This window comes from Gavia stellata, chromosome 2 (assembly GCF_030936135.1).
Source record: "Gavia stellata isolate bGavSte3 chromosome 2, bGavSte3.hap2, whole genome shotgun sequence".
NCBI lineage: Eukaryota > Metazoa > Chordata > Aves > Gaviiformes > Gaviidae > Gavia > Gavia stellata.
In genome coordinates, this window is record NC_082595.1 from 76,771,134 (window position 1) to 76,915,312 (window position 144,179).

Sequence of the window (144,179 nt, forward strand, 5' to 3'; positions counted from 1 at the left end):
GTAAGAAAAAAAAATTCCTGACTGGAATGTCAGATACTGAACTGACAATTATTTTATGCATTCAGAGCAAGCTCAAGTATTGATTATCATCAACTACTGAAGAAATCTGGATCTCAGTCTTTAGTCTGTTGTTTTTCTGTCACGTGTCATAAATACCAAATTTAGGAAGCCTAGTTCATAGAAGTAGGACACAAATGACAATAAGACTTGGTCTAGAGACATACAGCAGAGATACAAGCTGGAAACATGGGTCAAAAAGCAAAGGTAGCAGGAAAGTGATTTAATCATCTAACAAGACTTTATACTGAGCAAGGAACATGCAGTAGTGAAAAATAAACAACAAGCGGGAATGTACAAGGCCAAGTATCAGTAAGGAGTTACCAACTTGGAAACAAGTGAGCTGCTTCTACCTACCCAGGACTGAGTTCATAGGTAAAGTGGAAAATCTGTCATGACCATACTTTATGCCTTTCTTTTTTAAGAACTTATTTAATCTCTTCAACATTATACTTACAAAATTATTCCAGTAAGCACACACTAACTCTGAAGAAAAAAGCAAGCAAGGTGGAGAGAAAAAATTCTTATTTTGTCAAGTGACATTGAATCTTTGTCCAATTTGCCATGTGAACAGTTTGTTGGGCAGTGACTCCGGTATGAACTACGGTAGAAAATTTGTTTGAGCTATGTAGCCTCTGTATCTAATTTCCACTTTTGGCACTGTTTTTTGGGTGTGGGTTTTTTCCTATTTAACAAACAAGGGAGTCATATAGAGTCTAATTTAACATTGCCATAGGTGATAACTTACGACCTAGTAAGTAAAACACCCATTTTCCTCATTGCACACAGGAAGAGTTCGATTTCTCAAGGGGACTGTGGAAGGACCATACATTTTGCTTGCTAAGGGTAATTTCTTCCCTTTGTGATGGGACTTTCCAAATCCACTGCACTCTTGCAGGTTAAGAAAAGGCCTCCCTGTTCCTGTGCACAACACAGCACATACAAGCTTTCTGGGGACAGGCTTGGGAAGAGCCTGGCACAGAAGGTCAGCCTGATACACAAAGAGACACGGCTCCTGCTTGGGCACAGGGGCTCAAGGGGCAGCTATCAGACACTGAAGAGCAACCTAAGACTTTCTCTTCTGTGTTAGCCAAAGACCCTTACACAGTAACACAAGCTAATTCATTTGCCTGACCCTTATAGTCATCCAGATTCCCTCTTCTTTTGAAGCAGGATGATGCCAGCACAGCCTAAATAAACCAGTTCTCAACACTTTCCTAAAACAGAAGATAAATTCAGCTATTGCGGAAACAATAACTCATAAGTTAGAGGAGACAATGAGCTTGATGGGAGAGAAACCCAAATGAAATCAATGTTCAGCTCTGTCTTGTGAAGAGACAAACATATCACTGAGCTAAGCAGATCCAGGGTTAACAGATGTCAGTCTTCTGCCTCTGATGGGAATTGGATACTTACAGGTCTGACTTGGGTCCAGAGTGTCTGTCAAACATGGGTGCAACAAACATAGTGGGTATTGAACAACCAAGTCACAGAGCAGACAGCTCAAAACACCTTGGTCACCTCAGCACTTTGATGTCACGCACAAAAGGGCATTCAATACTTTTTCCTCTCTTTTTATGGCTTGCTACAGAATAATAAAAATTGCTTTAGAGCATAGCACCCTAAATAGCTTTAGAGGCTGATTAAATGCTTTATTACTGTGTCAGCTATTAAGTTATCTCAGGGTTACCCATGGCTTTATATGTTTCAAATCAATAGAGATTATCTCCTAAATAACCTTTAAGAAGATGAGCAAGCAATGCAGCACTTGACCAAATGGTGTACATAAACCTCCCAGAAAACAGTTTTATCCCTTTTTAACCTAGCAAAATCAGGACAGGCTGTCAAAGTATGCAGGGGCAAGCTTTTTAAACCAGAAGGGGAGCATTGATTATCTGAGGGCATTTTATTATGAGCAACACAGTGATAACTAACATCACTCCAGTGAATTCAAGAAAGGACACAGAAACTGAATGTCACAAAAGCAAAGGCATCCAGAAAGGTACCCTTCTCCCTCCACCCACACCACCCAACATTTGCGCTTTGTGCAGAGCCTTTCATGCAAAAGCAGACATAGAGGCCAGTCATGGAGGGCTGGGGAAAGAAAAGGGATAGAGAAGGAAGCCACTTCTGGGCTGGGTCCACTCAGGATAAACAAGAATTTGCAAGGAAATGGAAAGGAAGGAGGGGTTGCAAGGTTCTGTCCCAGTCTTGTAGCCTTTGTGGTGCCCACACAGGCTATCTGAAACTTGCTCAGGTAACGGAAGAGTATTGCAAGATCAATCAACTAACACACAACCATCATACTTCCCTTCCCCTCAAAATAGCCCAGTTGTGGCTGTTTAAAAAATATAATTCCAAGGAGAAAATAAGCCAGACTAATTATTATACTTTTATGATAGTACATAATACGTACTGTTCCAAAATTTTCTGGACTTCTGTTGTGCTCCCATGATGTTTAGTGATGCACAGATTTACAAGACAGTTACAGACAAGCAGTTATTTTAATACAATAACATGTAAGACAACCTGACTTGTCATCCTTTTCATCCTTTTCCACTTAGATCCATTCTTGGCTTCTCATTCCCTACTCTAAATTCCCATAAGGTCTGTATAAAATCACAGGATTATAGTCACAAGTTCTGATTTTTGGAAGAAAGTAACAAAAAAACCAAAACCACCCCCACACAAAACCCACCAAAACAAGTGATCTTGACCAACTGGCACAAAAGGCTGCAAAAAAAGGGTAAAATTCCACAGGAGTAATTTATTTAGATGAAAGAAAATCAACTAAGTGAACATGACTGGTAAGGGAAACATAAGGGAAGACGCGAAGGTTGTTTTACTACAGGAAAGAAGATCAAAGCGGGACAGTTTCTGAAGGTTGTGCAAAGTACAAAGGAACAATTTGATCCTTCTGTTCATGGCGTCCAGACAAGAAGTAATGGCTTAATGTGCAGCAATAACGATTGGAGTCAAATATTAGGATGATCTTTAAATTGCTAAGGAGAGCAAGACATAGTAGCAGATAACCTGAGGGGCTGGTGCAGCCTCCATCTCTGGGTGATTTTAAGAGCAGAAATAAGAAAGGACCTGCTTTGGGCAGTGGCATAGGCTGGGTAACCTCCCCCTCCTGCCCTGGCCCATTCCAGACTACTTTCTTTGTCATTCCAGAGATGCCCTAACCACCTGAAAGGACAAATTTCTCCTTGGGAATACAGTGCAGAAATGGAAACTATTCCAAGTGGAATGTGAAAAAAGCCCCCTAAAAGCAGAATATTCTGAGACCATCAGTTAAGTGATTGATCAGGGACAGAAGAGTGAAGCAAACAAAAAAAAATTAAGGAGCTTTTATATCTTTACCTAAATGATTGCCAGGTTTGAGGGGGTACTGCTTCAAGAGCCCATATTTCCGAAAGCCATGAAGAAGCACAGTTGTCATAACTGTGATTTCATCCACCACTTCTGCGGGCAGTAGTAAAGGCCTTAACAAAGAATCCCAAATAATTTTTATTTTCATTGTTAAAGATGCCTCAGACACGTTCAGCTTTTAAAATTTCAAAACCTGTTTATACCCAATTTACACACAAAGCCACACTATTAGAAAGAGCATGGGAGAAGAAGCAGCCTGAATAAATGAGAGAATGGACAAAAATCACAGGAGTGACAATCTAAGAGTGTTCAGTGAGAAGTATGTTGGACTGCAAGACTTAATATGCCCTGTCCTCTGTGCATGAATGCATGCACGTGAATGTAAGGCCTGGGGTGTGCAGGAAAAAGCCTTCCTCTAACAATTTCTTTTTTATTGTGTGTTAATGTAATAGCTAAGACACTTAGATAGCAGCCTGTGAATGATTCATCTTGTTTCTAGTTATTGATAATTTCAATCAAATAGTTTGCTATTTTTTAACATATTATTTGCTAATAATGCCCAGTTCTTGTTTTGTTTTCTGAGCATGGGCAACATCGTGTACTTCAGCTCCTCAGTGTGATGCTTTTCACCCCCAGCCCCTTATGAATACACCCAAAATGTCAATACCTTATTGCAAATATTCACTCTTAATTAGAAGGATAAAGAGTGTCAAGCTCAAAAGCACTAGATGGAGATAGGATGATTTAGGGCTCCCCTCTCTTAATTAGGAACTACTTCAAGGAAAGAGGACTCTCTATGTGCTCAGAGATAACTAGATCTGTATAAGCAGGGCTTAAAGAGAGACAGAAGCCATAGGACCACTGTGCTAGGGTTTGTTCAAGGCTATGCCTTGTTTCCTCAAAGCAACTCCTCCTATAACAGCTTATTGCAAGGGTACGAGTGAAAAAACACACGGCCAATATGAATTTCTGGAGATTTGATTATTCAATCACAGCAATTTTAGATCTCTGATGCTGAGTTAAATTTGGCGTTGGTTAGAATATAATTTATTAGATTAATCATGCTGCTTTAATACTCCAGCCTTTGCTTGCAATATACTGGAAAGGAATTTTTAAAGTGTTGAACCATCCCTGGCATTTTCCAGGTGTGCAGCCTCCTTGCTATTTCATTAGCATTGGCCACTCAAAACCTTTTAGGGAAAAAAAAATCTAGTGCTGTACTGATTTCCTCTGAATGTATTTGCAGCCTGAGACTGACATGTCGGCTCTCAGAGTCTGCAGAGAAGACCTGAAGTAGACTGCATTTGATCTGCTTAGGTATTTCTTATGAGTAGGCTGCTTACTTTTGTCGATCTGAATAGTTTTACTCAAGTCCAAATATCCTTTTGAAATGAAGCTTTACATAATGGAAGCAGTAGACAACCTTGAGCTGAACACCTTTCTTTCCCACACCACTTAGTCATTCTCTCCTGGCATGGAGGTATTAACAGATGTGCTCAATTGCGCTGTGCCACGTGATGTTAACGCTTCAAGGCAAGAACTGAAGACAACATGCCTGGAAAAGAGATGGCAGCTGTGACTGTTAAGGACTTCTGAAAAGGAAATTTGCTACACAGACTTTCACTGGTATGAAGCAGTGTCTTGCATTGACTTTGGATTGTTTGCTGGTTGTGAAGGAAGCAATTGCGTATGTTCTAAGAACACATACTGCTGACATTATCTACACTAGTGACCACAGTTTGCTGAATTTTTTATAGATATAGATGGAAAACAAAATGCAAGAGTTTACATACATCTGAGTCACTTTCTATAATCACATTACACAGTCACTGCATCCCACCAATGACACAGTTCTGTCTCATGGAGCTACACATATTAAGGCTAAGAAACTGGCAGCTTAGGGACTTGATCAAACTATGCAGGAATCTCTGCTCTTACATACGCATTCACTAGATTGGGCACAGGATCCAGTGAAATGAACCTACTGAATGTCTTACTGTGGTGTGCCAAAGCAGTAAAATGAAAAGTGCAGCTGTAGGACTTCAGCACAAATCACAACAGCAGTAAAGACAGGATGGCAATGGACTTCGACATGGACATAAATATACAGGAGGTACTAAACCAGAACTGGCTGGTACTCACTCCAGAGCTCCGGAGGGTTTCAAATGTGGAATCATAGGGCCAATGTGTAACCTGTCATGCAAACAATGAGCATGCCAGAGGACTGATGATACAACCCATATCTAGGGAAAGGACTCCACAGGGGAGCCTGGGCACCACAGACTTTTGAGACTGACTTTCAGCTCTGGTGAGACATTAGAGCCTGTAATGAAAAACAAGAAGCACATGGATAGAGACAGTCTCCTGGGAAGGTGTCAGTGTGGTGTCTGTACCTGCACCTAGGTGTTACCTAGTCATCCAAAAAACCCCGGTTGACCAGAAAACTAAATGTTGTCTCAAGCTGTGAATCCCAGCCATAAAGGAGAAGACAACCATTGAACAGTGCACTCTAATTATAGAGATCTTCTGCCGATTATTTGTTGCATAATTGAGACTGCTCTTCATCTTTGTACTTTTGAGAACTGAGCTACAAAGGGAAGGAGGTTTCAACATCCTCCATGGTTAAGATCTTGGAGGATGTGTGGGACTACAATGCAAAAAGATTGTTTCAGACAATCAGAGATCTATTCTGGAGCTAGTAGCACTCAGTGATGTTATTTTTTTTGGAGGTGAATGGCAAAATCGGGCCTTCGCTGTTCTATAGAGGCAGGCACATTCCCTTGCCTCCAGCCTGCTGCTCGTACATGTTTGCCAAGCAAAAGGCATAAAACAAAAGTGTCCCCTGAAGACAATGAATTTGTGCCAGAAGATGAGAAATCTCACTTACAGAGCTACCTTTATGAGACAGAGCAGGGACAGAGCAGCTGAAAGTCCCAAGAAGTCTTCCCTGGGCATTGCTCATACCAAGAGACGGCAGTCACCTCTCCAGGGCAGCACCACAGTCATGCCAGACCCCATCAGAAATGTGGAGGGGACTTTTCTCATGGGTACAACTTTCAACACAAGAGACAAGACATTCACCAGGGAGAAGACACTTTCTAAACTAGCTCATTCCTCCTCCTTATCTTCAAAAAGGTCTAGGCAAGATGATGAGCAAGATCATCCTCTGAAGTAAGCCAGCCCCTGAAGTTTGTGGGCTTCCAACTCCCTCCAGGCTGGTGAGGGCTGACATTTAGAAGCAATCACTTCCACACACCAGATAGCCTTAGAGGGTCAAAATATTCTTCAGACTGAGCCTTGAATGAGAGCTATTTACCGTCCCATGGGGAGGCACAGGCTGGTCTTTTCCACTGTAACTTAAACACTGGTAAGCACTGACAATTTTGTGCATTTAACTTCATGTCCAGAACCCACTGACAGCTAAGCTGCATCCCATCCCCAGAATTAACACACAAAAGACAAACTACGCTCGATCCCGGGGATGCCTCTAGAAATCCTAGTAATCCTCCAGGCATACAGCAGCTTCAGCAGCCGCTATTACAGTACTCACTTACCTAAGCTTTGCAGTTTCCTCCTGCCTCTGCTCACTCCTGGCTTGCCCTGGCCGTTATTTTCGTCTGCAGAAGGCTGACAAGCAATAACAAGACTAGTGCTGTTTGATTAGAGTATAACTATAGAGACGAAGGATCATTTCACTATTCAGTGGGCTGTAATTTAGAAACAAAGCTAGTAATGTGGCCCGTACAAAAAAAAACCCCACCAAACAACAAAACCCAACCTAAAAAACCAACAATGCTCAATGGACAGTGCTAACACATTCTTTTCATACACTCTTCTGCTATTAAGCGTAGTAATTTATTATAAAATTACCATTTAAAAGCTGAGCTTTCACACTGACCAATTTACATTCAAATTAAATAAATTAGCCCAGGACAAAGATACCACACACACTTATATCCAAATTATTCGTATGGTTTTTATGGCATCAAAGATACAAAATTTGTAAAGAAAGGATGAGAAAATAATTAATTTTTTTAAGCCTCAAAGTAAATCCTTAAGCTTTACACATATGATTTTACGAGAACAGATCCTGCTATTAAATTTTGAATTTGAACAAGTGCCACTTCTGTGTTTAGATGACACCAGCAAGATGTTTACAAAGCTTGCTTTAAAGCAAATGTTTTAACTGGTATTCAGAATAGACAAAAAAAGTCCTAAAGTTTGAGATTAAGTTTCCATCAGAACTTATAAGGCTTGATTGTTTTGCAGAAATCACATTCTCTCCTCATCTCTTGCTTCCTATTAAAAACATTGAGCATTTCCAGATTGTTACTTGTTTATTTTTTAACAAAATGTGAAGAAATCCGATGGTACCACCACGAAACCAGCAGGAAGGCAATTTCCCTGGTTGCTACAGGCAATGCACACTTAGATCAGAAGCCAAAGTCCAAAACAAAACTGTAAACCATTTTGAAAAATAAGAATACCAAACTGCTGCAGTTCTACTCCAACATACAAAATATATTGGCCATTTAACACATCTTTGCCCCTGACGCAGAAGCTCAGCAACAAGACCAGTTGGTTATAAAACCCAACAATTGCAATGTAATGCAATTTCAGGAAATATCAGGCAATTTCTCTCCAGCCAAGAAGCCCATCACATGTCCCACCTCAAGCTGTGCTTATGAGATCCGTGCAAACAGAATTTAGCCTGGGGCATATCTGCATCCAAAGGACCAGGCAGACACCTGAAGCTTAGTGGTACAGGCGTGCTGTCCCAGTGGGGTTCAGCTGTTATACAGACTAAAATGGGGTTGTTAAGCCTGTCTGTCATGTGCAGTGAAATGACTTCAGTACAACATAGGTACGTTTTGAGTGCCACAACTGTGGGCAAGCATTAACTTACATTACTTCTTCTCAAGGATGGAGAATAGTTGTAAGTTCTTCAGCTCAAAGTAGTTGCTGTCATCTAGGAAGTAATTCATCGCCAACAAGATCAAATAATTTCCTAAATATCTGCTAAAAATTCCTTTTTTTTATCCAGGGATTTCATCCATTTGATTTACTAATTCTCTATACAGAAGTAAGCGCTTGTTTACGGTGAACAAAGATGACAGAATACAATTTTTATCTAATAATGCTAGAGTGAAAGGACTGAAACATGCTTTTGAAGCTGAAATGGCTACTAAAAGATTTATAATGAAAAAATTCTCATTAATTCAATGTAGCCTTTTTAGTACACAGCATTATTTATTTGTTTGTTTGTTTGTTTGTTTGTTTATAAAGAATGGGTCCACATAGTAAAGCTCAGAAAATTTTTAGGAACAGGTTAGAGAAATACTCATCATAAGGTATTTGCTGAGCTTGCATGAGTGGGATCAGATGACTCTGGGGAATCCTTTCAATGTTACATCTTTTTATGGATGCACTTTGGAATTTGGCACATTGTAAGAAATTCTTCTAGCCCTTACAAAGGATATAGTAAGATGACCATAATCAATAAGACTATATTAAAGCAACGTAGGCCAGAATATTACAAAAGAATGAAACCAAGAAACATGGTCTATTAAAAAAAAAAAAAATGGGCTAATAGCACAGGGAGACACTTGAATTAATGAAATTATTTTGCTTTTCCTTCCAGGAAAAGTGGAATGATTGAGATGGTGTAAATTCCTTAAATATGTCAGACAGCAAGGGGGTAAAAAAAAAGAAGAGTAAACAAATCCTACAGTTTTTCTAGGAAACTACTATACCCTTCATAATCTAAATGTAGAGTGCAGTCCTGCAGTTCTTTTTTGTACATTGTTCTCATACTATGTTTCTTTTCAGTTGTGCTTTAATTCACCACTACTTTGTGGATGCATCCCTCCAAGAAGGACTCAGACTACCTTAGTGCATTTCCCTGGATCCCTGCCAGAACTTCTCAACCTCATCTCAGGTCTTCAGGTCAAAAAACCCATACATCAGTACTACTTCTGGTCCACATCCTGTCTATAATACAAGTTTTAATTAGACGATTACAAATTAACCTTTAGGCAGCTTCTCCTTGTTCAGAAATCAGAGCTTTGATCTTGGACAGTAGATAACTGAAACCAAAAAAAATCCAATCCTGATTTCTTCACAGTTTTTTTTAGATGCTTGCATTCTTACTGGAGGGAGAAAAGATGTACTTCTTCAAAATGACACACTGGCTACATCTTTCAGCAGGGACAGGTCTTACCAATCTTCTACAAGCCAAGATGGTTCAGAATCACAAGTCTTGGATCATGATTTTCAAAATATTATTTAGAGCTTCTTGATGAACAACATTAAAGCTGATGCACTAATCACTAATCAGGTGACAAACATAAACAATCCTCATGTTTAGATATGGCTAGAAAAGCTGTGTCCCCTGCATGACACTTTCAATGACATCTTGAAATAGTTGAGCACAACTTGCAGCATGAAAATACCTCTACATTGTCATTTTTTTCCCTCTTGCATATGCCAAATTAACAGTAACATGCTTTAAAATAGTTCCCTAATAACTAGTTGACAGGGACTTAAGTAAAAGAGTCCAATTGTCCCTTTTGATCAAGATCAGACTAAAACACCTTACCTGTAAGTTCTTAGATAAGAAAATCGTGATCAGAATGAGTAACTAACAATATAACACAAATACACAGTAGGCTAACCAAGCTGACAGAAAAAGGTGATGAGGGAAGGAAAGTGGAAACATGTTTCAGTGACAGTCCTTCACATAAACACTAGCTGGTTTGATCAAGACCCTCTGGGATGCTCTCTGCCATGTGTAAGGCCAATTATTCTTACATATCCCTAATCATTACTTCATTCCTCTTCATGTTAGAACACTAAATATTTGTGTAAGCCTCATGTTTTTCAAGTCTTGTTAGATGACTTTTGGTCCACAGAATCCTTTGTAGCCTGTATAAATTCTGCGTGCAAGAAAGCTTTAGCAGTCCTGGTAACACCACACTAGCGGAAAATGGAGTCTACCTGCTGCTATACAATATATGCTCATCTTCTTCCTTACAAACAGACAGTCAGAACTATCTGCACTTTGTACCATAGCGCCTTTGATGAATCTGGATGACAAACACTACCAAATGATGCATTTCAATATTACATTGATTGCTTCATTTAAAAGGATACTGAACTGGCTCCTCACCTGGTACAAGTAACAGTACCATCTGGCCCATGGATAACAAGCCCTAGAATATAATGTGCAAATCTCCACAGCAATATAAACAAACAGTGCATGTCTGCATATCAAGTGTACACAACTAACTAATTAATGTACTATTTTTAACAATCCACATTCTTTTTTACAGGGTCACTCCAGCTGAAAACCCTAACAATGAGAAAACACTTCTAATACTTTTATATGTATCTATGACAAAGGATGATGTTCAATATTAAACACATTCCTTGCTGCTATTTTATTTTATTCTCTTTTTCCTTTTGATAATATACATGCTAGGTTACGGGGAAAATGAGATTTAAGGTAAAAAAGAAAGTAATCTATAGCTCTGCTGCCCAGGAGTTCCCACTTCTAACCATGTATCTCCTTCTTATTAAATATTCTTTCATTCCTCTTTTAGAAGATTTCAACTGCTGGTATTATTCTAGCTTGATTATAATGTGTTGTCTGAAAAGGCTGATTTGTATGTTAGAGATTGAACTGTCAGAGACAGGGTATAGCTGGTGTTTGATCAGTTTAATCAAGGAGGTGCCTACTCCATTTCAAAAGCAAGATTTATGTCTCAAAAAACTGAAGTACTTGCATTTTTAATTAGCACTATGTAACACTTATACCCGTATTCACAAGATGATCATTCTGAATTCATCTTGCTGGTGTCCATTCCTGCCATGTAAATATTGTCTTGCCTGTTAGCTGATCTTATTTTTTAGAGAAATGGCATTGTACAAAGAATATAATAATTTTCTTCTATCAAGCCAACTCTACTAATGTGAATAACCAATGACAACTGATTATACTCAGTACAGGAAACATGGATTGTATTTCATTTGCCCGGACTCCTTGTAGCAGCACAGCGCAGGTGCTCCTTTAGAGTTACCCAGCTGTGGCTGTTACATGGTCAGATGCTGCTTGTTTGGTATCATCAGTATTAATACACACAGCTGGTATTCCTCCTATTCTGTAATGCATTTTTTGGTGTACACCATATGCCAAGTAACATGTCATAAATTACCTTGCTATCATCAATCTGTAGTTGCCATTTTGACTTAATATTTTAATATTATACCTTTCCAGCAAAGAGAGATCGGGTCAGCAGAGCTGCTCTGCTGTGATTCCACCTGATGGATCCCGCAGAATAGTGCTGCTCCCAGGAAAAGATGACTGCCTTGGCTGCCATGATAACCATTGTGGTGTCAGGCAATGAATTTCCTACTGTTTTCAGTTTTAAAAAGTTTAAAACATTCCCACCTGCCCTGTCTGCTGTAACCTCTAAATTGGTGGTTAAGATAGTCTTCTGAAGGACTACAGCCAGGAATACAGGGGCTAAGAAGAATATTGAACCAAAGACTACTTCTTCAAATATTCAACTTTCTGAATATACAGAAGAAGTAGGCAACACCACCAAATAGCTATCCTTTAAAAGAAAAGGCTAAGCCTTGTCCCGCTGTTAATGAACAATCATAGACACATGCTCTGAGGAGACGGCTACACACAGGGTAACCAGACCAGAGAGAAGGGCCTCTGCATAGGTTTTTGTAAGGAGCCTGCTCTGGAACATCAAGGTGGGACTTCAACATACAGTCTTATCCTCAACTCTTCTGGATAGCCAGTTTTAAACAACACCCTGCTCAGTGCTTTAGCCATTTGGATCCCATTCTGACATGTCAGACAGTCCTCACACAATGATTATTACGATTGTGTACCTAACTGTGCTGTGGATTCCTTTGTCAGGAACAAAATCCAAATTACAGCATTACAGTATCTCAATATAGCACATCAATATGTAAGTCCTTTATTGGGTCTGTTCCTAATTTAGAGACATCTGGCTTAAAGGGATCTGATTCTACTTCTGGTATAATGCTATTGGCTCTCACAGAGAGCAGCTGTTCCATTTTATTCCAGTCATCTCCAAATTTTACCTAAATAGCTGTCTAATTCCTAGATCCTTTTGTCATCTCATCTCTCATCTCAGATGTTGGTGAATGAAGAAACAGCTGTGATAGCTGTGCGCCTCTGCATTTAGCACCTACTCCAGACACGTGGAGAAAACATTCTCTTTAACATGCAAGGCAGAAGATAATACAAATTACTAGTGCTGCTGAGGCTGCAAAAACTCTTAGCTACTAGTACACTGGAGAGTGGTTGTAAAAGGGGTTGGACAAATTAAACATTCTAGGGGAAAAATCTGGATTCCTGTTCTGTTCCAATTCTGCATGAAACCTCAAAGAGAAGAAAAATGAACCCTCAAACTCCACAATCAGTCAAGACAGAGTTATATAGTATGGCAAAAGATTACTCTGGTGTTCTGCAGGCACTGGTGTAGAACAGCCATCATACTCCTGAGCAGTCCCTTCTCAGTCCTTTAAAAAATGGGAACATAGGTTCAAGACACTGTTCAAGCCATGGATCCCAAAGTGATGAATGAGTCAGGAGGGCTGGGCTTTCAGGTTTTTATCTGCACCATTTCCCTATTCATTTTATGCAGCTATGCTCTCCTCCAACTCTTGGTGACTCCACAATCCACCTGCCTCAGTTTTAAAACTACATTCCCCTTGTACTACATACGGGATCTAGCTATCAAAATCTAGGTCTATTTGTAGTGGTGAGAACCTACGTAGTGTTTTAATTTTGTCTTTTATAGACTGATGTACTCTGTTTTATCTCCTTCTCCGCTAAGCTTTGCTCTTGTTTATGCATCTCAGCCAGATAAGCTAGAGGGGTAGTGAATCACAGGATACTATTATTATTTTCTGCTGAGCACCTTGATGAGGCTCTGAATCTCAGACCCTGACTTTGTTCTTAAAGCCCAATTATTAGGAAAACTTCGAGAGGCTTTCTACTATAAGGAAGCCTATCCCCACCCTTGAAACCTTACTACAATTCATTCCTGCATTACATTGTCCACTTTACTGTCTCCTTGAACACTTTCAGGCTTGAAGTCCTTTGTAACTCGACTGTTGCTCATCCTCTCTTAAAGCCTTCCCAGTAAATACACCGCATGTCAAGTAGCATGTATTCTATAATCCAGAAGCCGCACCCTATCAATCGCTTTCCTTAGCCTTTGTGGTATTTTTAAATCAAATTAAAACTTTTCCTCCTTCTCCTAAGGATTCCCAGTGGACACTCTGACCTCTCTTCTACAGCCTCTTCCATGCTTATTCTACACCTCTGATCTTGCCCTCCCCTCCGTCTCCTCCATGCTGTATATCCTGAAGACTTTCTCCCTATCTGAACCTCTGGTTTATATTAGAAACTTGCTTTACAACTTAGCCTTTGACACTGAAACACATTTTACGTTCCCTTTTGTCTCTCACCATGCAAGTCCGCTCTCACTAGATCTTCCCTGAAAGTTTCCACCGCTAACTCAGAAGCTGTTAAATTCCACCCTACTATTCTGCCCTTTGCTATATCCATATAATGCCAGAATTTTTCTGCTGGCATATGACTCCTACGCAGCACCCTAATGTATGTTGCTGCACACATACAACACAAGGGCATGATGTAAAATATGTCCATAACAAAACACGTATTTTTTCTTATTGCTCAGCTAATTTTATCTTATTTTCTCTTCCTCATTAGCCAGAGTGAAAATCATAGCATGGGATAGTAAATCCTCCTACTATGGTTTACCAGAATGGTGTGAATGAATCATCATGCTGGAACAGGTGACATTCACATAGCAAACCTGTATGATTTCTACATACTTTTGCAGGAAAAAAAGCTACAGTGTTTTCAGACCAGGAAAATGTATTTCTCTGCAGCAACCTTTCTATTTGACAGAAATGGAAGCTCTGTTTACTTTATTAGACTTCCACGATACACTACATGGTGTAGCCGGTATTAGTTTAAAACTCACCAGAGAGCCATGCAAGTGTCCTTTGGGTCCAATGGCTATTCCTTAACCCATTTCCCCCTTTATTGAGAGTTTTAGTGAGAGTGTGGGATATGCAATAAACATAAAGTGGGTCTTTTACAACAGAGTGATTTTGCACCTTAAAAATCTGACAGTGTACTCTTAAATATAATTAGGTGAGCTCTTGTGCATGTACATTTCACTGTAACTTGCATGCATGCTTCACTATTGAATCTCAGCATTTTCATTACCACATAGGACAATTTTTCTGTTATTAAACTATGTCTTTTTATGATTTAGAATACAAAATAACCATCATTTATATATATATTTATTGACTTCTGTGCACACACAATTAGAATAAAAAGCAAGGAAAATATTATCCAAGGAAAATGAGTTGTAAAATAATCCTGTTGGGGAAAGTATTCCAGTTTTAAGATCTGAGTTTTAAAATGACAAATATATTTTAGTAACATTTTCAAAAATACAATTGTTTATCCTGTAGGAAAGGAAAGTTCTTGTTTTTTGGGGTTTTTTGGGTCTTCTTTGATTCTCCTGGGGAAACTGACTGCTCATGGCTTAGACATGTGCACTCTTCACTGGGTGAAAAAGTGGCTGGATGGCCGAGCCCAGAGGGTTGTGGTGAATGGAGTGAAACCCAGCTGGCGGTCGGTCACAAGCGGAGTCCCCCAGGGCTCAGTTTTGGGGCCGGACTTGTTTAGTATCTTTATCAGTGATCTGGATGAGGGGATTGAGTGCACCCTCAGCAAGTTTGCAGATGACACCAAGTTGGGCGGGAGTGTTGATCTGCTTGAGGGTCGGAAGGCTCTGCAGAGGGATCTGGACAGGCTGGATCGATGGGCCAAGGCCAATTGTATGAGGTTCAACAAGGCCAAGTGCCGGGTCCTGCACTTGGGTCACAACAACCCCATGCAACGCTACAGGCTTGGGGACGAGTGGCTGGAAAGCTGCCCTGCAGAAAAGGACCTGGGGGTGTTGATTGACAGCCGGCTGAAGATGAGCCAGCAGTGTGCCCAGGTGGCCAAGAAGGCCAACGGCATCCTGGCCTGTATCAGAAATAGTGTGGGCAGCAGGAGCAGGGAGGTGATCGTGCCCCTGTACATGGCCCTGGTGAGGCCGCACCTCGAATGCTGTGTTCAGTTTTGGGCCCCTCACTACAAGAAGGACATTGAGGTGCTGGAGCGTGTCCAGAGAAGGGCGACGAAGCTGGTGAGGGGTCTGGAGCACAAGTCTTATGAGGAGCGGCTGAGGGAACTGGGGTTGTTCAGTCTGGAGAAGAGGAGGCTGAGGGGAGACCTCATCGCTCTCTACAACTACCTGAAAGGGGGTTGCAGAGAGGTGGTTGTTGGCCTCTTCTCCCAAGTGATGAGTGATAGGACAAGAGGAAATGGCCTCAAGTTGCACCAGGGGAGATTCAGGCTGGATATTAGGAAAAATGTCTTCACTGAAAGGGTTGTCAGACACTGGAACAGGCTGCCCAGGAAGGTGGTTGAGCCACCGTCCCTGGAGGTATTTAAAAGACGATGTGGATGAGGCGCTTAGGGACATGGTTTAGTGGTGGACTTAGCAGGGTTAGGTTTATGGTTGGACTTGATGATCTTAAAGGTCTTTTCCAACCTAAATGATTCTATGATTCTATGATTTTGTTTTAAGGATAAAATAGGAATTGTGAGAGATAATTACTGACCAATAGCTCTGCTTTTGTGAAATTATTATCTGATTGCGTTTCTCTCTCTGGTGACAATTCACTAATGTGTCACATAGGGACAAAATGCCCCAGCTCACAGAAACATTGGACTCATTTCAGCCGCCTACAATTGAACTACCTCCTGTGACTAACTAATGGGCTTTGGACATACTTTCCAGAACAGTCTATTTAGAGCCATTGCAAAGCCTGTATAATCATAGATTAGAAAAATCAGCATCACCTTTCTTGCCAGTAACAGCAGATGCCATGTAGGGCAAGGCAGCTGAATTCAAGGGGCACTGGCAGACTAGCTCTTGCTGACTTAGCAGCAGGGGTTCCAGACAAAGCTGGCAGGCTGAGCTGCCTGCTGCCCTCCCCTGCCTGAGGCAACTCAGCTTTTAGCAGGAGCAGCAGAAGGGTTGTGTGCAGTCTGTCCAATTTGTGCACAACAGCCTGTGACCTCTTTTTCCTCTACCATCAATAAACAGCTGGTTCTTTACATCTTCTTCTTGACTCAGAAGATGGTAACTAGCTGTGGTGATTTGCTGCAGCTTCTGGTGCTTGACAAGGTGTGGAAGAGGGTTTGCAGTCAGATGTGAGAGCTGCTGTGTCCTCAGGTTCAATATAGACCACAGCCACATCCATTTTTCTTTTCCTACAAATTTGCTGCACTACCACCTCTACTACCTCCAAAACCATCCCTTCTTAATTTTTAAACCACAACTTCCACAGAGGCATTAAGATAACAGAGAAACAGAAAAGGAAATATATGCTGACTCAATGGCATTAAGTCACAGACAAAACACAGACTTAGCTAAATGATGGTATTTAAAATTTGAGAATACAGGTACCTACCTGATGCATGCAGTCACTAGAAAACTAAGACTATTGAAATAGTCTTAGTTCTTAAGGAATCCTACTAAAAGTTTAAAACAAAGACATAAGGCTTGTTTGCTTTCCTTTGTAGGGTTGATCATATTTTATCTTCACCATTTCATATTATACATCTTGCATCAAAAAGGCAAACTGATACAATTTCCTGTGATGAGACAGAAAGGGTAAATGAAATTAAATGAATAAATTAGTTTCCCTATTGAATATCCCATAATTAACTTAATGGAAATAATGAAGTACATGGATTTTTTTCAATTATAGCACACTGTTGGAATGTAACAAAGACAGAGGTATATAGGAGTTACGCTGAGATTCTGCATTGTATGGAAGGGTTGGGGTTTTTGTTCCCTTTTTTTTGTTTGTTTGTTTTTAATACTTCCCCCTCTTCCCATGGTATTCCACCTATTTACTCAGTAGCAAGACAGTTTTCCAGGTGACAAGTGTACTAGGTACACACCTACTACAAGAGTGCAGATGGTATTGTCATTAGTTGTGAATTCATTTCTGAAGTAATAAAACTTACTAAGCTACTAGTCAGATATGAGTGTGTCCAGTTCTGAACTCCTGGGTTACTGCAGTTTATGACATCAGTCACAAAATCCATGTGGCTCTTGCAGGGGACATGAATAAAAGCTTTATCAATATTTTTGTTTTGCAGTGTTTCCTAATGTTCACATTTACATGAATTGTAATTTAAGGGGTTTGTGCTTTTTATCTCTTATTTCAATGCATTCACCAACAGAATGGTTTCCCTGTAAAATGTTAACACCAGTTTGGCAACCGTTCAAAAGCACTTCATGCGTAACATCATACAGAACAATTAGAAAAGCCTATTTGTTCTATTACAAAACGTTTTTACTGCAGAAAGAAGGCAAATTGGTTAAACTTTTGTGATTTCTGCCATTAAACTTGCTCCCATCAAAGTCTGCTAAATAAAATATGTCAGTCTTTCAATGTGAATGTGTTTTGCTCCAATAATCACAACACATCCCAGGTGGCACAGGCTGGAAATGCTTAGAACCAAAAATTGCCCAAACTATTTGAAGATTACTATTTTCCCTAGGTTTACTGCATAAAAGATTAAGAAGATGTTGTTGATATGTGTATTTCTCTAAGACTAGGAAGAAGAAAGGTTTTGAGAGAAAGAAACTTTTCTTACTTCAGACTGAATTTTCTGAACCTATTTCAATATTACCAAGAAAAAAAAAAAGCCCACTGCTTAGCTAGTGCAGGATCTGTTCCCCAGCAATGACAAGAGGAGAGACTTAGAATTTATAAATGAGCACATGGGTTGATTACCACTGCTACATCAATAATCTTTAAAACTTACATTTAGATCCTGTTTTTAAATTCAGGTGTTAGTTTTGGGACCTGAAGGGAAAAAATTAAATTGTCTTTGTTTTGTGAGTTTAACCACATAAAGTTATTTCAAACCCACTCTAGTAGAAGCAAATTTATGCAATTTAAATAGTTTAAATGATATAATCTATTGCAAGCTTTTGAAGCAATTTTGTATGTTTATGTAAAATTATTCCAAATCCCTCAACTATCACACTATTAGAGAAACTTAGTGCCTTACAATGTCTCCAGGAACACTTAATTATTCCCTCCAAGTAAATAAACATACTTATTCTTACAGAATATCCTGTACCAGAACACTCCTTCCTTTCCCAGGGCATGATTTTTGGTCTCAGCCTGCTGGAGATCTTTGTCTTCAATCAGATGGGCATTTGTGGTCTTTACTACTAATTTTTTTTTATATTTTGAGGCCCTTGAGGAGTTGTAGTGTTGCATTTCCTCTGTACACACATCCCGCTGACTGATAGCAAGAAAGGCAGGGTGGCCCCTTCTTAACGCTAATGATCAGAGCCCTACTTAAAATACGTCATCACCAGACAACATTAAGAGGAGACAACATGTACTTCTCATTTATTTCACACAGAACATGGAATATGTTGTTAATACATTTTTAATTGCATGCCTTCCTATAATAGGTTTACAACCCACCAAATGTAACACCTACGAAAAAGTCCCAGTACTTTAAATTCCCATATTTTTTCATAAATACATTGGAGCATGATTGAAATATTAACAAGAAAATTTTAGGTCTGAAAAAGACTATACAATTGATACAAGAGTAAAGGATCAAAGCACACGTTAAAATAAAACTAAAACTGCGACCTCTCACTCATACCAAAATGCTGTTGCATGCATAATTTCATGAAAATTCTATTTTATTTCGCTGCATGTTTATGCATTCAGTAACTCTACCATGGAAAGGCGATATTTCAGTACATTTTACCTGAATGTTTCCAATAAACTTGTCATATAAAGTCAGGAATAATATGCTTGGAGAACATCACAGAATTGTTTCAATGCTTGATATTGTGTCAGGAGAGGTCTCCAGATTTCTTTGTTTTCTCAGAGGAAAAAAACATATATAATCCAGGGTTTCTCAAAAAGCATAAACAGGCAAATAAGTTTGCATAATAGGAAAGATGTAGTTAGTGTATTAATCAATTTGGGCTCCCATGACATTTCTTTAAAGTAAAACCGCATCTGTTGACAGCTGCCCTTTCTAAATTAGCACTGTTGCAAAATGGCGACGAGGAACAGCGTTATCTTTTTTGAATCACGTATAGTAAAAGAAACATAGTTATGAGCAATCCAAGTAAGCCATCAACAGCTGGGTAGAAGAAAATTATAGCAGGTTGGACTAAAAGGACAGAGGAGGATTTCCACTGAAGCTTGCTTTCTGGACCAATCTTATTTAAGAAGTATTTTCTTATTTAAGAAGTATAAGTATTTTCCATAGATAATGGAAGTTGATAATGAAATCAGTGGACAACAGACACAAAGTTGGGAAGCGTTGTCAAAACAGAAGAACATACCAAAATGAGTAGAACAGAGGAGGCTATACACTTGGGAATAATGTGTTAAAAATGCAGCTAACCATCTGAAAACTGCAGAGGAGGGGTACGTTAAAGGAGTTTGAATCCATCATAGGATAAATGAACCACCAACAGGACGCTGTTGTGAAAAGCAAATGTGTATGAAGGAAAGTATGGCTAATAGAATATAGCAATATAAATTTCCAAGAAGAACCTGGTGAAACCACATTCAGAGTCCTGTGTACATATCAGACTATGTATGTTCAAGAAAGATAAACTCCAGCTACATAAGTAAAAATAAAGGCTGTTAGGGTGACAGGAGGGAAGAGAGCTTTCCTGCAAGAGCTCAACGTCTATGCTATTCTAGGCTTATCTTAAGACATTAAAAAAAAAAAAAGCACACTTTACACTTGGATCAGAGGGTAGTGATGTTTTCCAATGGTCACTAGCTCTGCTGAGTGAATTGATCTTGAATTAACCTCTGAGAAAGCCCTGTTTCTGGCACACAGAGAGCTCCTTGCTGCCCAAGCTAAGTCACAGGGTTGCTCAGAGGCTCAGGATGATGTTTAGATAGGTTGAGCCCAGGACATTCATAGGTGATGGCTTTCATGCTAAATTTGGACGACAGTCCAAATGCTGAGTATCTTACTTCCACAGCTTCCTCAAGAGACCCTGCACATTATCCCACACTCAGAGGGCACTGGTGGACCCTGGCTGACACTGAGCCATGCTGTCTCTGCTTTGTATTTAACCATGGTATATCTTCCCCTCAAAACAGGTGACTCTTTCTTACTTGCTTTTCATTACGGACTTCATAGTCCATTTTGGGGGGACAAAAGTAGTAATTTAGAAAAATGGCTTAAATAACTGAAGTTATTTGCTAAGTTATTGGCAATCTTGGAGCTCATGATGTCATTTGGAAGATTAATTCTCTTCTCTGTGTAAGGATTATGATTAAAGGAAAGAGTGAATAACAATAACTGGGGCTAAATAACTGTAAATTGTTCAGCTAATTAAAAATAAACAATGAATATATCAAATCAAAGATGGAGTGACTCAATCAATGAATCAACAATAATTTGCTCCTGAATTTTGAAATTATCAAGTCACTGAATTAATACATAGAATAAATCAGGAGACTGATGTAAGAAAAAAAAAAGTCTTTTTAAAAAAACCCAAACAACTCATGCATAAGAGATATTGCTGAAAGATGTATTCATCCATTACTTCAGAAAACACAAAAGCCAAAAACCTGTCCATCTATCTCCTTCCTACTCAATAACTAATGCCCTGTCTGCCACTACGGCCTTGACTTAACAGCTGAAAAATCTGAATGCCCATTCTTAATGTAGCTCTATGACTCAGGGAGTTCACCAAAAAGGGCAGTGAGATAAATTTTGCTAATTGCAGAGAAATGAGTTTAAAGTAGTTTCTCTTCATTCAAATTCTAAAACCTCATTGTCACTAAAATCAGTTTTTTCCTCCTGATTCTCTCACAGAAATTAACAGATGACTTAAAAATAGAGGTAACTATTGAAAAATTAACAACTCCAGCAACACTTCTTTTATTTTAATTAAACTTATTTAGATAATATTCTAAATTTATTAAAAAAAAAAGAGGTAATTCAGGAAAAGTAGATGTTTAAGGTCTGAGATCCTGCTTGAACAGTGTTGTTGGGGGGCTGTTAGGCACAAATGGGAGGAAGACTTTGAGGCCAAGACAGGAGTGGAGCCAGAAGAGGCAGAGAACACAGGAGCTGCATGGTCAAGCACAACCCAAGGCCAAGAAAGTGAGAAAAGAAGGCACTAGCCTAAAGACCAAGACAAGAGAGGATTCAGAGGGTGAGATGAAGATTGGCCAGCTTTCTACCAGACTAAATGCTACTGGGAAGAGACTGGGCCAAAAAAATAGACATGAGTGCTGGAACAGGACCCAGGGATACACTGTCTAAAATAGCATCAGACAGCTTCATAGACGTGGATAGTAAATTTCCTGAGCAATTTACTGTGATTATTGCTCAGGGATTGGCACTGCAAAATATAACCTCACTCAGACTGTCTTCTATTAGTCTGTCAAAATTGTTGCTCCCTTAAATCAGACTCAAGAAATATGTTACTAGTTGAGCAGTCCATAGAGATGCATGTGCCTGTGGCCCCAATGTGAGTGCACTAATACTCAGTCAAGCACAACTCAGTTTTTAATTTTCAAGTGTCTGTAAGGAAAAGCACAGAAGCGTATATGAACATGAATGTGCTGAATAACCTTCTTGTTACACCTTTGAGTCATTGCCTGTAGGCACACACACACTGTGGATGACCCTGACATATACGGCTCAGAGTCCAACCAAAAGAACTCCAGAAAGTACAGGCACAAACTAGCCAGTGCTTATTGGTTACCCAAGGCACTGAGATACAATGCCTGATAAACTGCACTTGGGTAAAGGCAGCAGCTTGGTATGTGTCAGTAATGGAAACACTACTGACACCTCCTGTATCATTACCACCTATAGCTATCTCTTGACGGAGACAGAGCTTGTATTGAATTCCAGGGAGCGCTGAGGATAGTCTCCATCCTGGTAGTCTCATATTGGACCTTGACACAACTCATTTATCCAGTTTAAGAGTCTCTAGCAGGAGACAATCATATATTTAGCTTTCCCAATTACCAGTAGAAACAACCTTGGGGACTGTTTCCTGTGGTGAAAAGCAATACCCTTTTGACAAAGGAAGTGTTGAAGAATGAGTCCACTTTTGCGATATGTATTTCTTGGCAGAACACAGGTAGACTAGTTCTCTGAATTAGATAAATCTCAGAAACTGTGGGGAACCCATACATAGTATGTCTTTGCAGGCAGAGTACAAACAATACAACTCAAATCTTGTCTCCCTTCTTGGTGATGCTATCGAAAGTACAAAGGCACTTAAAAACCAGATGCAATGTTGACATTGCCAAGGGCTTGAAAAACAGGCTCTCAGACTCCCTTATGTCTTGAAAAAAAATCCCCAGAAAGGGGAAGGCTGTGAGACAGCAAAAGCAAAACATACAGGCCATGGGATTCATGAATTGATGGGAACATGTAGAAAAAGCCCTTGCTACTGGGCTACCCAGAGAAACTGAAGGGGCTGGGATCTCCTGGTGCAAGGTCATTAAGGGAATGACCTCTCAGGGGCTTTCAGGACTTGGAACTTTGCTGGTGCCCAAAGGTATGACACATTCCAGACAAGGAGCTGAAGACTTCCAGCCTCTAGCACTTTTCAGTCAGGACAACTCCAGAATCTGCTTGTGCAGCAATTTTTTTGAGTTTAGTCTCACTTTCCTGAGGTGTTCTTTGGCAAAACAGACACGTAACACGGTGACTATGTTCAGCCACTATAGATGGAGATTGGTGGTTGATGACAACATGACACACAAAAAAAAGAAGATAATCAATGAAACTTTCATGGCCAAAGGAAACCAGTAAGTGATGAAAGGGAAGGTATACTGACAAGAACACAAGTGCTAGGTATAAAATGCTCCATCTACATGGAGCCACTGCTGGCAAGAGGAAATGAGAATCACCATACATTTTTGCATGATGGTCTTCCACAGAGCATTAAAGATAGGAATATTTGAGAAATAACCTACAAATACCACAAATACGAAGAAGCCTTCAGTCTGGAATGGTTAGGCATACGCATATCCAGAAATTCAATGAATGTGGAGGGTCCACCCCACAGAACTTAAAATGCCACTTAAAATGCCACTTTAAATAATTTTAATATCAGAAAAATCCTGGATTTTTTGATTCTGAACATGGATTAAAACATCATATTTGCCCTCTAGACATTATCTCCTAAACTCAAAGCATTTTTAAGTTTAAAAATCTGCAACAATAAACTATATTATTCTGACAGCTGCTGTTATAACTGCTCTTCTAACTCTGGCTTACTGCTGTGTTAAATTTAATTTAAATTCAGAATTATTTATGGCAAAAACTTTTTTTTATTATTCTGTAAATTCCATGTTCACCTGTAATGCACTCTAGTAAGAGATGATGATACAATTGAGGAGAATGAATGGGCATTCTGAGTAAAGTTGTGTAGATGTCTATTACTCAATTTATTAAGTATTACTGACCTATTTTTTCCTATTCTATTTCTATTCTATCTGCAGAGGTTAAAGCAGGAAGTGGTCTGTTTCACCCTCAAAGGAAAACAGTATCAGCCAAAATAGTAGACTTTTCAGTTGAAGCCTGAATTGAGAAAATAAGTACACCTTCAACGTGGACACCTGGGAATCCAGTATGCTGCTGCAGAGATGAATTACTTCTGTTTCTCTCCAGGAATGCTAGCAAGAAAAAACCAAAAAATTACACACATGCTACCACTTTTGAACAGCCTATCAAGTAAACAGAGAGGCCTCCTCTTCCTTCCTTCACTTCATCCCTAAAACATGAGGATGCCTTATATGAATAAGTGGTTTGGACATTTGCTCTTTGCTAAACAGACCTTTGTCTGTTCTCACACCAATGGGTTAAACAGAATGAATACTTCAAACTAATTTGTGCTTTCTTCTTTTTTATTTCAGCTGAAAGCTCAAGCTTCTGACAGGAGGCAAAGCATGACTTAGTTCCGTCTGTATTTTCAATCAATCCTTTTTGAGCAGTGGTTCAGCTAGAGGGTGCTCCATCTGACAACCCTGTTCTGCCATGCTGATTCATGCAAATAACCTTGTAAACTACAAAGTGTTACATATGAACCAGAAACTCAGAATCAGATACAATATTTAAATACACCTTTTATGTACTTGAAAGCTGCTATTAATGGCTCCCTTAAGTCTTATCTTCAGTAGCCTAAACAATTCTAATTTTCCAGTGTTGCCCCAAAAGTAATGGTTAGATCACAGAATCACGAAGATTGGAAGACCCATAAGATCATCAAGTTCAACCATCAACCCAACACCACCATGCCCACTAAACCAGGTCCCACAATGCCACGTCCACACATTCCTTGAACACCTCCAGGGATGGTGACTCCACCACCTCCCTAGGCAGCCTGTTCCACTGCTTCACCACTCTCTCAGTAAAGAAATTTTTCCTAATAGCCAGCCTGAACCTCTCCTGGCACAACTTGAGGCCATTTCCTCTTGTCCTGTCACTCGTCACTTGGGAGAAGAGACCAACACCCACCTCACCACAACCCCCTTTCAGGTAGTTGTAGAGAGCGATGAGGTCTCCCCTCAGCCTCCTTTTCTCCAGACTGAACAACCCCAGTTCCCTCAGCCACTCTTCGTAAGACTTGGGCTCCAGACCCCTCACCAGCTTCGTCGCCCTTCTCTGGACACGCTCCAGCACCTCAATGTCCTTCTTGTAGTGAGGGGCCCAAAACTGAACACAGCATTCGAGGTGCGGCCTCACCAGTGCCGAGTACAGGGGCACGATCACCTCCCTACTCCTGCTGGCCACACTATTTCTGATACAGGCCAGGATGCCGTTGGCCTTCTTGGCCACCTGGGCACACTGCTGGCTCATCTTCAGCCGGCTGTCAATCAACACCCCCAGGTCCTTTTCTGCGGGGCAGCTTTCCAGCCACTCGTCCCCAAGCCTGTAGCGTTGCATGGGGTTGTTGTGACCCAAGTGCAGGACCCGGCACTTGGCCTTGTTGAACTTCATCCGATTGGCCTCGGCCCATCGATCCAGCCTGTCCAGATCCCTCTGCAGAGCCTTCCTACCCTCCAGCAGATCAACACTCCCTCCCAACTTGGTGTCATCTGCAAACTTGCTGAGGGAGCACTCAATCCCCTCATCCAGATCATTGATAAAGATACTAAACAAGACCGGTGCCAAAACTGAGGCCTGGGGGACACCATGTGTGACCTGCCGCCAACTGGATTTGACTCAGTTTGACTCCATTCACCACAGATTTCTAATCTTGAAGAAGTTTAAAAAACAAACAACCCCACAATCAATTCTCTGCTATTGGTCCTTATTCCTCTTGTGGCCTTATCAGTATCAGGATGTAAAGAAGAATGATTTCATGTTTTGAAAGCTCACTCCTCTTATGCGTGCCAGTCCAACATTTATCAACTCTGCAACAGTGTAGTACTACATTCAGCTCGTTTTCCTGAAAAGTGCTTAAGTGCCCAATGAATTCAGTTTTTATTTAGCACGTAGGTTACTTTGAGTATACTTACACTTTTTAAACAAGGATTACTGTTGAATTGGGGTAGAATTGCTCAGGCACATATGCTTAAAGTTATACATGCATTTGTATGCTTTATTCAGGCAGTTCCCTGATGCACCTGTCAAAACATAATTTCACGTAAGAAATAAAATGTATAAGAAATGTCATTCTCTTGTGACAGTTGATCACATGAACGGTGCACTGTTCAGAAGGACCTGGACAGGCTGGAAGAATAGGCTAACAGAAACTTCATGAAATCCAGCAAGGGGAAAGACAACGTGCCCAACCTTGGAAGGAAGCATCCCTTGCAGCAGTACAGGCTGGGAGTGCCTGGCAGATGAGGTAAGCATGAGCCTGCAGTGGCCCTAGCAGCAAGGAGCACCAACAGCATGCTGGGCTGTGTAAGCAGGAGCACGGATGGCTGATCAAGGGAAGGGATTATTCTCCTCTGCCCCATACTCGTTAGACTGCATCAAAGCCACTGCAGCCCATAATGGGTCCTCCAGTGTAGGAAAAACACTGATAAACTGGAGTGAGTTGTGGAGGCCACAAGAGTGGTCAGGGATGGAGCACCTGCCCTGTGAGGGGGGAGCTGTTCAGCCTGGAGAGGAAATGGCTTTGGGGGGCACCTAACAGCACCTCCCAGTACCTACAGGGAGGCTATCAAGGGTCCAGAGCCAGGCTGTCCACAGTGACGTGTGGAAAGACAACGAGAGACAACAGGCATAAGTGGAAAAAAAGATGTTAAGACTGGGTAAGGAGAAACGTTTTCACCATGAGGTCAACCAAACAGCAAAGCATGCTGCCCAGAGAGGTCGTGCAGTCTCCATACTTGGAAGTTTTCAAAACTCAACTAGATAAATCACTGTGCAACCTGGTTTGTCATTCTAGACACTGCTTTGAGCAGGAGGTTGGACCACACCTTCTGAGGTCGGACTAGACCTTCTGAGGTTCTTTCCAACCTGAATTTTCCTACAGTTCTAAAAACCATACAAACACCTTTTGGAGATTGACTAAAACTTTAAAAAAACAAGGGAATATAGCAACATAGTATTGAATACACAAGTTCAGCATGTACTACTTTTTTACTTAACTATAACCTAGCATATTTATTACTTATGCATGAAGTTGCATTTAAAACTGTCAGTCAGCTATATGGGCCTCAGTAGGTTTTCTGAGCTCTTATTCTTAATCCAGGGAAGGCTAGAAAAACAAAAGCTGAGTACACAAAAAAGCCCTGCTCATAAAGAACTCCTTGGACATCTTTCTTGTTCCTTAATCTGCCCTTTATTGCTTGCCAGTTGCATTTTTCTTTATGTTTAACAAGCTCTACTTGCAAGGGTAAACAAGTTTCCTCCTAATGACATTCTGATGGAGGAAACATAATTGCAGACCATAAAATCTTAGTAGCTATTTTAATTGCTCCACAAATTACCTTTAAGTGCTGTGCATGATTTATAGTAGCAAACCATTCCCCCCCTGCAGCAGCTAAATAGAGCTGACTGGGAACTTTCAAGAAAACATTTTTTTTTTTTTTTTTTAGAAAAATATCCACCTGAAAGACAAGCCTTTTTTCAGGGAATTTTTAATTAAAAAAAAAAATTGCTAGGAAAGGTTTCTTAAATTTGGGTAGACATTTTAATCAAATTTAAAATACCAAGTTAATTAGATTGTAATCACAGCAAGAATACCTGACTTGTAAGAGACAGTCAATTCGTAAGGCAAGGCAGACAAGGGGACAGAAACAGGTTCAAGATCTTGCCTCATCCAAATTGCAGAAGAGCAAAAAGCTTGAACTTTGGTCTAGGTGAGAGATCTGGTTGAAGCTTCATCTTTTCTACTGTACTGGAAGGAATTTAATGTAAAAGACTTCTTTAAAAAATTCAGTAAGTGAAATTTTTGTTTGCTGATGAGCCCTGTCTTTAAATAATATTTAGGCAGCTGTGAGACAATAAGTAAACACATATACTTGGATAATTAAAGCAATTTCCACACCCCTCATCACCTCAGCATTTTATAACGATAAATGAAGTGGCAACTTGGATGCAAAGCAGCATCATTTTTAGACAGACTACTGCTGAAAGTAGAAATATGAAAAGATTAACATTTTACAAAGTGAAAGCTGTTTCTCTACAACAAAGCTCTACACTAATTAGGCCATAATTTATCGAATAGGAAATAGAAATCAGTGAGGCATTAGGAAAAGCTTTTAGAAAGAGACAAACTTTGTAGCTGTTCCATCAGAGGATTATATTCTCACATAATTACAGCTTATTTATTCAAAGAGTTGTATATTAATGGGTTCCAACTCATTAATGAATAACATTTGTTTCTATAGAATTAATTGTTGACATGTCTAAACAACTTTGAGCTGTACTTAATGGAATCTGATCTGCTGAATGAAATCCTTAATTATTAGTACTTTATTGAGCCACTTGTAGTCTAAAGCTTTTTTGAATACAAAGTACTGAAACAATCTTGTTCTATATTTAAGTTGGATATAATTATTTTCTGAATGAGAAAAGTTGACTGGGATGTAAAAAACACCTACAGAGTTAAGGTATATACACAAATGCTAAAACAAAACAGACCCAAGAGATAATCGATAATAGGAAGTCTAGTAATTCAAATAATCTATGAAAACTTTAAGAACGTGAGAATAAAGATTTATGGACACCAGTTCAGTAGTAAGTACTACTCAAAAATCAAACTTAGAGACAGACACTTTTTTTGCTGTTCTGTGCCACAGACTTCACTTAGGAGGCAGTGGCTTTAGAAACCCCTCAAGTTTCAAACTGGAGGCACCAAAGACAAAATGACAACACATTTCAAGCAGAACAGAACAACAACTGCTTATAAGATTTAAAACAAAGATAAAGTAACAATTTAAATAACAGAAGTTTCAGTTGTTATGGCATATCAGTAGCAAAGTATGTTTGCATATTTTATGTACAAAATTATGGCACGTAAAAGAAATAAGTCTAAAATATAAGTGAATATAAAAGTAAAATATAAAGTATATGCATAAATATATATGTATATATATTTAAAAACAGAAATAAAACAATTATATAATATAAAGTGAAATTCTGAGGTAAGATACCAATAGGGGAAAAAAAGAGAAACTACAAAGTTGCAGAGATTATATTTCATGCAAAACAAGTATTATCAGAATTTCATTACAGCTCTGAATTAAAGGAAGTTTTGATATGTCAGCACTTCCAATTCACTCCATATTCATCTTATGCTTGACATATTTTCTTTGAAATTATTCACAAGTTAAGTTAGTGTGTTCATACTTTTTATATTTATAAATCACAGAGTTTCTGTGCTAGAGCAGGATTGTGCCTAAACTTCTGGGCAATCTGAAGCCTTCAATGTGTAAAAGTTAGTGCTATGTACAGCTGGCCTTGATTTCTAGAAATTAAAATATACGGTTCAAAATCTGCTTGCTTTTAAGTATTAAGAATCTTATGAAGTTAGTGGGTTTAACAAAAAAAACCCTCATAAAAACCAAGTAAAAATAGAAATCGAGTAACTGATAACTAAGTTCTAATAAAAGTACAGAATACAACAGCTTCATTACAGGAAATATCGACTATTAACTCTAATGTATCAACCTTACTCTTAACATCTATAAATGAGAATTTCTCTCTTCTGATTTCACACTAAGATGTCAGCACTGTAAACGTTAATCTTTAAAGTGCTGTGAACAGAAATCTCCAATAACATAAAATTCACAATAATCACAGTTTTAACATAACTGCTAATCAGCTTATTAAAGCTGCAGAAGTCAATATTACTTGTACTACTTACTTTTTTGTATTATGTTTATTTACCTTCTGGATTTCTTGCATACTACTGAGTGAATCCATCTTCACTTTCAGCTTCTGCCTTCTTTAGTATTTCAGCTGCAGCTATTTCAGGAGACAGTCTTTCTTGAAAAATAGGTATCTTCCATTGTAACTACTTAAATTATCACAGATTTTTATAAAAGTTTCTTTTTTCCACAGTATACTTTGAGGCTCTATTCCCACTAAAGCTGTCCTTTTTTCAAGGTCAAACCAAGATTATCGTCTTTTTCCAAGTGATTTCCCCTCCCCTGAGTCTTAATTCCTTTAGTATCAGCTGCTCCCCCTTACAGTTACTATGTCCCTCAGGATGATAAACACCAGAGTTGATGTAAGGATAAGATCAGTGGTGCTATCAAAGATTTAAACAGGTGCTGGAGATGGAATCTGAATATAAAACAGGACCCCTAGCTTTGATGATCCCTTCTCCAAGCCTGGCTCATTCTCCTCTACCTTGCAGACCTTATGCTGACTGTTATTTAAATTTCTGCTTGGTTCATACCTGCTACAACTTGAGTAAACAAAACACTGATGAAAGCAGCATTAGCAAAAAGTAATAATAGATGTTGGTGAATTGACTGCAGACAGCTATCGTAGTGTGTATTGCAGAAGATGGTGTTAAGACTGACAGTGTTTGATACTGTCATAAGTGATCTGAAAGAAGGACTAAAGCTTGTATCAGTGATGCTCAAACATAAGCAGGGCATAAGAAGAGAACTTACAAATCACAAACAAGGCAAAGAAATCAACAGGAAAAATTAATCAAAGGAATAAATAAAATACAGAATTTTTCAGTTAATGGAAAAAATAAAATTTATGCCTCCAGGAGGAAAATAATCTCAAATATACTTGAGGTTTCCGCCCAGGATGATCTCCTGCCTGCAACTGCTGAATTGTGATCTAGCTCTCACATGCCATGTATTTTGGAAGCACAGGCACTAGCCCTACTTCTGAGGAATCATTTTACTCTGAGTTCCCTTTATTGTCCTTCCTGGGAATTCAGGCCTCGTGGCTTGTCACCCGTCTAAAACTCTGCTCCCCTGCTTCCTCTAGGACTTCCCCTGACACCTTCTCCAGACCTGGGTAGGATGACATTTAAAGCAAAGGACACAAACCTCGTGATGGAATTTGTAAAAACACACATAACCAGATGTTAGGCAAAGCATAACACATATACACAAATTTCGAGCAACAGGCACGTCTATGCAAAAACCTATGTCAATCTCTGCATGGCCTTAGAAACCTGAGGACTTTGCCTGCACCAGTGAATTCGAAAGCGTCAGGGCAGAGAAGTTAAATCACCTATTGCTGAAATGCCAGAACGGTCCCTGGTACCCTTTTGGCACTGGTTGTCTAGCACTGCCCCGTGTGATTCCCTACAACTCAGCCCAGGGACCATCCCTCAACAGCTGCTTTGGACAAGGCAATCCTGATTAGAAGACTATGAGAATTTAAGTTGGCGTGATGGCTAGAGGAAGGCCCCGGCGATGTGGCTAGTACAGATGCAGCCTTGGAACCTTGGGCCTCACCAGGGTGGCACACATCTTGCACACCTCAGAACAGGAATTACACTGGGAGAGTAATGAGAAGGATGTGTCTAAAAGTAACCCTTTATGCAAAACAATAGGAAAGTACTTGGTGAGCCACAAATTATATCTGTTCTGAAAATAGTTGTCCAGAAGCCTTTCTTTGAAAGGCTGAGCAGGGATGACTGCTTTTCCATACTCGGGCGAGTGACCCACCTGGATACCGCGTAAGAATGGACATCCTTACTACTGCCTTCCGGGGCCACCTTTTGAAACAAGGTATGTGCAAATGCATTTTGTGAGAAGCCCTACAGATCATATTGGCTTAGGATAATTCTTTGCACCTATGTGGTAAGTAGAGAAAATAATAGAGGTATCTACCACAAGAAGATGAGGAAAGGGAAGGGGGGAAGAGGGAGAGGAATTAAGTACACAAAGAGGAAAGGGGAACCCAGGAGTCAGTAAGGCTGCAGACACACTTATTTTTTCCTGATCGTAGCTGAACTGACTGAAAAGGTTGCTTCTCAAAATTACTTTCAGCTGCTCGTGACTGCCATTTCCTGGGATCATGATGGCCTACTGAGCTGCTCTTGTTCACACCCAAAACCCATCTCGGTTGAAATGAGCTACGATAGAGCACATTTGTGCTAGACTGACCCATTCTAGCCGGAACACCTACTTCAGTGTGATCAGAGACCGGTTAGAAGAGTTTAGCCACTTCTTTCACTGAAAAAAAAAAAGATGCACATCTAAACCTTAATGCACAAAAAACCCCAGTAGCGGTAGTGGACTTAAATGCCTAATGTATTCAGCACAACGTATGGTGTTTTTGTACAAGCAGCTGCAACATGCACAAGGAAGGCTGCAATCATACAAAGCAGAACAGGTACAGTCACAGCTAGAATTACTACTCTCCAAGCATAATAGTGTTATGAGAAAGTTATTATCAAATCAGCTCACAGGATATCAACACAAAGAATGCTGCCTAGAAAGGCTGACTCATAGGGGACAGTCAAGAGAGTTAAATGAAAGCAAATGAAGAATATAAGATCTGACCAGGGACATGGAATATTAAATGGATGTATTCCTGTTTATCAACACTTGGTAGCACATTACCAAGACAACATGAAACATGATCTGCTGTTCATCAGTCTGGAAATTAGTAAGATATTTGTTCACTTACTTATAATTTCAAATCTTCCTTTAAAGTGCTGCTGACATGAATTCTGTCACTGAGCCTAGAAGTGGATTTGATGGTTTGGTTATGATAAGCGCTTTTCTCCAAAATGTTTCTGAAAATAATCCATCCAGAAGAAATACAGAACAAAAAAGGAAAACTACACAGGTTTCTTCATCAGTTTCATCTATAAGGTTTTTGTCTTTTCTCCTCTTTGGGGCAGGAGTGCTATGGGAGCTTCGGACTCATGCCTCCGCTTTTCTGTTAATTCCTGAATCATGTGCGTATCCTGAAGTTAAAATAAATTAATAAAGCAGAAACAGGAACAAAAAACCCCACCCTAAGTTACCCTGAGTAAGGAATGCAAAATCTAACCCTTAGTTATGTCTGTGTACTTGCAGCAACCAAAATAAAGGTGAAACATCTTGCAAAAATAAAATAGGTAAGAAAACCTCAGGAATGTTTCATTTTAAAGGTGATCACACAATTTCATACTTCACCCTTCTCGTTAACTGCCAAACAGATGCATATAAACTCTCACTGTATGGTCTGCCTAACCAAAGCTGAAGATGTGAGGGAAGGTGTTAACAGTAAGGGTAGATGTGGTATCTGTGTGCAGTCTAGTCACAAAATGCAACAAAGCCTTTCAGCTGTCAACATTTTCCCCTGTTAAAAATGAAAACCCTCAGTTTATTTCAAAATAACCATAAGGGCACTTTGTGTGGAACAGGATCATTAACTTAGCAGTGAAATGACTTGAGTGTAACCTGCCTCTAGTACCTTTTCAACTTTACTAGAAACTAATGAGTGAAAAAACAGAAAACGTCAAAAATAATTCCAGTGATATACATCACTGGCATGTATTTCTTTAACTTACTTGTTTCAATTATTGCCTTAAGTGATTTTCATACTACAGCATAAATTATTTTAAGCAGATTTTCTTTCTCATTTGGAGCAAAAAACTAGAAATGCCAAACAGAATCCTGAAGTTCATAGTCAGTTTACTTCTTACAGTTTTGGGTGTCAGTCTCGGTTTATATAATCATTAGGAGGAAAAAAGCAAAGTAGAGTATGCTGCTCAAGAGCATACATTAATATTACACAGAAATGCTTGCAACAATACCTTAGTGCAACAAGGAATTTGGAGTCAAGTGGTATCCATGTGGGACAGATTTCTTTCGTGCTTCTATTAGCTTCTAATATATGAGTAGACTTTCAAAGGATCAAATAGTACAATCTGTCTTCTGAATAGTAGAACAAATTGCTGCACCAGAAACCTGCAAAAGAATCTATTCCATTATATTCTAATGGTGGCAGACTAACATTTCAAGTGTTGCATAATTTCTTATAAATTCTCTCTACTCAAAAGAGCCTGTTTTACAAATACATAAAGAGAAAAACGAGGTCTCCTTTGAAATAAAGCGTTTGTTTGTTTGCCTTTTTAAGTGATAATTAACAGGAAAAATTAACACCAAATGGGATTTTAGAAATCTTCATTGACGAGTTATAAGGGGGTTCCTTTAATTTTTTTTTACAAAAACGTGAAAAACTGCAACTGGCTCTGTATTTAGGAAGCAGACTGTGCTTAATTTTTTGGAGAAGACCTGCTAAGTGTCTGGGTGCCTGTCCTGGCAATGCAAACCAGTTAGGGGGTTGCAGAGAGGTGGGTGTTGGTCTCCTCTCCCAAGTGACTAGTGACAGGACAGGAGGAAATGGCCTCAAGTTGCACCAGGGGAGATACAGACTGGATATTAGGAAAAATTTCTTTACTGAGAGTGGTGAAGCACTGGAATAAGCTGCCCAGGGAGGTGGTGCAGTCACCATCACTGGAGGTGTTCAAGGAACATGTGGACGAGGCATTGTGGGAAATGGTTTAATGGGCATACATTAAAATTACACAGAATTGCTTGCAACAATACCTTAGTGCAACAAGGAATTTGGAGAACTCCCTGCACTTCTGCAGTGTAAAACAGATTACGAGTAGGGCTTTCCAACTCTGAGAAGTAAACTTTGTTTTGGTCCACTTAGTTGTCCCTGCAGGCCAGACATGCTCATGGTTGTGGAACTAATAAAGAAGCAGAAGCTGTAAGATTTTTTTGGTTTGATGAAACAGTCATTCTGAGTCCTTTGTTCCCATACCAGCAAGAGATCTAAAGAGTAAATTCCCTTGTCTAGATCAATAAAACATGAACATACATTAATCACCCCCAAACCCATGGCTTTTTAAAACAGGCTAAGCTGAACTGAATTTCAGGTTAAATAATTTTATACAAATCTGATGTTAATTCTGAAAATTCAAAGCTAGATCCTTCGGAAATGCAAAGATAAACTTAATTACATTACTGATGACTTTCAAAGTGATTTACATCATGGTATTTCACAGATGGCTTTCAATCAAATTAAGGATTTACAAAGGATGAAACTTTTAGTGATGGCAGACACAGATAAGGCTAGGGAACTTGATGCTTTCTTTGCCTCTATCATCTTCAACGAGGTCTCCTAGGCCTTTCTGCTTAGTGAAAGCGTTCAAGGAGAGGAACTATTAGGAGCAGCTGAAGATCAAGTTATGAGTTTTTCTTTGTGAGACTTCAGCTCATAGTATGTCCATGGAATCAGGTGGTCTACATCCATGGGTGCTGACAGAATTGGCCAATGTCCTTGCAAGGCAATGACAGCACGTGTCTGGATGGGTGAAAACACATGTGGGTAAAAAAAATTATTTGCTGGTCAATCTCACACTGTAGCGGTTAATGGATTGTACTTTACCTGGATGCCTGTCACAAGTGGAGTATCACAGGGAGCTATCCTGGGATATGTCCTGTTTAACGTCTTTATCAGTGACCTGGAGGATGTCATGGAGTGTACCCGTATCAAATTTGCAGATGACACCAAACTGGGGATCCTTGTTGACATGCTTGAGGGCAGGGCTGCCATCAGAGGGACCAATGCAGGCTGGAAGAATGGGCTGACAGAGACTATGAAATTCAGGAAGGACAAGTGCAAAGTGTCCAACCTGGGAAGGAAAAGCCCTTGCAGTGATGCAGGCTGGGAGTGCCTGGCTGGGGAGCAGCTCTGCAGACAATGCCCTTGGGGGCCCCCATGGGCAGGGAGCTGAACGTGAGCCTGCAGTGGCCCTGGCAGTAATGAGGGCCAACAGCATCCTGGGCTGTGTCAGCAGGAACACAGATCTAGGGAAGGGATTACTCCCCTCTACTCAGCCCTTGTTATTCTGCATCTAGGCTGCTGCTGCCCATTTTGGGTCCCAGTAAAAAGATGTTGATAAACTGAAGTGTGTTCAATGAAGGGCCTCCAAGATGGCTGGGGTTGGAGAATCTGTGCTGTGAGGTGGGTTAAGGGAACGAGGCTTGTTCAGCCTAGGAAAGAGATGGTTTCAGGGGGACCTAACAGCAGCCTCTGGTGCCTATGGGGATGGTATCAAGGGGACAGAGCCAGGCTCTGGGTGGTGGGAAGACTAAAGACACTGAGCATAAAATGAAACAACAGAGGTTCAGACTATATATAAGGAAAAATTTTATCACCATGAAAACAGTCAAGTAGAAGAGTATCCAGAGAAGTTGTGCAGCCTCTGTCCTTGAAGGTTTTCAATACCTGACTGAATACTGAACCAGTAACAGACAACTTGGTTTGACCCCACAGCTAAGCTTGCCTTGAGCAGGAGGTTGGACTGGAGACCTCTTGAGGTCCCCTCCAACCCCAATTCTCCTATCATCATGTAAACATCAGCTGAATATTGTGCCACAGTAAAATATAAAGTGTTACTCTGTATCAGCTAGTAATGCATAGATAATTGAAAGAAAAAAATAAAGATTATTACAGGATTAAAATAAGGTACAATTTAATTTTCACTGTTACCTACATATACAAGCAATAACTACCTCGCAAACAGATTATAAAAAGATTCCAAATTAAGTTTACAAAAGTATCCCGAGACAGTTAACTTCAAAATCCCACCCACTGCTGTCATTAGTAGGCATGTAAAATTCTTTAGCAAATAGAACAGTCAATGGAGCAGCACTAGAATAAAAATTTATTTTCCTTGTCTCATAATTTTTCCACTCTCTTAAAAAGAGACACTCTACCATAAAATTCTTTTTAAAACAGATGGAGACAGGTACAAACCATAGTCACCTGGGAAGATAAGAATGTGGAAAAGTAACAAATTACAAAATCATAAACTGCTATTAGGCTACTAATTAATAAGCACTGCCCATTCAACCATATAAATATATAATTCAACCGTGTGTGTGTGTATATATATATACACATACATATATATATAAAAGCCTGAACAATTTGCATTTGCAGAACATTAGCATTTTGCCAAATTCTAAAGTACATATATTTACAAAAAGGAAATCAGCCAGACAAAAGAAATATCCTGCAACTGTTAATTCTAAAACTGTAAGGGTAACTCAGGTGAAACACTGCAGGGAGCGATGACAGGTCAGACCAAGTTCTTTTTTTAGCGTTTCCTATTCTTTAGGTCTACAGCATGTTATGCTCAGCAAATGGGACTTTGAGATTACTCTTTTGAGACACCTAATAGTCTCCACTCAGCAAAGACCATAAGTACTTTCTCTGGATTTGGCATTCCTCTCTGGAGGCCAGATATGTAGAAGTTGGATGTCAACATACCTATTTAGTCAGTACTTAGACTTAGTTAAAGTCCAAGCTGCAGGAAGGTTTCTTCCAACCAGGTTGCAAATCCTCACCTGTAACAGCTAACTCCAGGGACTGGCTCAGTCATCCTGTTTTATTTCAAAACTAAAGACAGCGATGTTTACTCAAGTTACATCTAACAGTCACTGGACAAGAGCAGAAATTGTCTGAAGAGCATGGACTTAAACCTAGGGTTTCCTACTCCTAAAAACAGATAAGATATCACACAGGTGGGATTTAGTTCTCACATTAAGACATGTAAATGCATGTTTGTGTCAGTGAGCTACATATCTAAGCTCATGCTATCACCACTGCTCGATTCAGTTGCCTAAGCAGACACATTTAGTGACAGTGCCACTAATGTTGCTCAAGGGTATCAGAGGCATCTACACTGACAGAGAAAATGTGACACAGGACTTAGAGAAGATCTGCAGTCCTTTGGGGTAGCAGCTGGAGACCCAGCCCAAAACATTAGGGTACTCTGTAAGTGTTTCATAGCTCAGACATCCCAACCACATGGAGACATCTAAATGCACATGTCTACCTTTATGCATCTTCATCTTGAGGAGACTCCCATCTTGGTGAAAAATCTCTTCAAGAAATATAAGGCAACAATCTGTCTAATAACTATGCTGGTTGCAGAGGTTATTGCTCCCACCAAAGCTAAGATATGCTCACTAACATGGTTCAACTGCACTATTTAATTTTGCACTGAAACAGATAGGGAGAGCCCAGGTGATCAGTTAACAGCACTTTTGCAGAGAGGCTAGTGTGTGTCTAAATTGCTACAATGGCATTACAAAGGGAACCCTCACGCTGCCCCAGCACTTTCAAAGCTGCATAACGAACTGTTTTCGTATCTTTGTCAGAGCTTAAGTGCCATGTGGTTATTCCATCTCTGGACAAAACCCCCCTCTCTCTGTATGCTGTGAAAAAGATTTCAAAAATCATGTCTCAAGTCCGTAGTTACTTCAAAACTTTTCAAGGATGCATGTGTTTCCCAAAATACCCATTGCTCTTCCAGTGGCCTAGAGAGCTTGCTGGTGAGAAAATGCTACAATCTGCAAGGAAGAAAATATATATCCCTTTCTGCCTGAGTTGCTTTACTAATAACAAAAATATTTTTTGCCAACAGATCGGCAAATATGGAGTGGTGTGCAATCTAGTGTTGAAACTGTTCTTTAGAACAGGAGTCTTGAAACAATACACATTTTGCTATTATACAGATTCCAGTATCCTCCTGTGTTTTGTGTCTTTTCTTTACAAAATACTTTTGAATGAAGCTTTTTTAAAAAATGAAAATGAAATTGTTGTATCAATTAGATACCAGTTCCTTTTGTTTATTCCTTTCCTTGCTCTTTTCATAATCAGGCTTCAGCGCTGTGGAGGAAGGTAGAAGAACTGATCCTCCACCTTAATGAAGCAAACAAAAAGTAAAGCACTAACAAAAAGGGCACAGTAGTTCCTGAGTGGCTACCAAACTTACATACTTGTTTAACTTTATTTTCTTTAATTTGGCTAATCTTATTTGATTTTCTAATGTGAATATTCAGGAACACTTGTTTTGCAAATCAAACATTTCTGTGGAAAGAAAGTTTGCTAAAAGAAAGAATTAAACAAATATGACATACCAAATACAAAGTTTAAGAAACAGAACAGTGGCCAGTGTCTAAGCAGGTATAAAAATCTCTTTGGGGACCCAAATCAACATCAAAGTAACTTGTTTTGTAAATATTAATATATTTTACATATATAGAAAACAAAATTTATTATCTGAAACAAATGCATTCAAATTAACAAGATAAATTATTTACAGTATTAAAAAAGTGGTGTTTCAGAGAATTTTTCTGACATAAAAATGGATCTGATGAAACAAATGGAAGAAGAAGGATAAGGACTAATGCTAAAAATCTTTTCTATTTATGGTGAATATGCATTACTAGGAGACATAACAAAACTAAATGTTATTTATCTATAAGAAAAAAATGCCATTCATCATAATAGTTACCCTCTAAATTTCTCAAAGGCTCTGGATCAGTTGAGGTATTGTTGAACTCATATTTTAAAGGCCTTTTCTGTTTAAGATGATTTCTATTAAAGTATGTTACTTTAAATATTACTATGAAGATAATTCCATCACGCAGAAATAAAAATTTAAAAATCAAGTAATACATAAGGGGATTTTATCAATATTCATTAATTTTGAACAGAAAGGTTTAAAGTAATCATTAAAGGAGTTAAATTTACTCAGATTAAATCTTTGAAATCATTAGTCAACTTGGAGTAAATTAGGCCTACTGTGCCTACACTTGTGCGTACACAAGTAAAGCCAAGCAGTATACAATGAATGTAAGAAAGTTTTAAAACTGAGCACCAGATTTTATTTTGCTCAGGTCATGACTTTTTTGATTAAATCAGAAACTAAGTCTGTCCTATAAGAATTTGTAGTGATAAGTTACCAAGTTTAAAAATAAACATTTTTATCTCTGCCAACCAGCCATTGTCTCTAAAGCACACAGAAGCTCTACAACTCCTAAAAGACGGGCATTAGTTTCCTAACTTGGAACCTCTACACGCATGTTATGTCTTGACTTTAAAATTCATAGCGCTTATTTTAAACATCACCTGAAACAACTTTCTTTGTTGCCATTTTCACTGTGTATGCAAACACCGACAAATTGTTTTCCACTATAAGAAACAGCATTTATTCAAAACGGCACCTGGATTATTACATTTTTTTTCTATCTTTAAAATTGGAAATAAATTGCATTATCTCTGAAACTCCTGTATAGCATAGTAGTTTAAAGTAAATGTTTTCCAATAACGACAATTTTCCTGTCTGGCTCAAAAATTTTCCAATGCAATCCCACAACAAATGCACTGTTAAAAAGTAGGCTGCTTGTTTTAATCAATTTGTATTTGAGCTGAGTTCAAAAGAACACTCACTCTCCATAAATATAAAGAAAACAAAGGGAATTCATCTGAGAGGTGAAGAATAATTTGATCGAGGTTCTTCAGAAATTTGATTTTTTCTTCTCCATCATAGTCTGAGCTTGAAACGTTACTTTCTTCTGTCTCATTTTGAAGAAGTTGTTCCAGAATCATGCACAAAGGGGAAATATTTTCATACTGGGTAACGTCATACACAGCCTGGATCTGGGAATAAAGAAAAATTGATAAATAAGCACAGTGGGAAAATGCTTCTGCAGCCCACCGTCTCAGATGACAGTTTAAGGAATTACGTTAAAATTTGCAGCAGTATTTATATAATTAGAATGGCTATACGCTCAGTACAATTACTTCTAAGAAATGTTTTCCTTTTTGTGGTAACAGCCGAACAACTAACTTTCCATTATACTACCAAGTGAAAAGTCAACATAACCTGTTCATGAGTCAAAGAGGGTTTTCTCTACCTAATTATCCATAGGCTGTGACATAAAATAATGATCTACAGATAAACAACAACAACAGCTTAGTTTGTTTGAGGCATGTAATTAAAATTGGTGGATTTCTGCTTTTTGAGAAATAAAATACAAGTAAAAAAAGCAATTTTTTTACTCTCAAATATAGACAATCAGCTATTCAAGTGGCACCTCTAGAAAGCAAATAAAAAGTTCAAATCCTTAATCTCAATAGAAAATACACAAGCCAGTACTACATATCTGAGTTAGTGACAAAGCGGAAGAGTCAGTTTGTCAAAGAAGCTCACTGACCAAACTACAAATTCATTAAAAGCCTTACAACTTTATCTAATATAAAGTTATTTGTCCTGTGTTTGGAAATTGCAAGTTCAAACTGAAACTTTCAGAATCTCTGCCGTACATAGGGAATAACTGGTAAGATAAAAACTTAAACCTTGGGGAGTTGTCTCTCTGGAATGAAATTCTGTGTCCTCCTTAACAGCAAAATCTACCAATAATGTGAGATGACCTTCTTCTAAAAAAGGCTGCAATTACAGCAGCTAGATGATCAGAACTGAAATGTAAAATCATAGCTGCTAGAAAATTAATTATATATTTTAGAAAATGGACTTTTGTAGACATCTTGAAAATTAGGTTAATTGCTGAAAAATATTGTCCCTAGCCTTGCATGCTCCAGTTCTGTCTCTCTGGAACCTGGTAAGAAAAATATGCAGTTCAAAAGCTGCTGCCAAGAATTCAATATTGACATTCTTATCACAACAGACAGCAAAAAATATAAAAGGACAATATTAAGTATTTGCATACTTCTGAAGTCCACTTAAATCAAATTGTATAATTAAGGAAAACGTCCTTCTAAAAAAGAGGTAACAAGTCTGTTTCTTCATATACCAAGCATCTGACTCTAGGACATCCATGCCTACACACCGATTGTTTTGACTATTAACTAATACTGGTGAGATAAGTGTATTTATTTTGCTTATTTGACTAAATTACAGCTTTCTAAGTTGAGAAAATAACTGGTATTAATGATCTCCTGAATTTCTAGGGAATAGATGATTCTAAAGGACTACAAAGTCTACTCTTTCAGTGTAGGAGTCATCTGACCAAACACAGGCATCAACAAGCTAAGGTAGCTATCCTTGGCTCCTGTTTTAGTCAACAGAGGGTGGGACTCAGTTGCTTGAATGTAGATATCTATTTCCATTTTGGATGTACAAGGGTATCCAAGGCATGTACATGAGTAGAGCTTTACAGAAGAGTCAGCGGCTGTAAGCCAGGAGGAGTACCTTAGGCCATGCAGTGCGGTATTAGATGTCTGACTTTTGGCAACTGAGTCTTTCAGGATGTAATTCATCCCATTCTAAACTAGATCCTCAGATGTACCATGTCCTGCAACTCTTTACAGTGATAAAGTACGACTATGCCCAGAAAAATTACTATGTAGAAACATAAATTGAAGTTCTATGCTTTTAGTTCCTATAATTTGGATATTAGAAGTACAACATTAAAAGCAAAAACCTTCGTTTGATTCTTAAGCGTTGACCTTCTAAATTCACGCGCATCTTCCTTTCACATGAGGAATCTATAGAAAATGTTTTAGAAAGGCAAATTATGTCACTTCTCTTATCCCCCTAACCTCAGGCTCTTCCAACCAGTTAAGCAATTGCATTACTTTCAGTGGGTCTTGAAAAATGGAACTAATTGCAACTTAGTAAACTATCTAATTGATTATGGATAATAGAAACCACAAGCTAACTAATTCTCTTTCCTCTGCAAATACTACTGCACTAAAGGAAAATTATTTTAGCCACACAGAACTGACTTTGAACAGAAATGGTAAGTCTGATGGCAAGGAGGAAGTATATTTTTGAGGTAATGACTTTTCAGGGGACAAATGCACCTTGAAATACTGTTTTATAAAACCAGAAAAAAAAAAAAAATCAGTCTAGAACATTTTCTGGCTCAAGGCTTATTAACCTTTCCAACCCATTTAATAATCTGAACAAAACGTGACTCCATTTCTTTTGTTAGATGTCTTTTGTAGCACTAATTTATGCAATTACTACCAATGCAAACTTATGCCACAGAATTTGTAGAGGAATTGTTACCTAATGGTGCAGTCAGATAACAGACCTATTCATCTTGCTCACCAATGTCTGTAAGCAGGTAGCAGCATATGCACATGTACACACACATGCACATAGATCATCCATCCAGAAAGTTCAGAAGGTATGTCTATAAAGCAAATCTTATATATAGACTACAATTCCAGAATATATTAATACCAACTTTAAATAACTTTAACACTAACTGTTTTTCAGAAAGAATTTTAAGATAATCACTGTTTTTACAGATCAGATGGGTGTCCAATATGGGTTTTGGACACTGTTTTTTTGTGAGATCAGTCCTTGCCAATTTTTCCTCACCAGGTATTTGGAAATGTGTTTCTTAGCAGTAAGAGGCATTTTGCATGCACCTCCATTTTGAATTTGACTTTTGAAATTATTTTCTTATTATGATTTCTCAAATCAAACAAGCTTTTCAAAGTTAAATAATTTTTTTTAAATTATTGATTATATAAGATTGAGCTTTACATAAAATGGAAACAAGGGGTACAAGAATCTCCTGGCTGGATTTGATGATCTGCTAATCAGAATTCATGTATTTCTATCACCAAGTTCAGAATGCAGCAGTGTTAAAGCTTTCGACTGAAATTAATTCTCCAAGCTTCTCCTGCATTACAGGGTGACCACCTGGAATAGCACACATATTTACTACATAATCTAAAAGCAGGGAAGAACTTCCCTAACCTGTCTTCTTTACAATGCTATCATAAAAACCAGTACTAATACGTTAAAGGAAACCACTCAAAAATATATGCAGCAATGACAGTCAGAATGCTAAAAAACTATCTTGTTCCAGGTCCCTGGCCCTTTATTATACTTCCTCCTTGCAAAGCAACAGATCAGATGGCCCTGGATCAAATTCCAAGCCACTGCTCTCTTATTAGACAGATTTGGAATTGGGGTCTTGTGGTGGTGCACTCCTTCCCCCCGCCCTTTTTCCTGGGCCGCTCTACAACCTCAGGAATTCCAGCTAGGCCTTGGCCTTTGCACAATGAGTTGGGAGGTTAAGCATCCCTTGACCGTACCAGGAACTCTTGCATGGTTAAGGTGGGGAGCAGCACCGACTGTACCAAGCACTCCTCTTAGCCAAATCAAGGCAGGTAATGAAAGCGGCAATAATCAGTCATCCCCTGACAGCCTTGGAACATCCCTTACCTGGACTGTAGCCCGAGTGGCACGGTACCAGTGTTACTGGAATTCCAGTAACTTTCCAGTAACTTGCTGAAGACTAAAGCCAATCATCTTACCAACCTATAAACAGCGGTCCCAAGTGAGACCCTTTGAACTCTCCTGGACTGCAGTGGGCTGCAACCAGCATCTCCCTCTGAGTGGGACGCCCCTCAGAGTTTCACAAACTCTCCAGTTTGTGAAATTTGGAGGACTGCCACCAAAAGCTGGCGATGAGACCTGGGCTAAAACCCTCTCCTCCTTGAGGGTCAACCCTGGCCCGTTGAGAAATGCTGAGACATTTGAAGTGAGTATTTCACGGAACTCGAGGGGAATTTTTAATAGCTATACCTTTATCTATCTATCTATCTTTGTGTTTGTGTGTGTGTATGAATCAATTTGAGTACTCAATAGCAAGTATACTACTATCATTCCAAATCTGTAATCAAGCCACTGTTTTGATTGTAGTAAATTCTATCAACTCATTTTGCAAATGTTAAACTAATCCATGATTAAGTGTTGCTAAGATCTTATGATTTACCTTAAACTGTGAATGAACCTTAGACTGCTGCTAAATACATATAATCCTTTAGATATAAACCATTGACCAAGTCTGAGACTAGGATTAGACCTAGCCACACCTAGACTCCTCTCTGAGGAGTTTAGAAAGCAAGGGGGTCTACTCTGAACCTCGTGACTCAATGGGAGGGTCTCCCCTACTCTTTGTATCTCTTCCATTAAACATAAACCGCTGTCCAAGTCTGTGACTAGGAGTGGACATAGACCATCTTCTCTGAACCTCGTGAGTCAACGGGAGGATTTCTTTGTCCCTTGTACCCTTCCTTTCCTTTAGACATGAACCGTTGACCAAGTCTGAGACTAAGTCTGGATTCAGCCGCACCTAAACTCCTCTCCAAGAAGTTTAGAAAGCAAGGGGGTCCATTCAGAACCTTGTGATTCAACAGGAGGGTCCTCTTTACCCTTTTCTTTCTCTGGTCTCTCTGTATAAATCATTCGGATTTGATTCTAATTTTATTTTCCTTTACATGTTTTAGTAAGTAATACAGTTGACCTTGCCATCGAATTCTGTTAAGCTGCATTTTTATAAACTTCTATTAAAACCGCTTTTGCCAACATCCTTGATAGTGATTCTTTAAGCAGCCTAAACCACTCATTCGCGACAGGTCTTCAGCAAAATTTTGGACAAAAAGTAGGGATCTGAAAGCACAGCATTAATTCAAGTAACCTTCATGGAACGGTGGATGTAATTTCTGAAGGTTATTCAACCAGCTTCAGAAAAAATTCAGGTGATACTCTACGTGCAATTTTTGCACTTAGAATACTTTTGTTCTCATGTCTTAGTGGTTCATGCACATTTATATCACAGAATCACAGAATCACTAAGGTTGGAAAAGGCCTGTAAGATCATCAAGTCCAACCGTCAACCAACAAACACCACCATGCCCACTAAACCATGTCCCACAATGCCATGTCCACATGTTCCTTGAACACCTCCAGGGAGGGTGACTCCACCACTTCCCTGGGCAGTTTATTCCAGTGTCTCACCACTCTCTCAGTAAAGAAATTTTTCCTAATATCCAGTCTAAACCTCCCCTGGCGCAACTTGAGGCCATTTCCTCTTGTCCTGTTGCTAGTCACTTGGGAGAAGAGGCCAACACCCACCTCTCTGCAACCTCCTTTCAGGTAATTGTAGAGAGTGATGAGGTCATTTATTCAAATACTCTCAATAACAGCAATATAAAACAAGAACAGGAGAATAAATATTAGCTTTGAAGAAATTCTCTACAATTCCTAAGGCATTTACCAGCCACAAGTCATATTTCTAGTAACGCAGTCCCCTGAGGCTGGAATTTTCATATGCAGAAGACCAATGCTACCTTCAGAGTATAGGCAAATTACTTTTACTCCTTTTAGGTCTCAGAGGACGTACAGAATGGAGACAATACTTTACCAGTGCAAATCCAAATTAGATGAAAAGAAAGAGATTACGTTCATGGCAACTAGTATTTGCTTCCATGCAACTCAGATACTCATGTAGCCTATGGACAAAGTGTCAGCAACGCCTGTATGCTTTCTGGAATAAGCCAAAACCAGCTCTAACTCGGGAAAACTTCTCCTTGGTTTAGAATGGAATGTTGAAAAGCTGTAATTTCTGACAAAATTAAAACAATTAGAATTTATCTAGAAGCACCATTATGTTTGATTAATGACAAAAAACTTTCCTCCTTTTCTATCCCTATAATTTAGTTAACACCTGTTTAGGCTTTTTTAGTCCTACGAAGATACCAAGTTTAAATGTTTATAGCAACAAATAATTATACACAACATAATGTTATATAAAATGCTGACATACTGATGCAAATTTGAATCAAACTGGAAAGATGAGTGTTTATACACCTCTGCCATTTAGAAAGTGATAAAATTGACACTTCTAGAAGATGGCTATCTTAGCAGAAAATTGTTCCACCCAAATCTCCTCAATCCATCATATTCTAACAGTTTTGCTTCTTGTAAATTTTTTCTTGCAACTTTTGCCACTTCCATTTCTTGGCAAACTTTTACTATTCAGCAGGGATATAACTTTTTTGCTAGCAAGGTGTCTTTTCTAGATCCCAAGAAATTCTATTTCAAATTTCACTGAAATACGAAGTGTTATCAACTTGGTACTTCTCTTCTTTTACATGCATAGTTTTCACAGAAGCATAAAGGGAAGACCAAAATAAACAGCAGGAACTTCTAAAGCCTGGCTAATATTGCCTTTCAATGGAAACAGAGGCAGTAGGAACTGCAGCACCACCAGCTGCTGGCTGTCATCGCTTGGGTAGTTAAGGAGGACGGAGGACAGAACAGAACCAAATCTGCCATCTAGCCATTTCCAGAAAAAATCCCCCACAGCCCATCCCCCCCTCAGGGAAGCAAACGGAGCCAAAGCTCCTAGAAATTCTTTCGAGCAAGTAGAAGCAGGCAAAGAGCATGTATCTACCTTGAAATAGTCTATCACCAACCAACACATCATCTCAGCAAATAGTCCCAGTACCCCTTGATTCCTTGCAGAAGGCTGCTGGTACAGGCAGGTGCATGTGCAGGCTGAACTCTTGGCAAGAAAATGAAGATTCATGGGCTAGGAAGCCACAGAGTGAGTATAAGCTGATGTCCCATGTAACACAGAACATGGGACTTAAGCCAAACTACTTCAAACTGTTTGAAGCGGAGCATGCCTGTTAGAAAATGTCTAAGCTTGATTTACACGTTTCTAGAGATACACAACCCTGGGTATGCTGTTTAATGGTCAATTACCCCAACTCTTTTTTTTATTTATTGTATTTGCTGTCTTGATTTTCTGGGAAGTAGGAGGCGTTGCTCCACCTAGAACTAAGAGGAAGGCAGATCTGGGACTAAACAATAAGGCAGTGACAAAGTAAATACAGCCATTGATGTCCACAGAAATTGAAACATTATTTCTGTACTCACTATGCCTGCACATAGGAGGTATGCTTCTCTGAAACTGTTTTCAGTATTTTAACACTGCAATTGTCCTAACAAGATTATCATTATAAAATCAAGTCCCTAAATGGAGAGATATCGACAACATCACTTTTTAGGAAAAAAGTTTCTAAATCATCATAATGAAAAAAAAAGAAAGAAGTGACTGGCTGGAAATGCTATCAACAAGTGATCAGCATTTAATAAATTTTGTGTTTGCTAAGGTAATGCTGACAAACCTAAGTTTTCAGTAAAATCAACACTGTTTTACTCTACCTGTTCAGTCTGAGTCAGAGATTAATGGAAGTGTAGTTCAAGAATGACTGAATTCTTTCCTTAAGTGGCACTACATTCTCATCTTATGAACAAAGAAGATTAATTCTCACAGGGAATTCTGTTCTTGACCCTTCATTTTTCCTTTGAGAAATCCCTATCCAGGCTACTCATTGCTGTATTGAAGTCCTAAAGACAAGACAAACATTTTTTGGAGTGCGGCATGTACGTTTGAATAATAGGCATTTTACTTCAAAACAACATGGGAAGTCTTTTAACTAGATGTTCCACAAGCATGTAAATAACCTCTATGTGGATCATTAAAATTTACAAAACCAGCAATATCCATCGTATAAGAAAGCACACAGTAGGATAAAAGAGGTTATCTCTAATTGCTGTTTAATGTTTAAGTAACATGCTGATAAGCATCTCTAAAATGTTTAAGGCACGCATGCATGAAAGACTTTACTAGAAATCTTTTTGTTCTGATTTTAATACTATTGTATTTGGTTAAAAGGTAATTGTCTTACAAATTGCCATGACTCAGGATTCAGTTTTTAGCTGATTAGCATTTCTCTTTAATTGTTTTTTGTTTTGTGATTTTGAAATGCGCATTTCCCTAACATACCTCCCAGTAATCATAATCCTCATTAACCACGTCAATATTCACCTGCCAAGAAAGTTCAAACTGATTTACACCCTCTTTCGGTATTTAAAGCAAAATTCACACCACCTACAAATCCTTATTTAAATTTATACCAACCCCCGCCCCCCAAACTTTCAAAGTATTTTCATCTTTTATTCAATGGGATCTGAGATTCTAGTTGTGTTGTCTTTATTCATGCTATCACTTTATTCTCAAGTAGGTCCCTAAGATTCAACAGTTCTGATACAGATCAAGACCAAACGTGCCTGCAGGTCAAAGAATTACTAACATTTGTGAAAGTTAAATTCCAGAGGAGGGACCATCAGCTAAACTCTCAGAACAAATGTATCTGCAGGTACAGTGTCTGCAGTGACTACAGTCCTGAGCGACATTTTGTCAACAACACTTTAGATGTCCCAGCCAGCATCACGCTAGAGAGGTTTCAGAAGCAACAGTAAGAATATTGCGAAAATGATGTCTGCCCAGACACAGTAATTTGGCATACCCTGGAAAATACTTTTGATAGCAAAGAGAACAAGCACTTTAAATTCTATCACCCACAGGGACGACGCTTATCCCTGAGACATCTATGCATCGTGCCTCTTCCACATATCATTTACCAGGGTCATCTGTTACTAGCCCTTAATATGACACACTGAATTACAAGAAATTCCCAAGCCATCTAAAGCAATATTATTCTTATCTAGTAATATGATTTTCACAACATATTATAAGAAATTAAATATACCAGCAGTAGAGCATTCAAGCTTCCATTTTGGAGTAAGAATCATAACAATTGCCTTGCAAGTAACATAACAAAGACACAGAAACCTTTAAAAAGTAAATTCTAATCCCCGTTATCCTGTTAAAGAAAGCTAAAATATGAGCCAATAAGAAATCTCATTTAGAGAGAACAACCAAAAAATGAATGTATGAACCTTCTTGGGATAATGGGAATTTATAACCTATTTTACTCCAATCTACAATGCATAAACTTCAACTGTCACTTCTGTCATATATGTTATTTTTGAAATCTATTCTAGAATAAAAAAATTCAATTCTTCACAAGCTGAAGCATGAAATATGTTGGGTTTTTACTATTCTTTTCAGAAAAGAATCCAAAATAAAGATTGAGAAAGGATCTGTCATAGTATGGGTCCTTTCATATCAAATGGGCTCCCTCCTGTAAGGAGGCTTCTCAGGAAGAAGTATAATTGCTAATTGTCTTGATGAGATGGTACCCAAAGTACAGTAATGGCTTCAGTACATGGGCTGGGGGTGCACAAGAAGTTGGGAGGGGACACAGCTGGGACAGCTGTCCCCAACTGACCAAAGGGATATTCCATACCATATGACATCATGCTCAGTATATAAACTAGGGGGAAGGGTGGTGGTGGGGCTGCTGCTTGGGGACTGGCTGGGCATCAGTTGGTTGGTGGTGAGCAATTGTTTTCATTTGCATCACTTGTCTTTCCTGGGTTTTATTTATCGCTCTTTGTTATTTTCCTTTTCATTACAATTTGTTGTTGTTGTTGTCATTACTATATTTCAATTATTAAAATGTTCTTATCTCAACTCACAAGTTTTCTCACTTTTACCCTTCCAATTCTCTTCCCCCCATCCCGCTGCGGCGGGGGGAAGTGAATGAGTGGCTGGGTGGTGCTTAGTTGCTGGCTGAGGTTAAACCATAACAGTCCTTTTCAGTGCCCAATGTGGGGCTCAAAGAGTTTGAAAAAATAACAGACTGATCAGAGTGTATTAGAAGGGATTTATATCTGTTAACAGTTGCAGTTCACGAACTAGTTGCCTAAAATGGATTAATATTTCCCTTAGATATGACTATGAAACAAGACAACAAAATATGGTGTTTCAATTATTCTAGCATCTGCCTAAAACACCGGCTTTCCACTACAATTATGTCACCAAATCCCATAACCTCCTCCCAACTTTCAGAGGATACCATCAGAGCCTTCCAAATTCTAACTGGAAGGCTCAACAGGCATGGTAGGATGTCATAATTTAATGAAAATTAGACAGGATAGACAAGCAGTGGTACTTTCTTATTTAATGTATTTAAAAGTATGTGGAATATGTATGTAGAATAAATCTTGAATGGACCAGTAGAATTTAACAGTAAGGAAATGATGCTTATTCAGCTTAAATACATGACAAATTACAGAAGCAAAATATTTAATTGAAAATCATACAAAATATAAAATATCACAAAATTATGAGCACACCACAGTGTATCTAAAAGTTTATACACATGCTGTAAAGCTTACTCTTTAGAAGCAATTACTCCTTTGACTAAAACATGACAAAACATAAAATGGAACAGATTGCTTCCTACAGTCTTCCTAGGCTTTAAAGAAACTAAACGGGTATGATTGTGAGCAAATATGGTTTCTCTTTCAAATTTCACTTTTCCATTAACTTTCCATTATACTTTTCTGGAAAACCCCAAACCAGTAGTTTTCTAGACATTTTCACATACTTAATTTTTTTGTTTTTTTCAAATGCCACAGCAGCACAATAGTGTAAAAAGACAGGTTTTTAAGAAGTTCAGAACAGCAGTTTAGAACTTGTGAGTGTCACAGTGAAACCAGTGCTGGAAAGCAGTGATACGCAGTTCAAGATTGGCCGTCTAAAATTCAGCATGCCAGGAGTAACTCTAAAGACAGTTACGTTTAGAAAGATCCTTTTGAAACCAAAAATTTTCTGCAGCTTGTGTGAAAATTGCAGCATCCTGACAGAACACAAAAAAGCAAAGTAAGCTTGAAAGGGATTAAACTATAAATTGACTGTCAGAAGCCAAATATTTTTTCTTTCAATTTTTGAATGTAAAAAACATATAGGAAGGATTACATAAAGGAAAATGCTTATAATTCTAAAAGTTGTCATACCATCTGAAACAAATCATAGAAGAATTATTGAAGAAAGATCTGTGGTCTGAGCATTATTATTATTATTTAGTGAAATATACTAGGTCATACCAAGCCAACTCAAGTCCACGGGCTTCCTGTACCTAAATCTGGAATAGCTTGACTTCCATTCAAAGTAGTTTGGGAAAAGTTCTCTGCTATGCAAGTCACAGTTTGTGCATGGCTGAACCTGTCATCTGGATGGTTCTGAAAATCTCAAACGTGTCAGCTGGCAATGGCACAAGTGGCCTTAATGAAAGGAAAAGATTCTGGAGAGTGCAAAGTTAAGCCAAAATTTGGATGTATAGCATCACCGTTTTCAGCAAGCACACAGTCATTTAGAGCAGGCCTCATTCCTTGTGCTAGCAGGATGCCATCAAGAAATGATAAATCTGGGAATGCCAGGATTTGAAATGACCTGGAAGAAAGCTGAAGAAAATTTAGGAAGATTTACATATGGCAAGAGAAGCATGTGAATTTTCATTCTTTGGCATAATTTCTTATGCCAAAACTTCAACACAGCTCAGTAAGACTACCTAGAATTGACAAGTAATGGAGAGATACAGACTCATTCAACCTTCACAGAATCTGTTTGAAGGATAACGTTCTGCAGTTTACTTGGATATCTAAGAGCTGAGTACCCTAGCAAAGTACAGATGATTTTATCAAATGGCTGTGCTAAGCCAAAGACCTAAGAACAATAAAGCTAAAAATTACCAGAAGTGCACTCTATTGCACTGAGTCCCCCAAAACGAAACTATTGCACCTGAACTACAGAGATATCATAGAAGTTTAAAGCAATTAAGTTTGAAGCAGAAGCATCAATTCAAGAAATAATTAGAAACAACAGCCCAATTGGAGCTCAAAGCATGTTCTAAGTCACAAAAGATCTGAACAAAGCCCAGTGAAACAGCATCTCCATTGAGAAACCTGAAAGATCGTGTTTTAGGCAAATGACTGAGGTGTCTGGTGGACTTGTTACAGAATGCTGACATAAATGTATCTGTAGAGGCCTATATAGGACCCTCACAACAGTTAGTAAGCTAAAGTTTCCAGAAACAGGTTGTCATTGATGTGAACGTGGTATGATAGCTGCATAAAAGAAATGTCATAGTGTCAAAAAACCCAGCCAGAGAATAACATAAACAACTGCAGCAATAGAACAGTGTGTCAGTCTGTGACACCACTGGAAGTCAAGAACATACTTGCACTTGGTGGAACTGAATTTTGTAGAAAAAAGAGTTCAAGTCCACCTATCAGCTAAGGTCGTGATGTCCTCTAATGGCCTGAACCAGCCACAATATTAGGTGAACTACATCTGAAAACCTCTCCTCTGTCTTCCTTAGCAGTTACAACCTGTCCTGCCATTTCCTTCCCTGCTGTACCCCCATCTCCACCCTTTTGCCTCTTCTCTATTTTTTCCCTCCCTCATCTCAGGAAAACAGAAGGTAAGATAAAGTGTCCCATTGGCATAACCATGTTCTGGGCCATGAGTGGAACCACAAGAATCTGAAATACACAGGAGGTTGTATTTCATCAATCACCACAAACTCATTTGCTAAGAATTCTCATATTGTCTAAGAATTGCCTCTCATTTGTCTAAGAATTCTGAATCTGAACAAAGTAAGTTTTTTTAATTTAGTTTGAACTTCCCACAAGAACATGGTTTTGGGGGTAAAAAAATAAAAATAAAATACAATCAAAGAGTAGAAAATAATCAAATCTGCAAACTAAAGATACAAATCTCTTTAAAGTCACTTCAAAACTATGGATGTTTTGAAGGGGACTGGACTAACAGAATAAACAGCATTATTTAAATCACTGCATGCTGCTTGTATAGAAAGTACAGTTTAAAAATGCAATCAGAATATGGTACTTACCTACACAATTTCAGAGCTTAATACAGTTTCAAGGTTACAGAAAACAGTCCCTAATCCTCACCACCATTAAGACAGCACATGACCTTTTGTGTAAAACAACAAGCAGCACCATACTAGAAGAATTAAGGTAACTGACATTCAGAGCGGATTCTCAGAGATAATTCTGTTTTTTCTTGCAGGTGTCACAGTACTTGCTAATTACTAACTGAGCAAGGAGAAATGCAATGCTAATGTCAGATTTACTGTGCAATCAGGATGCAATATTAGATATAGCAAGATATTTATTAAATATTTACCCTGAAAAGACTATAAAAATTCCAACATTTCAGAGGATGACTAGCCTTTCAAAAGGATAGCTAAGCTTCAGTTTGAGACAGATTTTTTTAAATTTTAAATGGTCTGGAACAAGAAATAAAGCATCTTCCTAACTATGCACCAGAAGTAATAATTCAAAATACCTGCCACTTCATTTTATGCACAAAGCTATTTACAATCAGCTAATTCTATTTAATAATTAGCAGTAGGCGATACATACGAGAAGATAGCAATGCTTCTTTAAGTGCTTTTAGTAACACAATAGCATTCTTCTTTTCTCTTTGCTACTTTAAACAGATGTAATGCTGTAACTTTAATGCAATTTAACATAATTGCTTCATTTATTAGGAAGGGTTAAAACCACCGTGAAAGAGATTAAAAGATCATATTAACAAATCATACTAAATACACAGGTCACCTAGCTCTTCAAAATTATTTCAGATGACTGCAGGAAATAATACATTAGCAAAAAGATGACAGGAAATCATTATGGATTGACTCAATAAAAAGAGAGAAGAAACAAAATCAAATCCTATCAAAATCAAGGTGCACAGATCATCTTTGTTATGCTGTAACTGACTCCTAGCAAATTTCTAGTTATTAGAAAGTCTAGCCTACCTGACATAGTAATAATAACATTACTAACAAGTGAAAGACATCAACTGCAATATAAAGAAAATCTCCTATTTTAATGCTCAAACTTACTTTATTAGAAGAAAATCACTATCCTGGATGTGAGCTTTTCTATGTTCCATTGCTATCAGTGCTCTTGTAGAGAATATGTATGCTATAGTAGAGGGAAAACTTCTGGGATAATACAGCAATTTGCAGACTGTGAACAAATAAAAAAAAGAATACTGCTACATTTTAATGGCTTTAAAGTAGCCATGCAATACATTCCTTCAAGCTTCCCTAATGACAGCAAGTCAGCCAATAAGGAACTCATGCTGTGACTGTTTCTGCTACCGAACTTAACTCATTTTAACTGAATTCAGGTTCTCCTATAGTATATTGGCACACAGCCATTGATTTAGCAAAGTTTTTAAGCTTCCCAGCCTGCGAACTCATTAAAAATTTCTCATTTGCTTTTGTCACAGGTCCATCTCTCTTCCTTAATACTGTGTATTTTATAGTCCCTACAGGAGATGGAGGAGATGGGATTATCACCATGTAGAACTATGGTTCTTTCAATGTTCTTTTCAGTTCTCAATCCTCTGGCCAATAAGAACTAAAAGACTTTGACTTCCTTAATCCTAAAGGGTTAATTAGACTTCTTCCACCTACTGTTCCCTCAGTGGAATCTCAGTCTAGTGTTCAGAACTGTACAAGGTCAGCCTTGGGCCATTACCACTCTATGTTGCTTTACCTTCCCATGAAACTTTTTTGATAGCTATAATCTCTTTCCAGAATAAAATATGCCCCATGATTTGTTCCAAACCCTTTTGTCCCCAGGTGACACAGGGATTTAGCAACAAGCAGGAAATCAGTTTATGTATATTTTCCCTCCCCAACTCCTGAATGTCTGATATTGTATCAGAGTTATCAACTCAAAACGCTCACGTGCAGATGAAGGAACTTAGTGTCTGGGTTCTAGACTGATTTTAATTCCACTCCTTTTGGGGGAAAAAAAAAAAGAACCTATGAGCTGCAGGGCCTTCTTTCCTTTCACAGGAAACTGCTCTTGTTTTCAGGATCAGAAGAAAACTTAACCTGTTGTGAAAGATCTTCATGAGCATCATCCTTGAAAAGGGGCAGAGTTAACAGCAGTTCAAGATGACAATAAGGAAAACTAAATGGATCAGCTTCTGGCTGTGGTAATACAAATGTATGCACATAGAGAGTAAATGCACTTCTTAAAGAAGGGATTATAGCCAAAATTGGAAAAAGTAATAACTAAAAATAGAAATGTATCAGGTCTCTCAGGTATGTCTACAATGTGAGGGCCAAACTATGCCCTCATCTGGGTGACGCTTATGCCATTATTTCAGTGGATCCAACTCTGGCTGTACTTGTGCATGGCCTCTCTAAGTACAACCCATGGAACTGGAGTCCTCTGAAAAGTGATTGTCATTAAGCCAAAGGATCTTTTATGGTTCTAAAATCTTCAATGAAAAGAAAGACCTCATCCACTCTATCATTAGAAAGAATGACGTTACCAATAAGTAGATGACCATAGAGAAAGGTATTTCTCTAGAGAAGCATGCAAACTCAAACTAGGAGGTGTTCCTCATAAAAATTGTACAACATCTTGCTTGACAGGGAATATCAGCACAACCTCGTGGTGAATGAACAAGCCTTGAAAGGAAAATTCTTCTTGAAGTCAGTACAAAAACATTGGTGAAGGAAGGCAGTTTATGCAGAACTTTGAATTTGTACAGACAGAATCACTAAGGTTGGAAAAGACCTGTAAGATCATCAAGTCCAACCAAAAAAAAAAAAACCCACACACCCACAAAAAACAGCTTTGGAAACATTCAGAAACACTAAGTGAAGGTTTTCAAGGAGCAATTTCAATTTTTGAATTCTTAGCACATTTAGGACTTCTTGTAGAAATTGCAGCATGTTCTAACATCATTTACTGAGAACAAGATAAAGGTTAGAAGCACAGTACTTCCTGAATCTACTCTTCTTACTCACCCTTTAGGATCTATTAGTTGTGGATCCTCAGAGAAGCACAAGGTATTGGTTGAAAATTACTGCCTTAGAGAGAAACACATCTGAAGTGATATCAATAGTCCAAAGATAAAAGGTAAAGCAGAAAAGAAAAAAAGATTACAGAGAATTAGCTCATATGACAAGAATTTTCATGGAATTTCCACACAGAAAGCAGCTAGAAAGTTCTTGCGCAGGATCTGAAGACTGGGAAAGAAAACATACTAGATAGTACCTTTGAACAAAGGTGTCTCTTTCTCAGATGGAAGGTTTTTTTACCTTCAAATTTCAATGCCATCTACTTCTTCCATAAAGGGCGGAAAAATACTCATTTTATCTTCTTTACATCATACACTGGTTTATATACTTCTGTTGTACTCATTTGTTTCCTCTTTAAATCACAATCTTTCTTTCTCTCAGAACAGATGACTTTACAAGTCTCTAATTGGTTTATCCAAAGCCTTTCTACTCTGTTACATATTTTCTGAGAAGACATTATCACATGACTAAGTCTGCTACAACTCATCATCTATATCTTTACCAGTTTATCTCATAATCCTAAAATACTATTTTAGAACAGTTGCATGGAAATAACAGCTAAGAATCTATTTTCTGTACTTAGTAAATGACATGAAATTAAATTTGAAGAACTCACTCTTAAGGGTTAAATAAAATAATCATTCATTACAGTTATGAGTAAAAACTACACTAACTTCAATCTTCAAAATTTAGATCTACAATAGCTAGCACCACCTTGCTACACTAACTGATGAAAGAATAATGACAAAATACTCAGAGTGGTTTTTAATGTGCTGCTCTTGCATGCAGTATGATTTATCTTAGGATTTAAAACTGTGCTTAATTGCATATTAAGAGATGGCAGTATGTGCAACAAGATTTTATTAATACCAGTGCATGTCATATTTCATATTGAAAACAATCTACACTGGCTCACCTATAAAATGAACTCATAACAAAGGCCTACTTCATGCAAAGTAGCACATTAATATTCTACACAGACTGTAATTGCCATTCTACTGTTTTTTTTTATAATATGCATGTTTGTAAGCAGTTTTGAATAGCAGTCAATTACTTGTTCTTTTTAGAATGTTCCCCTTGCATTTCTATTAAAAGCCTTTGAGAAGACAGTCACGGACTGGTGGGAATAATTTTGCAGGAACATAGGTATATTTTTTAGGTTTATTTTGACTTTGTGCAAGTCTGAAAGTATTTCTTTTGTCTTTAGTTTCAAAAAAGTTTACTAATTCAACTACAGTGATTACGCCAGTAGCTGCGGTATTCACTACAGAGACAGACAATCGGGTTCTGAATTGCTTTAGGAAGATGCAGCACGATAATAACACCATTAGAACATACTGACACAGATGCTTAAAAGACTAATGCAAATTTTATAGTCTATTTTCAGAAGGAACTCTGAATGTTGATGGTGTGTATAAGTAAATAAAAGGAAAGAGTAAATGCAATACAAATATGAATGACCTATGAGAAGACTAGCATAAGGGTAATACTTAAGGGTAGTTTTCATGTGAAACTGTGAGTTAGCAAGACTGGAAAAATGTAATGTGTTGGACAAGAGTCGTCCTGTGCTGCTAACCCTTGTGTGTTGTCCAAGTGTCATGGAGAGTGACACAAGAAACAACTGTTTTCTATGAATTACATTCCCTATTTAGTCCCAGACTGGTTTTGCTGTGCTCGTTAATCAAATGCAAATATTATATAAGTGGTATTTCAAGTAGTATGGTAGAGAACTTAGTAAGCTGTGAAGAACAGTGCTATCTGTTAGTCTAAATCACCGATTAGGCTGACATACCTATCATTTCCTAAGAAAGTAATTCTCCGTAAGAAAATGGGACATCAGAAGCACTGGTACATACTGGCTTCATTTAAAAAGACATATGCAAATCTCCGCCTTCCATTTCCCAACTTGAAATAAAAGATTCAGGTGCTTCAACTAAGGAAACCACTTTGAGTTTATAAACTGCAACCCTACAGGTGAGTTGCACAGAAAAACAAAATTTAAGAAACACCAATTTCTTTAACTTCTCTAATTCTTAGAATAGCTGTCTCCCACTCATTGTACCTACTGCTGTCAAGCCTATTCTGAAATATTCACCTCTTTCCCAGCACTGTACCAGGAGCTTACTAAAAGATTTCACACTGGGAACTAGGCACATACATACAAGTGGAAGCACTGTAGTATTTTTTCAGTTATGTCTGTCTGTGATAGAGCACTTAGTCTTACAGTACAAAGAATTTCTGTTGTTTTTTAAAATCAAGAAATATACAAGATAAAAATATAAATTTTTAATAAAAATAAGATTAATAGCAGTTTAGCTTTAAACATAGTCAAACAAAACTGAGAAGTTTTGAAACTAGGAAAATCAACAGCCTTAAAGCAAATCATGCCGTGAAATGACAGGGAACAGTTATTAGAAATGCAAAGTTGACGGAGTTGCAAAAAGCTGTGAGAAAGGCAGCAAAACCCAGCTGACAGCAAAAAGCCAAACGGACAGTGACAGTGACTCCCTAGCCCACTCTGAGAGCTACATCCTAACTAGAAAAATCACATCTATTGCTCAGTCTCAAATATTAGCTACAAGCAGGCACACAAATTAAGAACCAGAAGCAACAGTAAGATAATAAGAAATCAATTATTTTAGAATTTGTAACTAGACATTGTATATTATGTGTAGAATTTCCTTAAGTTTGTGACAGGCATTATTATTTCGATTTTGTGTGTGTGTATTAGGCTGCAGAATGCTGAAATTCTACACAGTCCATAAAAAACAAAACAAAAAGTCCTCCTTTGCTGCTGACTTGCTTACTTAGAAATCAATTCTCAAAGGTTTTTCTTTTTGCTGCTGTTGTTCTTGCATCTTGTGACACAGTTACTTTACCCTTCCTAATTCCAAATTCATATCCATTCAGTGGCATTTCCACAGCACAACTGCCCTTGAAGGGAAGGAAAGAGCATGTAAAAACAAACTAAATAAACAAGCTCATATTTTTCAGAACAAATATTTTGACTTAAAGTTCTTACAGCAGAGAAACGTAGACAAAAGCAGAGTAGTAATTCTGCCTCTTTTTAAAAATAATTCCAAGTTCTTGGTGATCACGTATCTGAAAGTATTAAATAATGTAGTATGATGTTTTTTACATAGCCTTCAATTTTAAATCTAGAAGGGACCGCAAGGACCACACTGCTTGATCTTAAAGTTCAAGGAGGGGGGGTGGGGGGGAATCACATCTTTTTTCCCAGAAAATGAATTTAATCATCTTTCAGAAAGATATATAGCCTTATCTTAAAGATGATAAACTATGGAAGTCACTATTTTTCCTTGTAAGCTGCCAGTATGTCAGCTGAATTTTCCAAGTATCAACGTTATAAAGCATGCTGATGTAAAAATGATAAAACTGATAAAACATTAAATAATCTATATGTAGGGAATAGAAGAGGAGGCAATTAATGGCACTGAAGGTAAGGTAAAAATTTATAATGTGAGTAACTGATGGGAGAAGCTAAAGGGATCACAGAATATCAATAGGTAGTAGAGTTAAAAAAAAAGGTAAGAAGAACCTTAAAGCATGTTAGGAATGAAAGTAAAACCACAGATAAAAACAAAGTTACCCTACTAAATGTAGGTAGAAAAATTGTAAGTAGTTACACAAAAAAACAGAAATAGTTGAATGGTTTCTCCTCCAATTCTGAAGCAGAAGAAAAGGACATTTCTATTCCATACGATATTGTAGACAGAACTGAAAAAGTGGGGATATGAAACATCATCTGCAACAGCCTATCAGAATCACAGAATCACTAAGGTTGGAAAAGACCTGTAAGATCATCAAGTCCAACCAAAAAAAAATAAAACCCAAAAAAACCCCCCAAAAACCCCACCCACAAAACACACCACAACCCACACCAAAACAACCCACCCACACCACACAGCACCATGCCCATCAAGCCACATCCCACAATGCCACATCCACACGCTCCTTGAATACCTCCAGGGAGGGTGACTCCACCACCTCCCTGGGCAGCCTGTTCCAATGTTTCACTACTCTCTCAGTAAAGAACTTTTTCCTAATATCCAGCCTGAACCTCCCCTGGCGCAACTTGAGGCCATTTCCTCTTGTCCTGTCACTCGTCACTTGGGAGAAGAGACCAACACCCACCTCTCTGCAACCTTCTTTCAGGTAATTGTAGAGAGTGATGAGGTCTCCCCTCAGCCTCATCTTCTCCAGACTGAACAACCCCAGTTCCCTCAGCCGCTCCTCATAAGACTTGTGCTCCAGACCCCTCACCAGCTTCGTCGCCCTTCTCTGGACATGCTCCAGCACCTCCATGTCCTTCTTGCAGTGAGGGGCCCAAAACTGAACACAGCATTCGAGGTGTGGACTCACCAGAGCCGAGTACAGAGGCACAATCACCTCCCTGCTCCTGCTGGCCACACCATTTCTGATACAGGCCATGATGCTGTTGGCCTTCTTGACCACCTGGGCACACTGCTGGCTCATCTTCAGCCGGCTGTCAACCAACACCCCCAGGTCCTTTTCTGTGGGGCAGCTTTCCAGCCACTCGTCCCCAAGCCTGTAGTGTTGCCTGGGGTTGTTGTGGCCAAAGTGTGGGACCCGGCACTTGGCCTTATTAAACCTCATACAATTGGCCTGGGCCCATCCATCCAGCCTGTCCAGATCCCTCTGCAGAGCCTTCCGACCCTCCAGCAGATCAACACTCCCTCCCAACTTGGTGTCGTCTGCAAACTTGGTGAGGGAGCACTCAATCCCCTCATCCAGATCATAGATAAAGATATTAAACAAGACTGGCCCCAAAACTGAGCCCTGGGGGACTCCGCTTGTGACCGGCCACCAACTGGATTTCACCCCATTCACCACAACTCTCTGGGCTCGGCCATCCAGCCAGTTTTTTACCCAGCCAAGAGTGCACCTGTCTGAGCCACGAGTCACCAGCTTCTCCAGGAGAATACTGTGGGGAACAGTGTCAAAGGCTTTGCTGAAGTCCAGGTAGACAACATCCACAGCCTTCCCCTCATCCCCTAGGTGGGTCACCTGGTCACAGAAGGAGATCAGGTTGGTCAAGCAGGACCTGTCCTTTATGAACCCGTGCTGGCTGGGCCTGATCCCTTGGTTATCCTGCACGTGTCCCGTGAGCGCCCTCAAGATGAACCTCTCCATAACCTTCCCCGGCACCGAGGTCAGGCTGACAGGCCTGTAGTTCCCCGGATCCTCCTTCCGACCCTTCTTGTAGATGGGCGTCACGTTGGCAAGCCTCCAGTTGTCTGGGACCTCCCCTGTTAACCAGGACTGTTGATAAATGATGGAGAGCGGCTTGGCAAGCTCCTCTGCCAGCTCCCTCAGTACTCTTGGGTGGATGCCATCAGGCCCCATAGACTTATGAGTGTCCAGGTGGCATAGCAGGTCGTTAACTGCTTCCTCCTGGATCATGGGGAGCCTATTTTGCTCTCCAACCTTGTCTTCCAGCTCAGGGAGATGGATACCCTGAGGATACCTGGTGTGGCTGTTAAAGACTGAGGCAAAGAAGGCATTAAGTACCTCAGCCTTTTCCTCATCCTTCGTGACAATGTTCCCCGCCGCATCCAGTAGAGGATGGAGATCCTCCTTGGCTCTCTTTTTGTTGTTAATGTATTTATAGAAGCTTTTTTTGTTGTCCCTCATGACCGTGGCCAGGTTGAGCTCTAGCTGGGCTTTTGCCTTCCTAATTCCCTCTCTGCATGACCTAACGAGGTCCTTGTACTCTTCTTCACTTGCCTGCCCCTTCTTCCAGAGGTGATAAGTTCTCTTTTTTTCCCCGAGCCTCAGCATAAGCTCCTTGTTCAGCCAGGCCGGCCGTCTTCCCCGCCGGCTCTTCTTACGGCACATGGGGACTGCCTGCTCCTGCGCCTTCCAGATTTCCTTCTTGAAGAAGGTCCAGCCTTCCTGGGCCCCTTTGCCCTTTAGGACCGTCTCCCAAGGGACCTTCTCAACCAGTGTCCTGAACAGGCCAAAGTCTGCCCTCCGGAAGTCCATCGTAGCGGTTTTGCTGACCCCCCTCCTTACTTGGCCAGGAATTGAGAACTCTATCATTTCATGGTCGCTAAGCCCAAGACAGCCTCCAACCATCACTTCTCCCACCAGACACTCACTGTTCGTAAACAGCAGGTCAAGCAGGGCACCTCCCCTAGTAGGCTCCCTTACCAGCTGCGTCAGGAAGTTATCTTCCACACACTCCAGGAACCTCTGGGACTGTTTCCTCTCTGCTGTGTTGTACTTCCAGCAGACATCCGGTAAGTTGAAGTCCCCCACAAGAGCAAGGGCTTGCGACTGTGAGACTTCTGCCAGTCGCTTGTAGAACGCTTCATCGGCTTCTACGCCCTGTTTGGGTGGTCTATAACAGACCCCCAGCAGGATATCCGCCTTGTTGGCCTTCCCCCTCATCCTTACCCATAAGCACTCAACCTTGTCGTCACAATCGTTGAGCTCAATACAATCAAAACACTCCCTAACATATAAAGCCACCCCACCGCCTCTCCTTCCTTGCCTATCCCTCCTGAACAGTTTATAGCGACCCATCGCAGCACTCCAGTCATGCGAGTCGTCCCACCATGTTTCTGTGATGGCGACCATGTCATAGCTGTCCCGCTGCACGATGGGTTCCAGCTCCTCCTGTTTGCAACAGCCTAACACGTTATTAAGAGATACTCTCAAGTTCTTTCCAGAGAACCTTTGTAGTATTTCTGTCAATGAGTATATGTCAAGACCCACATTAAAATATCAAATATATGTGTATATTAAGCCCTAGATCACTGCTTGGAAGATCTATTTCAAGAGGATATTGCATTTGCTAAAAAGGCAGTGGGGCCTGTCTGCTAAGGAACTTCCTTTATACTAGTACAGTTATGAATTAACCAGGCCACAGTTCTATCCCCTATGTTCATGCTGAATATTACAAAAATACAGAGTTTCCTGTGCAAAAAGTGTTATGTTCAAAACAAACATAGTATTTCATAGTTTGGATGGCAAATAAGGAGTATCAAAGGAAGCAGACCTTTCTTCTACCCCAGAAAGATCTTGGCAGTAGCAGATATTTGATTAAATCACAAAATTATAGTTTACTTTTATATAGTTAATTAATTTTAAAATAGCTTGAAGAAGTGAAAAAGTAAAATTTATTATTATGGCTAATCATTTCAGGGACTATAATTATTTCTCGAATAGCATTTGTAAGATGCCAATTTATTTTAAGTATCACTGTTGACTGCTTGTGTTCCTGGATAAAACTGGCAGCTAATAAAACCTGTCTATGTTTTATTTACTAACTTAGCAGACAGACATGCACTTACTAGATTTCACATTAATTGCTAGTATTTCCCTACAGCAACGAAGCCCTGAACATCTTGTAAGAAATATGTCAACTGCAACTGGATGCCTATATCTGAGTTTGTTTTTCAGATGCAATGTTTTTATACTTAACAATTCAGGCTTCTGAAAAAAAAAGTTTTTCATTTGCCAATGATGGAAACAGTTATAATCTGGTAAGAGAATTGTTCATTGTTGCTCCTGCAGACCCTTAATATACCACTAGGGCAATTAAATCAATATGCCTCAATTTCAACATAATTATAAAAAAACCCCACAGACTGCACTGTCAACCTAGTTTTATAACTACACTGATAGCGAAAAATTCCTGAACATCTTGCTATTTCACATGATGCATTGGACTGCAAATCCTGACTCTGCTTAAACTTCCTACTGAAGGAAGCAGGTTCCTAAGAAATAAGTTGGTCTTTTAGACTCTTAGCTTTATTTATTTTTTTTTTTTTTTAAGTCTTCTTTGGAATTTGGAACTTTGCACAGGCTGATATTTTACAAATAAGATATTACTGATCAAATGACTACAGGCATCTCATCTCTGTGAGCGAAACTGTAGAAATCTGTCTCCTGCTGAGTCAAATGCAATAAAAAAAAAATCAGCACCTTATGCACAGATTACAATAAAATTTGCCATGTTTATGTTACACCAGTTCTGTGTGTGTGCAGAAATTCATCGGGAGCCATCGCTTCTGCACACATAAACCACCCTCAGATGCTCACAGTGAATTCAGATCTGTATATCGATACTGACTGAGGAGAAAAAAAAAGTTGTCTTCTTTTCCTAATACTGCTCTGCTTATTAGAAGAAAGAAGTCTTTAAACACAATGCAACAAATGAAAAATTGAGATCTCCTGGGTGGAAGGGTGGTGGTGGTGTTGTATGTAGAGTTAAAAGCAATGTTGTATGCTATCTGCTATTCTGACAGAATTTCTCATACCTGCAACAGTGACAGTAAAGTGTCTTTAAGGCCGCCAGCAAGGATTTTTAAAATGCCCTACTTTGGTTCCTCTGCCCTCACTTTTCAGGCAGGAGAATCAATCAGGAAGCACCTCAGGATGACAAAAGATGTGCCAAGGTGCCGAGTCAGCAAATGGTCCTTTGGCTCGTAAGGGAGAACTGCTGCTTGCAGGCTGGGGTGCTGTCCCACAGGACCTGAGACTGATGGGGCATCAAGGTCATACAGAAAAGTGAGAGCCCTCCCAGTTGCTTCACCTGTCACCAGAAAGAAGAAAACCTTTGCCATGGCAACTATGCTATTTATTTTTCATTTTCGCTATGTTTAGCACAGGTTATTTTGGCTATATCTTCTGGGGGTTTGCAATAGAAAGATATAATTTCTTCCCCATTCCAACATTGTTAAGAAGAAATAAGGCTGAATTGCTGAAGCAATCTCAAATACCTTATTTTTTGTATCCTGATAACCCCTCAAAATCTCCACTCAATTTCTTCTTTCAATATCTTACGCTGCAATTTAAAACTGTTCAACCAAGAGGAGTAAGAGAAAGAAAATATGGATGACATGAAAACAATCACAAAACAGTACAGACAACTTACACTATTAAGGTTTGTTCTCTCTTTAAATCAGACATTTGCATTTGTTACTGAATATGTATTACTGTAACTGTTGCTTTCTTACAGGATTCATAACAGAAATGGCTGACAAGAAGTTTGAAAATGCAAATACAGTACTTCAGGTTTGCTAATTGTGGTACACTCTCTGAATAAGACGACAGACAGAGAATGCTGTTTCAGAGCATCAGGTAGGAGAGACAACCGAGGCAGACATCACTGATAAGTGCAGGCAGCATTACTTAAGAGTTTATGTTTCACAAACAACAAAAAATGACGAAATCATGCCTTACGTAGGGTCATAATAAAAATTACTGATACAAAGTAAGGGTTATGTGAAGTAGAAGAAAAAGTTATAAATCCATAGATAAAAGGAAACTCAATTATACTTACAGAAACAAATTCTCAATTCTTGTTTTAAATAGTTGTTCTATTATGTTAAAAGTACCCGAACTCAGCAACTGTATAATACTACCATATTATAAATCCAAGAGTTTAATGCAATTTGACTGAAAAATGGAGTCCTCTAGTGATTTCAACAGGCTCTGGATCTGGTCTTTAACTTTTGAATTAACAGGACTAGCAGCAATACATAATGCAATTAGACCACAACATAGCCAGAACTGGAGCATTCCCAACTATCCTAACTAATACTGAAAATGTTGAAGTATTCTAAGCATTTGTAATGCTTCTTTCAAATGAGTTCTAGTAAAAATTTTGTTTCCACTAGCTGGATTTCTTCCTCAAATAAATATTTTAACAAATAGATAATAAATAACAAACCAAATCAATATTTAGTTAATACTATTGATTCAAATTGATTTAACATAAAACTAATTGTTTGGACAATTGATTATGCTTAATTCATAATTTATCTAGCTTACTATATAACTTCATATATAGCACTATATAACTTTATGTAGCTGTAATACTATTTCAGTATATTCTATCAATCTTGATCAGGGCTTTTTTTTTTTTTTAAACTATTACTTAATTCTAGGCAATAAAATACAGATAGAGAAAGCCAAAAACTCATGAGCTATTATTAAAGAATGAGGAGTACAATAATTGTAAACAAGGAACAGAATCAGTAACAGCTTTCAGATCAGATGTATTAATAACACATTCTTAAATTCCGCTTCTGGAAAAATCTATCACCTGTATTGAAAGGTGTTTGGACTAAATGATTCCCTCTGACCTCAGAATCCATGAATCAATAATATAATCTAACTTTCAAATGCATTTAGAATAGTTTGCAAGGAAGTTAAGACGTATGTTCTGAAATTGAAATGTATGCTAAAATACATTTTGAAGAACAGCCCTTATGATAAATAGAAATATTTTAAAATGAGCAAAAAGGCTCTTGAATATTATTAATTTTGTCATTAGCATAAAACAACCCAGAACTGTACATATTATTTGAAATGCTAGTCAAATGAACACAGCTGTAAGCTACTCATTATTCAAATCCTTATATGTACATAGCACCACTGTAACTGAGCACAACTCTAAGTTCTCGATCAATGGTGCAGTCCAGTCTTCAGCTACAGTTTTCTCCCAGTTTCTAAGACCTCTCTTAAAATTACCATTTTCTCCACCCTAATAGATAAAATATATTATACACAGGTGTTACAGTGAATACTGAATATAAGGAGGGACATCAAAAGTAATCTGCCTGAGAAATACAGAATTCACAGGACTCCAAATACGAAAATGTTTTCCTCTGATGCAAACCAGTCACTCTTGTGCAAAAATCACCTGTTTAAAATGCCTGCCAGGACACATCTAATCCACATCCTGAATTTTTATTACTGCCTGAAGAAGAGAGTTTTAACTTCCCGCACTTTGAAATCCTGATTGCGCGACGTGTTAGTAATTTTCTAAAATTAGTCAAATTTTGTAAATTTTCTGTAAAACCTCTTTCCTGACCTACTAGCATTAATACATTCCTCATGATACCAATCCCTCCAAAACTAGCATCCACACATGTAATAAAAATAGTACTTCAGTTTCTTCCAAAACTCAGGAGCAGAGGAAATCTGCAGTGGAGTTTTGCCTCTTTCCCCGTCCCTTGCAACTGATTCAAATTGTGACCATAATTATCAATGTTAATATAATACATAAATAGGTGTGCAGAGTTCAGATTTATGGCTGAAAGGGTCCTCAAGTGTTCTAGTCCTAACCCTCACCCTGAGACAGGTTCAAGTATACTTCAGTCACCCTCAAAAGATGTTCATCATGTACGTACTTGAAGACCTTCAGTAAAAGAAGTTGATATCTATCATTGATATATTTCTTCTTGCTCACTCCCAAAGTCAAAAGGACTACTCCTTGTATAGCATTCTGGAAGACTGTTAAAACTGCTCTTCCCCCTCAGTCTGCTCTTTTCTAGATTATTTTATGGAAACTCACATTTTGTCAACAATATCTTAAAATACATTAAACATGCACACAAGAAATCCCATGCAAATTCCCTATTAAATATGAAAATGCCTTATTCTATGATTTACTGTATTTTTAAATAGATCAAAAATTTCAAAAACAAAACCAAAACATAAATGACCAATAATCATTATTTTTAGTAAAAATAATATATTCTTGACATTTTGATCAACTGGTTCATTGTATCACAACTTGCCTAGTTATATACTAGCACAATTGTAATGAATGTTGGGCAACATTCCACACGCCTCATGATAAAGCACCTTGTACAGTTTGGCCTATTTAGCAACACTATATGGAAAACAGATGAATTTTGAACAAAATATTAGTAAGTCTTCCATAATTTCAAAAGTTACATTTTAAAGGTGACTAGTAATGCCATATAGCAAACAGCATTAAACTGCTTACAGAATTCTGTTTTATCTCCATGTGCCTCTTCTAAAACCACTGTGGGAGCCGAAACCCTCTTCCTTTTCATTAGTCTTAAATCATGCGTAAGGCAAGTCTCAGCAGCTTTATACTTTCCCTGAAAGCTAACCCCCTTTACTTTTTCTACACTCAGAGAAACAGAGAGGCATAGTTTAGAAGAAGCTGCCTTTCATATTATAATTAATTAAGAATATGTGACTATGGAAAACAGTATCTTAAAAAAACCATGAACTGGGATCAGCTCCTATGTTACAGACAGAAAATATAGGTATAAACTACTAATACATTAAACTCAGATACTAATCAAAGCATGCTTTCCTCTAAGCTAAGTAGACCCGAGTGATTCTTGAGCAGCCACCGTGTAGAATGAACTAACGGGTCATATTCCAAAAGTTGGTCAAAGGATTCATTAGCAGAATCATGTAACATTGAGGAAATTAAGGTCTATGATTCAGACTATGTTCTTTAATATTGCAAATTAATTCTCTCATTTATTTTATACAGTTTCTTAATGTACTACTAGCTACCTGCTTTTTATCAGGATGGCAATTTTAAATCAATACAATGACATTGTAAGCCTAATTTGACTCTCTTACGCCTACAGTTTTAATTATGTAATCAATTACTGTTTGGTTGTGTTGTTTGTTTGTTTTTTCCTTTTTTGCAAGGGTACTTGATTCTGTTGCTATAGAGGATGGATGATGTTCAATTAGAAGAAATACTATTCAGTACTGTTTCTGTCCTTGTTATATGCATGGGCATAAAATGTGTAGCATTCAGTCTCTACTCTGAATACAGAATTAACACTTCTTTTTTTAATGCCAATTATTGCTATAATTCCATGCATACCACAAATATTGCTTTAACTTCACAACTGCTTTTAGAGAGACAGGTAATGCTTTTGTCCTTTTACAAAAGAATCTTTTAAATACTCAAAGTAGCCACTAATGCCAATCTTGGCTGACTAGCACATGATTTTACAATGCCTGCTGTTACGCAGCGCTGCATAAATTCAAAGCAAAGCTCCTGCTGGCTTCCATGAAACCTGTGGACACTTAATGCCTTCCTCTTCAAACTTGTACACATGCACTCACAGAAACAAAAATAAAGTAAAAAGCACATACAAAAAGGGCCTGAGGCAGACATCTATAGAAAAATGGATGAACAAGGACCTCCGGACAAAAATAAAAAGGAAGCATACAACAGGGTCAGATTAATTGGGAGGAATACAAAGACACTGTCTGAGTGTAGAGGGGGATGGTTAGGAAAGCCATAGTCCATCTCAAGTTGAATCGGGCAAGGAAGGTGAAGTGCATCAAGAAATATTTCTACAGGTACATCAGCAGCAAAATGAAGACGAGGAAAAAAGCGACAAGGAAACTGGTGACAAAGGACACAGCGCTCTCTTTGGCTTGATCTTTACTGGTAAAACCAGCTTTGAGGAATCCCACATCCCTGAGACCAGTGGGAAGGCTGGAGCAAGGAACACTTACACGTAGTGGAGAAGAATCAGGTTAGGGAACAATTAAAGAAACTGGACATACAGAAGTCCATGGAACCTGGCAGCGTGCACCTGTGATTGTTGAGGGAGCTGGTCAATGTCACAGCAGGGCCACTCAATTATCTTTGGACAGTCATGGCAATCAGGGGAGGCTCCTGAGGACTGGAAGAAAACAAATGCCGGGGAAGATTATGGAGAGGTTCATCTTGAGGTCACTCACGGGGCACAGGGTTGCAGGACAACCAAGGGATCAGGCCCAGCCAGCACGGGTTCATGAAAGGCAGGTCCTGCTTGACCAACCTGATCTCCTTCTATGACCAGGTGACCCGCCTAGGGGATGAGGGAAAGGCTGTCGACGTTGTCTACCCGGACTTTAGCAAAGCCTTCGACACTGTCTCCCACAGTATTCTCCTGGAGAAGCTGGCGACTCGTGGGTCAGACAGGTGCCCTCTTTGCTGGGTAAAAAACTGGCTGGACGGCCGAGCCCAGAGAGTCGTGTTGAATGGAGTGAAATCCAGTTGGCAGCCGGTCACAAGCGGAGTCCCCCAGGGCTCAGTTTTGGGACCAGTCTTGTCTAGTATCTTTATCAATGATCTGGTTGAGGGGATTGAGTGCAACCTCAACAAGTTTGCAGACGACACCAATTTGGGAGGGAGTGTTGATCTGCTGGAGGGTCGGAAGGCTCTGCAGAGGGATCTGGACAGGCTGGATCGATGGGCCCAGGCCAATTGGATGAGGTTCAACAAGGCCAAGTGCCGGGTCCTGCACTTGGGTCACAACAACCCCATGCAATGCTACAGGCTTGGGGACGAGTGGCTGGAAAGCTGCCCCGCAGAAAAGGACCTGGGGGTGTTGGTTGACAGCCGGCTGAAGATGAGCCAGCAGTGTGCCCAGGTGGCCAAGAAGGCCAACGGCATCCTGGCCTGTATCAGAAATGGTGTGGCCAGCAGGAGTAGGGAGGTGATCGTGCCCCTGTACTCGGCACTGGTGAGGCCGCACCTCAAATACTGTGTTCAGTTTTGGGCCCCTCACTGCAAGAAGGACATTGAGGTGCTGGAACGTGTCCAGAGAAGGGCGACGAAGCTGGTGAGGGGTCTGGAGCACAAGTCTTATGAGGAGCGACTGAGGGAACTGGGGTTGTTTAGCCTGGAGAAGAGGAGGCTGAGGGGAGACCTCATCGCTCTCTACAATTACCTGAAAGGAGGTTGCAGAGAGGTGGGTGCTGCTCTCTTCTCCCAAGTGACTAGCAACAGGGCAAGAGGAAATGGCCTCAAGTTGCACCAGGGGAGGTTCAGGCTGGATATTAGGAAAAAATTCTTTACTGAGAGAGTGGTGAAGCAGTGGAACAGGCTGCCCAGGGAGGTGGTGGAGTCACCCTCCCTGGAGGTGTTCAAGGAACGTGTGGACGTGGCATTGTGGGACATGGTTTAATGGGCATGGTGGTGTTGGGTTGATGGTTGGACTTGATGATCTTACAGTTCTTTTCCAACCTTAATGATTCTGTGAAATGTCTTCAAGAAAGAGCATACAGGGAAATACAGGCCAGTCAGCCTCACCTTGATTCCTGTGCAAGTGATGGAGCAAATCTTTGAAACCATTTCCAGGCATATGATGGACAAAAATGGTGACTGAGAGTAGTCAGCATAGATTTACAGGCTTGGTAAGTGGACAGTGAGGTGAACTGAAATCTGCCTGAACTGTCATTCTCAGAGGATTGTGATCAGAGGCATAAAGTCCAGCTGGAGGCCACTTACTAGTGGTGCACCTCAGGGGGTTGACACTGGCACCAGTAGTGTTAAACATCTTCATGAACGACCTGGACAATGGGACTTTTGTATCATCTCCAAACTCGGCAAGTTTGGAGATGATACAAAGCAGGAGGAGTGATGGACACACCACAGGGTTGTGCTACCATTCAGAGGGACCTCGACAGGCTGGAGAAACTGGCCAAGAGGAATCTTGAGTTGCCACGAAGGGAAGAGCAAAATCTTATCCCTGGGGAGGAATAACCCCATGCACAGTACAGTGCTGGTGGTTGACAGCTGCAAAGCAGCTTGGCAGAGAAGAATCTGGGGGCCCTTGCAGACAACAAGTTGAACATGAGGCAACACTGAGTCCTTGTGGCAAAGGCGGCCAACTGTGTCCTGGGCTGCATGAAGGCAAGCGTTGCCAGCAAGCTGAAGGAAGTGATCCCTCCCATCTGCTCAGCACTGATGAGACACACCTGGAGTGCTGGGTCCAGTTCTGGGCTCCTCAGCACAACAGAGACTTGGATATACTGGAATGGGACCAGTGAAGAGTCACAAAAATGATGAAGGGACAAGAGCATACAAGGAGAGGCTGAAAGAGCTGGAACTGCTCAGCCTCAAACGTATTTTTAGCAAAAAACCCCAAACCAATACATGGGGTCCCAATGGCACAAGCTGATGTTCTAAGTCATTATGTACAGGACTGTCCCACATGATTAGAGAGAGGCAAGTGTGTGTGAAGCTAAGAAATCCGGAGATATTATGTGCTCTGTAAAATTAAAAGAATATTTTGAAAGAAAGATGAAGTGATGATTTCACTAGTATCCACTATCATTCCATAGTTTTCATTTACATTTTACTATATTTAACTAGGGTCTTATTTAAAGACAGTTTTAATTATCAACTGTAATTACTCTTCCAAACAAAAATCCATTATATCAGTAATTTATGGTTAGATATTCTAGGGCTACAACTCTTTCCTTTTCCATTTTATGAAGATATGAAATAGTAAAGCAGCAAATAAACTGCAAAGCCATTGACAGAGGAACTGTGCATTTATACTGTATCCTGAAAAGCATTTAGTGAAGCTGCATTAAAAGCACATTGTAATGAAGACTTTAAGCAATTCTCCAAAAGAAAAATCAGAAGTAAATCTGTAACAAAATGTTACCTTGCCTGTAAATTGAACTTTTAAGAACACATATGGTATATATTCTAATTCTCATAGACAACTTCAATATCTAAAAGCATTAAGGAAGTGGTGCTTAATTTGCTGTAACATCATTCCGTTTTGCAAATCACTGTCAGTAAGCAAGAATTCTGCATGAAGAATGGAGGTTAACAGGAGCATTAAAGCTACCTATTTGGAGACACAGATTAAGTAATAATCAAATGGTCTTCCAGACAAGTAGGTATGCCACATATGCCACAAAAATCACATTCTGCTTTCAAGTATGCAAAAGGATTAACTGAGCTGTAAAGAAAGCAATAGGAAAAGGACAGAATTAACACTGAGAATAAGGAAGTAAAAGCAGCATCAACCCAGATAAGCTGTCATTGCACTTCCTTTTTTTTTTACTGTATCAAGAATTCAAACAGGTCATTTTAATTTATAATCATGTTATTTTTGGGTTTTTTAAAGCCTGGATTTTGTGCACGATTTGAAACAAGAAGATTTCCAGGAATATTACTTATTTACTTGTTGAGGTACGATATATTCTGATTTCTGCAATTAAGCATTTTTCCTTTTCCAGTATTATGTTTCCAGGAATGAGATAATTCACCAATATTAAGAGTAATAATTCTCTAGTTGACAGTAATACAGAGTTCTCCTCATGCAGTTGATATTTGCTGCTTCTGTTCCCAAACACACCTGAGGTTTTCTGATTATATGTCATCCTCAATTTTGCCAACCACTTAAGCGCAGTCAACGCCCTGCTACCTTTTAGCTCTGTAAGAATACTCCTAAACTCCTTTCTCCTTAGCGCTATCATTCTATGATAGTATGAGAGGGAAGAGAGAAACTGCATGAACCATTTGTCATTTTCCAGTTCTGTCTGACACATATGCATCTTAAAATCTAATCTGTAATAGGGGATGACATATGCAGCAAAAGCAGGTATACACTTCAAAGCTGTATGGCACTCTTCCGACATATACTGCATCTCGACTGATTCTTTCGCTCCTGTCTTTCAGGGGAGAGATTTATGTTTTCACAAGTCCACATCTCCAAACTAGGTATGTACATATCTAGGAGACAAAAATGCAGATCCACTGATTATTCTATCCAGCCGTTATTTCCTTTGTTACCAGCAGCACCAGCTGTCACATGGAATAAAAAATAATCCTCTATTTACCCAAAGCACTGTTTTGCAGCATGTTTAACCATTCACAATTTGAAATACGTTACAATCTGTGCTTACCAGCATAACAAGGAAAGAAATGACATCTTAAAAAGGATGAACAGATGTCGAGATGCAAGTTTAATTATTTTCATGAGTTCTACATGGCATCAACCTCTTTTCTTTTACCTGGGTGAAGTATTAGTAATCTGATGCGTTAGTGAAAGTCAACAGTACATTACAAAAAGCCAAATACGCTGGATAGCCATTTTAGTACCTTGAACAACAGTGGACTGCAAAATGCATTTAGCTTTTCTAGTTGCACAATATTCTCAGCTATTTTTTTCTATTTAATGATATTAGCCATTTTCTACCATATTTGGGAAAAATAGTACAGCTTTTTTTTTTAACCCATATAAAAGCTCTATTACAACATATATAAACGTATGGCTGAAGAGATCAGACATACTGCATAAACAAAGTAGACTTCTTGGAAAGAGGAGCTTATCTGAAGAATTCTCTGTGTCACATCAGACACACTCGCGTTTGGAATAAAGTATATGTTGGGTACCATACCTGCCCAGAGCATCCACTGGATACAGAATGGCTGCATGGAGGAAGGCTTATGAAGACAAGCCTTGACATTAATAAGCTCAGTTCTTAGCACTTTAAACCTTCCTGTTATCTAGCTGAACACAGCTCCAGGCAAACTCCATTTTCCCCTATAGATTGATTACCAACTGAGCTAGTCCATCTTGACATTTGCAATGTCTCTAATTTGCAGGCCTGCTAGAAAAAAAACAGCTCTCCAGCCACAGGAATGTTTCAGCCCTTCATTTGCTTCCACACAGAGCTGTTGCCATGTAGTTTGACATTTCAGTGACACAACTGTTTGCTATGCAGTGCTGAATGGCAACAAGAGTCTCGGAAAATGCTCAAAATCATACTGCATCCGTGCTCTTCCTTGTTCTCCTTCTTCCTAAATACATTGCCTGCATAGACTGTTAGTCTAAAAGAGCTTCCTATTTAGAGGCATATGCATCAGACACACCACAGCTGAATGCATGTTACAAGAAGCTCCAACACATGTACTTTGCACCCTAGTTCATCATCAGTCTCTTCCAATGGTGTGTACACTTAAAGAATCTGAATACCTGAAAACTAGGTTAACTTATTAATTACCCTAACTGAAATACAACTTGTTACAAACTTCTAATAAGGTTACTTATGTAAGTCTGTCAGTGTTCAGACAGAAGAACGCTTTGCATAACTATGTTACGACTGTTCTGTAGGATCAGGCCTTTCCTGGCATAACAGCTCTGGCCCAGACCATCCAAAAGAGATCTTCAGAGAGATATGATGGGATTTTCCTCCCTTAACTTTAGATGTCTACAACATAGATATCTACATTTCAGCTGATCAACTTAAGTTTCCTTCCTCATAGCCAGAAGAGAGAAGCAGACAACTCTAGGGCCAATGATAATTATGTACATCCAAAATAGATTGAACAAGAAACGCCTCTTTCCCACCCTTGGCGATAAAGGAAAACTAAAGCAAGCAAATCAGATGGAAACATCATAGAAAACTGAAGTTAAGTGAGACAAATCCCACCACATGTCTAACTCCTTTGGCTCATTTGAGTCAAAGCTATTATGTCATAATGAGCCCGATTTTCAAGAATTTATGTAACATTCAACACAGCCTTGCACAACTATCTATCTTCAAGTTGGCAAATTTTTTAGTTAACCTTAGCTGCTTGGTTGATTTCTATAAGAAGTAGACAGCAGTGTCTACCAAATACTTCTAAACTAAATAGGATGAAACCCACCCTGTATCCTGTGTCAAAGTCTGACTGCACCATTCACTTCAGGAGAAAAGTTAGCACTCACATTTGGATTTGGACTTAATGCTTACATACAACATTAAGAATTACATATAACTTGGTGTTTTGATTTTAAAAAACACAACACTATTCAGTGTACTGTTATTGTGACAGAAATATTTTAAAGTTTTAAAAATGGAAAAATGGTGTACAGAAAGTAATGTGATATAAAAATGTAATGCTATACAAGCTATGTATCAGCAATTACTGAATAGCAGGGCTTTCCAAAACCTCACAGTATCTCTTTCTTTTTCTGTTTTCAAATCTATTTTCTGGTTTTTAATTTTCTTTTTCAGAGTTCTTGTAATTAACACCTGGGGGGTTAGCAATGGGCACTGAACCAATATGTGCTTTCCATTTCTGATCCTCTGTCTTTGAAACAGTTATCATAAAGGAAGATCTGCTCTCATGGTGAGGAGCTCAACATTTGAAAATAATCCATCTTCCACAATATCATTCTGAAATCTTAGTATCTTAAAATTGTATCTGCTCTGCAGCAGGAATCCAATTGGCGATCAGAAGATTTCTATTCCATAGGAAGATAAGGTTCAGTTACTGTATTCTTATAAATCATATTTATGAAGCATGAAAGGTTCCTATTACAGATAAAAAATGAAAAGAACATATTCAACATCAGTAAAAATTAAGGGACCCAATAGAATTTATATTAATACACTTTTGCCTAGAAGTCAGCGTCCTGGTGTCAGTGAAGCACTGAAGTATGACCTTCACTTTAAGCACATGATGAAGTACTTAAATGAATTAAAGCAAACTACTAACGTGCTTGAGAGTTCACAACCATAAAATTCATCTTAACTGGGTGAAAAATCAGGATAACTATACTGTTTTATATGCTCCTTAGTTACTTTTATTTTCTATATTAACATGTAGGAATATTGGTCCAAAATATTAAAAAACATTCTATTTTCATATATTTCACATTAATTTGTCATATTCTAAGATCAATGGATTTAGCCAATTAGGGAACAATATAAAAATATGCAGAGTAGTCTCTGTACTTTTCTGGTGTAGTTCATTAGATACACTCTCCTACAGTCAACCTATTTTTATCAATTTGTAAAGCCAGGGGTATAGATAGCTCTTTAAAACTGTGGGTCATAGACAGATAAGCTTGTTCCAAGAGAACACACAAACTCACTAAAATCAGTCAGAATTTTAAAGTAAAAATTTTTCAATATTTATCAAAGGACATACCCACAAACCTACATAACCTGAGCTGAGCACACTTCCTATTGAAGAAATCATTGAATATAAAGTTGCATATTCTGGAATGCAAACATTTTACAAACTATTTGTAGCTTAGCTCAAGTCTTAACGACGAAGTTAAAAATGTTGAGATATCTAGATGATTCATTTAGAAAAATTAAAAGGAATTTTGTTTTCAGTCCAAGTCAGTGTTGGAAAACTTCTTCAACTTTTTAAAAAAATTATAATTATACAAAAATAAAAGAAAAAATTTGCTTGGATGAATAAGCTATTTTTTCAATTTCTGTTTTTCACCAAATGCTTATAAGTTAATTTCAAGTTAATGTGAATACATGCCTCAGATAATTTCTTTATTTCTCCTATCTGCCCACAACAACAGCAAAAAAGAAACAAAACAACAAAACAAAATGAAAACGGGTATTTGCACACCTCTAATCATAAATAAAATTCAGAGTCCCTAATTTGATTGTCTTAAGTGGAAGACATGAAACACCTTTGCAATAAGCAGCAGTTTTGCTTAAGTAACAAAATAGGATTAGGATACTTGTCAGCTAATGAAGTTTAAGTATAAAAAGTATTAGCCTTCTGCAAATTCTAATTTAAATATTTCTAAAGAATTTTTTTTAAATTTGATCTATTTCATTTGATATATTTCAAACTGATATCATATTGTTAATTTTGATTATAAAACAAGAAAAAAAAAATCCTTTTTAGAATCATGCCTACCAAAAGTAATGCTACACAAAGTCAGAAACATTCAGAAGCAGGTCTGTAAATCAGGCTGCCAGAAATACTAGAGTTTAGTGTCCTATTGTGATAAGTAGAAGGGTTTTTGTTAAGTAGTATTTCCAGAAAGAATTATCACATACTGAGCGTTATACGTTCATTTGTAAATGAACACAATACATCAATTTGGACTAAATTCAGGAATGCATAAACTTTAAAAACATTGACTTCATAGCAAGCTAAGCAAACCAGAACTTCAGTTACTTTCCCTACATGAACTTCAGCTTTTCAAAATCTTACAGTCCTACAAAGTGTCAGCTACAGATAGATGCACAGCTCCTGTGGCTTCAAATTCAGCTGCCTTGAACCTTTTGCTATTCCTAGAAAAAGTCCAACACCGCACTAGGGGGTGAACATTTCAAGACTACATTGTCATTGTAAAATTAGTCATTGGAGTCTCTATCTAAGTGCCTGAAACTCCCTTATTCTTCAGATGGTCGCTTAAATGCAAAGTGTTTTAAAAGGACTCAAAAGAAAGCCCCATAAGCTTTGCCAGTCCACAGTTTGTGGTTGGTTGATCAAGACGCATTAATCTTCCACGAAGCACTTATAATGCTGGATGAGGAAAATAGAAATAAACAGTTTACTGTATCAGTTAAAAAAAAAAAAAAAGAAAAGAAAAAAGAGGGTCTACCACATTTCAGTAACAGAAGGCAGACTGACAACTTAGTGGGAGGAAGCAGAAGCAGAGCAGGAAACTCTCCTTAGGTAAACTATCTAAATTCTTGAATATCCAAGAATTAGATTATTTTTCTGGGTGAACAGAAAGAGCTGTTTAAAAAAAAAAGGGTGAAAGGGAATCTTAAGTGTTTTGTCAGAAAAATCTTTCTATGTTTCCAGTTGCACAATAATAAACATACATTTCCTCACTTGTAAAGGTGGGAGGCATTTCAAGTCTCTTGGTAGTAGAAAGTCTGAAAATCGGCATTGTAGACTGATAATGGCTAAGATTTGCAGCAAGCACAAATGCAAGCTAATTAAAATGAGACAGATGAAGGACTGCAGGTAGCAAAGACTTAACCTGAAAAAGGATTTGGTCCTGAAGCTGAAGACATCAAATGCATTTTACTGTCCCAAATTTCAGCCCACATATACTAAGTATGAAGAAACAGAATAAATTTACAAGATCAAAAACATCTTCAGTTTTTCTTTTCAATAAAGAAGTACAAGTCTCTGTCCCCCTGGAAATTGTCTCCCACTCCACAGGCACCTTCCCTTCAGTGCTCGATACAACTTTCTTCAGTTGCTCCAGAAAGCACAATTGAAGGTTTCCATTTCTTGACAGGGCGCGGGGGAGGGGAGGGAATCAAGATGACTGATAGCTTTCCCAGAGGTAAAAAAAAAGGAAAACTGCTCTACACATCAACTAGGGGTATCAAGCCACCCTAATGAGACTGGCATTTAAGCAATTTATTATCCCAGCTGTGGTATAAGAATTGTTCAGGGATTAAATTACCAAGTTCTCTATATTTATATATGAATCAAATCTTCTACTATCTTCCCGTAAATATACAAATTTCATGGCCAGTAATAAAATAATTTGCCATTAGAAAAATGAAAATCACTTGTGTAGTTAAAGAGAATCTTTTATGGTTAAAATCACAGGATACTAATTTACTTCCATTTTCTCAACAGCAAGTTACACGGTTTTGTAATCTTTCTTATTATGATCTTAAAACCGAATATATGATTCTTTCCAACATAAAGCAAAGCCAAAGAGGAGTCGAACTTCTTTTACAAATTCTTAGAAATAAATTTTATGTACCAAATATGAAAGCAATGCTTAAAATAATTACAGTATGGCAAGGTTAAGTAGTACCGTAGTAACTAACTCAAAGTGCAATGCTCAATGTAAGCTTTTCATCAGTGTGGAGCACTGGAGAGTTCTGTGTTGCTACTGGCTAAAACTCTGCTGAAAGGAGGGATGATTAATTCTGTTAAACAGGTGAGATTTAATAATGTTAAAAATGAGCATCTTGTTTACATTTAAAAAACAGAACTTTTTTTAATTACACACTTCCCTATACTTACATTTCTTTAAAGTTTGTTTGCTTTTGGCTGCCATCAATAACTCTGGTATGCTACTAGTGACTTAAAATAAGACACAGCTCATTGTCTAATTCTTTCAAAACTGGCCTTTCTGAAGCCTTTTCAGAATATAATTCAAACATATTATAAATTTGGGTTGGAAATTACATGTTCCCTCTTCAGCAGTCAGAACTTACTCCCATATCATATCCTAGAAAGAAAAAGAATAAAGCAAAGACTGCTTGAGCAACACTTAAAAGATTTGTTAAACTGGACCACCACTAGATATACCTATGATGAGTGTTTTCTATATATATCGATAACTTTATTTTCCACCAAATAAATGCTTTCTTTCTATTGACCTTTCTAGGACAGTGTACAATCAAGTCATAATCCCAAGTGAGACTGAACAGTTTGCATTAAATACATACCACCACACACAAATACATGAAAAATCTATGAAACCCCAATTTATTTCATACTTCTCTTATCCAAATGTTAAAGAAACATCCACTTACTGTCTCTCCCTCTTTTTTTTAAACTCTATAGTTTACTGGAAAAAATTTAACCTAAAAATAAATATTACCAAAAATATTATCTCCATTCTATTCTGTTCTTCATCTCCTACTCATTGCAACAAACTAAATACAGTTTTAAGTGTTGGATAACTTTTATATCATGCAAATTAATATTATAATGTGAAACACGAAATCTAATTCTGAAAGAAAATAATGCATCTTTCTTTCCAGTTTTACATCAGCTAGAGATAGACATAATTCTTTGTGGGTCCAGCTGGATACCTAAGTTTTATTGCCTGCATGACCCACAATTTACACATCGAAATAATTGTTTTAACTAATTATTTCAAGTATTTTCCAAATTATACAGCATGATCTTAAAACCTATACAGTCTATTTATTATACAGTCTGATAATTTTACTTTTGTTCCTAAGGAAATTTCCTTTTGCTTTAAATATCTTTTTTTTGAATCTGCCGTTAAAGTTAGGTGCTAGGATTTTCTGGGTTCTTAAACTTGCATATTCTACAGAATGATCTATTTATTACATTTTATGAAACAAACAGATAAGACAAAACACTCCCGAATACTGCTCTTCGGCCCTTCTCCAAAAGAAAAGATGACAGTACCTGGTGAGCTTGCAACAGCTGCTCAGCAAACTGACGTACTTCTGATAGTAGAAGAGATATTAAAGAATTTCTTAGTATGTTGTTCCTTCCTAGCAAAACCAGCGTGTTTGATACAGCATGCAGTGTCTGAAACTAAAGAGAAATAATAGTAAATTTAATCTTTCAAAATACATCTCCGTCTTTTTTACCCCAAACAATTACCTTAAATAGAAATGGGATTTACATATTAAAATTTTAAAGAAAAAAGTAAAATTCAAAATTTTAGAGCGTTTAAAACTCTATTAATTGCATACCTATGAGATATATGAGAAACCCACATCCATTACCTAGAAACTTTGCTTTCTCACAAGGTTAGCACTACAGGAAACTGTGATATGAACAAATTCCTCCAAGAGTGTGAATTCCCCAGGAGGCAGCTTTTCAGCATTAGCTGTCATCATGCCCATCTGCTGTCATAGAAAGTGGGTGACTACCCTGCACATACAGTAATTCTGTTTGTCACAGGTAGACAAATGAATTAATGAATTCTTTGACATTCAAATGCATGAGCAAGCTAAGAGCTATACCGGAGTTTTCTGTCAACAGAGTTATCAAGAAGAAACTTGATTAAATGCCAACTGATAGAAGATACACTATATTTTCAGATTCAAACAATTCACTTTCATATTGTTGTTTAACAAGCTGTAACCAAGGCATTTCTCTTGAACTACAGAAGTGATGTGAACTTATATCAGAATTATATTAGTAATTTTTTTTTTTTGCCATAGTCTTTTCTATTAAAAAGAATAAAAACTGTTTTCTTTGTTCCCCAAAATGGAAATGTATAGCCATTATGTAGCAAAACATACTGCTTTACAAAGTAAACATGATGTTATTTCATAAAACACTACTAGAAGTTATCATTTCTATTAATAAATGTATAGGAGTTCTTTCAAAGAAAAAAGTAATACACATTAAATATAATTACTATGACTTTACATTTTTATATAAATGTATACCCCTACAACATTAATATTCAGTATCTCTTTGTAGATGAGTATTTTTGACTGGCAAAAGGATACTCTGACCCAAATTTGTATGTGTAAGAATAACTACCATGTCTTAACCACTCAAAAGCAGACCACCACATCCTATTAACAATCTAGTTTATTCCTCTAGCCAGCTCACGTGTATACACACACACATACATGAGAATAAAAATACTTGTCCACCGTTTACAAGCTTGCATAGGATGAACACTCCTGGAAACCATTTCCAAATACATGAAAGGCAGGAAGGCAATCTGGTAGTAGTCAGCATGAATTTATTAAGGGGAAACCATACCTTAACAACCTGATCGCCTTCTACAATGAGGTGACTAGCTAAGTGGATGAAGGGAGAGCAGTGAGTATCATTTATCTTGACTTTACCGTGGTTTTCAACACTGCCTCCTGTAAAATTGTTACTGACAAAACTTTGGGCTAGGTAAGCAGACTGCGAGGTGGACTGAAAAACCATTAATTACTGTAAAAACCGTTAATTAGGTAGCTTCCCATTTACAGTTACTGCTTGTCTGCCTGATCAGATGGTCAAACTGCCCTGCCAATTGATGCAACGCCTGTTTCCCAGCCTCTTACAGCTGAGGAGATTGATCAGCTTGGCTATCATCTGCTCAATATGAGAAAATCTCCTATTCACAGTCGTAACAATCAAACTTTAATAAATCTTTGCTGTTAAACATCTCACTTTAGCACGTAATTCCAAAACAAATATAAAAAGAAAGCTATAAAAGACAGACAAGTCTTACGTTCAGAATCAAATCTGCAGTCAGACAGATAAAAATTCCTCATATTAAAGAAAATACATAAATTTTACACATATAGCTTTGAAAATCTGCGAGATTAAAATAATTTATAAATGTATACACCAAAAATTCTATAAAGATAAAATGTGAATGAAGGTGAGATAAAAATAGGCTTCTGAACAATGAAAATTATATGAAAGGATAATGTAATCCATGCATCTACATGTGCTTTGAGAATATATGAATTAAAATCAGACTTCCATATACTGGAAATGTACACGCTTCCAAACAAAACAATGACTCCTCTTCCTAAAAATAATCTAGACATTTATGGTTTTGAAAGATCTTCCACAGTATCTACTAAAACTGTATGACAGAAACAAAGTTTGCAACACCTGGATAGTTCTACCTTGACAGCACACATGTTCCGAAAGGGTAAGACTGCTTCAATTCATTATTCAGAGTTTTAAACAATGCTAAAAAATAGCACATTTTTCATTAAAGACCCCAATAATTTTTACTTCTTTTTATAAATTAAGTATTTATATATATTTTATAATTCTATATTTTCAGAGCATAACATTGAGTGTATTTGCTAATTTGCCTTTGGCAAACAAGAAAACTAGACAATCCAGAGTAATGTTTCTTTTCAAAATTCAGGGAGTAAGGAGACCCTTGAATTCCTGTTTGCTGAGTTACAGCACTTGCATGGATGTGAGAGATTCCTGTTTAAATTTTTGCTGTCTGAAGTCAGAACACTGAACTCTCCCTTTAATCTAAGTGAATCAATATTCATGCAAACACTGTAGTCAGCAGCCTGCTGATATTCTAGGGTTATGACCCCTCTTTCTTCCCCTTCACCTCACGCTTCTCTTCAGTCCCCAATAACACATTTGAGAAATCTGTTTCACTTCAACATGAAACAAAATTGAATAGAAAATCTTTTGCCTGTTTCACACAGGAGAGTGGCTCTGCTACCCCACCTCTTCCCCAGCCTTTTGTGCCTCTTCCCTGAGGAAAAGAAAAATGGATTGGTTGGTCCTGGGATCCACTACACTGGGCAGCTTGCAAAATACCAAGCAGCTTTCCACAATCTTTTCTGACCAGCAGTTGCAATGTGATGGCTTGAGTACAGAAGAGTTAAAAAAATAAAAAACACCTAAATAATATATGACATTCTTAACCTAACCAGAATTAAAATAAGCATCAGTTATAACTCAAATTTAAATTTATACAGTAAGACTCTTCATTCTTTGGAAATCCACTTTGATGGGGTTTTAGTACATGATTTCCTAATTGTCTTGACTAGTATGATTTACCCATTACATTCTGGAAGTCTCAGGTGTTCTATAAACAACACCTGCAGCTATCACTAGGAGCAAAGAAAAGAAAAAAAAGGCAAAACAGACACTGCTCTGCTCTTTGTAACTTCACTTCTCCATTCATGAATCACCTCTTTCAGCCTTCAAAGAGCACCAACTTTTTTTTTCGGGTAGCACGACAGTAGAAATTAGTACATAATGATTCTGCCCTTTGAACAGATTACATTAAATAAAGGTTGAGTGGATTTCAGACAACAATTAAAAATGTCTCTGTACAGATTAAATAAATTTTGCCTAATCCTTTTCATGAATACTTCTACCCTTCATTGAGTTCTACGATATGAGAAGAGTGAACAAATCTTACATTAAGATGAAAAAAAACAGTTGTATATAACATGCTTAATGTCTTTACAAACTAATGAAATGTCTTTAGGCATTGGTCAATATTCCATACTTCTCACACAGGCAAAACTCACTGATTCAACAATGCAGAGATAGAAATTAAAGAGTGCATTAGGTGCAACAAAGTATTTTTTCAATGCTACCTCTCCCAAAGAGCACATTAAATGTATATATTTACACACAAACATGATTATGATTGTTTTTTAAGCTTTCTTCTATTTGCTTACAAGATTTTAGAGAGCTAGTGAAACAAATGAAAATAATTTTTTTGTAGTTATTAATGCTAGCAGCTGAGATTTAACTAAAATAGGATCTTTCACAAAATTTCCGTATCCTTTCTGGTTTGGCAAGAGTTACCATTTTCTAGTTGGAATTTTGTAGGACTAGATGGCAGGAGATCTTCAAATTTAAAGCCTGAGCCTCTACTAAGGGAAGTAAATAGGGATTTTGTAATGGTAGTACTTAGGGTACTTGGGATATGGATATTGATGCCCCTGAAAAATCCCACCTGCTAACTGATTTATGAAAGAGTGTGGAGTTAATATTGTACTTTGGTGGATCTCAGTATATTTGAAGAAAATAAGGAGACAACAAAGAATTAAGGTTAACATAACCCTCACAGACTGTATGCATTAAATGCATACAGAACAAATTTACAGCATATAAGCAATAAATCTGTAAACAGCAAATGGAAGTAAGGCTTTGTGTTTCATAGGTATGCTCATGTATTGCTAATTAAATTCTGGAAACATTTAAATTGATAATAGTGCAAATAGTATGCAGTTTCATTAAAAATAAAAGCATATCTTCAGGTCTCAAATCTATCAAACGTTAAAAAAGGAACAGAATTCTTTTAATCCCTTGGGCTTTCTTAATGGTATAGATGAAATAAAACCTATGCTCTTCAGGGATTCTCAGTTAAAAGCAGTCAGAGAATTAGATTGTAAAAAACCATATGATCAGAAACAAGAAAATAATGGTGCCTAGTTCACTGTTCAGGAGGTGCATCATCGCCTCCCCCACCTCAGTTTCTGTTCTCTTTACGTGTTCCTCAGGATGCAGAGTAAGAGCAAGCAATGCTGTGCCAGTAGCTGGGAAGGATGTATGGATTGTCGACCCGGCTGTTGCCAAAATGAACATATAACGTCAATGTTCTGCTTGCCTCAAGCACACTAATTTGCCTTCTCCTCCACCCAGCCACCAATTTTAAGTGGAAAGTATTTTTGACCTTCCACGTCTCTTTTCAAGGGATTTCAAACTGGCTATCAGTATCAAAAGTTACTAGCAGAGGAAAAGACTGATGAGCAAAACAAACAGCATACTCCTATGACCCTTGTTTCCCCAGGAAACCAGGATAAAAATCTTTACTTACTAATTATTTGTTTAGAATTCATTTATCAGAATGTGTTAGACTTTTCGCTAGTAACAGTTATCCAAAACTTCTGAGTTTAATTCCTTCATGAGTTGCGCTATTCACTACACATTGCAACTACAAAAACTGCACCTTAGTTTGTTTTATTAGCTTACAACTTTCACACCAAGTAACAGCTCTCTTCCAAAAGCAACTGGCATTATTTGGCAATACAGGAGTAAGGCTAATAATTATACACGTATCCTCAAACTGTGAGGTGTTACAAACAAAACAGTATTTTTGCCTTTGAATTCACATCACCCCTGCCCTTTGTCCATTTAGCCCAACCTGACTTCTGCTCCTAACTCAGTGTCAATTGAAAAGTTTCACTTTCATACAGAGAGTATTAGCATCCCTTTTCTTATCTTACTGTCACGTTGCTCCCTTGTTAATTTGATAGTTGTCATTTATCTCTCCTCCCGCTTCCGCTGCACTATTTCTCCTACCTTCAGGTCTTGGGATTTGATACATATTCTTCCAATTCTTTACTCTGTAAGCCTCATCTCAAGCCCTTGCTCTGCCCTTACCCTTTCAGAATCTTGTTCATGCTTCTCTCCAGTCTCTAAACCTTATGTTCTTTGCTAGGACCATGAGTTAGCTTCCCTGCTGCAAGCTGCTTTTTATATTACAATATTTTGGTACTGTTTTGCAGAGCTTTGGCTGAAAAACATTCTGACAGACAGTATGACATAAAATAGAGGCAGGTCTATTTGAAATGTGTTTGACTGCACACACCAAAAATGTTTACAAAAATCAAACTAAAATACAAAAGGGATGCACAATTTTTTAGATTTTTTAAGAAAAGATTCAGAAAAGTCAAAAAAAATAATGAAAATTAAACCAAGTTATTTCAGTATCTGGGAAATCATAGAATATGTCAAGTTGCAAGGGACCTATCAAGATCATTGAGTCCAACTCCCTGCTCCTCACAGGACTACCTAAAACTAAACCATATGACTATGAGCATCATCCAGATGCTCCTTGAACTCTTGACAGGCTTGGTACCGTGACCACTTCCCTGGGGAGCCTGTTCCAGGAGCGATCACCCTCTCAGTGAAGAACCTTTTCTTGATGTCCAATCTGAACTTCCCCTGACACAGTTTCATTCCATTTCCTCGTGTCCTATCACTGGTCACCAGAGAGAGGAGATCAGCACCTCCCCTCCACTACTCCCCTTGAGGAAGTTGTAGACTGTGATGAGGTCACCAACCCTCAGCCTTCTCTTCTCCAAGCTGAACAAACCAAGGGACCTCAGCTGCTTCTCATAAGTCTTGCCTTCAAGGCCTTTCACCATCTTGGTTGCCCTCCTCCAGACATGCTCTAATAGTTTGATGTCCTTCTTATACTGAGGCACCTAAAATGGCACACAGTACTTGAGGTGGGGCCACACCAGTGCACTGTAGAGTGGGACAATCACCTCCCTTGGCTACCTATGCTGTGCTTGATGCACCCCAGGACACGGTTGGTCCTTTTGACTGTCAGGGCACACTGTTGACTCACATTCAACTCACCATCAACCCAAACCCCCAGGTGTCTTTTCAAAGGGCTGCTCTCCAGCCTCTTGTCCCCCAATTTGTATGTATAACAAGGATTGGCCCATCCCAGGTGGAGAATCCGGCACTTGCTCTTGTTAAATTTCATACGGTTGGTGATTGCCCAGCTCTCTAGTCTATCCAGATCTCTCTAAGGCCTCTCTACCCTCGAGGGAGTCCACGGCTCCTCCTAGTTTAGTATTGTTGGCAAACTTGCTTAGCATATGTTCTATTCCTGCGTCCAGATCATTTATAAAAACAAAAATTGAGCCCTGGGAAACCCCACTAGTGACTGGCCATGAGCCTAATGTAACGCCATTTACTATAACTCTCTGAGCTCGACCCATCAGCCAATTGCTTACCCAATGTATTATGGACTTGTCTAGCTGTGTGCTAGACAGTTTATTCAGAAAGATACTGTGGAAGACAGTATCAAAAGCTTTGCTAAAATCCAAAACTAAGAAAGAATTATTATAATACAGCACCTGCATGCCATGCAGAGGATGGAGATAGAGAAACAAATAACCTGCAGTCAGCCTACTAAGTATTCTGAAAACCAGAACACTTGGGTGAATGATGCTGGAAAAGCCATAAATGCCAGCAGGAGGTATCATGGTACTCACTGAAAGAAATGTGCAACCTACTAGCTTAAGTACAACTTTGCTGAATTTGTGGAGTGAGGAGGGAAGATCTCCAAGCAAGTGTACTACATGAACTCCTCCCAGTCATCTTTGCTGACTGTGAAGCTTGTATGTCAGACTGGGAGTATGAAGGTGCAATTATTTCTGCTCACGGATTGAAAATATCTTTCTTAGGTTTATTTCTTCGCAGCTGCCTAAAAGTCACTCTCTGATTTGCCTAAAAGTCACTCTCTGATTCGCTGATCAGCAGGGTCCCTCTGGCTCCAAACATGCATTTATCCAACCCAATACCAGTACCCTAGCAAAACAGGCAATAATTAGTCCATCTGTTTGCTCCTGTCCACAGGCTAAACTAAGCCGACCCGGCTGCTGCTGCCACATCAGCAAGGAGAGGGAGATGAGACACCACAGCAACTGCTGTGAAGGAGAGATGCACTTGCAGCCACCTTCCTATTCCCCCCCCTCCCCTACTGCTTCTTCACACCACCAAGTCCTCTGCAGAAGCAAATTTCCCAGACTATTTCCTAGATGTTTACCCCCTCCTTCCGTGCACAGGGGATGGCTGTTACTGCTGAAGTAGTAAGGACAGACTCAGACCAGATCCAGCAACTGCAAAGACAGGACTACCCTTAAGTAGTATGTCCTCTGATTGACTGATATACACAAACCTTTCCCCTCCTCTTCCTGTCAAGTACCAACACTCAATACATGGCATAACTTGCTGCTACTTCTCTAGCTGCTTTCTTATTCAATTACAAAATGTTAAAGCATTAAAAAACATCTTTTTCAGTTTCATTAATATTTTTCTAGTACAAGTTCCATAACAAATGCTTTATTGAACACCAGAGAGATAAAAGCTACTGTATCTCCCGTCTGTAAACACAGTTTATTTTACAAAGAACACTCTTACATTGTTCTGCCACAATTTACCTCTGGTAAACTCATGTTGCACTTTATATCATTTATCTCTAAATCTTTAATTATTCTTTTAACTTTGTTCTAAAGCTTTGTCTGTCATTGAGGTAAACTGCTACCCAGGTAACTTCCTCTTAACTTTCGGTTTCAAATATGGAGTGTGCTATATTAGAAATTCTACAGTCACAATAACACCATCTCTGAGTCTTTGATTCTAAACTTACAAATTTTTTTCTTTCAGGTTCATAGAACGAAGACTTACCTTGTCTTTTCCATTTTGAACACTTTACATCCTCTTTAGTTGGATAATATATACAAAACAATGACAGCTCTTTGATGGGATAAAATACATATAACAGACCCTGTTGTAAGTTTCTGTGTTTTTAAAAAAAAAAAAAACAAAAAAAGCAAACGAACCAAACAAAAAACCCCAACCCAGAACCAAAGCACAACCTGGATATCCTTAGAGGAATTCAGGGCTTCAAATCACTGTCATATTTAATTTAGTGTCTATCTCAAAACAGTAACATCCACTTCCATACACTAAAACCAAGTACCTTGCTTATATCACCTCACTCCAATCACCTTTACAGGAAAGACAACACTGTCCTTGAAGGCACGCAAACACACAAGTCATCAGTTCACCTGAAGACTAAGTACAAGAAACTGATGTATAAAGAAATCCAGCTAACTACTGAAGACACTTGGGATCCTACTGGCACCAGAGTTTTCACCAATAAATTTACTTTAAGCAATGCTGTCTTGGCAGAGATCAAGAATGTCTGCACCTTCTTGGGATTCATGAATTGGGCATCTAAATATCTAATTCATCCAAGAGGCTGGATCCAGCAAATACTGTGAACAGGAAGACAGTATCAATCCCAGCTCAACATACAGCATTCACAACAGCTGCCACTCAGTGATGCTACTGCTGCTCATTTTTTTTTTTAATACCTACTGTAAATATTCAATTGACTATGAAGAAACAGCTCTAGATACAAAGTCTTCACTGCCTGAGAGATTCAAATTTATATTACTCTTGATTCCTCCTTAACTAGTCCTGCTTAGAAGCCTAGAGGAGTGAAGAACTGCCTGCTGATGCTGCATGGCCAAGTCATGTTAATGGATGGAGACGACACTAAGCAACAAGCGTGAGCTCAGACAGAGAAGAGTTATGGATTCAAATTTTTAATCTGAGGGCTGCTTAGAAAAAGTCACTGGATAAATTACAGAAAACAGGTATTCTTTAGCTTTTAGGTTTTTAAATTGAAGAGTGAGCTGATCATCCTTAAAGAAATTCAGTGATGTAAATCAGTATCTCATTTAAGTGACTACGATTTACAGACAGTCCCTGAAAATGGATTTCAGATGTTTATTTCCCAGCCCTTCACTCTTTTTCCCTCTGCCCACAAGGTGTGAGCTACTTTGAATACCACTTAGAGATGCCAAGTATCTGGAATGCATACCTAGGAAAAACAGAGGTACCTTGTTTAGGGTTGTGGATTTCACTGTAGGAGTTGAGCACTAAAAAGTTAGGCAAGGAATACTCAACTGTCTTTGCAACTGGCTGTAGATAACAGGTACTACAGAACTTACTTTTAATTTCTATCCTATCACCATAACACAAACACATATCATACTGGGGGACAAAAAAATATTTCCTAGAGAAGCGTGACAAATTTAAGCTATGAGAAAAGGTTCATTAGTAAACAGGCAAAAGAACAGAGAAAGCCTAAGATTCTCATTATTGAAGTATGTACGCACATTTTAAGCAATGGTTGAGGACTACTATCAAAAACTCCTTGGGATATACAGCCACCTTCAAAAACTAGAGGATGTAAGAGGTAATTTTCCCCCAAGACAAAGAAAAAAAAGGCACCATCTCTGTTAAAAGCAACAAACTGAATTTTTCCGTGAAGAGAAAGACAATCCTCACAGCAAGAACAGCCCTAGACCTCCATCTGGAAGTGACCAGAATGGCACTAAAGAGCTGGGGTAAGTAATGATACGATGGAGCTAAGGTGGTCATATTATCTCTTTGAATAACCACCTACTATGGTACCCCTGAGACCAAAAAAAAAAAAAAACACCCAAACAATTTTAGGTCCTTTTGTTCAATAACATGGCTACAATAACAAAAAACAAGGCCTAGATAGAATTCAAATGCTTTTTCACAGGCGTGGTAAGTGAAGGACTGAGGGATGGGCTTTGGTGGTGCTGTTCCATACGGTCTCAGATGCAAATACAACAGAGATGCCAAAGAAGCACAGTAACACTGCTAATGTGATGCTACAGAAAGTTAAGAGAGCTTTTACAGAAAGCATTCACTGGAGAGAGACTGGGGGCAGAGGAGACAAACAGCTTTTGGTATATATTTCCTATCATATTCAATAAAAACAACATCCTGCATTCTTGTGTTAAGGGCCCCCATATATTTAATTTGTAAATCAAGAGAACAGCAAAGGCCTATTCCATCCCTTTTTTCTCCTCCTAGTGGAAATAATCTGTAATACCCTGAGTACTAGTTAATTACTTGGATAAAAACAGGCAATGACAGTATTTGTTATTAGGAAAAGGGACAGTCCTGACAAAACAGCATTACAGGTAGGTTGGAAACCATGAATAAAACTGTTTTGCCCTAATGGTAAAAAAAACCGAACTGCTAACTTCATCCTGTAACTCTTCAATAATTGCAGCTTTAGTGCGTGATGTGTATCAGCTGAGGCTGGCTGAGGAGGGAAGGTGGACAGAAGTGTAACAGGCAGACAAAATTTCCTTTCATTCATTCCTGTCTACTTACTCCCATGATCCACTTTACTGAAGTAAATGAGAATCAGTTTGGTGATTGCTTTAGATGTAGTGATTTACAAGACAATGGATCTTGATTACCATTTGACTTAAATAGCTCTCTACATAGGACAACAGATTGCTGAGAAAATTTAATTCAACAATCAAGAGATTCAAACACTGACTCTTACTAGACCATAAAATCCTGGCAACACATTTTAATATTCATATGAATGAACTGTTCTTCCATTACACAAGCAAAATTATTTGGCCCATGAAAATACACCATGTCTCAAGAGCCATAACATCCCCCCTTGGGACTCAGTTAATTTAGGAAAACTGAAGCCCACCAGTTTTATACTTGGGACCCGCTGGTGACATGAATAATTATTTTTAAATCTTACTTGTCCCTGAGCAGGCAAGACTCTTGTAAACTGAGGAGTTAAGCACTGTCCTGGCAGTTGCTGACAAAAGATACTACAAACAATACATGGCCGGGGGAATTTACTGTCACCCAGAACTAGTTGGAGCATATATTAAATACATAATGTTGCATGTATTAAAACCATGAGAGTAAGTTTATGATTACTCTCTTCCAGACATTTTCAGTCATTAGTGAATCATACAAATTGTATCCTAGATAAGAAAAGATTCAAAACCATGGTTCTGATTAATCTGTACTTTTTCAATTGCACAAGCATACTTACATACATTTCATTATATAATTGCCAATGAGATTCAAACATTTCTCTCTTTCTGCTTTTCACTGTACTACTTTCCAACTTGTTACTTTCATGAAGAATTGTAAATCCTTTCTCACACAAACATGCGGTAAAGGAATTAAACTACTTCTTAGAATTCTTGCGTTTGCTTTTCTGCTAAATATATTTGAGCATTTGCAAAATTCTACATAAAGACTTTTAGATGGAACATAAGAAGAGAGAGAAAAATGAAAACAGGCAGTAAAGTCCTAAACAGGATAAGAAAAGTTCCTAGAGACTATGGTCATGTCTCAGTATCCATTCAGATACTCTTAACACGAAAGAACTTCAAAACAACTACCCTAGAGTAGCCAATTTCCAAAGGGGACAAACAAGCATTAAAAAAAAGGAAGGAAACAGCACATAAAACTTTTTTTTTCCCCTTTATTTGAATGGAGCAGGCAATTCATGACTCTTGACAGCATCTTCCAAGTCTGTATTGATGTTTTAAACATAGCATAAGAAGCAAACAACCACAGTTGATTGAAACACAGCTCTTTTCCTTCTGTGTCTTGTTTGAAAGAGATTATGAGTGAGGTGGGGCAGATAGATGAGGTATTTGTTGAACAGGAACAAAGCACCAGAAAGCAGTCTCTGTAGCGCCCCTGCTACCAAAACCTTGCCACGCAAACCCAATACAGATGTAAATAAGACATGTATGAAGTATCTTAATTTCTGTTATAGGGATTTGACATCTAAAACTAATTCCATATACCACAAAGCTACAGCCAGCTCAAGTTCACCACAGCAGGTTTCCAGGCAAGCTCCAGACGCTGCCCATGTAAAAGGAATTTAGTGTCCTCTCTGAAGTGCCCTACTGCAATGAGCTGTGCAAAACCTTCACCAGAAACATGAAACGCACATGCTATTCTGAACAGCACAGGGAGTTGAGAATCCCCAGTGCGTCCGATTGTTGCATTTTTCTGAAATAGGAGAAATGATTCTTTGTTCCAACACGTCCTGGACAACAGAGACAAACCTCAACAGAACAGGCACATCTCAGTGCCAGTGAGCAAGTGATGCACATAGGAGTAAGAGAGATGCGTATTTACTATGTCCCTTTGGAGGTGGATGGAGATAGCTGTTGTCAAATCCCAAATGGGTGGATTAAGGAAAAAAATGTTGCTGTGCTTCTTTTCTGAAAGGGAAGAGGCAAAGTTTCTACTCCACTGGAGCTGTAATTACATACCATAGCTTCTATGAAAGTTTTCCATGGGAAATGTTTTCCCATGTTTTGTTAGCTAGTAGAGAACAGTCCATTTGAAAAGTAGAGCCAGTGGCTCTGCAAACTGAATCCAGTCTCACAGAATTTTCTTATAATACAACAGCTTTTTTCTCTGCTTCAAAACAGGACTTGCAAAGAACCTGCATAAATAGGACAGTGGTTCTGCTGACAGTAGGGTGACTCAACATGAATGAGCAATTTGCACATGAAAAGGCAATTCACCAACAGCAATACACCCGCATGAACCTCCAAGAGTCTCAGTGTTGAGGATTCAAAAATTGGTGACAAGCAAAGCACTTGCTCCACAGATTAGCAGCAACTATCACAGATTTTGCAACATGAGAGCAACAGCCCATCTGTACCAGAATTAGACACAGGATCCTCACAAGCTTTTCTGTAGCAGCCATACAGGGACGCAAGACTATGCCAGTAGAAGGTGCAGAGGCAGGCATCTGAGCAGATGATTTAACCTCAGAGCATTCATGCTTCACCATTAGCAGCTGTGACTTAAGACTCCTTCAGGTATTTCTAGAAGGCTTCTTCCAAAAGATTGTGTGTCTCAGGTGTATGCAGACTTCTCAGCTGCTCTCCAAATATGGAGGGAGAGGAGAAAAATTTAAAAAGGGAAATTCAAGAGGCTACTTTTATTTGTAGTTCTTTGGTTTAAATGGTTTTAAGCAGTATTTCCTTCTATTTTACCTCTCATATCTTGAATGACAGAATTTTTTTTCCTTTTGATACTCATGGCAATATAGAGTTTCACATAAAATTCAATCCAAAGTGCACAGCTTTAGGCAACTGAATCCAGGCAGAAAAACTCTAGAGTACATGTCTTTGCTGGATCCTACAGCTTCCAGTGCTTTATAATTAGAAACATCTCAAACAATGGGACTCAACAGTTACAGCAAGTAATTCTGCTGCTGTTTTTCTTCCTTTACATCTAATGTAGAGATAATTATCTCTTTTCCAATTCTCAAAGGTTTTTTGCAGAGCAAGTTAAATAACTTAAAACAGCTGGAATTGCTTTTGAAGATGAGGCGTTAAGTGTAATCCACAGCCACTTCTCTCTTTGTTCATTTTCGAAGATGCTTCTCCCAGCCCTTTGTCCTCCTTGACAGCTCCTGACAGTTTTATAGGTGAGGATGGCAAAGGAAAACTTATGTCAAATACTATAGCTGCATTGGTGGCTGTCTGTACGAATGCTTTTTGACAGTTAGTAAGGTTAGATACAACAAAATTCCTCATGTTTTTATATTGCAGGCATTTAAGCATCCTCCTGGAACCAAAATTCATACAGTTTGCCACTCTTTCCAGATGACAGCCTTGTAATTAATGGTAATTTTATTTTAAACCTATAATCTTAGTATTTCAATCACCACTTGAGTAAACAGTGATGATTAAAACTGAAGCGTAAAGTGTCCCTGGGAGATATTCTGGTATACGGCACGTGAAGAATCAGATATACAGTTTCCACTACTAATTCCGAATTCTACATATTTGTTTCCATATTCAATTCAGTTTAAAGAAAACCAAACCTCTAAATAGAATTTTTCAATAAAGCTTCATAAACATTGCAATTCCTATAAACAACATTTCCCCTTTTTTCCTAGAAATCTGGAAACTATCATGATTATTCCTTAATAACTGGTTTATACAATTTTTAAACTCTTTGAATCTGTTCGACTTAAGTAATGGCTGCCGATAGGAACGACTGTTAAGTCAATATTTTGGTGAAAGCAAGATATAAAATAGCTCATAAAAAGCCATCCGTTTCAGTGAAGTTATTCAGATAAAAGATGCCACTTGTCAATTATGTGGACATACTCCACCCTTCCTGAATGATTTCTAAAAGCACTTTGCAGACTTGAAACGTCCCTGATCTATGAGGATATTTTCTCTCATTTAAGATGTGACACTTCTCACTTAAGCTTTGTTTTTCTTTCTGTCCTCTCCTCAGGTTCCTCCAATCACCAAATAATCCCTCTCTGGATAACCTCTTGGTTATTACGATTAACTTTATTTTAATTATTTATTAACTTTCCATTCAGGTAGAGGAGGGGAACAGGTGGAAACACTGGTCACCATCAACTATGAACTCCTTACTGAGTGCCTGCTCAAGTTTTCTTTGTTCTGTATCCTATAATCACACAAAAAATAAAGAGAGTCATATCTGCATGACTCTCTATTCCTAATATCACAGAAATGGTATGTATGCTCACATCCTTTCAAAACACTGGCCAGGGACACCTCTAATTAAAAACTAAGTATCACACCATGGTGACACTGAAATATAAAGCACCCTGGTATTAGAGACACATGGCTCTAGTCCTGGAAGATCTTCAGTATATGAAGTTTTCCTTCCAAATGCTTTTGTCTTCCTACATCTAACCAAAATACAGGCATATCCACACCCTGCCCCCCCCTTAGTTTGGTAATGATATTTGTTTGATATTTACATTATGGGGTAAATACTTAATACACAGTGAGTGGGATTAATTTTAAATTAAGACAAATGGGTATATCTGTCCACAGGTGTTGCAGATGTCTAGGCTCTCATTTTGCTAAAGGCAACTCCAGAACTCATACTAAAATAGGGACCTAGCACCTGGTCAGCATTCTTTAGGTTTCATGGATAAGAGGGATACAATCTTAATTTACTATAATGGTAGTGTGTGGACGCTAAATTGGTATGTCTAAGTCTCAAACAATTCCACCATAATGCCTGTTCCAAGTTACTCTAAAAGACAGAATGAAAACCAAAAATCCTAAGACAGACAATGGAATTCATTACTTATGGGAAGTCTTGTGAAGACAGACTAGGGATATTTCAGTTGAATGAGGAAACTAACAAGATGATGCATGGAAAAATGCAAAATGATGAATACAGACAAAATGCAGCTCAGTCCTATTAACTGTTTGTGCCAGGGACATGCCATTTCTGAATTATTCACTCATTTGCTGATTTATTTTTGAAACACAAATTTGCAAATGTCTAGAGAGTGACAGAGTTCTTCTGAAGCAAACCAACCTATTAACCTAGGTGCACAAGAAAGAATAAAAAAATTGTATAGTCATTATTTTGTGAATATCTACACTATATCTTCATATAGCAAGAGAAACAACGTGTTTTTCTCTCATATTTTCTATAAAGTTGTTTTAATCTGCCTTTTTAACAGTTTTTAAAAGTTCTATACTCAGGAATAGACTAGAAGAACTTGCATGCATGAGCAAGAACTTTTTCAAATGCTTTAGAGCATTTATTGTCCATATCACAAAAAAGAACAATTACAAAAATCTGTAAAAAGTACTCTTCAAAATATAGTAAGACAAACCAATATTTTAAAAAGTGCATAAAACCAGAAGAATATTACAGTGTACTGAAATGGTGTATGAAAGATGGAAGATGTTTTAAACTTACCCTATTAACATCGCTGTTTCCTAAAATAATCCGAATTAGATTTTTCTTAAATTCTTCCAGCTTCTTGAAACATTTCTTCAAAATATGATTAGATAATTTAGTATCAGTTATTAAACTGATCAAACCACAAACCGCTTCAGTAAGAATATTAGAAACTGGAAATTTAGGACTGTTGTAAAAAACAGTCAGTCCATCAAGCAACTGAGACACTGAATTGCATACGGTGAAAGAATCATTCTCAAGCTCTGTGAAGTCTGCTTGAAGAATTCCTCTTTCTGACAGTTTTCTTATTTCAAGTAGATGTTGCAAAAACTGCACTGGAGCAGTCAGAGATTCCTCCTTACTAGTACAGCAAAGATTCAATGGGGGAACTCTTTCTAACCAATGTTTAGAAGTGTCAACATGCTCAGATTGGTGAAAATCAGAACCTATGCCTAAAGAATCAAATGCATAATCATTAGACACATCACATCCGGAGTCTTCTAGCTGGCTTGAGTAACTCATTGGGTTTATACATTCCTGATGCAGAAGAGTTTCAGTAGAGGCATCTGGTTTTCCTGAAACACAAATGTGAAAGTTACATTTGTGTAATACTTAAATATGTGCTTATAGAAAGTGTCATATTTCCTGTCTCCTTTTGCTTCCATGCAAAAAACCCATGTAACACATATGTATGCTTGCTCCCCAAGAACTTCCCATGACCAGAATTTAGCTGTGGAAGAAGGTGACATTTTTAAATTAAAGTCAAAACTTTCAGAAGGTAGTGTCTATTTGTGAACAAGATGTTTTATGCTCATAGTAATGTGACTAGCAATTTTGAGTTTAAAATTCCTGATGATGTTACATTTTCACATATATAATTTAAGTGGAAATCACACAAACAATTTAAGTGGACATCTATACTCTCATTAATTCCCATGGAAGGAAATGCATGTAAATTTCTGGCCCCCCAAACATTTTTACTACTTTTATTCTCAAGAACTCAGACTGCTTTTAAAAGACAGTGAAGGTCTGTTACTATAAATGCATCAAATAAGATCTTCTCCTTTACTTGTACTCTTCCTCCCCATGTCAGGTAAGGAATTTAACAGAGTCAAAGTTGAACAGAACATTACACTAGAACTGTTTATTATTTAACGAAGAAAAACAGTCAGAATCAATAATTTCTCTAGTCACTACCTATCTCTCATACCGTCTTCTGTAATGTAGTTTGTGTGCCTTTAAAGAAGGTATGCATTGCATTCACACTATTAAATTATTTTCGTACACCGTTGTAGAATCTCTCTCATCTTATTTCATACATTAGATACATTTAAGTCAGTGCCCCTGGGTATAAACTCAGTACTAGGTGACAGACTCCCTCTGTGCTACATGCTACGTATGCCAAAAGATTACAGTCAAAACAAGCAAGAGACATTAGAGCAGCAAAGTGGAAGACCAACATGCATAAACATCTCTGTGCCATGAGACAAGGCTAGAACCCCACCTGAACAACTCCTGGCTGTGCCCCAGTAAGCAGGGCACAGCCACAAACTGCCTCTCCTCTCACTGTTAGAAAACATGCATATACTGTTCATATTTTCCACAAGGATCCAAAGCAATACCATACTCCTCTGCATTTGTACTCTTAAATGAACAAAAAGATTTTATAGATGGTTTGGCCTGATGGGAAAAAAATGTTATATTTCATGGCAAGTTAAAAAAAAGCATTTTTAATACAGAAAACATCACTAGGCAACAATCTAGAGTATTCTGTACACTAACAAAACTCTACTCAAAAAAGTTTATACAGACTTCATTAAACATACAATTTCAAATGGAATTCTGACCATTACTTCAGTCTCTGAAAATATACCAGATCATCCAATGAGGATACTACTACTGAGATCAAAACTGGCAACTTGGTTTATTTATTTATTGTTGGGTTTCACGTCTTTAACATTCAGACATACTCAAAAGTGAACAGGATTGGTACCAACTGACTCACAACGAAAGGGCTAACTGTAGGGAAATCAACTGACATTTCCAGGAGGTAGGAAAAACAGGGCTTGTAAGGCCAGCCTAGCATTTTATATATATATATTAACACTGTTCCCAAATGCCCTGCATACCCAAACTTGGAAAGCAAGCAAAGCAGCAAAGCACACTTCCCATGGTCTGACTAACAAAACCAGACATCAGTCTTTCATGTCTTCTCTCCCTAGGGTTTTGAGCAAAAGACATTCTAGAAAAAAAAAAAAAAAAAATCGAAAGTTGTTTTTGGTGCTGTTTAAGGAAAATAACCCCTTCTAGGGAATCCATCTACTGTGAGTTTCACTATGTGGGTATTTTGTTCCTGTTTTTAACCCCATGGGGCAATATGAAAATTGCTCATGAGGATGTAGCACCAGGGGTCAAAAGAAGCAAAGCAAGAACTATGTGCAAAAACCATATGTTCGCTGATTCTCTTGCTGAAGGAAAAAAAGAAATAGCAGAGGTGAAGGAAAGGAGAAGAAAAGAGAAGAAAAAGGGAAGAACAGAATAATACAAAAATACATGTAGGAACTAAACTTAAGACTGTCCCCAAATAAAACAGGTAGCATATACAATGAAACACTCCTACCAGGAGAAGACAATGTTGCACTTATGCTTAGGTTCCTACTCACTGAGATACCAAACTCCTGTCCCATAATGAGTTTCCAGAAAACCTTGTTATAGTAAGTCCCAAGAGCAGCATATTTCCAGTTCAATTAATAACACAAAATGCTTTAAAAGTGTTCAGTCATTGATATGTTCTAGTCATTTGGGGAGGAGGTGGAAGTTATCTTTTTAAAAAAATAAATAAATCACCCACCAGGAAATACTCATTATTTCGCTCAAAATGTCTAGAAACAGCTTATCATTTATTTCTTGAAAGAAGGTAAACTAATCACTTTGTACTTACCTACTATTTAAATGAGAAAGCAGTCTTGATATTCACACCATGTGGTTATCAAGTACAAAAAAAAAAGGAACAGCATTAAGCCTGCCTCACACTAACAATCATCTTTAAACAGTAATTTAAAGAGCATTTGACTATAGATATACTGGAACAAGAAATATGGAAATTTAGTGTGCATGATAAACTAACCACAAAGTTTTACAACGCTTTTATATAGGTAATGAAATATCTGCTCATGAGCAATTTTACGGCCTCCTTAAATATGTCACATCAGATTCGGGAAATATTTAACCTCTTAATTCCTATTTAGGGCTTTAGCTCCTTACTACATTAAGATCCTGAGCTGAAAATCAGAATTGTTACAGTCACAAGAACAGCCCTGGGGTGCAAAGGCTGAAGAACTGACATCCCTCTACACATATCCACCGCTGCAGAAAGTGTCTGTCCTGAAAACCAGCAGTCTTTCAAAGGGCAAGAGAGTGACTTGCATACCGTGTATAGTATGTAAGCATGGTTTGTAGGCACTTCTGTGAAGCATAAGAACTCAAATGCACATACTGTTCTGTCGTCCCACAGAACACAGAGGCTTTTATCAGGGGAGTGAGATGCCAGTAATTCTTATGATTAGAGAGTGCGGAGTCTTCAGCTAGTCCTGAGGAAGCAGGGTCTGGCAAACACCAAAGTCCACCCCACCTCCCAGGTGAATTCTGTCACTTCTGAATAGCCACCTTAATGCAGACCAAGACTCAGTTCAGAGACAAGAAAGGGACGAGGAGGAGCCAGTTGCTTCATCAAGACAGAAAAACACCTTTTGTCTCCAGAACACCTGTTGCCAGCAGTATGGTCATAAGGATTCTCAGAGCTGTGAAGAGACAAGGGTATGACTCAAGCTCCCGGTCTTACCCAACACACAGTAAGAGAGGGACGCAGCATTTGTAATATCCATGTAGCAGGAGCAGGGGTGGTGGAAGATTCTCTCTCAGACACCTGTGCTGCTGGCTGTCACAGATCGGACAGTGTTGGAATGAGGACTTCCACATGCTATATGTGCTTCAAAATTTAAAAACTGAGGAAGGGTCCTCAGCTGATGAAATTGCTGTGGAATCATATAATGGCCTTCAAGTCTTTTGAAGAACTTAATATACTTGCAGTTACACCACCAACAGGGATTGTAGAACAGAAAACGGGCTTGAAGGTGGCAGATGCAAGAAACAAAGTGAAGAGATTATTTGAATTCTGCAAAGAAAAAATTACTACAGTTTCAAGCATTAGGCATTGTTTATATTCTCTCACTTTGTGAGGACATGCATGGATTATCACTTGAAAATCAAAAACAATGACGTTAGACATGTAAAGCTCTCAAAACTCAGTTACAATTGACAGGCTCAGTTCCACTTCTAAAAAAAACAATTAAAAATGAGACAATCTTAGAAACCTCTTTGATGATACCGCATTCTGCTTTCCAAGTAAGTGTTCAGTCAATAACTTCTAAAAGGAAACAAAAACATAGGTGAAATTTTCATTTTTTTTCTTTGTGTTTACTTCTCCACTTCTGCATTTTTCAGGACTCTTTGTTATTCCTCATTTAATCTTCATTGATTGGTTTGTTACAAGGGCACTTCCCATGAACAATGAAACAAGTTTATTCTCTTCTTAAAAAAAAAAAATCTCCTCACATATATTAACTATTTTTTTACCTTTTCTTTGAGTGTAAGCCTGTCTCTATTCTGTTGTTTTCATTACTAACTAAGCTGGCTGGTTGAGAAAAAACATCTCTCTCCTTCCTCATGACCTTCTGTGTGTTTAGCACACCATTGTTGTCCTGATATGGAACCAAGCCAAACTTCTGTTGGCAAAGCAAATAAATAGTCTCACATATTTGAACATTTTGAAATAAAAACAAAAAAATAAAAAGCTCCCAGGATTCTCCAGATGAAGAAATTTTAGAAGATGTGTATCCCACACTTTGCTTCTGCATTTCCATGGTTTTTTTATAACCAGCTTTGAAAAGAAAGCTCTTCTGTTTAAAGCTAAGGTATTTCATGCTGACATACTTTGTCCCATTTAGGAATAATTTCACAGAAATGAATATAGGACTGAGTAGCTAAAATTCTCAAATTAATTGTTCAATGCCAGGATTTAAATGTTTCTCGGAAGGCTTAGAAGCATTACTTCAATTTGTTAGGGATTTTGCTTACATAAAGCATCTAAACATTTAGAATTCAGTAAGAACTGAGAAGGATTTTGAGGATACAAACACTCATTTTTAGGGGATATCTGTAGAAGACAGTACAAATCTTTTGTAGTTCAAGTCAAGTAAAGAATACTTGCAGCAAAGATATGGAAGGATCAATAATGAGGTGATGAACATACAGATTTGGGTCAGTTAATGCTCATCAAGAAGCTTTCACGACAAAAGATTAACATATGCTTTATAATACTGACCTTCTCAATGAGATGACTGAAATTTGAGTTCTAAGATAGATAGGGAATATTTCAAGATATTAAGTGAATTAATGTTACCTATGAAGACTACCTGTCTGAACTGGTTGTACTGAACTGGAAGTACTATGTCTTATTAAAAATGCTTTGCATTGTCATACAAACTGAGCTTCGCTAAGAGACTATAAGTATCAGCCAATGCAGAGAGCAATGATATGGGTGCAAATGTAATGAGCTGAAGGCTGAAATGAGGTGGACTCCCTAAGAAATCAGCCAGGGTGTGCATTCCTAAAAACGTCTCTTTCCTTGAATACAACACAGTACAAATGTTTGGCTTTTGTGTTTATACATCCAGAAGCCCACAAACAAATATCTACTTGAGGAACTCAAATCTAAGTTTGAGTTAGGTTAAGGCTGCCCAAAGAGATTGTGGAATCTCCATTCTTAAAGATACTCAGAAGCTGTCTGGACATAGTCCTGCACAATTGGCTCTAGGTGGCCCTGCCTGACAAGGGGGTTGGACAAGATGACCTCCAGTGGTCCCTTCCAACCTCAACCATTCTGTGATTCTGTATTTCCAGGGAAAAGTTTGACTGATCCTTACCTCCCGACCATAGACTTATAGGCAATAGAATCCTAATTGCCATGGCCACACTTCTTAACTAGTTTTTACCATATACATTCAGTTTTCCCTAAAACTATCATTCTGTTAGAAGAAAGGAAATGAATCTACACTAAAATATAAATCCCACTTGCTTTTCTGAACCTTCTTCCTAAAAATCACTATGCATCTTATCAGGAGCTTGATCTATACAGGAAATTTATAAAATAACAATAAACCCTTTCCCATGCTGGGACAATTGTATTGTTTTTGTCTCTGAATGCATTCCTCATACAGTAATCTGGAAAGAAAAGGATGCTTCTTGGGTCCCTTTGCCCCAAGTATGTGCTTAGAACAGCTGTAGCAATGCCATCTGATAAGACAGACAGCATCTGCTTTCAAAGGGAGAAAGTTTCCACAACCAAAACAGACCTGTTATCCATAGAAGGAGCAGTACTCTGAGATTTCAATGAATCATTACACTCCAGCTGGTGCTTTTTCCAGATTGCAAATTAACTTATTTAATTATCCTGAAAAGGCCTCAGCTTTCATAAAGTTCCCCATTGTGACACTACAATTATGGGGAACAGATTTATCTCATCATCATATTCCAAGAGCCATATTCCCATAAATCTGTGCTAAACATATTTTAATTCCATTTTTGTCATCTCACATATCTGTTCTCAATTCCCTGCGCCCTTCTAAAAAACATGAAATACTTTTTAGGTTGTGAGACACTACTTGCAATGCTGCCTACCTGCATTAGTACCACTGGTAGAAGCATGGAAGTATACTAGTACACTTAAGATGTCAAATGACAGTTCATTTTTTAAGTACTGTCTGTCTGACACATCATGCCTTAGAGAAAATGCCGAGATGACACTTAGTTAGACTGGGCTGCCCTTATGGATCTGTATGGAGAGAAGGCCATCTTTTCCGGGGGCGGGAGGTAGGGGCTGGGGGGTGTGCAGGCAGGGGAAGGTGCAGAGGGAGGGAGGGAGGAAGAATCTCTTCATGCAGAAACAATAATCAGATCTGTCTTCCATGGCAACATCAAACTAAGTGTTAACTGCTGCCCAACAGGGAATCCTCTCACCTTGGAAAAAGGAAGCTAGAAAAAGAAAGAAGCCAAGATACCCCTCAGAAGCTGACAACTCCTCTGCAACTGTCATTCTTTTGCATTCCTTACTTCCTGCCAAATACTGGGGGGGGTGGGAAAAGTGGTGACAGGACACAGCAATCTATAACAGCAGCTCATTCAAATATACTGACCTGAAGAAATAGCTTTTACATAAACAAACTATGACAACTTGGAAATTCTAGTCTATATTCCTCTACCTTACTACCATGCCATCGGAACTATAATCTTTGCTAAGTGCTATTCAGGGCAGCTGTAAACATTTCACACCATTTCATTTCCTTTCCGGGGATGGAAGTAATTTCTCTTAATAGACTAATATGTTTTTATAATTATTATTCAGTCTGATTTGGACTGCTGCTCCCTCCACTAAAGAGGAAGATTCCTTTATGAGGCTGCATCTTCACTGAGGAATATGCATATGTTTTGGTCTGACCTTTATGAATTCATCTGATTGGTTTCTCTTTGAAAATGAGCTTAAACAAAATATCTATTATCAATTATGTTCTCCCACCTCTCCTTTTAATGTAAGCAGGCAGAGGATACATCACAAGTTAAGTCAAGTCACGGTGGAAACTTTTGCCCTTTCAGAGGTTTGAAATAAAATTACTCAGAAAAGATTTTGACTCGCTATCACTCTTCCTGCTCTCATCAAAGCAGGACTTATCTGATCCCTCCTTTGCCTACCGAGGAAATGCTGGGGCTTTAAGCTGAGCACCCAAAGTTTCTGCCTCTCCTTACTGAGCAAGAAACACCCAAACCATAACTTACAGGGAATTGGAAAGGGAAGAGCTGGCTGAATTCTCTGGTCCTAAACAGGCTGCTGGTAAACGAGTCGGTATGGTTTATAGTCAGTTTTACTTCAGCTGATGAGCTGGTTGGTTCCAATTCTACATGCTTCTGCTTTTGCAGCAAGTCTGAGCTTCCAGCAAGAAGAAAGGAGACATAAGTGTCTTTGTTCATACTAATCTACAAAGGAAATTGCTCCCTTTTTCCACATGTACAACTAAATGCCTCAAGAAACACAGTAAGTTAAGGAACGAAGCAGGAGACAGATAGAAAATTCTTTTTGTCTCTGGCTCTTACTCCCTACAGAGATACAAGTTGCTTCAAATGTCTTGACACAGGAAGCAGAATTTAGGGACGGTATCCTGAAAAGCCAAACACAGCCTCAGGACACAGTTAAAAAAAAAATCAGACATTCATGTTAATCACATTTTGACTCAGAGTTCAGCATTTCCCTAAACACACAGACACACTATGGTAGGGTGGGCTGGCAGCCATATGCTACTGTGGAGGCTAAGAACACAGGAGGGGACTTCAGGGCATGGCAAATGAAGTTTTACTGTAAATGGAAGAATAAACTGATTTTAAAAAAAGGGGGGGGTGGGGAGAATCTGATTTTTTTTTTTATTAGAGGAGCAAGTAGTTTAATAAATTCCTACCCACTGCATAAGAAGGGAATAATATGAACCAAGATTGAAGGTGAAGCTAAGGAAGAGAGAATACATACTCGATACAAGTTTTGCTAAAAATATACCCTGGATAACTGATTTGTAACCCTTCAAGAGGACCAGCCTAAAGCAACCAAGGCAATAAACATCTATCCTCTAAATGGTCATTCCTAAAATACATGCTTGGCAAAAAAGGGTAGAGTATTGCATTTATGCCTTCTTAGGTTGGAGTGACAGCTGCAGGCTTTTCAGATCTCTTTAACAGAGGCTGCCAAGAAACAATATGATTGTTGATTTGATGAGCTGATAACAGCTAAGGAATATGTCTTAGAGGACAGGAGCTTCAATCCATGAATCTATTAATTCATCAATGCTTTGTAAGACCCTTTGTCTTTTCATGTAGCTCCAAAGCAAAGTGACAAAAGAATGCTCAAATATTTTATATTGTTATTCTTGGAATAACACCAACGAGTTTCTCTCCTCCTCTCTGTGAGATTTCAATCTGAATCAAAGAAAGGCAAGAAACTTTGATTAATACGAAATCTGATTTCTTTCTACCCATGGGCATAGTTGTCAGGACAATACTGGCAAGGTGAAAAATAACGAACAGACAATTACAAAAGATTTGCTTCTCCTCCTCCTTTCAATGGATGATGTACAGTCAAAAGCACCACCATGTAAAAGGAACACCAGTGTCCTTGTATTCAGAAAGATAGCTGCACATTAAGTCAAATAAGGAACTTCAGACACAGCACAGTGAGTGAGTACATACCACAGCAATTTTATAAACAATACATTAAACTAACAACCCATACTACCAAACGGTTTACCTGTAGCAAAGCATGCTCCTCCCCCTCAGCGAGGAAACCCAAACTTTTTTAGGGTCTCTGAGGACAAAGAGCTTGTCAAGTGGGACAAAAATAATTTAAACAACATATCTTTAAAAATGGATACTTTGTTCTTTCTCTTTCATGTGCTTGTGCATCCATACTGTGTGCAACTTTATGCGGAGAAGGAAAACAGGCATCACAGCTTCAAAGAGCTCCCAAATTTCTCACATCAGGGAAATAAAACTCCATGGGCAGTCTCTAATCATTCCTGCAGCCTCTGAAAGACCTACTATTATTATTACAAACAGCAGGTGGGAGAGGAAAGCTCTCACACTCAGAATGCATAGCAGGCAAGGTACAGCTGCAAAGTGAGCCTCGGCTGAAGGACTCTAACTCGTCAGCTCTCAATAGGCAGCAGCAGACACAAATGCAGTATCTCATCCTTACCGCATCAGATTTTCCAGTCTTGGATTTTGTGAAACCCTGGTATTCTTGTACCTATAGAGTTGTTAAGCAGAACACAAGAAAGCCAAAGAAGAGCTGGGGGTTTGAATTCTTTTAGGAGATTGCATTGTTTTAAACAGAACACCAACTCCAAAAATAAGGCTGGAGAAACAAGTGAGGGAGGAAAAGGATTTATGATATCTGTAGATTGTTACTTTTCTCTGCATATCTCGCAACTAGAAGAGCTTACTTTGGCAAGTGAGATATCAGCATTGCTCAGTTCAACAGCTTGGGGTAAAGAATCTTTTAAAAATTAGACTTGGAACACAGAAGTTGCAGATTAATTGATTTCATTTCTAGTGTTTGATATGTTCTGCTTAATCCACGATCAGAATATGCTCTCCAGACATTAGATCTTAAAAAAACCCCTCCTGATCATATGCAACCAGTTCTTCACAACATTAAGACACCTGTTGCAAACAGCAGCTTGAAAGTTACTTTCACTCTTGAATAAACTTCGTGTTTGGAATAGCTTGCAGAGAACAGACACACAAACAATAACTAAGAATGAACAGTCATTAAATCACTTCTCTAGAGAGCAAGGTCTATTATAAAATAAAAAAAAAAATCATTAGAGCTTCTAGCTAAAGTCTAATACATTCTCCCCTCTCGGTCAAAGTTAGAATCTATATATCTTTTCACAAGGCAATAAAGAAGCTACCATTTCAGTACAGAAGCATTCCAGTAAAGCCTCATCAAGTTTCCTGTCAGCGAACCTTCTAAAAATCTCAAGTCATAAAGCAACTAGCTAGACATTTTGATTTTAGAGATCTCTTCAACATTGAACTGTCTCTCTCCTTCAGCCCAGAACGTTTTGACCTCCATCTCCTGGGGGTAATATCTCCCCAGAGCCTGGAAACATCCTCTACTGCCTGATTTCCAAGCTCACCCTGATCTCTCAGAGTGAGAATGACTCACTCCACATGCACAACTCAGAGAAACAGTGCTGTTTGAGCTAATTTTTTTTTTTTTATGGATTAGGGATTCATGCTTTTGACACATTAGTCTTAAATTCTGATTTTAAGCATCTTCACCGTGGTAAAAAAATATGCAATATGTCTTTAAGACATGTTCCAAATGTAAATACGGTACATCGATATTCTTACAAACTAGTATCTCCAAGGTTATAAAGTAACTTTTGTATTGACAATTTTGTCTGGAATTATTCCGTCTGATACATATTTATTCTGAAGGTTAAAAATGTAAAGTTCTGAGTAACCATCAAATTCTCAAGCTCAATCCCGTTACAAATGAATTGATTTTTCTACTGCTTCAGGGCTTTGAGGAAAAATAGAAAGCTGTACACTGAAGACTCTTATCTAGGCACAAGAAATGGTGCAGGCAACATGAAATCTGTTTGTTTCCTTGCTACTGCAACATAATCAGAAATTATTTCAGAAACTCACCATTTTTCAAGCAGAATCTTGGACAGATCTTGTTCAAAAGAAGTTCCTGATGTAATCGAAGAACTTCAGCTTCCAGTGCTTCAACTTTTGATTTCCACCCAAAATCTTGTTCAGATATAGTTTTGGCAAGGTGCTCAGTGTATTCTTTGCAACTCTTCCCTAGTGGTTTTGAGCGGATAATTGCAAAAGCCAATGCTAGTTTTGATATTTTCAAATACCAAACTTGATTTTCTCTTCCATCTTTGATTTCTATTACATTGGAAAAACAGAAAACAAAAAAGTAACTTCACTATGACTCTATTAAGCCAATTATGCACAGTATTATCTTGGCTTTGAAAACTGTTCAACAGCAAGACCAGTTATATTATTTCTAGTGCATTCCTAAAACATAAAGAAAAAGAGCAGAAATATAAGCATCTGTGCACACGTGAGAATAAAACATACATGAGCTGTGCTCCAGCTATAACAATAAAATTCAGGCAGTGTTCGGGAATCAAATCATTGTGGAAATAGCAAGCACTTCAAATAGATTTATCCTAGCAAAATTTTAAATGCAAATGTTATCTCCACTAAAACCAAGATGAAAACACTAAAAATACTAAGCTCAAAAAAAACCCCACCTGACGTTTCTCCCCCCCCGCAAATAATCTCAAACCCATGACTGAAGAACGCATATGGGGTTATTTATACTTAGCTTAAACACAATACATACACTTTCTTGAAAGGGTAGCAAAAAGTCCCAGTGCTGAAAAGATAAAACTTCTGAGGTTGTTGCTAGTGTGTGGTTTTGGACACCTGGTATTCCTGCACTTGCAGTTTTAAGTCTACATTAAGCCTCAAGCCTGCAGAAAGGTCTATGCAGACAACTTCAAAGTGATGCAAGTGGCTAGTAAGGTAAGTGAAGAAGACAGTTTTATCAGCTCTGTTACAAACAGTGAGGACAAGGCAAAAGGTATTATAATGAGTCAGAAAAAGAAAAGATTTATCTAGATGATTATGCCATGGGCAACAGAACAAGATCTAGGAACAGAAATGGAAAAAATGAAATTAAAAATAAATAACAATATCCAGCCTATCTCATTAGCAAAGTTATTTTTTTCTTATTTCACACCATTTTCATTCAGTAGTTCACTGTATTTTTTTACTTGAAAAAATATTACTTCTAGAATAATTAAAAAAAATAAATCACTTTTTATGCTTTCGTCCTGACCTTGACATCTAAAAAGTTGTTCATAATAGTATTTTTTCTTGTTATCCAAGAAAACTGCAGGCTAAGCACTAGAATAAGTTGTGTTGAGTATCTCACAGCACAGGTTTGAATAATGTATTTTATATCATCCTTTCACCACATCACCTGCTACCACTAAGCTGATTTCTTCCTTTGGTTCTCCTCAACTTTGGATAGTAAGTTATAAATCATCACATATTTATTTATCCATCCATCAGGGGCACTTACAGAAAGAGCTGGCTTTTAAGTATTTCTTTCACCTTTCAAATACTTCTGAAATGCACAAAAAATTCCTGTACATTCCTTGCACACTGTCCATTCAGACACACCAGTCAGTTACACTTTGAAATGTACAGAGCACAAAGGATAAGACTGCAAAAACTTCTTGGGATCTGTCTACTTATAGCTATGTTTTAAGCTACTGTTCTCCACTTGAAATACTACATTCCTGCCCTGTGCCAAGGTAAAAATACCTAGTCTAAGCCACCAGTGCACTCTTAAAGCTAATGAAAGAGTAAGCCCTTAGAAACTGAACTGTACTATCTATATGCAGTGCTTAAAGCAGTTATGCATTAAATAAATGGTACTTTTTGCAAAATTTCTTACTTGTAAAAATCTATTTCAGACAACTTCTCCATTTATATCTAAGAATTCCAGCGAAAAAGCAGAAGTTAATTCTCTCAGCCTCAAAGCATCAGCACCTCTGTGGGACAACAAACTGATGCAAGACTCCTGTTTGCCTTATACATCAAAGGAAATGTTTTACAAATACAGAACCATTCAAGTAATTGAACTGCCTTCAAAGCTGTGAATCAAATTAAATACATGGAACCACACTGAAAGAAGAGTAAGTAGTAACAGTAAGGTATCCAAAATCTTTGGCTTTGAACCTGAAAGGTGCTCCCCCAGATTATCTTGTCTTCTTAATAGAAGTTTCACCCAGGTATCACTCAAACAGTGGCTGTCAAGCTTCATTCTTACAAAGTTCCTTTGCAGAGCAGATTATTTATGCCTGCCATAAATTAAGGCAGGCATAAAGATGTCTTAGAAATGGCTTTCACTGCTGGTTTATCATTTTGATATCTCCAGAGACTACTTTGCAAAAGCTGATTCACCCCCTTTTAAAAAAGGACAAATAAAGATTCATTTTTTGCTTTATAACATGTGTTGTAAGTACTAGCATCTTCCTCTAAATCACATTCAGAGAAGTTGCAGAAGGACCAACACTCCAGTATAGGTCAGGAGACGGTATTTTAATTTCAGCGTTTCATGAATGTTCAGGTGCCTTTTATCATTAGAGTCACCATCAATACCTTCTTTTCTATCACGCTCTGTTTATTTCTACTCACATAACTTACTATTACAAATAAAAGTCAAAGTTAGCTGTTTGACCACTGATACTTTACCACTCCACACTTTACACATTTCAGTCCACAACTCTAAATCAAGTGATTTAGAGACAAAAAAATCACCAATAAAAATCATCTAATAAGTAGCCAAGTATTACAAGGAACTGGAATGGGAATAGTTGAGGCTGATTTTCTATAGCTCAAGGAAATTTAGAAGTGTGAAATGCTACTTTAGCAGTATTTTTTCACCACTTATTTCCAAACTAAAGGGAATCACTTTTCTACTTCATTTCAATGGGGAATACTATATTTTAATCAGAGCAAAAACCTTAGCACCTATGCTCATAATACAATACAGACAAGCAAAAGGTCCTTTCACCTTCAACATGCCAAAATGCTATTTCTTAAAGGAGATGTATCCCTAAAAAAAAAAAAAAAATCACATAAACCATTATATCTTACCTAATTTTGCTTTAAGTCACAGTCATCAAAATCTTAAATAGCATTCCACCTTAACTGTACGTCCTCCCAAATTTGGATTTTGAGGGAGGCCTTTTTCTCTTTAACATCTTGTACAGACTCACTTCTACAGTAGTAGTGCCTTACACTGAATGAGTTTAATGAGGTACTCTTACTTTGGAGAAAAATAATCACTCCTTTTCTGGAATAATTACTTGTAGAGATACTGTTAAAAAAAAGCAGCACAGATCACAAAGTTGGTTCTCCTTTGGAACAAGACACAATCAAAGCAGTTTTTGAGTTTTTGGAGAAGTAATTCTGTTGTAATCTCAAACTCTTGTTTAAAACCAGGTAATTAATGACAAATGGCAATATACCTGCATGTATTTCCAGAAACAGTGGATTTCATAAAGATTTTATAGAGAATATACAGCTCTCTCACCTCCTGTCTATTACTGTCACTATCACCATGACTCCTCTTTTTTTCTTTTATGACCAAGAAAAGAGAAGTTTGTGGAACAAAAAGCCAGAGTTGTAAAAGTTTATTCAAGTTTTTCACAGCTCCCTAAAGGGACAACTGCTCTCTCAGAAACCACTGTAAAAGATCTCCTAGAAAATAACACACTGGATGACGTTGTTAGAAATATGGGGATGCTGGCCAACTATGCATTAGCAAAAATTGCACAGCAATCTGTTGCTCTCAGGAAGTGCTGCACCGAAGACCACCAAATGCAAATGCATTCCATTAAAAGCATATTGGCAGCTACAGAGTTTTATCAATAATATTTTTGCTCATATCAGCACAGAAATCACACCAATGGTTAGGTAGAAAAAAGGTTTAGAACTAAACCAGAAATTTTCCTTGACTGAGAATAGTGGCAGGACAAGAGCAGAAAGAAGTCACCAGTCTAACGCTAGCTGCTAATGCCAAAATAATGTCTGACAGAAACTGGAAGGGTCAAGAATTATCCACCAAAACACATCTGGTACCTAAGTTACCCAGCGAGAATGACTACTTACTAACAAAGCTCCATTTGTGTGTTTACTCAGTGTTAAGGGAACCAATAACCCCTTGTGAGCCCTGGCAGAAGCAGAGCACAGCACCCTAACAACTGATACCGTCTGGTGACAAGTTTCCTATGCAACCCCCTCAATCCACAGTCTGATACTGGAAGTGCACTCAGATGACAGGTTTGGCTAAAATCGCTGTCAAACAGGACTGGGTCTCCAGATTTCTGACCCAAGAAAGAGAGACCCCTCGCCTCTCTTCAGCCTTCTAACTCTCATGCAGGGAGAGGGTACTGAGGACCCACAGGCCCACCAAGGTCCTAGCCATGGAAGGCTCCTGAGTAATCATTCAGCTGCTGAAATAATTACAAAGAAATCATGAACTGTCCTGTACAGCTCTGTGTTAGATAACCAAGGGGAACTAAGAGGTGATATAAGATCCTTTGAGGACCTTAGATATAAACAGGATAACAGAAAGAACCAGGGTAAATATGATTCATAAACACTACCCTACTCCACCAACCTGCCAGTTCCACTGTTTTGCAACTGCATTTGATGCAGCAGCTCATATTACACCATAAACTACAGCAAGACAGCTTTCCGGTTAAGTCTCACCTTGTTTTTGACACTGTCTGCAACATGTGAAAAGGAAATAGCTCCCACTAATTAGAAAAAAAACCCAAAACACTGTTTTCAGATTATCACCTTTTTAGTTTGTTTTCTTCTCAGTCTGAAACATCACATATTTAACTCCAGTCCAAAGGTCAAAGGTTTCACATTATTGGTTTAAAAAACCTAAACAATTCAAAGCATTCGTTGTTATTAAAAAACTGAAAACATCCATTAAAGCCATGAAACTTGCATCTAAACTTAGACCATTCATTAAAGTCATTTTAACAAGCTACAAAATCTCCTATTTCCAAAAAAACCTGCAACACCACAAAAGGGCTGTTTATGCACCTTGCTAGTTAGTGGTTCCCACTTTCATACTGATAACATGTTGTCAAAGTCTGGAAGTTGAGTCAAACACATGACATCTTCAAGAAACAAAGACAATTCCCTGAGCCCACTACTGGCACAAAGGCATCCCTTCGTCCCCTAGCACTCTCTTAGCTGTCAGAAGATGCTTTTCTGCCTCTTACCTCTTCATTGTTTCTGTTTTCACTGTTAACTACACACAACTGAGCAGCCCAGTCTCTGAACGCACAGCAGTTGCCTTCACTGCTGCACACAACATCAAATTAAGTCTCAAGAGAAAAAAAAAATACTCCAGATGCTATTTGGGTTTTTCTACCTCATGCCAGAATTGCACTAGTGTCAACAACAGGCTGATAGGGATAACAATAATTTTCTGTCTTTAACAGAAGTGCAGGGATGATCTCTTCATTATTCTTTGCATTAGTACATGTGAACTAGAGGAATCAGCCTCGCAAACAGGATTAACCTAGAAAGGGGCGCAGTTAAGTCTGCAGTCAGACCAAAATGGACTGCTCCCTGAGGAAAAAAACAGTGATCTTGGGATGAGCCCCTCCCAGCTCCTTGGGCCCATGTCCATTGGTCTCTCTCAGCCAGCTGTGGGTTCCTCTACCCAGAGGAATGGCAGCATGTGCCACACCCAGCCATCAAGGGATGAGCTACTCAGTTTGCACAGGTGAATCCTCAGCTCTAGAGCTTTTAAGAAGTCTTTCGGGGGTGTTCGGGTAAGGGAGGTGAATAATTTTAGATAATTTACCTTTCTGAGCACTACATTCATTTTTCTGACTGACCTTGGAAACAGGGAAGTCACATAGCAATGGGGGAAGGGGGCTAAATTCTACTGCAATTTAAAATTGTAAGGCACCTCAAAATAAAACCAAAACCTAAACTTGTTTGAAATAATTCAATATTTGAGTAATGCTCATTTATGTCACAGGATTGCACACCTTCGGCATGATCTCTGAGTTTGCCCATGGAATTAATGGCTCATAATGGAAGAAACTTCTTCAAATGTCATAGACAAAACCTTATGGCTTACAACAGGACATTTATTTGTTACTCACATCATTATCATCTAAGATTGAACATTTTAAAAATTAAGAGTAAGACACAAAATAGACTGTAACTCATTTAACTTCCAGGCCATTCAAGGGCTCAGTTCAAGGGCTTCACATTTGAAATAGATGGGAACATATAAAAGGATTTGTCAGGACAGAAGCAACTTACCATTCACCACTACTACCCTGCTAAAAATCTTCAGACAATAATAGTATGCAGCATATATTCAAAAAATGGGTTTCCTTCTAAATTTCAGTGTATGGTCTGTCTTTAATGGCACAAACATAATAGGAAAAAATGTTTTGTTGCCATGATTTTTACTTTAACTAGTCTGCCAATTACACACTGCAGATAAAGGTGAAAAAATAACCCACATCTTTGTAACCTCATTCTGCATTATACAATAGCAACCAAGATATTGACCCATTATAATGGAACACAAAATGGGCCACAAAATGATGCGAGTGTTCTAGTGGCACTGGGCTGAGCTGCAGACACATAAGGCCATAACATTAAGCAACAATAAAATAAACTTGATTTAATTGGTATGCCTAACATAATATTGTCTTTTGTGTATATAATAAATAATGATAATGGGACAGCTGCATAATCAAGATGAATTAAAGTATGTCTTCTGTTCCAACTAAGCAGCTTTTATTGTAAAAATATATATTAAACACAGGCTACTCCACAGTGTCAGCTTTAAACAACCCATACTCATAATACACAAAGATATGTAATGTTGATGTACTTACTGAGGGAGAAACTCAGTTCTACTACCACAAGCCTAAAGAATACCTCCAGCATATTCTTTTTTTCTTTCTTTTTTTAAATGGACTCAAGATGCTAAAATGATACTGAAAATAATAAGTATTTATAATACATTACATCAAAAGCACAAGGAAACTTGATTAAAATGTAACATGATTTATTTCTTCAAAAAATTTAAGTTTTAAATCATTTTAGCTTCTAAAAATCAAGTTGTATAAATACTCCAAAACCAAATAACATGAATGATTTGAAAAATATTTTAGAGCTTTTTAACATTCCACAATTATAACTATTTCATAGCACCTAAGAACATAAAGAAGCATAATCCCTCAGGATTTCAGTAACACTTTAGAGGTAGGATTTATCTCCTCAACTACAGAAATACACAGTTTAGAAGGCTACAGCTGAGCTAGCTGTCTAGGCTTCCTTTATCATCAACGGGCAGAAACAGAGATTTCTAATGTCAAATATAAGCCAATTGATTTGTATACCTACCTTGTGATGAAGTAAGTCATAACCCAGAAAGGCTTGTTTCCCTCCCCAGACTACAAAGAGAGTTAAGATAACTAGATCAGATGCACATACATGTATTGTAGACAGCTAACTTCAGTGAGATGAGCTGGTGCGCCACAGGCAGCTGAAGCTGAGACCTTCAAAAAGTATTTAAGTACCTAACTAACAAGTGAAATTTTGCAAGACTAAAATCAGCACCTTTTAGAAAAAGTTTGTAATCCTAGATCTTTTGAGTGTCTCTGAAAAAAAAAATAATTAAGCTTTCTAGAAGAAAACCCAAAAATCATGGAAAAATTTTGTGAGAATAACCTTGTTGTTATTTAAACATTGTCCATGCACAAACAAAATAGCATACAGGTGCAAGGTAAAACACATGGGAAGCACAAAGTAGGCCCAGAATTAAATGAGCATAAAACAATCAGCTTGGCCCCTCATAAAGTTACCGTGCATCACTTTTCAGTCAGATCACATGTGATGAAATTATCTCCTCCCATTTGAAAATGTGTGAACTCGCAATTTAAGATACCACAAGTACAGCGATACTCCCATAACTATATGCTTAGATTAACTCTTTCCAGGTTTGGACTGTTCTGGCATTTTGCTATCTGAACAGAAACATTTGATGGGGTTTTTTAACTGTCTTTTTTCTAGCATGCTGTTGTAGTGACACATCTAGAAGAGAAATACCATATCTGATTTAACATACAAGAATTCCAAGTCACTCAGAGTTCAACTCTGTCAATCTTCTTAAAGAAACATTACAAAGTATTGACAGCAAGGACAGCTTATGCACCATAGGAGCCTTAAAGAGATAAAAGGATTCACTTCTGCTCTATTCCCATCAGAAAATGTCAAGTAAAAAACCCTAATGTAAGCCTGAGATTTCTAAATAGTTTTAAATTATGTATATGTTCTCCCTACAAGCTGAGGGGTCTTCCCTTTGCACTCTTCTCCAACAGGCTTTTTTTTTTTTTCTATCACAATGATATCTAATGATATAAATTTTTTTGTGTCACAATGTTATCTAATGAATCTGGCACACAGTACTGTTACCACTACCATGTTTTTCTTTACTATTCTCACTAGTAAAGGCTTGCACATATCTGCACAAAAGGGAATTTATTCTATAAAGGCTGCTGTTCAGAAATTAAAGTATAACTCAGTGCTGTAAATGTATCTATTCTTATGTCAGCACAGATTTCTTTCCCTACCAAAACAAAACAGTAATCACTTAATCAGCTGGGTGTAAATCCACTTGGTTTGGAAATTGAGGATATACTTTTCATTACATCTTTATGAGACAGACCATGAAAGCCAGATCCTTAGTCATTTACAAAGTTTCACATGTGCTAATAATATTTAATTACATAAAGTATAAATTTACTGTTGGCATTTTGGACTGTGGAAAATAATCCGTCTTTAAATACTGCCAAGTTACAACAAGAAAGCAGCCTTATCTCCTAAGTTTTAGCTACTGCAATGACTGCATTAGTTCTTGAACACAGAATTTCAAAGCAGAGTTCAAAAAAAGGCAATCATGAACAGTTTGTAGGATTATAGAGGTATTATTTTGCATCTCTTCTCTTCCCATGTTAAAATATATCAACTAAAATATCACCATACTTTTCCTTTTTAATTTCACATCTTCAGCCTTCACCTGAATGGTTCCATTTCCCCAAGTTTTTAAATCTGCAAGATCAGTATCTTTCAGTGAACAAGTTCCCTTCAGGTAAGTTACCAGAAAGTATGTGTTGCATTTTAAAAACCTTGTTCTTGGCTTTCTTACACAAATTTTATACTGGCAGAATGAAAGATGAGGTTGTTCAAAAGAAAGCAAATGTTTGTAATACAAGACAAGGAAAAGAGAGAATAGCAGGAATACTAGGAATCTGGTACTCTAAAAAGCATACAGTATGCAGTGAAGAACAGTGTCTTATATATACTACAGATACTAACACAACTATAACCACAATTAAATACGTAGTGCCTGAATATTTATGAAGCACTGGAAGTTGTAGAAGACAGGGGACTATGGAAGTGACTTGTCAAGCATTCGCAGCCAAGTCCATTGAAAAGAAAAGTATTTTATACACTTTGATTCAGTTCAATGACTAGTTTATCCAAATTAAGAAAACAAACGGGAAATAAAAGAAAATCAACTTTCTTCTGTCAGCCATGGATAAAAGTGTAGGAGACTAAGCACTATGATTTCTAAATTCCTAAGGACAGGGTGATCAGAAACAATAATTTCAATTTACTGTTATTAGAAATAATCAGTTTCAGGTAAAAAAATTGGTAATTCTTTTGTACTGTATCTGCATATTTAATGGCACTTCTTTTTAGCAAGCAGAGCACTAACAACATTAATTGCATTCCAGCACCTATCCAATACAACTCAGCAACAACACAGCATTCTTACTTGTGACTTGGGTGAAATGAGTAAGAAAAACACTTTAGATTTGTAGCATATTAGAAAAGAAAACCAAGACTCTGAATCTGTGTAAACAGAAGTCATTCATAGCTTATCTTCTTCATTAATAACAAAAAGAGGTGCAGCTTTCATGTGAAGGCTGCCATTTTCTTGCAAATAAACAAATTAAACGGAACCTTCCTTCAGGAAAGCACGCCTGGAACACCCGAGACCGCCCACCCGAGGCCTCCCGCACGCTGCCCGCAAGGAGAATCCTCCGCGGCGGCCTGACCCAGCCGGCCCGGGTGAGGCGCCCGCTCCTCACTGGATCCACCTCTCCCGTCCCAGGCAACCCCCAGACCGCCACCCAAAGACGGGGGGTTCCAAACACGAAGGATGTCCCCAAACGCAGCAACAGCCGCGGCCGGAGGAGGCACTCCACGGACACCGCGCGACGGCGGCGGGGTGGGGGCATCTCCGCAGGCCGCTGCCTCCCGCCCGCAGGCCGCTGCCTCCCGCCCGCAGGCCTCGCCCAGCCTCCCTTACCGCCTGCCCAGCCGCAGGGAGGCCGAGGCCCCCGGCACGCCCCGACGGCCTCGGGCCCCAACCCACCTGCAGCGGCAGCCCCCCCGCGGGGGCCGCTCCCCGGCTCCATGGCGAGGAGCAGCACCTGGCGGCCGGCAGCCGCTCTTAACAGGCGCCCCGCGCGGCTCCACGCTGCCCCCTGGCGGCCGGCAGCCCGGCCCGGGGCTGAGGGGCCGCGCTCGGGGGGGCGGGACACGAGCTCAGCGCGCCCGCTGGGCCCTGCCAGGCCCTCGCGTAGGCCCAGGCCCAGCCCCGAGGCGCTTTGGTGGGAGCCCTTCGGTACAGGACCTCCTCGTCCCACTGGTGTTTATCTCGGCCAAACACGGGTGTTTTCGATGGGTGTTGCCGGAGCCTGCTGGCTCCTGCCATGGGACTTTCCTCCCGCTGGTGGGGCTGAGACAAGTTGAGCCATGAGAGGGAAGGACGCAGGCCGCCTTGCTGCAAAAGCAAAGACCGCCTTAGTGGGGAAGGTGAAGGGAGGAGAAAGCAGGGGGGTGCCGTAGGAGATGTCTGAAGGCCCCTTGAGCTGCCTCCAGAGAGGGAGGGGAGCATAGCTGTGCACAGGCGTTGGTCAAGCGTGGCCCTGCGGAGGGGTGCAGGCACAGCCCCGGGCGCCCGGCCACATGCTTGGTTTTCACACTCAGCCTGCTGAGGTTTGAGGTGATGGAGCTCACCATCACCTCAGTCACCTGAAATGATGCCCCACGCTTTTACATTGATCTATGTATGGTCTCAAATCCGCAGCTTTTTTACTGCTATAAATTGCATGAAGGTCTCTTGAGCTATTTTGTTGATTAATTTAGGTCTCTTTAAACATTTCTTATGTTCAGATACCCTAAGAACAAATGAGATCCTAAAACTTCAGTATTTCTTTAACGGTACGTTGGAAAGAGAAGCTGCCTTTTACTTGAAACACTGATTAAAGCTCACCTGTTAAATTATTTTTGTATGTGAAATTATATTCTTTACACAAACTGTGCTGAAAAGGCTGTGTTAAGCCGCCTTGGTCAGAAATGGAGTCTCTTCAGTTGAGGAGGGTGAGGAGGGAGGACAGGAGGAGAGAGAAGAAATGAGTAATGAAGTCAGACGCATTAGGTGCAGGTAGGCTATCATGATACATCAAGTTCTTAAGTAGAGGGGGTTTGATCTTTCTAAACACAGGAGTATTCAGATGTGACAAATAATGTATACTTTTAAAATTCTCATCCCTGTTTTTTGTTCTTGGATAATCTAAACAGCTTTATTTTAATAAGTTAATTTATTCAAAAAACTAACTTTTTTATCAATATACATAGCGGTAGACTTCTGAGCTAATGTACTTAATTTTTTTTAGTTTGAAAAATAAATTTACCATCCCAACTACAGAAAACTGTTAACACATTAGAACTTTCATTTTAGACTTCAAATGATAAAAATAAATTAGACTGAATAACTTAGAGAATATTTTCATTCTGACAGCACTACTTATTTCTCAGTGAAACCCGGGGGAACATTCTCCAGCCTTTTATTGCAGTGACATAGCAGCAGCTACACTTTGTTTATCATTTTCTGTGCATCTTTTGTTTATGTAAGTGATGCACGACAGTCATTATGTGGATCAGAATGTCCACGTTTTCACATAATCTTTTCAACTGTGACTAAAATAAAAGATTCAGAGACATCAGTGCTTTTACCTGCAAACCTGGGGTTTATATACAGAAAGCTGATTCTAAAAAGCAGATTTAGTCAGAGGCAATGTTACTCCTGTTCTAAAAAAGAAAGTGGCTCTGCTTTTTGTTAGAGTACCAGTCCTACTGTCAATTGTAGGCTTACTGAGAGGCACCTAACAATCCTGAGACCTTCTACCATTAAACAGCTGCCTGGAGGGATGATTTTTGCTTGGTTATTTTGTACTTAAACATCTAAGAATTGCGTAAATTTAGTTTTAGATGCACAGACCTTTTCTTTTTTTTTTTTTTTTTTTTTTTTTGATTTGGAGCTAGTAGTACTTAAAAGGAATGTGTCTTAAACTTATAAACTTATTGTATGCAACTTCAGAATACCAACCAAGCTACACCTTTTTACAGTTTTTGGGCTTGCCTTTAAAATAAATTGAAGAATCCCAATATTTTCAAGGTGGAAAAAAGCTGATTTACCACCCTCCCATTAACAGAGCATCTCTAAGAACTTTTTTATTCATCCGAACGCAGCAAAATCTGGGCACAATCAACTGCAAATTCACTGAGATGTGTCATCCTGTTCTATTGAAGAATACTTTTCAAAAATAATGTATAGAACTTGTATGAATTTTATGTACTGAATATTCTCAGTAATTACATAATCTAACATTACTTTTTCATAAATCAACAATGTGTGTGTGTGCACATGCCTTTGTGCACATGTGCAAATTAATGTTATATCCAACAAATAAAAAATAAGGTACAATTCCCATTTTGATATCCAAACATGGGATGATTAGCACTGTATGTAATCTCAAGTGAACCAACAGTAAAATCAAGCTTTCATTTGAAATAAGCAGTTTGTAGATCATGAAGGAAGCTGATTCTACTAGTTGCAGATAAATTCTTTTGATCTCTGTTTCTGAAGATGCCTTTTGATCTCAAGAACAGTCAAAGGATATATTAGTGACAAAAGGCCATACAAAATAATTAGCTGCTTTTATTAATAATTAAGCATAAAAGCAGTGCAGGTGTTTAATCACAGCAGAGGTCATGAATTCTCAGTATTTAACCAATCCACATGCTGAATAATTACAGACAAGTCAGCGGTCAACTGACACCAAATTCCAAAAACACAAGCTTCAATCAGTTGTTAAACGTAAATGGATTACATTACTGTCAGACATGCAGGCCCTGCTCTTACTGGATGCCTACAGTATCAACAACAATTTGAGCAAACATGAAAGAATACCTTTTTGTTTGGAGAACTACAATCTGTCAGAATTCATTAGACATCTTTATATTTTAATGCATCTCAATTTACCCCAGAGCTGGAAGTATCTGAAAACATGTATGAAATATGCTGTCTCAGCTCTTGCAGTCTGCAATTTTGTTTAGCTGATGTGGGGCAAGAGATACACCGTCTTGAGAAGAGCGTGCGAAAATCATGAGCAGCAACGTCAGTGTCTTCTCTTTTGAGCCTTCATTCTTCTGTGTTACAGTGTTATATTTAATTAAAAATAAAAATGTTGGCACCATGATTCTTCATTACTCAGCATCATGCTCTTTTCAAAATAGATTATAATGTGTTTGTGATGGCTCTATATTGTATGTAATTCTGATGACAGAAATATGGCTCAAGTAATCCCTTTGATCATAATCTGCAGTTCTAAACAAATCATCTGATTTAGGATGTTCAGAGAGCTATGCAATGACTTCTTTGTTACTGTTCAGAAATAAAGCATTACCATCAGGGAAAAAAGCTAACACTTCAGCATCTGATGCAATGAAAACCTCGTTCTACAGAAGCAATATAAAAAGTTAGACATAATATGAGGAAAATAGGGAAACAAAGAAAACTTGCTACTATTAAGAGTCAATGTGCCATCAGTTATGACATTATGCTTTGTTATGAATGGATACTTTACAGTGCTTTATTTAAATGTTACCACTTACATAAAGATAATGAGAGCAGATTCAATTCTTTTCTATATGGTATATACTAAAGAAAGAGAAAACCTGTCCCTCAAAGAATTTCACCATCTGGAAATCAATACTAAAAGATTCCCACACCACCAGGTAAGAAAAAGGGTAAAAGCATGTTAGCAAATAATCAGAATGATGTCATACTTTACTGTAGAGATGTTTAAAAATGAATGTGATGATACTGCAGACAGTTTTCTGCATTTGCATGTCCTCATTGATCTAAGACTAACAAAACACTGCTGTGAGAACTTTTTTTCCATTTTCTCTGTATAAAACAACAGAAATCTGGGAAGAAAGAAAAATTAAAGTAAGGACATATAAAAAGACTTTTCATTTAATTTAGTACTTTTTATTGTAATTCCACAATGTTTTCTTTATGAAGTTTATAAAAAAGCAGGAGAGGAAGAGGTAATTGCTATCAAATAGCTATCCTAGGATATACAAAATTCAGATGACACTTCTACACGTGGGGCTAGAATCAAAGAGCATCTGAGCAGTCCTCCCTAACTGCCTCATAATATAGAAAATTGAGTGCATTAAAATATCCACGTTATTCTGATTTAATCTTGAGTAATTTTGATTGGCATTTCTCCGTGCAAACGTTGGATGTCAGCTGAATCATGGGTTACAACGGCCATTTCTGTCTATTGACTGGAATGGGTCTGGCATAAATTTTGATGAAATTAGTTTCACCTCTTGTAACATACTCACTTAATCACACTTCACACACAAAAATGCCAGATGCTAACCCGCTTAAGACACAGTGGTTGTGCTAGTGCTGCTAGCATCTCACCTGTCTAACCAGTAGCTTATTGTTCAGAGCTTGAAGGATACAGGGTCAATTATTTTTTCTAGGGTGAATTTGCACCTTGTTTCCCACAGAAGCATTGCATCCAGCAATCACAGTGGTGTTCTGGAAGGTTTGTCTCAATTCCCTTTGCCAAAAATGGTCCGCTTTGGATAGAATTAAATACTCTTTAGGCTACGGGGAGCTTTAATATGGTGAAAGAGCAATTACCTGGCAGGAAGATGAGGACTCCAGTTTTTATCCCCACTCCAGGTAATGTGTATTTTTCTGCAGTGAAAACTGGAATTTGCCCTACTTTCAGGTAAGAAGCCAAATTACCTTTATGTGAGGGGTCATATATGATACCATGTAATACACTGTCTCAGCCAAGGATTCATTCCTTTAATGGAAGAACTGTAATAGCAATGTTGGTCTTGGTGATAGTCCTTCTTGAAGTGGGACATAGGACTGACTAGACTACCTCCGGAAGTCCCTTCAGACCAAACCAAACCAAACCAAACCAAACCAAACCAAACCAAAAGAAACCAAACCAAACCAAAAGCAAAACAGAGTGCTCTGCCCCTACCTTCTCCCCAACCACCTGAAGATAGCCTATAATCTGGTGAACGGGGCTGCAAGGTGAGAGAAGTGGGCTTGAACACTGACTCAAAAGTGAGTGGAGTATGTGTGCGCCACATTGCAGGTGAGCCCTCTGGCCACTGAGTTATCATGCAGAAACTGGTTAAACTAGCTACTATCTGTATTTTGTAAAAATCTGAGTATGCCAGACCTAAAATCAGGGGAGGTTTTGGAGGCTGTGACCTGTATGTGTACATACGTGCTCAGATCTACACTGAAAGAAATTTCATACCGTCTGGCGGTCTTACACATGGGTAAGAATTTTGACTCCCTCAAGAAGCTCCTCACTCGGCATCTGCCTTTGTCAGTCTCATTTTTCCCAGGATCCTTGGTAGTAGGGTTGAGAAGTATCCTACCAAAAAATACCCGCAATCTTTGCACCACATAGCAACACGGAAGTTGTTTTCTGGACCTAACAGCATTTCTGTGCTATATTATGGCACTATCCAGGTCATGCACTGTGCAGTATCAGTCTGGCTGTGCCACACAGCTGGTGTCAAGCACAAGGACACCCTGCACGTTAGGAAATCCAAACAGATTGACCAGGCACCAAAGTACTCTTCCTCCTTTGGTCCACAAAGGACAACATAGACATTTCCTCATTTTGTGGAAGCTTGTATTGTTTACACACACTCACTTGCACACAGGCACACACATAACTAGTGATTAATAGACCTATTCTTATAGACTAAGCAGTCTGGTTTAGTCTTCAAAATTAGGGTAACTTCTCCCCTCAGGAGGACTGTACTGTATTGCTCTTGTAGGTGAGGAGAGGGAGTGCCATCTGCTCAGTGGTGTAAATTGTCACCATTTCATTCACTTAAAAGCAGTTTTGTCAGTTTGCTCTCATTGTAAGCATGTCCCACTGAGTTTAACAAGCTTAAACCATTAATTCATTTGTTTTCCCTGGTGTGAAATGTAGGTTTCAGATTAAATTATTAAAAATGTAGATTCCTGGAGCCCAGAATTCCTTGTATCTAGCAACTACTGAAAGGAGATTGGAGAAAGAAAAAACACTCCTCAGAAAAACTTAAATATTTTCAACTAGTAGAATTAATTTCTAATGCAATGTGTAATGTAAATAGATTAGGTCACATATAGAGATATACACACATAAATATATATATACACATTTAGACAGATGGATAGATAGACAGACAGAAACATAGCTAGATACAAATGACAAAGTGAAACAGGTTGTAGTAAAGAGGCAGAGGAAGTAATTTTTTGTTTCAACTATAGCAACTGGCTTCCAAAGATGAAACACTTTGTCTCCTCCACACGCAACTTTCCTTACTTCAGAAAAATCCCATCACGTGTCCTAGTTCAGTGATTACTAAGCTTTACAGCTGAAGGGTTGAACATAATTTTAACAGACCAAGGCAGCTGCAATCAATACTGTATCTGCTTTGAAACTCTTATCCTGTGCTTCCTGGGGCTCCTGGAGCCCATCAGATAAGGGCAGTGGACCTGACATAAATCCTTTCTTCCAGCAGCTGGGCTGTTGCTGCAGAGGAGAAGAGCATCTGCTTCCAGAATGAGAGGGTCACATTACCATTGTTCCCATGTCTGAAATACAATGGTGGTGATATACGAATGTGAGCATCAGTAGATACAAATGAAGATGCCATGTAAAACTTGCATGGCATTACTCAAGTGACACAATTTCAAATTCAAATAAAATCCATACAAGTTATGTCCTGATGCAGCTGTCCAGAAATCTGAAGGTCCGTATGTGCACCTGAGGCCCTGGGTTAGAACCACAAAGGCTGGGCTGTGCATATTTTAAGAGGAGAAAATTGCACATGCCCCTAAGTATCCACAAATATCCATGCCATAGGAGGATTTAAGAGACAATCACTCATCTGCCAAAATGTGTGTGCTGTCTTTAACCATGTTTCTGCTGAATGAGTAGAGAACATCATAAGAAAATAATAAAACAAAATTAACAAGATTCCCAACTCTGTAATTATTAAGAAAACAAATTATTAGAAGGAATTGGCTGCAACAAAGGTGAACGTAGATTTTAAGATATGTGTAATTTTGGAACTAGACCAAGTTGCCATGACTTACAACATCACTAAAACCCTTGTTAGAGGGAAGGAGGCTTCATTTAAATCCATGAAAACTACTGTATAAGTATAGTACATAAAGTGAACTAAATTCAGTTCTAACTAACTAAACTGTTTAGTTTAGTTCTAGCTAAATTCCAGACATTTGCTGAAATAATTCACTATTTGATTTTTCAGATATGATATGTAAAATCAATGCACAGTTTTTCATTTCAACTGTAACATTCAGTTGCTTTTTACTATAAGCTCAATTAGTTGTATTAACATGAGGTCTTGAGGATTTGAGGAACAATGAAAGAAAAAGCAGCGAGTCAGCAGAGTAAAATTCTTATGTAGGTTACTTGGATAATCCATATCTGAGAATAAAGAAATCTGAGTTCTGTGGAGTACTTGTGATACTTGATATATGTGCTATATATATAATTTCCTTAAGGTCTGTAAGAAAGTTAAATGGAAGTTTAATCAGAAGTTTTGCACTGCACTGATCTGTGGGAACCTAAGGTGAAATTGGACCAAGAAATGTATTTACAGAGATAATCCTCTTGTATGCCTGTGCACCTGGCATTTGGAAGAGAGTTATTTTCCAATAGCTTTTATAATTTTCATTCCTTTAACTCTGCTATTTTATTTATGCTTTATTGCCACATTCTGCACACAGATACGTGCATAACTTCATTGAGAGTCACACACATATGCACATATTTCTCTCAAGGGAAAATGGGGCTTTTAATAAATAGGCAATGTGGCACAGTTGTGATCGAGGTAGGCAGTTTTAAGATGCATGATTTGATTATTTCAAAAACAGGTTTCTTCAAACATGCCAAAAGCAGGTATATGTCAAGCTAAAAGTTACATGAATTGGAGTGTAAAAGGGCAACCTAAACATTTTTCAAATTATGCAGAAGTCTGTTTGCTCATATTCCATAATTCAGAACCAGCCAGACTAGATCTTTACTACACTTTCATAATAATTCATATTTGGGTAGTGGAAAAACATGAACAATGTTAGCACAACAGATCATGTTCTAAATGTCATAATAGAAATACCTTCTCAACCATAATTATGGCCATTACAAGTAAGATGCTACAGAAAGTAAAAAAAGATGTTTTCCTCTTTGTTTCTTCATTTGAAATGTTTATTTAGGTAGCCCTCAGAACACTAGTCCTTGCTATTAAATGTCTTCAAGGAATAATACTTTAAATGCTCCAGACTGCTCAGAGTTTTTGAAGTACTGTCAAAGTTCAAAGAAACCTATGCTGCTGCTGGTGTTTCTTCATATGCGAAGAATCCCTCTCTTCCTCAGAAGTAATTACTTCTACACTTGTTTTCAGGGCTAGAAATTGTTCTGCCAATATTAATGAAGACCAGCTTGTCCTCATTACTTTTATTTGTGGAAAACAGATTGGATAGACTGCCTAAATATTCTGGGAGTCTAGTTCAGTTTAAAGTCGATACCAAGCCAAAGACATGATCCCAATGTCCCACAGATCATTCCTTAGACTGTCAATCAATATGATTTCACCTGGGTCTCCCTATCTGGTAAGTCCAGTAGCAAGTAACACCAAGGATGGATGCACACATCGGTTGAAAGCATAAGAAATGCCACAGTGGGTGAGACCACGGGTCCATGTAGCCCAGTTTTGACTCTCCTACAGCAGCAGTGGGAAAGGCTGTTAGAATATTATTTAGAGGTTGCTTGCTGGCATCTGTTTTCTTCATTGTGTGTTGTTTCAGCTAGTAGACACTGTTGGGCCCTTCATTATTGCCATAGCTGAGCATCCTTCTATTTTCCTCGGCATCTTTGTGGTAAGAAAGTGCCATTGCTTAAATTTGATTGAACAGAGTGTCACAGGGAATCAACCACAGACTGAGAAATTAAGCTTTTGTCTCCAGCTTCTTTACTAGCACCCTACCTAATAAAGTCAGTTATCCTATTTGACCCATGTGATTAACAAAGATATTAAGTAGCAACTAATTTGGACAGAAGTCTTGCCAACTCTGTTTAACCTAGCTGCTTTCATAGATGTTCATTTGTTTAGCCTTCTTCTGTGAGTATTTATTTGTTTCCAAGCTCATCCATTAGGTTTTCTCATCTGTTATGTTCAGAGCAAAAATGCAAATTATACAGATAGTGTTTACTATTCTAGGTAATGGTTTTTAACCGGAGCTCATTTCAGGCATTAGTGATCACATTCAGGATGACTTCAGCTAATCTTCCATAGGAAATAGGTCACCTGTTAGCCATTAGACACTCCATTAGCAGTTGAAATAGGTCAATAGGAGAAGATAGCAAACCCCTTTAAATTCAGGCAGTAAGATGAAGAAACTGTCTTCAATAAAGCATAAGGGAGGAGTTTAGCAAAGCTGACAGAACTTGACGCAACAAAGAATTTGGAGGCATCCAGAGGAAGCTGGTTTCCACTAATTTGCCTTTCTCTCTCTTTCTGTTGCCCTCAAAGCTTGTTAGCTGTAGTCTAAATTTTACAGGGCCTTACTTCACTCTTTTCCTGGAGGACTTATTTCAACGGGTTGAAATTACACAGTGTTTTTTTTCTCCTTCTTTGGTGAAATGACAGCTGTAAGTCAGGCTGTGGCTATATAGAACATCATTATTTATATTTTCCAAAGACACTGGTGCAACAGAGGTGTTAATTCAGTTTTCATAAACTGGGTACTTAGATAAATTGATTATAAATTAAATAGAGTAGGTTTTAACATGTGTCCAAACCACTGTTCCACAATCCTAAATTCTGTGCACATTTACAGGACAGAGCATTTACATTTTTCTAAGAGAACTCCCAAATAAAGATACGACACCATTTGTAACTGAAAAAATTGCTATTGAGTACTGTGTCAAATGTCATCCCATATTGATTTTCTATGCTTAAATTACAGTTTCCTGAGTTATATGCAGTAAGCTTGCACCACAGGGCTAAGAAAGCGCCTGTGAAATATCTAAGTAGCTCACAGAAACCTTGCAAAATCCTATCAAATATAGGAAACCCTAAAAGGATCCTTCAGATGTCCCTGAAGGAATTCAAAGATGATGTAAATGTCCTTGAAAATAAAACTTTATAATTGAAAATCTGACAGGTCCTTCACTATAAAATCATAAATGCAACTCAAGTCAGATTTTTACAAGGGCTTAGACAGCGAGTTTTCAAAGCAAATCCTTGAAAGGAAATGTTGAGTTATTAATATCAGAAAATCGTGAACAATGGATTGTTAGGTGACTAAAACAGTTCAAGCTAAAAAGAAAAAAATTATAAAAACATGGATTTGTATTTTCAATTTAAAACAATGAAATAAGAAGATGTGAAAATAATTTTGAGCCTCCACAAAACTCACAGGGAAAACCTGTGCATTGGAAATTTTTCCATCTTCTTCATCATTTTTCCCCATATGATAAATGTAGTGTCGTTTTTTAATTTCTAGAATCACTTGGAAGCTAAAGTGTCTTGCCTGGTGATTAGATGTTGCATTTTGGTGAGAGTACATTGAACAATCCCCTAACAGTTTCAAAGAGAGAAAAAAAAGTAAGCAGTCTTCTGCTTAACAGCCAACTCTCCAATACCCCAGTTGTAAATACCACAAAAACTATGTTGTTACAAAAGTCATAAAGGTAAATACACCTTTGATTCTGAAAGATGTTAAAAACATTTGGTAACTGTGGTGGGTTGACCTTGGCTGGATGTCAGGTGCCCACCAAGCAGCTCTATCAACTCCCCTCCTCAGCAGGACCTGGGAGGGACGGTGGGGTGGGGCAGAGAATAAGATGGAAAAAACCTCATGGGTCAAGATAAAGGCAATTTAATAAAGCAAAAGCAAAGGCCGTGTGCTGAAGCAAAAGAAACCCGAAAGATTTATTCTCTACTTTCCATCAGCAGGCGATGTCTAGCCATTTCCCGGGAGTAGGGCTTCAGTATGCAGAGCAGTTGCTCCGGAAGACAAATGTTGTAATAACGAATGCCCCCTCCTTCTCCTTTCTCCTAGCTTTTATTGCCGAGCAGATATCATACGGTATGGAATACCCCTTTGGTCAGTTTGGGTCAGCTGTCCTGGCTCTGTCACCTCCCAAGATCTTGCCCACCCCCAGTCTACTGGGTGAGGTTGGGGAATGTTTGAGAGACAGCCTTGATGCTGTGGGAGCACTGCTCAGCAGTAGACAAAACACTGGTGTGTTATCAATACCTTTCTAGCTACCAATACAAAGCACAGCACTATGAGGGCTGTTAGGGGGAAAATTAACTCCATGTCAGCCAGGACCAATACAGTAGCATCTCATTTTCAAGTATGGTTTTTAATCTTTTCAAACAGGTCATCTTCTGCTGCTGTCTATCATGAAAGAAACCCCAAAGCGTCATAAAGAAGTGTCTTCTTGTTTAAGTAGTCACTAATAATAATAACAACTGAAATTAACACCAAGACTCAGAAACTGGATGGAAGGAACTGTAGAAACTTTCTGCTTCGAAACTGGAAACAAGAGCCAAGAATTATTAGAATTCCTTTTATTGGTTTTCTTGATGCAAGTCTCTGCACAATATGTTTAAGCACAAAAATGTGCTACTCAGGTATGACTGAACTGATAAAAAAATTTATATAAATTTTTAAGATCAAAGCAAGGGTCCTTTCTTTCCAAAAATAAAAATGCTGCTGCAAAGACATACACCTACATAACCAGTGAGGTGAAAAACAGCTGAACTTACTTTTTGATACCATTTTCTATGTATTTCTTCAAGTAAATGTTTTGGAGGTCAAGGAGTGGCTTGCAATATCAGTAGATGGTCAGAGCAGACTCTTCTTTTAAGAAAGATTGCTCATAGGTTTCATTCAGCTCCTTCCACGTATCCCTTAGAGTGGTGGGCCTTTGGGTCAGGGCCCAGGAAACTGATATGTTTCCTTCTGAGGTCAACAGAAGGACCTGCTGCTTTTCAGCTTTTCACAGGAATCTACCAGGGTTCCATGTAGTTGCTGGGCCAGGCAAGCAGATAACCTAGGGAAATGGACACTGCATGTGCAAACTGATTCATGCAGTTTTGCATGTACAGCAAGTCTCAAGCATCAGGCATCTGGGTTTGGACCCACAGATGTTGGTAGATGGAGGACAAGTTGTAGGTCTCCTCAGTTACTCACTCTATAGTTAGCACGAGGGAGATAGTACTAGCTGTCTTCATTAAACTCACCTTAAACAAATCCCTTGCAAATTTGCAAATTTGCAAATAAGTAAGGATCAGCCAGGAATCTGGCATGAAATTAACAGAGAAAGGGAGGAGGAGGGATACAGAAATCTGAAAAGTAATATGAAAATTGGGATATTTTACTGATATTTTGGAGGTAAGCCAAATTTCTCATTTGCTCATTTGGATTCCTATTTGCACAGTTTAGTTTGTCGGTCTTCCTTTTACATCCTGTAAGACAAGAGATTAATAGGAAAAACAAAGGCACAGAACAGAGTTATAAAAGTGCTCAAGCTGACAATCCAAGTGTCATACAGGTCAAGTCCCCCAGGCAGTAACTCCCTGCTCCTGCATTGGGCAAGCCTCTCTGCCTCTAAAGAGCTTGAGGAGAGCCATAGGATGCTTTGGATCCAGCAGGATCTGTTTCCTAGCTTTCTCTGCTACAAGAGAGCAGTAATGTGCATTAAAGGCAACCTTTGTTGGTGGATTGGATAAATTTTACTAGTGAAATAAACTGAATTGAGTTGTACAAATAAATATTGTACCTCTATTTAATAGGTGGAGGTAAGAGCTTCACAGCTAAACACAGCAGGTCAAATTCTGGAGTTCCTGAAGTGCTAAAGCTTCTGCCAGGTTTGGTTAGAGTTTTGTGTAAGCTGTAAGACACAAACTGAAGAAAGTCTTCACGATTTGATTCATTGTACCTGTTAATATCCCACACCCTTTCCTTTTGCACTGCTCTCCCTATGAACGTAAACTTGCAAGCTGAAGTCAAGTTTTCTGGCAATTACCTTTCTGAGGAGAAACGAGCAAACAAAAGAACCATCAAGGAGCCGTGCAGAGGCTTTCAGGAAGTCATTTAGGAGCTTGAGATTCTGCCTGAAAGGAGTTTTCCCTTTTTCATTGAACTGATCGCTTCCTCCTTTGGTATCTCCTCCTCTGCCCTGCAAATGTAACATCCGGTCGTGTCTTGCTGGAGAGAGTTGATAAATGAAACAGTTTCATGCTGGAAATGATCTCTACACTGCTAGTCAAGCTCTTTTTGTCCCAAATGGTTTCTGCATACGGCTGATTTTCCCCATACAGAGTAAGAAGTAAACAGAGACTGATAGATTTTGGCTTTCCATCATCTGAATTGTCAGCTGCTGTACATTAAGAAGTTATCTATGCCTTTAATTGTGAGTAGGAGAGGGATTTAGAGCATGCAGGAGCGTAATTGTTTCACAGTAAATCTACAGATAAGCCCCTCTTCCTTACTGCCCACACACAGTTCCCCTGACTTTAAAATATTAAATTGTCCCTTTCCCTTCAAACGCTGGTGCCTAATGCAAGATCTATTATTCTGAAGCCTTCTTTGTAGCTTAAACTCTAATGAGATGCCGATATTGCAAACCAATAACCAAAATGAGGAAATAGTAAAATGAAGCATAAGGCTGCCTTTATTACTGCCATATTTCTTTACTGCATTAATTTTGAAACATGTTTCTGTGTTCTGTCTAATCCCAGTCTTAGTGTTAAAAGTTTTGGTAATTGACAAGTTTCTTTCTCATGTGACGTGTTCCTGGAGAAAAGGTGTAAATGTGTGGTGGAGGGCAAGGGAGGGGAGCATTTTTATCTTTTAATGTGCCAGAGACCGCAAAATTTTCCTTTCAATTTACTTGATCAGATAAAACAGGCTTGTTTTGATGTCTAAGTCTCAAAGTTTGGTGAATTGCTTATTCCTTGTGATGGGTGTGAGTTCAAGTGAGCAAATAGCTTAAGAAAATCAGGTAAATGGCCCAGTGATTAAATAAATACCTGCAGTCCCCCCCAGACATGTCTTTGTTTCTTTTGAGCTCCGGCAATCTTGTCTTGTTCATGCGGTGAGGATACAAGAATTTGTGCCTATTTAGCAAAAAGTACTTGTGTAAATGAGCTAATGTACTTGTGTAAATGAACAGTCGCAGTTGCTTGTATTCCCCAGTCTGCCTAAGAAGACAAGTGATTTTCCTTATTGATATTAATAAAAGAGGAATTCACACCAGAAGAATGTCTCTGTTTAACTATTCTCTGTTCACTGACACTAATTTACACTACAATAACATTTCTCACAAATGTAATATAAAGTGATTTCTCATTTAAGGTGAATCTAATTGCATTCCTTGAATCAGTGGGTGATGCAAGGGAACTATGATATAAAAGAGTCAAACACTGCTTGCACCAGCCCCAGGAAGGACATGCTGCACCTGTCCTATCTCTCTAAACAAGCAGGACAAGTCACATCATGCTGGTCAAATCCTCAGAGATTTCATGTGACAAGAGTGACCAAGTCAGAGGACACAGAGATGTGGATGGAACTGCAGATCATCTCCAGGTGGGCTTCCTGCTGCAAGGACCCTATAAGCCCAGGTATCACCAGTGAAAGCCGGTAGTTTCTGATTGAGCTAATGCCTCCTCTGTACCCTTTGTCACACAAAGCAGCCAATTATCCCAGTATCAAGGGTATGTGGCATTTTTACAGAGAGATACATGACTATATATAGTTTATTTTTGCCTTGACTTCCATTTTTATTCCTACTGTCCTCTCCATTAATTTCATGAAAACAAATCTCTTAACACATGCAGAGGTACACTGAAAAATAAAATGTCAGATAAATTATAGAAATAAAACATTTTGACATTGTACAACTTCTTTTAAAACAAGAGGGTGCAGTAATAGCATTTGGCTTGGTATTTCCTCCAACAAAGAGGTAATCTACTTTCACAGCTACCTTATAGGACAGGATTATGTTAAAGGAATATTTAATAATTTGTGGGATTTTTTGTGCTTGACACCTGTCTTTCCATTTTAATTGAGTTAATAGAACTCTCCCTTGTGTTCTGTGTGTATTTCAATAACTGTTTAATGCTAAAATTTTCAGGTAGAACTTCAAATAGCTCAAAGTAGCATTTTGTATGCTGAACAATGGTGAATAGGAAAAACACTTCTCTTTCTTTTCCCTTCCTGTTTTTCTAAGATGATGGAGTGTATACTGTTGCAAAACCAGCAGAAATTACAAAGTTAGGATGCAAACCCAGTAAGTATTCTTTATGAATGATGCAATCATATAACTCCATAAATGTAGACACCTAAGTAGAAAAATGAGATGACCTTGGCAATAGCACCTGAGATTGGCATGACTCCATATTTACTGGCCTCTGAATCCAAGCAATTTTTAAGGAAGTATTCATAATGACACTACATTTTAAACAGACTAGTACTCTTATTATTCTGTGGGTACTTGGCTACAGAGAACAGAAATATATCTACATAGTGAGAAAACAGGCAAATGGAAGTTCAATAAAGCGTTAAATGGTATCGCTAATGACAACCACAAAATAAGGTGGTGGAAAAAGAAGGGAGCTGACCACTGACATTGCTCAACAACCCATAACAGTATAATATTAATCTTGAAACACTGACTTGTGGACTAACTGGTAAAATGCATGTATTACTTAAGGGCCTTTAACGTTAAAGTGTTTAATGATTTATGTTATTTGCAATATGCAGCATGTCACATCCTGTTGCAATACTCAATATGTTACGTATAACCATCTATCCAGGCTGTTGTTGCTAAATTTTCCTAGCTCCTGGCTGGTATGTGAGAGAATAAAATTCCATCTCCTTATACAATTTAAGGAAACAGAATGAAAATTTAAAGCTACATGCAAACGAGTTGTTATTTTGATGTTGAAATTTCTCCTCTAACAATCTTCCTAGAGCCAAGAGTTTTCCCAGTCAGTCACCAGGGCTGTTGATTACAACTGGTTATCAAGAAGCTAACTAACAGAAAAGCAGATAGTTTCTGATAATTATTAACTTTATTCACTTAACTTATTACTAATTTAGCTTAATAGCTTTTCAGTTTTATTGGGAACTGCCATGTAGGTTAATTGAGAAAAAAGTCTTTTAGAAGAAATCAAATTTTCTAAGAATTTTGGGAGTTTCTGTCATTTCAATGTCTTTCTTCGTTGATGCTTAATTTGTTTGTATCAATCAGTAATATTACTGTACCTTGATTCTTGCCTCTGATCTTGAAATATTTATAAGCAGATCAAAGAAAATCTTCAGATTCTTTGATATTTTCCTCACAAGTAATGAAATCTGAACTGATGAAGCTGGCTGTTTACTAAAGTGGTATGTAACTATGGATATTCATGCCTCCAAGACTTTGGTTTAAATCTAGTTTTCACCTACAGCAATTAAAAAACTAATTGATGATAAATAGGAGAGCTGTGTCAGTTATGTTGGTGGTCGCAGTAAGAGGAACATTTTAAAAAAGATATCCACAGATATCTTTAAAAAAGATATCCTCACCTTTTCAGTTCAGTATGGGCATTTACATGTTCTTATGTCAAACAGTCTCTCTTTAATTTTCAGTGTAGCTATTAGGGGTCTGACTGATGTGGTGTATGTATTAGAGCACATGTGTGTGGATATGTATGTGTATATACACATTCACACTCAGACAATTCACTTTGCATCTTCTGGGATAGATGCAGTGCAAGAAAGGAATTTTGTATCAACTAACAATAACTTTCTATAATAAAAATACAGACATTTACTGGAACAGAAACAACTAGGGATGAGTTTTGCAACATGCTGAAAACCTTTACTCTGATACATGGGACTGGTGGTCTGCTTAGCATTGTGTATGTCTGGTAAGAGTTTGCTGAGCTAGAACTAGAAACTGCATTTTGCAGGATTAAGCAAATCCCAGTGAGATTTTGCTAGCAAAGATTTGCTTCTTATACAAATTGATAACATATACTCTGAAATCTTCGTCAGTTGAACGTTTTTACAGCAATAATCTTCTTGCAACAGGAATCAACAAAGTCATGTTGTCTCAGAAGACGGTACTGATTAACCACTGCAAAAGGCAAAGGATATGGTAGTATTGCCGACCGCCTGCCTGCAGGAGCAGGAAGTCCCCATGTGCAGTAAGACGAGCCGGCGGGAAGGACGACCAGTCTGGCTGAACAGGGAGCTTTTGCTGGGACTCAAGAAAAAAAGGGGAGTTTATCACCTTTGGAAGAAGGGGCAGGCAACTGAAGAAGAGTACAAGGATCTCATTAGGTCATGCAGAGAGGGAATTAGAAAGGCAGAAGCCCAGCTAGAGCTCAATCTGGCCACAGTCGTAAGGGATAACAAAAAATGTTTTTACAAATATATTAACAACAAAAAGAGAGCCAAGGAGACTCTCCATCCTTTATTGGATGCGGTAGGAAACATTGTCACGAAGATGAGGAAAAGGCTGAGGTACTTAATGCCTTCTTTGCCTCAGTCTTTAATAGCCAGACCAGGTATCCTCAGGGTATTCAGCTCCCTGAGCTAGAAGACAAGGATGGAGAGCAAAATAAACTCCCTGTGATCCAGGAGGAAGCAGTTAATGACCTGCTATGCCACCTGGACACTCACAAGTCTATGGGGCCTGATGGCATCCACACAAGGGTGCTGAGGGAGCTGGCGGAGGAGCTTGCCAAGCCACTCTCCATCATTTATCAACAGTCCTGGTTAACAGGGGAGGTCCCAGACAACTGGAGGCTTGCCAACATGATGCCCATCTACAAGAAGGGCCGGAAGGAGGATCTGGGGAACTACAGGCCTGTCAGCCTGACCTCGGTGCCGGGAAGATTATGGAGAGGTTCATCTTGAGGGCACTCACAGGGCACGGGCAGGACAACCGAGGGATCAGGCCCAGCCAGCACGGGTTCATGAAGGGCAGGTCCTGCTTGACCAACCTGATCTCCTTCTATGACCAGGTGACCCGCCTAGTGGGTGAGGGAAAGGCTGTGGATGTTGTCTACCTGCACTTTAGTAAAGCCTTTGACACTGTCTCCCACAGTATTCTCCTGGAGAAACTGGCAGCTCGTGGGTCAGACAGGTGCCCTCTTTGCTGGGTAAAAAACTGGCTGGACGGCCGAGCACAGAGACTTGTGAAGGGTGTCAAATCCAGTTGGCGGCCGGTCACAAGCGGAGTCCCCCCAGGGCTCAGTTTTGGGGCCTGACTTGTTTAATATATTTATCGATGATCTGGATGAGGGGATTGAGTGCTCCCTCAGCAAGTTTGCGGACGACACCAAGTTGGGCGGGAGTGTTGATCTGCTGGAGGGTCGGAAGGCTCTGCAGAGGGATCTGGACAGGCTGGATCGATGGGCCGAGGCCAATTGTATGAGGTTCAACAAGGCCAAGTGCCGGGTCCTGCACTTGGGTCACAACAACCCCATGCAACGCTACAGGCTTGGGGACGAGTGGCTGGAAAGCTGCCCTGCAGAAAAGGACCTGGGGGTGTTGATTGACAGCCGGCTGAAGATGAGCCAGCAGTGTGCCCAGGTGGCCAAGAAGGCCAACGACATCCTGGCCTGTATCAGAAATAGTGTGGCCAGCAGGAGCAGGGAGGTGATCGTGCCCCTGTACTCGGCTCTGGTGAGGCCGCACCTCGAATGCTGTGTTCAGTTTTGGGCCCCTCACTACAAGAAGGACATTGAGGTGCTGGAGCGTGTCCCGAGAAGGGCGACGAAGCTGGTGAGGGGTCTGGAGCACAAGTCTTATGAGAAGCGGGTGAGGGAACTGGGGTTGTTCAGTCTGGAGAAGAGGAGGCTGAGGGGAGACCTCATCGCTCTCTACAACTACCTGAAAGGGGGTTGCAGAGAGGTGGGTGTTGGCCTCTTCTCCCAAGTGATGAGTGATAGGACAAGAGGAAATGGCCTCAAGTTGCACCAGGGGAGGTTCATGCTGGATATTAGGAAAAATTTCTTTACTGAGAGAGTGGGGAAGCAGTGGAACAGGCTGCCCAGGGAGGTGGTGGAGTCACCCTCACTGGAGGTGTTCAAGGAACGTGTGGACGTGGCATTGTGGGACATGGTTTAGTGGGCATGGTGGTGTTGGGTTAATGGTTGGACTTGATGGTCTTACAGGTCTTTCCCACCCTTAGTGATTCTGTGTGATTCTGTGATTTGACTTGACGAGCTATTTTTCCTCATTTCAATAAGTGGCCCTTATGCTAACCCACCTCTAGTCACCAATCAGCTCAAAACCCTCCATCCACAAAACACAAACGGGGAGGCAGAGTTGGTCTTCTAAGGATTTTAAGGAGAAACCATGAGGTTTTTTATTCTTTTTTTCCCCTGCCTTTCTCCCCTGTCCCAGAAAAAGCCCTCATCTTCTCGCTCAACTCCTGAGTTCTTTGTTCATGAGCAGAAGAAAATGTTGATCTAAACGTACTAAGAGACATGCTTCTATATTTATTTCAGCTTTAAGAAGAAAAAGCAATGCCTGATCAAGGCTTCCACTTCAGTGAAACAGAGGTTTTTCACTGACTTTTAAAATTGTGAGATCAGACAAAACAGCTCCATCACAAAAATATAAGATACAGAAAGTGTATTTGTAAAAAGTAAATGCTAATGCTAGAAAGCAAGCAAGTAATTTTTTTCTCCAAAAAAAAAAGGGCTGGAAGGGCTTTTACAATCACATGCTGGTACCAGACATGCCATTTGATGAAATGTGTTTAATCAAATTTCAAATTATTTCTTATTTGCAAATGAAGGATATGACTTTGGCTTTCTATTCAGATACCTCTTTAACAAAAAGAATCAAAGAGTAGTGACATGAGAAGAAAAGTTTGAGAAAGTTTAATTTGGAACTTCATATTGAACACTGACAGATTTAGCTGATGTTTTTTGTCCCACTGATTACCTTTATCTTCTTCTGTGCAGGTTATGAATTAGATGGATTTACTCAGTGGTTTACCTATTTATTACAAAGCACTTCATGTAATGAAAGCACTGTTCTTCTATGCTATATGGCTTTTAAGTGAATCAATATTCAATGAAATTACTTATGTAATAGTACTTTAAATGTGCTGATTTATAAATAATATCAGTTTCAATTTCCCCTTTGTACTTACAGACACAAATATACTTCCAGCAATAATCTTTGAGAAACACAAATAATCTGCTTGTACTTTTCTTGGTTCCATCTTTAATTTTGCTCAGATGATGTTAGTGTGGTTTTATTTATTTTATTAATTTTCAAAAATCACTATTTATAGTCCTTTTGAGTTAGCTCAGTCTGGGCTTGGGCTATTGGCAAACCGGTGTAAAATGGTTTAGAAAGTTACTTCATTAGCTTCTAACATCAATATTTCTTCATCATTGAGAACACTTTTTGTTTGTATTGCTCTTGCTTTTTATAATCTGCAAAAGAAATTTGAAATATTAGGACAGGATGCTGGGAGGACCATGCGCAGATCTTTCCTTATGTAGAGTAACTCGCTTGCTGAGAAAATTTCTGTTAACGCTAAAATGATTTTGATGCACATTAAGGTCAAGCTCTGCCTCCGCAAACTCTCGAGACCTAGCAGTGCCACATGCGGTTAGTGTTAGCCAACTGATGTCCTTGTAGGTGGAGGAGAGACACCTTTGCAGAGCAGTGAGGTCCACCCAGAGCTTCAGCTCTGAGCACAGCTGTTCCTGTCTCCTTCCATTAACTGGGAAGGGAACAGACCAGTATCTAGATCTCCAACATTTAGAAAGCCGGGCTTAGATGAGAGGAATTGCAGCCTCCGTAGCTTAACACATTACTGCAGACCTTGCCCCGCTGGGGTACAGGTGTGGCCGACAGTGCAGTGGTACCTCAGAGCAGCAGCTGCGAAGGTGCTGACCTGAGCATTTGGATGGAGGGGGCAGGTGGTGATCATGAGGGTGGCTCACTGCCGTGCACTGCGGCAGGCATGGGCACCCCAAAGTGTCCTGACACCAGCCCCTGTGCCAAGGTGTTAGAGCATGGGAGGACGTGCACTTCCAGCACATACCGCCGACAGCGTGTGTCCAGACTCTGGCTTGCTGGCTGCGCTGGGGGCTGCTGGGATGGCAAAAAAAGGGCTTGGGGTGAACATGGCAGGTGGGTGAATAGATGCAGCTGGCTCACAGTTAGTGATGCTGGGAAGAGAGCTGCAGAGATGGATTATGTGTCAGTATGAATGAACATAACCGGTGGGTGGGGAAGGAAAGGACAGTGACACATTTTTTCCTGCACACATGCACGGCCTGACGGAGAACCAGGTATTGCTGCTATCAGCACCCAAGTTACCTTCAAAGACAACTCAGCAAATTAACTTTGAAATGCCCTGCTATAATATTTTCCCAGTGCCTCTTGCTCCCAGAGCACACATTAGGACCAAGGTTCATTTTCTCACACTGAAAAAATCCTGACACTTATGGTATAAAGTACTACTCACTAGGATTTCATTAAATAGCTAAGAATTCACTGCTGGAGCTGAAGTTATTCAAGAATTGTGCTCTCATGAAAAGGCTTTTGGTTTTGTCTTTAAATCTTCTTTTAATGCTGTGGTTTTCATTCAGTTTGTTGTAAGGAAATTGCTTGAGTTGTCTGAATAAAAGTTTAAGCAGTCTTTATTCTGTAACTAAAAGGCTGCACAAGAACAAAGAATTCCAGACATATATCAAGTGTATGCAAACTCTACAGAATCATATCTTTTGAAGAAATTTTGAAAAAAACACTTAAAATCATACAGTAAGACATATGTCTTATAAAAGAAACAGGGAAAATGAATTTAAAATATGCAGAATTAACTTCTTAATTTATGCTAGTTTGTGAACATTTACTACTAAGGCATGTTAAAACAGAATGAGTAATATTTACTAACAGATTGCTCGCTCTCCTCTTACCACTTCCAGAATTTCTGTAATGGAGACAAATTTCTGAAAAATTATTATTGTTTTGTAAGGAGTCATTTTGGCTAAATTCAGGCATGAGGTAAGTGGTACTTTTAAGTCGTTAAAATTGCAAGTGTGTAGAAATCCCATGAGCATTCTGGTCCTGGGTTAAATTAAAAAATTATAATCCCTGTTTCTCTTCAATAAAAAAGTGAGGTGTCACATTCAGCAAATCTCCTGATGGTCATGTATGACACCTGGCTTCTAATACTAAAACGGTTGTGATAAAATATAAACCATGTTCAGGAAAAAGAATGGCATGTAAGAAATCCTGCTGTTCCTTACCCTGTCTTCAAGATGGACATTTTTTCTAGAGTCGGTGCAGGAAGCCGTAAATGGTGACACAGTGAAAGGGAAGGTCTCAACCAAGTGTATAGAGGGAAAAGTGGCTGCTCTGTTCACTTGGTCGTAGCGTGGAGAGCAAGATGGCCATCTCTGCGTGGGCTCACATACCTTACCGTGGGCTCACGTACCTTACCAAGGCCTCATGGAGAAATCTTGGTCAGCATTATAGCTGGGAACGTAGTTCCTAAAATAAGCTCATGCATACGTGCCGTTCAATATAGGTCTGAGGAGACAGTCAGGACTCCCTGCTGAGGAGGAAAATCTTCACACAAACTCAGAGTAATTCAGCCCTGGCAAAGTCTGACTACCAGATATTTTTCAGTGATTAGAGGCCCAGGTTTCACTGGTAATAGACAAAGAAGGGACATTGCCAGTTTTTATTGCTTGATAGAGCGTAACTTGTTTGGCTTAGCCCAATGTATAGTACAAACCATAATGTCTTACCAGATATGCTATGTTAAAGCCTGGAGACTTTTGTTGTAATGAAGCATGAGGGTTCTCAGGAAATTAAACTGTGCACCAGATGGAAAATAGAAGAAACCAGAAGTGACAGCAGAGCACAGGCCAATGTAATAGCAAAGGAGCAGGTACCTGTGCCGGGCAGCACCCTCTCTCCCTCTGTGACCGCTCTCCAGGAGAGTAAGGGGCAGTCCAGCGTCTTCCTGCACTAATGCTTTTGAATTCTGGACCAGGTTCCACCTGGAAATAGATGGGCATGCACGGCACCTACAGAGAGCACATGGTGCAGGCTCTCCGGCCATCCCTGCTGTAGCCCCTGTCTTCAAGGAGTCCTCAGAGGCCACATCAAACATTCTTGATCTACACGTGGCTCATGAGCAATGGATATGTCACCTCCAGCCTGAATAAGTCTCTCCAGCTGTGATAGATACATAGCTTGCCCCAAGACCTCGCTTGAATTCTCCCAGAAAAGAGAATGCTCTCCATCCCTGTGCACCTAGCACTGTCTGTCTTGTCTCTGTGGCCTCGGACATTTCTGTGACATTGGCTGTGCTGCATGCGCGGCCAGCTGCCCTGTGTGCCATCCCTGCCCCTGTACCAGGTGACAGTTCAGACAGCTCTGTGTCTTTGTGAGTAAGGTGAACTTCATTCTTAGGTATGAATATCTTCCTCACAAAAAAGGATACAGAGGCAGGAGTTTAATCTCTTTGTACTGAAAAATTAGGACAGGCATAGGTGATCTGTTAGGAGGTGAACAAATTAAAATGTAAGAGTCATGACCGTGTCAGACTTTCTAGTCTAATTCTTGCCTTGAGCCAACACGTGAGCAATAATTATACTCTTTGGTGAGCTGCTGTATGGACACGAGTAATTATAATCCCCGATACACAAAAATGTGTATCTCTCATTATATTGATGCACAGAAGTAAACAAAAATAAAAGGAGTAGAACTAAATGTTCAGAATGTCATTTATATGCTTGACTTTAGTCAGTCAGCTCAAGTTTTACATAACGAGGAAGTCTGCATGTGGAAATCTGGTCTTATAAGTGGAGTTGGTGTGAAGAGTAGTCATTAGAGATATTTGTCCAATACCTGAAAAGAAAATGGTTATTCAGTTCAAATATTTCATTAGGTAGTAATCAAAATGAGAAGTTTGCAGAGATACACTGCTTGTAAAGTTAAAATACAATTATGTGCTCACATTTTTATGGTAACTAGCTGAGTAACATTAAACAATTCAATATTCCAACCCTATTTCATTAAAATCCTAAATTACTTACCAAAAAGTAAGTATAAAATTATAACATTCATGTGACTAAATGTAGTTAGTTACTGTAGACTCCTTTTAGAGTCAGTGCAGATCTAGGGAGCAACTCAGTTCATCCTAGAGCAGATGTCTTAAATATGATGTAGATATGTGCATTTAATCAAAAGAATCTACCCTAGCAATACAAAAAGTTTAGACTTAGAAATCCCATCTCCATGTATTCAGATTTCATTAAAGTAGATCTGATACTGAACTTTCTAGGTATCCACAAAACATATAAAGCTTACCAAGCAGAAAGCTGTAGTGGAAACCCATGCTGGCCACCCAACTGTCAAAACAGGTTTGGAGATCGGTCAGTTCAGTTCAGTCTGATTTTTCTGGTTTTGTAGGGAAATTGACTACATGGCTACATAAATTCACATCATTTTCAGCATTTCCACATTTCCTTACTGGAAAGAACACGGCACTGAAACATGTATGTGGTGGAAATCCTGGTTCCACTGAAGTCAAAGGGAACGTTTCCTTGATTTCAGAAATGCCAGGATTTCACCCACGGACAAGGATGGTTGTGTCATGTCACCACAGATCTGAACCGGGAATGAAGATAATCCCCCAAACCTCAAAACAAAACCAAGCAACCCCCTCCTTATCTGGCGGGTTCCTCATTTCATGTTCCATCAAGGCATCTGCAGGCAACTCTGTCGTAGGGAACAGGGTGTCTTGTGCTTGAAATGTGAACAAAGAAACGAGTGCTGGAGTTCAGCGATGACTCACATCTGGCAGCACATATTCCTGTCACTTCTGAGCGGTGCTGCCCTGCGCTGCTCCATGGAAACATTTTAAATGATGTGGGAGATATTTTATATGGAGGAGCAAAGCACTCTGTACGTGACTCACAAAGATCTCGTTATTATTTTATCTTTTATTCAATTTACTCTTTAGATCAAGATTGTATTAATACTCATAATTAATTCGGCCTTACATAATGCTTTTAATCCAAGTATCTCACAACCTTCTTAAGCATTATCTAATTAAGCTAGTCACAATATCTGTGTGATGTAGTCAAGGAATCTGTGTGGCTTGTTTCATCCACCCCCAAGAAGCAGTCACCTCTGGGGTCAAACAAGGCAGCTGTTCAATAATGCATAGCGGCATTGTGCCACGCTTTGGGAGAGGAAGTGAGAAATAGCATCCCTAATTGGAACTACAGGGGGATTAGGGGAGAAAAATGTAATTATCTGTAATTTCAGATTTAAAGGTGATAACTCATCTTTTCCTCTAAAGATTGTCAAAGGCTCTTTAATGTCCAATTGTTTTTTTAGCTCATGGTACAGATGTCTCGTAAAATACCATAGGTCCTCTAGTGCCCTCGGGTCAGAGTCTGAGAGGAGTA

General features: G+C 38.7%; 1 protein-coding gene across 1 annotated transcript; it reads right to left on the minus strand.

Moving 5' to 3' along the window:
• Positions 1–40,276: 40,276 nt before the first annotated feature.
• Positions 40,277–108,955, minus strand: MEI4 (meiotic double-stranded break formation protein 4). The gene is made up of 5 exons (XM_009814473.2): positions 108,937–108,955; positions 108,282–108,530; positions 96,987–97,543; positions 80,790–80,921; positions 40,277–40,528 (listed from the first exon to the last, which is right to left on the minus strand). Exons 1-5 carry the CDS (start codon positions 108,953–108,955, stop codon positions 40,277–40,279), a joined length of 1,209 nt encoding a protein of 402 aa, XP_009812775.2.
• Between the last annotated feature and the right edge of the window lie 35,224 nt (positions 108,956–144,179).

Coding starts and splice junctions, on each gene's coding strand:
- MEI4 (XM_009814473.2), bottom strand. Junction 80,922..96,986: donor GAAACAGCGATGTTAATAGG/GTAAGTTTAAAA, acceptor ATTTCTCTTTAG/TTTCAGACACTGCATGCTGT. Junction 40,529..80,789: donor AGCTGTTGCAAGCTCACCAG/GTACTGTCATCT, acceptor CTTTATTCCCAG/ATCCAGGCTGTGTATGACGT.